The sequence below is a fragment of the Podarcis cretensis genome (genome assembly GCF_951804945.1).
Source record: "Podarcis cretensis genome assembly, chromosome: 5".
NCBI lineage: Eukaryota > Metazoa > Chordata > Lepidosauria > Squamata > Lacertidae > Podarcis > Podarcis cretensis.
Window position 1 is genome coordinate 84,285,379 of NC_137174.1, and position 121,896 is coordinate 84,407,274.

The window sequence follows — 121,896 nt, forward strand, 5'->3', positions numbered from 1 at the left end:
TAATCCGTTCTGGAAGTCCGTTCCAAAACCAAAGTGTTCCAAAACCAAGGCTTGCTTTCCCATACAAAGTAATTCAAAATGGATTAATCCGTTACAGACTTTTAAAAACAACTCCTAACATAGCAATTTAACGTGAATTTTACTATCTAATGAGACCATTGATCCATAAAATGAAAGCAATAATCAATGTACTGTACTATAAAATAAATAAGACAGTATTGTAGATGATAAAAATTAAAATTGTCATTTTTTCTTACTTGCACTGATGATAGTCAATGTTTGGATGGGGGGCTTTTATCCATTTCCGCAGTCACATAATCAATCAATCAATCAGTAGCTGAACTGGGTTCCACACAGTCACAAAAACAAATTAACCAAAAAAGCCTCAAAAACAGAAATGCAAAATAAATAGCAAAAACAAAAGCGCCAAACTTAATCCATTCTGGAAGTCCATTTGACTTCTGAAATGTTCGAAAACCAAGGCGTAGCTTCCAAAAAACGTTTGATAACTGGAACACTTACTTCTGGGTTTTCGGTGTTTGAGAACCAAGGCACCACTGTATAACTTTCGTAAAGCACTGCAGCTCTCATTATCCACAAAACAACATTAACCACATGAATGAACTAGCAAATGAATGAAAACAAAGCACTGTTGGATTCACACACACACACTCTCCCCACTCCATGACTCATAAGCTTCCACTCAGTTCATCAAATGGCAAATACACAAAATGTCGATGACAGCAACTCGGTTCTGCACACTCCTAGGGCTGGAGGGTGAGGCAAGGCAGGTGGAAAAAGCCTTTGCCTGATGGTCAGCACAAAGTCTCACTCCTCTTACGGTTCTTCCTCTGGAAACGGCTTCCCCATGAAGGCCACTAGAGCTGACGTCTCTCTCCCCCTTGGATCAATAATGCACTGGAACTGAGTAATACATGTCACTGGGTAACGTCAGGAAAAGATGCGTAAGATGAACTAGGTTTCTGAAACACTCTTCCAGGACATTGTTGTGTTTTTAATTTCAATGCCTTTCCCGAATATTATGCTGATTTTGATGCTTATTTTCAAAATGGATAAATAAATAAATAAGGGGTGGGGGTGTTAAATAGAAATTTAATAAATTGGGTTGTGGATTTGCTTCTCTCTCAAACTATTTGAATTATTTCAACATTGTTTTATGTCCTCGTGTTCCCATTGCCGTTCCTTTGTACCCACTGACCCTTGCGTCTTCTATCTTCACTTTAATTGCATTAAATAAAGTATCTCTCATTGTATTAATTGCCATTTAATTGTTTTGGCTATGGCAACTCATATGACTTAAAACAAAACAAAACTGTTGGGGAATGCTGATGACAAAAGCAAGTCAACATGAATTTTGGATGGCAGAAACGAATTTCTACAAAAAGAAGAAAATTTTAGACACTGACTTGGATCTAGGCTAAGGTAACCGAATTACCTTCCTATTGAAATCAATGAGACTTAAGCTAAGTCATGACCCTCTTATCCCATTGATTCCCTAAGTTGAATCTGAGTGCAACAAACTTAGTCTGGACTCAACCAATCATATTTTCTTTCAAAGTGGGCATAGAAGACATTCCCATTTTCAAAGGGCAATTTATACTGCAGTGTTTTGCTTGGAAAGAAACATCACTTTTAATTTGTGTAAGCATGCATGACAGAAACAAGAGGAGATTTTTCTTTTTAAGATATGTCATATGGTTCAGTGGCATTCTAAATGCAAATGTGGACCCAAACGGAAGACGCTCACCAGTCCATAAATGAAACAGATGTTTCTGGGTTTCAGACCTTTATTCTCATTATTTTCTTAAAACAGTGTGAAGAATATAACCATTGGTTACAAAATTCATGTTGTCAAAAAGTTTTGAGTAGTCAACAGACCGCTGCTTATTCCCTTCTCCTTCAGTCTTTTTAGAAAAAAAAGCAAAACAAAAAACAACTTGAAAACATTTAATACAGAGTTCTAAATTAGGCTGCTGGTGTCACAATTAATATTTTAAGAGAGGGCTGGGGGTCAAATGCAGCCCTTCATGCCTCTCTATCTGGTTCTCAGGATATCTCCACATCATGCCACACTCCAAACTATCCCCTTTTCCACATAATCCTTGAGTGCTTTTGTCTGATTAGTTTGTGTCTTTGATCTGTAATGATGCCTCTTCCATGCATATATGGAGGATAGAGAGCAGTATCTCTCCCTTTGTGTGTTTAGAAACCTCTGACGTTTTCTCCCCAGCCCTGTCCACCACAACCTGCACTAGAACTTGGGGCAGGCACGTGGGGGAGGCTATGAGACAAAACGACCCCTTCCTAGAATCACAGAATTGTGGTGTTCAAAGGGACACTAAGGGTTATCTAGTCCAGCACACATAATGCAGGAATTTCAGCTAAAACATCCATTACAGATGACCATCCAACCTCTGCTTAAAAACATCCCATGAAGGAAAGTCCACTGCCATCTGAGGGAGTCCATTCTGCTGTTGAACAGCTCTTATCATCAGAAAGTTCTTACTGGTGTTTAGTGGGAATCTCCCAGAGTAGGAGAAAACAAGCTTGCTCCATATTCCATATGATATTTCAAGATGGCTACCCTATTTCCTCTCAATCTCCTCATTTCCAGGCTAAACATGCCCAGCTCCCTCAAATGTTCTTCATGAAGCTTGGTTTCTAGATCCTTGATTACTTTGGTTGCCCTCCTCTGCACATGTTCCAGCATGTCAATAACCTTCTTAAGCGATAATACCCAGAACCAGACACGGTACTCCAGGTGTGGTCTAACCAAGGCAGAAAAGAGCAGTTGGGCAGCCAAGACTTTTAAGCCATTTGCCACCCCACCCACTAAGGGCTCTTGTGAGATCCTGAATGCAGGAGGGGCATGGCGAGAGGTAGTTTATTGCATACAAATCCAACTGTTGGTGCAGCAGAGTGAGTTGACAGGTAGATTTATTTGCTTTGCATTTGCCCTCTCTCTTGCCAACAAACTAAATTGGGAAGGAAGCCCCAGAATGCATATCTCAATCTATGAAACTATTCAATAAGAAATAAATGTAATGGGTTGGGATCAGACTTCACTTTTGCAGGTGAGTCAAATTCTGCCTAAGGGATTCTCTCACTGGTTGACAGAGGGGGTGTTTTTCCCTAGCTCTCTACCCTTGCAGCGCCTGGGACTATTTCCATACTGTTCCATGGAGCCCTCCAGTGGGGGAACTGGAAATTACAGGTAAAAAGCCCCCCTCCCCCAATTCTGCCATTGGGATCTCTCTAATGGATCAAAAGCCTTCTTTGAATTGAAGGCACCATTGCATTGGTGGGAGGTGATCTCTGCCTCTATTCCAGTGTATGCAATCATAGACAGACAGAAAGATGGATGGATAATCTTATATTTGGTTTCTATACCACTTTATATTTTAAAGAAAAAATATTCTAAAAGCAGTTTACAACCTACATTAAGACATTGGATAAAACAATCCGATGTAATTAACAGGAATCTAGAAATGTTATCTTAAAGATTTCAAAATGAAACATTACAAAGGAGGTCAAGTAAAGAATGCACATTTAATGCATCAAAGTTAACACAAAAAGTATCTTAAACATTTCAAAACAGAACATTAGTAAAAGAAGCCAAATGTAAAATGCACATTGAAAACAGCATACTTATCAAGAGAATAACATATTAACTTTAAAATATATCAGCTGCCAATACTGCCAAGAGTGGTTCATGGCAGGCAGTGGCTGTGGAAACTCAGGCTTAATGACCTGGGGTCTGCACTAAGAGACTCGAAGAAAATGCAGACAATTGCAGAGCCCCAGATTGATGCCAATCCCCTGGAGTGCCGCCATTCCCTTCTTCCAGCCAACGAACACACAATCATCAACATACACCCAGCACATCTGTGTTTTAAAGCTGTTGATATCTTCAAGAGTTGTTTGCTTTCAAAGAGGTGCCACTCTGGTGCCAAAGATCAAAATAAATGCTTAATCAAAAGTAATATGTAGGTTGCTTTTTCCTTTTTTCCTTTTGCAAATAATACCTAGGCTGCATGGGGGCGGGCAGTATGTTAGCTACTATGTAATATAATAATCGTTCTTGATGCGTCGTCTTCCCAAGTTGTCATTAGCAGAAGAGAAAGTGTCATCTCTCCCCCCACTCTGCATCTTTATTTCCAGGACCAGATCTTTTGTCTTCCATGTCTTGTCAAAATGTCAGCCGCAGAGGGCATTCGTCTTTTTTCCTCCCTTTTGTGCTGGAAAATATTCTTGAAAGATGCTGTAAACTTCACTATCCTTGTGTTGCTTTAAAGTGGAAGCTTTGAAGCGATGTTGTTATATTTGAAAGTTGACTCTGGGGTAGCTGATATCCATCCCTGTTATCATTGCTCTCTTGTTCCTTTAAACTAAGAAAGAAATAATCTGGTTTAGACATAATAAAAGTCATTGCTGTACTGGTACCTTCTAGCTCTTTCCATTTTATCCATTGTTTGTCACTCCATTTGAATCAAGCTTGCAAAAAAAAAAAAAAATGTATACATTGTTTAGACAGGACTAGCTTTAATTGTGTCGGAGGGCCACATGCACTATTTGCAGTCAAACTGGTAAAAGCTTGAGTATTCTTTGGTTCTGAGATCCTGAGATTGCAATATAGTTATTTGCCCTGAATTGGACAAATACAAATCAGAGCAAAGCAAAACCTACTCAGCCATGGAGGGTGAGCCTGTCAGTTCAGGGAATAAGGGAATCCGCTTCTAAAAAAAAATTCCCATTATTATATAACACATTTTCGTTTTATCTCTGCAGAGGGATTCCTGCTAATTGCATCAGGGCCATCTCCTGTGCAATCAGTCTCAAGTGTTTAATTTTGCTCAACATCCCCGGTATTTAATGGCAGTAATTATTAATGTATGGTGAACACATTCGATTTAAATGCACATTGTAATTCCTCGGTGGAAGGTTCTAAGTAAACAATGGAAGGTCCTTTTTGGAGTGTGCTTGTGTGGAGAGAGAGAAAACATTTTTCTAAAAGCAATACAATACAAATTCTGTTATGCTGGCACAGACGCAATACTAAACACTCTTTACCAGAAATGGAAAACCTCAAGTCCTCCAGACCTCTCTATCCGACCTTTGGGACCCAGCTGCACCCGATTCCCCCCACCACAGCAGTACCTATTTATCTACTTTCATTGGTATGCTTTTGAACTGCTAGGTTGGCAGAAGCTGGAGCAGAGCAACACTATGTAACTGCCGACCTTCCACTCGGCAAGTCCAAGAGGCTCAGTGTTTTAGACCACAGCGCCACCTGCGTCCTTCCTTGTGTGGAGTACAAAGAAAGAGGAAGTGAAGAAGAATGTTTAAAGACATGGAGCACTTAAAACTACCCAATGAACTAAAAGTCTCAGGTAAAGGTACTGAATCTTGGAAAAGATTTATCACAGAGCTTTGAGATATAGGTGCAAGCAAAAGGCTATGCAAGAAAGGGAGATGAACCTCAAACAGCCAGATTGAATAACATAAATGGAAATGAGGCTATGGATATACTGAATAGCATTCAGCTAAACCAGGATGAGCAATAAAGTTAAGAGTTTGCAGACCAATGCTCAACCAAAACAAGTGAGACATCTGAGAGAGACATCTGAAAAAATAAGGCAGATCTTTTGAAGAATTCTTAACAGACCTGAAGTTGATCAGAATCAGTATTTGCATCAGCCACTAGCCAAAGCAATAAAATAAAATACAATGTACTGAGGTAAAGGTAAAGGGACCCCTGACAGTTAAGTCCAGTCACGAACAAATCTGGGGTTGCAGCGCTCATCTCGCTTTACAGGCTGAGGGAACCGGCATTTGAGCGCTCCGCAGACAGTTTTTCCTGGTCATGTGGCCAGTATGACTAAACCACTTCTGGCACAACGGAACACCGACACCAGAGCAGTGCACGGAAACGCCATTTACCTTACCGCCAGAGCGGTACCTATTAATCTACTTGCACTTTTTGGCATGCTTTTGAACTGCTAGGTTGGCAGGAGCTGGGACCAAGCAACGGGAGCCCACCATGTTGTGGGAATTCGAACCGCCGACCTTTTGATCGGCAAGCCCAAAGCTCAGTAGTTTAGAGCACAGCATCACAATCTACTGAAGACAGAGGCAAAAATTTAACAATACAAGATACAGGCTGGAGGCTTCCACCAGTAATCAAATAATAGATCTTATTCTATTCCCCATGCTTAAATTTTTGCAGTTTTTGCTGTCTCTAGGAGAAAGGACACAGAGGCAACGGTTGAGACCTGAAGTTGATGAGTCAGGATTGTAGATGAGATATACAAACAAACAAACAAACAAACAAACAAACAAATAAATACAGGCAAGGATAATAGGGTTCTTCTCCAAAAGAGGCACCTGAAATTGCACTGAAATGGCAGGTGCAAAATATATTTTAGTTTTGTATACATCCTCATGTTTGGGGCAAGTACTGTAAGATGCTGAGAGTGCAAAGTTATTTTATTTTAATGCAACCTTTGGGAGGCATCGTTTTGGCAAGTTTTCCCAGTCATGGACTGCCTTGCTTTTGATGATGGGGCAGGGGTCTCTGAAGTTGATGTCAATGCACAGTGGGGTTTAGGTGAGGAGACAGTACATTTTCTCTTCCAGACACAGTCTTAGTCTTCTGGTGTTATTGTTGATCCACTTCACTACCACCTTTGACTCAAAAGCAAATAAAATAAAATAAAATAAATCATTCTGCTAGGAATGAAAGGAAACAAATAGTTCTCATGTTCTTAGTCTGTGGCTAACGGATATATATACTGGAGAAAGCGTAAGTCTCTTATTTTAGTTTATTTCTTGTCCTGTAAATAACTATTCCTTCTCAGAACTATTTCTACAAAGCAAATGTCGGATAGTAGTGAAGAGAAATTGCATCATACTGAAAAGGGGGAAGTATATCCAGCTTCTCCAGAGATTACTCCAGATAATTTTGATGAATGCTCCACTCATCAAATTGCTTTCAGACACTTTAGAACCTGATTTCTTTCTGAAACGTGATTGTGCTGCTAGAGGTAATACCAGTGCAGTTTGTCTGGCTTCATGGTTGTTCAGCTTGGGAAAAAGCTACAGAGGCAGAGATATGGACACAGCAGCGGGGAAAGTTATACTTCTTTTGCCATGGTGGGAAATGAATATAAGAAAAGGAAAACCATGCATTCCCTTAGGAGCAGGTTTGTAGTTGTTGCAGTAGAAGCAGGACAGGGTTCTGGAAGCCAGAGTTAGCTAGATGCAAGCAGAGCAGGGACATTATTTGGGGCAGGGGAGGCCGGAGGAGCCCAAGCCTCAAATATTTTATGAATGCTCCTGATTTCCTGCTCCTGGGGTCTCACAAGCACTGTCCCCTTAAAATTGAGACCCCTGAGGCATTTCCAGAGGCATCTATACATGATGTTTGTGCTAATGGACCTGAGATTGGAGTCTCGGAAGTGCATTGCAAGATGCTCCTGCACCTTTCACAACGGCACAAAAGGGAGAACACTGGTCAGGAATGTGTTGTCATGTATGAATTGGAAAAGTTTCACCAACTGAAATTACGGTACCATTGGGCATCCCCACTAAAGATACAAGTGCCCTGTCTTAAGTGGTGGTGTCATAGATTAGCATTGTCACACAGATGACAAGACACCCTCCCTACAGCGGGGGTGGTGGTGGTACTGTTGATCCCTACAATGTTCTAGTCCTGGTCCTCTTCTTCCTTACTGTTTACCTGCCCCTGTCAAGACTCCACTTGCCGTACCCCTTTCTGAACAGTGGTATGGATTTGGACTGGAGGAGGAGTGCAGTGGAATGGGAAATTATGACATTGGCAAGGAGACCAATCCACTCAGGAGGGTGTCCCATATACAGCACCCTTCCAAAGACGCCTATCCAAAAAAATATGGAACAACTACTCCCTGTTCTCCTTTATACCAGATTACCTTTGCTCTAAGCAAACATCGAGCCACATGGAGCACTTAAAACTACCCAATGAACTACATAAAAGTCTCAGGTAAAAATACTGAATCTTGGAAAAGATTTATCACAGAGCTTTGAGATAAAGATACAAGCAAAAGGCTATGCAAGAAAGGGAGATGAGTCTCAAACAGCCAGATTGATTAAAATAAATGGAAATGAGGCTATGGATATACTGAAAAGCATTCAGCTAAACCAGGATGAGCAATAAAGTTAAGAGGAGTTTGCAGACCAATGCTCAACCAAAACAAGTGAGACATCTGAGAGAGAGGTCTGAAAAAGAAGGCAGATCTTTTGAAGAATTCTTAACAGACCTGAAGCTGATGAGTATCAGAACCAGAAGAATCTTTATTTGTATCAGCCATTAGCTGTAGCAATAAAATAAAATGTACTGAAGACAGGTTAAAAACTTAACAGTACAAAATACATTCTGGAGGTTTACATTAATAATCACATTGAAAACACACTGAAGAGGGCTACCTCTCTTTCAAATCAGAACCAGTGAAGGCGGTGAAGATCCTGTGTGAGTGTGTGGAGGCGGTTGAAGGATGGATGGTGGCTAACAGATTGAGGTTGAATCCTGACAAGACAGAAGTACTGTTTTTGGGGGACAGGAGGCGGGCAGGTATGTAGGACTCCCTGGTCCTGAATGGGGTAACTGTGCCCCTGAAGGACCAGTTGCGCAGCCTGGGAGTCATTTTGGACTTGCAGCTGTCCATGGAGGCGCAGGTCAGTTCTGTGTCCAGGGCAGCTGTTTACCAGCTCCATCTGGTATGCAGGCTGAGACCCTATCTGCCCGCGGACTGTCTCACCAGAGTGGTGCATGCTCTGGTTATCTCCCACTTGGACTACTGCAATGCGCTCTACATGGGGCTACCTTTGAAGGTGACCCAGAAACTACAACTAATCCAGAATGCAACAGCTAGACAGGTGACTGGGAGCGGCTGCCAAGACCACATAACACCGGTCTTGAAAGACCTGCACTGGCTCCAAGTATGTTTCTGAGCACAATTCAAAGTGTTGGTGCTGACCTTTAAAGCCCTAAACGGCCTCGGTCCAGTATACCTGAAGGAGCGTCTCAACCCCCATCGTTCTGCCTGGACACTGAGGTCCAGTGCCGAGGGCCTTCTGGTGGTTCCCTCGCAGTGAGAAGCCAAGTTACAGGGAACCAGGCAGAGGGCCTTCTCGGTAGTGGCACCTGCCCTGTGGAGCGGCCTCCCACAACATGTCAAAGAGAACAACAACTACCAGACTTTTAGAAGACATCTGAAGGCAGCCCTGTTTAGGGAAGCTTTTAATGTTTGATGCATTACTGTATTTTAATATTTTGTTGGAAGCCTCCCAGAGTGGCTGGGGAAACCCAGCCAGATGGGCAGGGTATAAATAATAAATCATTGTTATTATTATTATTATAAGGGTAAGCTGTAAGTTTTTCTGATAGAGAAGGAATCATACTGACTTTTCTGAGCTCAAACAAGTGACTCCCATTTGCATTTTAAAGCAGATACGGCAAAGTACTCATCCAAATAAGAGCCATTCATGATGTAGCATGCCCATCGTGTCCATGGCGCCTGTTAAAAGCATTCCTGTTTAGATAAGTAGACACATATGCTTAGAAAGTTGATTTAATTTCAATCTGTTTGAGTATTTTAACTTTTGTATGCTTTAAAGTAGGGTTGTATTTCCCCCCTTGATTTTACTGTTTAATCCTTTGTAAGTTGATTTTACTGTTTAATCCTTTGTAAGTTGATTTTACTGTTTAATCCTTTGTAAGTTACTTTGAGGGTTGTTTGTTTTTGCAATCAAGCACTGTAGAAATTTTATTAAATTTAATATGGAACTAGGACTGGGTTAAACATCTCAGCTGTGGTATGAACTGGGTCCCTTGGTATAATAGGTAGATAGGTAAATAATAATAATAATAATAATAATAATAATAATAATAATAATAAGATATTTATATCCCACCTTCCCCAGCCGAAGCTGGGCTCAGAGCGGCTAACAACAGTAAAATAATACAACATTATAAAATCAATTCATTATAAAATCAGTTCAATCAGTTCATTCCCTCCAACATGTCACAGCCAAAAACTGGACTGTCCTTCCAGGCGAATCATGTGACCCACATGAGGGCATGGAGCCCTAAAACAGGATGTCCCAATTTAATCAGGACAGTTGAGGGGTATGTAGCCATAGGTAGAAAGTATGTAGGATGGAACTCACAAATGCAATAGGCAGATAAAACACAGGTAGATTTTATTTATTTATTTAGATGACAGACAGACAGATGATAGGAACTCCAGTGTCCACAGGAAGATAAATAAATAAGCTGTTGAGTTTCCTGATCATCCAGGTCTCCAGGATTCCTGTTCTACAGTTTTGAAAGATAGTTCTCCCTGCATGTTTAGTTTCTGCAGTACCCTTGTGAAAGTCAATGTGATCTGTTAGAACCATCTGCGAGGCTGTAATAAGAGTTCATCCATGCAAGCAACGTCCACTGTGTTACAATTACCCGCTGAGTTGTCTGTGGCAAGCTACAGCTGCAGCACAGCGCTTGCCAGGTTTCGCTGCCACATGCTTCAGACAAAAGCCGCCTGTACGGGAGGATGCTGTAGATTTGCTTATCAACATGCTCACCCTGTCGTGTTTCAAAGTGAAAATAGCATCAAATATCCCCCTTTGAATTGTGTGGATTTTTTATTTTGTTTTTAGGGGGGCTGTTTTGAAATGTGGGTTTTATTTTCTTTTGGAAGCACTAGGGATGGGATGTGGAGCTCCCAAAGAAGATGTACTTAAATTAGGAGAACTTGTCAGGGCTGATGTGGAGCAAGGAAGCAACCCCAGGTCATTTTCTTTTTTACCCAGCAATGGAATGTAAGAGCAGAAAAATAGGTTGCCGCCAAACCATACAGACTCAGCAGCCTTCCCCAGACTTGGTGCTTCCTAGATATTTTGGAGCACAACTCCCACCACTCCTTCTGCCTGAGGGCTGATGGGCATTGTGGACCAGAACATCTGGAGTGTACTATATTGGTGAGGGCAGGTCTGTGCCCATCTATTGCTGAGTTGGTAGAGAAGGATATTCTTAATCTGAGGGATGTGGGTTTGAGCCCCACACTGGGAGAAATATTCCTGCATTGTAGGGCTATAAGACCCTCAGGACCTCTTCCAACTTCAAAAATCTATGATTCTATGGTTTAAATGGACACTTAGCACACATTTTATGTAGTGCTTTGTCAGAAGTGTTGTCAGATTTAAGTTGGGTCTTAACTGAGGAATTGAAGATCTCCAGCTGTTTCTGGAAAGTGGGGCAGGCCAAGTATGGGAAAATGAATCTTACATGTATTTAGATACAGTGAAACCTCGGTTTTCGAACGCAATCCGTTCCAGAAGTCCGTTCGACTTCCAAAATGTTCAAAAACTGAGGATCACTTCTGGGTTTTCAGCGTTTGGTCTCCTAAACATTTGGCAGCCTAAACATTTGAAAACCAAGGTTTGATTCTACTGCCTTTATGCCAGAGCACTCAAGAGCGGATATCAGTTACACAGTATCATTCCAGGATACAGCTGTGGTCCCTGCAAGGGATAGCTCTGGTGTCAGGACATAGGAAGCTGTTTATACTGAGGCAACTGATCCATCTAAGTCAGTAATGTTTACACAAGACTAGCAATGGTACTCCAGGGTTTCAGAGAGGGATCTTTATCCACCTCACCAGAAGATGCCTGGTAATAATAATAATAATAATAATAATAATAATAATAATAATAATAATTTATTTATACCCTGCCCATCTGGCTGGGCTTCCCCAGCCACTCTGGGAGGCTTCCAGCAAAATATTAAAATACTGTAATACAGTGGTACCTCGGGTTACATACGCTTCAGGTTACATATGCTTCAGGTTACAGACTCTGCTAACCCAGAAATAGTACCTCGGGTTAAGAACTTTGCTTCAGGATAAGAACAGAAATCATGCTCCAGCGGCACGGCAGCAGCGAGAGGCCCCATTAGCTAAAGTGGTGCTTCAGGTTAAGAACACTTTTAGGCTAAGAACAGACCTCTGGAACGAATTAAGTTCTTAACCCAAGGTACCACTGTACATCAAACATTAAAAGCTTCCCTAAACAGGGCTGCCTTCAGATGTCTTCTAAAAGTCTGGTAGTTGTTGTTCTCTTTGACATCTGGTGGGAGGGCGTTCCACAGGGCGGGTGCCACTACCGAGAAGGTCCTCTGCCTGGTTTCCTGTAACTTGGCTTCTTGCAGTGAGGGAACCACCAGAAGGCCCTTGGTGGAGACGCTCCTTCAGATATACTGGACAGAGGCTGTTTAGGGCTTTCAATGTCAGCACCAACACTAGGACTGTATTTGGGGCCTTCTGCGTAAAAAGCATTTCTTCTTCTACTGAGTTGTGCTCCCAGCCCATGTCACCGCTCTGTTTGATGCAGCCAGGTTGAGCAGAGGCAGAGGACCAGAGTGAAGCCTTGCTCCCTCTGGACTGCTGCTGAAGCCCTGCCAGCTTAGAAGACCATGACTGGACAGTTTAAACTAGCAATTTGGACAGGCAATCCTGACGTCCCTTGCAGCCAGCTGCAGCTGAAGCCAATGGTCAGCCACAAAGGAGTGAGGGATAGCTCTCCCCCCCCCCCGGGTCCCGGCGAGCCATGTCAGGCCGCAACGTTCCCCCACCCCAAAAGGGAAAGCAACCATTTCTGGGAAGAGATAAGCCAGATGGCAGTTTGTTCCAGTCATGTGGATGCTTTTAACAATAGTAGGCTTGCCATACATCCAGGATTTCCTGAACATAGCCAGGATTCGGGTGGAATTCACTGAAATGTCGAGGGAAATCCAGTTTTGGAAAATTTACTTAAAAATAACTCAGAAACGTCTTAAGAGGTTCAGCAACTTAACTCCCCCCCCCCAAAACAAACAAACACCTAACTGAACTTTTGTATCTGGAATTTCACTTTTTGAAATATGGCAACCCTAAACAATAGCCAGCTGAAGACATTTTGCTCTTTCAAGACAACAACAACAACAACAACAACAACAACAACAACAACAATAATAATAATAATTTTTATTTCTATCCCACCCTCCTCAGCCGAAGCCGGGCTCAGGGCAGCTAACAACAATAAAATAGTACAACATTCTAAAATCATTTCATTATAAAATTAATTCAACTCAAATTGATGGCAACCATTAGGCTAAAGTTCTGTGAAGATTGCCAAAGGAGGGAGTCAGGCTGCACCCTGACCAAAGGCCTGGTGGAACAGCTCTGTCTTGCAGGCCCTGCGGAAAGATGTCAAGTCCCGCAGGGCCCTAGTCTCTTGTGACAGAGCGTTGCACCAGATTGCAGCCACAGCCGAAAAAGCCCTGGCTCTAGTTGAGGCCAGCCTAACCTCTCTGTGGCCTGGGACCTTCAGGATGTTTTTGTTCCTCTGTGGGACAAACCAGGAGAGGCTGTCCTGTAGATACGAGGGTCCTAGGCTGTATAGGGCTTTGAAGGTTAAAACCAGCACCTTAAACCTGATCCTGTACCCCACCGGGAGCCAGTGCAGCTGGTATAGCACCAGGTGAATGTGATCTCGCAGCGAAGACCCTGTAAGGAGTCTCGCCGTGGCATTCTGCACCCGCTGGAGTTTCTGGGTCAGTCTCAAGGGCAGCCCCACGTAGAGCGAGTTACAATAATCCAGTCTGGAGGTGACCGTCACGTGGATCACAGTGGCTACGCCAGGGCGAGAGAGATAAGGGGCCAACTGCTTAGCTTGGCGGAGAAGAAAAAATGCCGCCTTTGTTATAGCTGCAATCTGCGCCTCCATGGAAAGGGAGGTGTCGAAGATTACACCCAAACTCTTAACAGACGATGCTGGCACTAATTGCACCCCTGCAAGAGATGGGACTTGCCCCCCCCCAATCCCATATCGTCCCTTCCCAGCCAAAGGACCTCTCTCTTTGAAGGATTTAACTTCAAGTTAAGTTGTGACTCACCACATTGAATGTAGTCAGGAACGGTTTTACGTTATTGTGACCAATGTGGCCACCCTGGGCACCACCCTGTAGAGGGAACCAAATTTTAGTGTTGCACAGGGCAGCACTGCCATTTGAGAGCCCATTGTCCACTGCTGATACAATCCACCAGCCATGGATTGTGTCACTCGGGCAATCTCCTGTTTCTGAGTACAGTAGTCATGCAATAAAATCAGGTGGTTTGTCAAGTGGACTACCATACATGGCTGATGAGCTGTTTGGCTTCACCAATCCCAAGTCTTTCCATGAGTTTGCATCACCTTTGTCTGACAGGTTCATTCCAGATTCAATGCAGTATCACATAGGGTTCTGGGCTGGAATTCTCATATCATCTGCCACTTGAAAGTATTGCCCGTCCCTATGGGTTTCTGGTGGAGTTAAGTTGAGCCAGCATCCAACATAAAACTAAGGATACCTGAATGGGTGCATGTATAAGAGTACATAAGGCCTCAAGAGCTTTTGAGTTTTAAAAAGTTGACAGATCTCCTTGGTTAATCAAAAGTCATAATCAAATTGACATGAGGGCAGAAAGTTAAGACTGCGGCCAGTTGGGTTTTTTTATGTCCACTTTCTTTTATCTAACCCCAATCACTCATGGCAAGTGTTTTAATCTCCCTCAATTCTGTAGTCATCTTTCCCTTTGATTTTACTAGCAGTCTTGGAGAAATCTCTTTATTAATGTCTTTCAATACAGTTGTCTGGCCAACCTTCTTTCTCACTTGCCCATATTTTGTAAGTTATATTGCCTTTTAAAATAATCTTCTCGACTCTGAAGTCTGACAGTGCAATTGTTTGGGCATTAATAATAATCTCTTTGAGAAATGCCTTTAATGATAACATAATATCTCCATAATTGCCCATTGCTCTTTGATATTTATATCTCAAGTGAAATCTTGTGGAAGTATCTCTCTCAAAGCATTTTCTGTCTGAACTAATTGCTCTCTGTTTAGAATTTCTTTTGGGGGGGGGGGAGGTTATGACTGTTTTCTACACTCGTCTCCCACATTTTAGAGAGGCACACCTCTATCTTGAGATATGGTGGTTGATGGAAGGCAGAGATAAAGCAAGAATTTGCCTTGTGATGCATCCAAGGTGTCCATTAAAAACTGGGGAGAGGGGGGAGTTGGGAGAACCCCACCATTGTTGATTACCTACATTCTATGCTTTGCTATGCAGGAATCAGTGTTCTACTAAGGCTAATTGCTCACCATAGATTTATAGTGCACCCCTCCAAAAGATTAATGGGAGCTGTAGTTTGTTAAGGGTGCGGGAAATGTAGCTCTGCAAGGGGTAAATTAGGCTTCCTGGGTGGGTGGGTGCTTTAAATGCATGGTGTGTATGCAAATTGGGGAGACCAAGGTTCAGATTCCCCATGCAGTCATAGTGGTCATTGGCTGCAGGTGTCTTGAGGGACCACCCAGACATCCTTTTGTGCCTTTAGAAACAGGTCCACACTTTACATTGTCATGTCTTTTCCCTTTTGGCCCCCAATGCTTTCCCTGGGAAAACCTGTTCTTTAATGCTGAATTGGACCAAAAGGCAGTTCAGGTTTTCTTCATACTCCTGTTTGCTCCAATTAAGCAGTAACAAGCGTGTTTTCATGGGGGAAGCACCAGGGCAAAAGTGGGGGGGGGTCATGCATGGAGCTTTAAATTACAAAATGAAGTCTGAAGTGTGCTTTGAGCTAGAATCAGAAGTAAATATCAAACCACTTGTTTTCTCCTTTTCATTTTTGGAGAGTTGGAGTGTCCTTTATTCCCCTCGGTCTTCAGTTACCAAGATTTTGATCCCTTTAGCGATGTAAGTTTTTGCATTTTTTAAAAAAGAATTGATGAAATCTACCCTGAGCCCATAGGAAATCAATTCAAACAAATCTATAAACATTCTATTATTTTAAAGTGTGCACAAGACCCATTTCATTAGTAGTGATTCAATGTTAGGTGTGCAGATGCTCTAAGAAGTTTGTAGAAAAATGGAACTGCAGATTTGGAAGGAACCAAATGGTCATCTAGATGCAATACAAGAATTACATCTAAAGAACCCCTGGCAGGTCCAAGCACGTAAGCTCCTCATCGAGAACCATGCGCTGGATCACGAACCATGTATGCAGGTCAGCCAAAAGAGATCTCCATCCACATTGTACAATGTTGATGGGGCTGTGTAATGAAACTGCATTTCCCAAGAACTTCTGAGGACCTGGTGCTGAACAGTGAGGCGAAGAAATACTTCCCTGCTATGTCTTGCCACTATTGCAACACAGGTGTAGGTGGGTGGGTTGGGAGAAGACCTGTCTCCTATTCTGTCCCCACTTGATGTTAGAGAACCACCATTGTACCAGTCACATAAGTGAGGTGGGAGCATGTGGTTAGAAGTTGCTGGATAGGTGAAAGGAGATCTAGGGACTGGGAGGAAGGGCGAATAATCCATAGCTCTGATTAGAAACTGAGCTTCAGAAGTATATGAAGCTTGAAAGTGAGGGGAGTATTATCAGCCGGAAAATCCAAGTCTTAGTGACACTACTAAAGTCTATACACATGTGCACATGCACACACACACACACACACAAAAAAAATCTACATGTGCAACTATGTACATTGTCGGTGGAGTTTTATTGTCACATTAGAATAATTTACAAAATAATAATAATGTTCTGTTGCATTTTATCACACACTCTTGCAGAGATATTTATAAACATCATAATAAACTACAATTGCATAGTTCATCATGTTAGGCATCATGTTAGGCATCATAGTGGCATTTTAACTCCTTTGCAAAACAGACCAAAAATGTGATTCCTGACATACAGATTGTACTGCTATAATTGAGATATATATTAAATACATTCAACTGCCTATTTTACAAATTTATCCCCTACCCCTGCATTTCATTGAAATAAACATCCCTTCTCATTTTAAAGGCTGAAAGCAGTATTCTAGAGTTCTCAGATACAACAAAAATGGTTTGCCTTAAAAAATGAAAATGCGTTATTATATTTTAACTACAGTTCAGTCCCACCCATTCCTTCATTTGTTTACTGCTAACATAACAAAACACAGTTTTTTTAATATATTACAATACACATTCATTAGAGCCACGGCGAGGTTCTCATGGAGCATGTTTTCTGCAGACAGTTAAGTGCTTGTCACCCATCTGACCTGGGCTAATTTATGAATGAGGTAATTTTTGCTGGTGAAATCCACTTTTAGTATCTGAATAGGAGAGATTAGAAGAGGGGTGGGTGGGTTAATTCAGTGCTATTTTGAGAAATTCTTACAACCACAGATGCCTGATTTGTGAAAGCAATATCAGTCTCTCGGAAGGATTTTGAAACACATTTGCAAAATGACACTCACTGCAAATACATGCAGGTATTATTATAAAATGCAACACATTTGTCGGAAAGCACATTCTTTCTACTTTGCACTAGATGTTCTAAAGATGGGGGAGAATTTTGATATTGTTTGTATTTGAATGAGAAAACCACCTAATTCGCACTTCTCAATATGCAAATGAAAACACAGCTGTCTTCAAAATGTGCACCTCTCCAAAGTTTGCAATGCACATCTCCAGCAAAAGTTGTGTGTACATAAATGCATCTACTAGCATAAAATGTGTACAAAATTTGTGAAAACAGTATGCAAATATTCATTCTATTTGTCAAAACTCTGCTCCCAAAAATGTGCATATTAGTCAAAAACTCATACAAAAACATGTTTAAGTAATTAGAACTACAATGCTGGCAATTTTTTTCTGAATGAGAGGAAGGGAACTTGGCTGCTTTCATTGTAAAAAAAAAGACTGTTGTGTTTCCCATCTTTCATTCCCCCATCAGTGATACGCCACATAGGGGAAGCTTTTAAAAATGATGATGATGAATCATAGCTGAATTGTGAGAAACATAGCTTGGGCTCAAAATATGTGTGCGTCCTCCTCCCACAGTTCCCCTGATAATTGTGACTGAAAACTAATAGGTCTATACAGCAGAACACTGCTCTAAGTTAGAAAAGACGATGCAAAGAAAAGCTGGGGGGGGAGGGAACCATCCTGACTGATTTGGGAAGAATTCTATTCTATAAGGTAAAGTTATGCAAGTGTGAAGGGAGAAATGGGACAAAGATAACAAGAAATGGGTAGTCATCCAAAAGTTCAAAGGTAGGCAGATGATCAAAGGTTAAACAAAAGAGAAGAAATGGTTCTATTCAAGTTGAAAACAGGACACTGTAACCCAAATAAATGTTTAGCTTTAATTAAACCTCTTGGAAACAGACTTTTGAGTGCCAGAAAAAAAGTTCTCAAAGTCAGAACTTAGGATCTCTCCCCGCACTAAGCACTTGCTTCCAATTCCAAATGTGAGGTGTGAAAAGAGGGAGATTTAGCTATCACTATAGTATGGTGGATAATCTCAATTTCATTTAAAAACATCTCTTGTTATAGAAAAAAGAAGAGGGCCGGGAAAGATAAGATACCTTTTAAATTACTGCATGGACATGTGGCATGAAAATATTTTAGCCTTCTAAAGCTGGTGGGAAAGAGATGGAGGAAGCAGAAACTTGAAAGCATTTTCTCCAGACTGATAGCAGCAGAAGGTCAGCAGAAGAAGGAAGGAGGCTGGCAGTGAAAATGAGAAAAGGAAGAGCAGGGAGAGATTAGCCCAATGTGAGATGCATTTTATTAGAGGCAGAAAATGAGAGCTGCAAGAAGAAGGAGAAGGCTTACAGAGATGACTAATGCATGTTTCCCGGGAAGTTTCTGTTGCACTGAGCAGCAATTAGCTGAGTGATATTGGGAAATGCAGGACATGAAAGGAAAGCAAACAAAAATGCAAAATGGAAGTAAAGCAGGAGGATATAAATGCAGGATTTTGATGAATTTACTTGCAGGAGAACCGGCAATTAGGCCTATTGCTTGGAATGATGCCGACCACTTTTACACTGGGGTCTCGGTGGAAGGCAGAACTAATGTGGCAGCAGGAGATTAAGAAGATTCACCTAACCAGCGTAAGCTCAGAGCAGGACTTCCCCCCTCTCCTCCCTCAAAACTGGCTTTGAGAGGGTCCCAACTGTGGAGGGAGGTAGCAAGGCTTGTCCCACCTGACATGCTGAAATGCTCATGCAGATGGAACAACTGGAAGTGTGTGACACTGATTTCTATCCTTTATGTTTACCGGGCAGGATGGGAGGGGAGAAAGCAAAGTTGCCACAATGATGATTGAGGAAGGAAAGGATGGTTCTCAGTCCACAGCTTCAGAGGGTATCTTTCCTATGCACCCCCTGGTTTCGCTGTGGTACCAGACCAAGGGTCTCTAGAATCTAATGACATAGGATAATCTGTACATTCTTCTCTGCATGTCGTAGATGCACAAGATGTGCTTGCCGGTGGTTTCAGACTATTTTGCAAATCTACACAATTGTCAGAGATGTGGTAATGATGCAATTTCTGCCATCTCCTTTGTGTACTATATTGTATTCCAGCTTTTTCCTCTCTGCCCCAGCCCCATCTATCAAGTTTTATGCTACGGTGCCAAAACCAGGAGAGGAGGTTATTCATAGACCCTGTATAAGCAGCTTCATGAAAGGTGCCAAGTTGGATTAAGCACGCTAATATTCTGTATAGCAGCAGAAGGGGACCTCAAGTTTGGAGGCCAGATGCCTTCCACCACATCTCCCCTCAGGAGTCTTCATAGACTATGTCATCACGCCAGGCCACACTCCTCCTCATCGCTCCCAAATCAAGGAATGTGGCCCTCAACCTGGGGGAAAATACTCCCCACCCCTTCTGTATAGGTCGCCAGCATACCAGTACATGCCTTCACCTTCAGTAAGCATGTGCCCACTGCACACCGAAAGATACAGACATTTCTTAGGCCATTTGTGTCAGATATTAGCATCTCTTCTAGCTTGGATTTAGATTTGAAATCTTTATTATGAGCCTGTATGCATATTTTGCTCTCATACCGAGCGAAAAGAAAATCTTAGAATATAAAGTAGAAAGGAATACTGTGTTGATTTTAGAGGACTGGAAATGTAAGCAATATGAATAGTAAAAAAAAAAATGTTTTCACTAATAATTCCAATATTTTTGGACTTACCTGGTTTGCTGAATCATATTCTAGGGTAGCTGGTTCTGTTTGCCCATCATAAGTAACAGTAACACTTGTAACTGAGGATGTGACTCCCCAGACGTGCAGATAACCCATTCTTAAGACAAGGGCATCAGGTAGATTGTTGTGGACCACAGTGACATTCAATGCATTCTGAAAAATTGAGGAAAAGAGGCTGTATTTTTAATAAATGGACCCTAAATGCTCCAGACAGATTCCATCAGCACTCTCCAACTTCTAACTCAACCACTTGCACATGTGCAAGTAGCCAGAAGTTCACACATTTATCTTCAGCTTGCAAAGGCTGCACGTCGGGTGATGACATTTATGCATGAAACCTATCAAGCACTACAGACAAATCTTTCACATCATCTCTGAGCAATGACTGAGGTCCAAAGAGCTGTTTTTGTTCAAATAAAATGTGTGACATGAGTCTCTGTTAAATCTCCTCTGGTTGTATATTGTCAGCCTGGGAATCTCTGAATCCAGGCCAACATTCTACAATGGAGAGATGCATTGTGGAGATACGTTTTATGTGCATGTTTGAATTATATAGAAATTGTTTTATAAGGAAAGGTATGCAGGAAGAATGAAAAACTTGAGTGCAAAAATGTATTTGTTGTTACAAGGACTATGTATCTTTTCTTAAATTATTTGGAGGGATAGGTTAATAAGCCTACCTGTGTTACTTGAAATGTTGAAAAGTAGTAGTTGGCAGTTTCATATGCATCTGCAAAATAAATATATGTATAAATATATATTACTATAGTTTCTCAGAATAATAAACTAAGTTCAAGATTTTGCACATTGATGGACAAAGCAGGTTGATGGGTGAACAACAGACAGAGTGGGCAGTAGCATATTGGAACGGGTTCATAACCCAATTTGACACAAATTTCATTGGATAATTTGGGCTAGTCACTTTCTTTCACTAATTTTTTTTTCCTGTGAGAATAAAATGAGATAGCAGCACCCCATAATCTAATGAAGAAGGATGGGATACCAAGTTCATACATAATAAATTACAGTGGTACCTCTGGTTGTGAACTTAATCTGTTCCGGAGGTCTGTTCATAACTGGAAACTGCTCGTAACATGAGGCATGCTTTCACTAATGGCGCCTCCCGCTGCTGCCGCGCCGCTGGAGCGCGATTTCTCCTCGCATCCTGGAGCAAAGTTTTCAACAAGGGGCATCTACTTCCGGGTTAGCGGAGCGCGTAACCCGAATAATTCGTAAGGGGGACAGTTCACAACACGAGGTACCACTGTAGTCACCAAATCTGGGGCCTTTCCTGTCTGGCAAGGCACTTACCAATTGTAATTCCATCATCCCAGTAAAGTTCTCCTCGGGAATTGCCATTATCATCCAAAGCAACAGTGAGCCCCAGAGGGTTCTTCCGGCTAGAAAAAGTACAAGAAAAGAAGTAAAAAACATTCTTTAGGAAATGTCTATCAATTTGATTTGATTTGATTTGTAGCTGCAAAGGGCAAGGGCCACAGTGTAGACAGCACTGGACTGGATGGGCCAATGGTCTGACTTGATATAAGGCAGCTTCCTATGTTCCTGTGTTGTCCCTAGGCATCCTGCATGGAGAAGGGGGTTGGACTGATTGACTTCCAAGGTCCTTTCCCAACTCAGTAATTCTATGAGAATTCTGAAGACTGTCCAAGAAACTTCTTTGGCGGGTGTTGGGCTCCTGTTAGGAACCTCCCTACCTAACTTAAGGAACTTCCCATTTACTGTGAAAGCGAGAAAGATCTGCAGGCACACACTGAAGGTCCATTTCTGACAAGTCAGCTGGTTGGCCAGTAGCTTAATGGCTGATCACCTGAGATCAACCAATCAGTTACTGCTAAAGCGGAGTCAAGTCTGCATAAAATTCAAGTTCATTCCATGAGAAATTGTACTCACCTGGCATTGGTAGTAATATCAGGCTCTTGCCAGGGGATGATGTAGCCACCCCGGATATGAAGATTTATATGCTCCAAAGGTGCATCCAAGTCCTGGAATTGTCTTCGCACTCCAATATATTTCCCCTACAACCATAAAAGCAGAACTTTGAAACGGTGCTGTCGAACCTATCAGATTTTCTCCTTCTCTGTGAATTTTACAAACAGGGAAATTCTATCCTCTGTTTAAGCTGGAAAATATTCCCCTGGGCATCTGGTTGGCCACTGTGAGAACATGATGCTGGATTAGATGAAACACTCACCAAATCTAGCAGGCTCTTCTTATGTCTTCCTGTCCTTCACTGGGCTTCCATTCAAAACCAAACCCTCTATTCCCCACTTTGTAAAGGATGGGCACTAGTTGAGCATTAAAGATATGGTTCGGAAGAGGAACGTGCAATTATATTCCTCAAGATATTGAACTTTGACTGTGTCACCTATGCAGTGCTTTTTTCTGGGGGGATGCAGGGGGATGCATACCCCTAAACATTTTGTGAATCTATTTTGAAGAAACTATTTTTTTAGTGTGTGTGTGTGTGTGTGTGTGTGTGTGTGTGTGTGTATATATATAGTTTCTTCTCTAGCATGGTGGCCTCATTTCCTTTTCCGGTGTTTCCTGAGTCTCAGAGGGAAGAGAGCGTTTAATATGTGAAGCAGTGTGAAATGTGGATGTGTGGTGTTTTACTGATGAAAATTTGGCTTCATTGAGGGACAGTATTTCAATATGAGCAGGAAGATGTTAGTGCATACAACCTCATGTCAATGTGGAAGTGACTGTGGGCTGTCAGCTGTGTAACATGAGGTAATGTTCTTTGTACTTTTGTCCATTTACTGTATCTATTGCCCCTGATTTGAACTATAAAATGGTGATTTTCCCGAGTCAAAATGAGAGTACCCCTAAACATTTTTTTTAAAAAAAAGCACTGCACCTATGTATCCTTGAAATGATCTGTAGAAATTAGCCTACTAGTTGAGTTCAACATAGTGCTAAGGAGATTGTTCCTCAGTACAACCATTTTTATTTGCTGACAGAACAATCTTGCCTCTCCCTTCTGGCAGTTCTCCCAAGCACCCACCCTACCCCACAGCAGACTTGAAGGAGGTGCAGGGGCTGCCTTGTGGGGAAGAGAGGGAGGAAATCCCTCTTGAGCAATTGCAAATACTTGAGTGAACTTCTGCTAGTGGAACAGGTTAGTTGATATCTGGCCCAGTGCCTGGAAGGCGCTAACCTGATTGGACAGGGCATTTTAAACTTGCATCTAACTTGCAAGTATCACCTGATTTGAGGTTACTCTTGACAAGATTTATTAAGCTGCTTACCGTGTGATAATCATACCACCGGGCATCTGGTATATAAGCATGTACTGTCACAGCACCCTAGAATTTAAAGAGATGAGTGTAAAATGAAGACAAAGCAGAACATAGCATGCACACACATGTTCCGTTTATAAGTGACAGTGTTATTTAATGGCTTACTTGGTCAAGTACTGGGCTGATGAGAAATGCTGGGCCCCATAAAAATTGTTTGTAGATGTCCCATGTTGTTTTGTCACCCACAAACCTGAAGAAACACGGTAAATCATGGTTATTTCATATTATCAGACTTGCAGTCTCAGTACATAATAAATCAATTCCAGTTCTAAAACGTTGCCCAATTTTGTTATTTTTTTTTTTAAAATGGACGTCTCGCTGTAACGAGACATCCAACTGGGATGCAGAGAAGCTATTTCAGCTGATTTTCAAAAATAAAGAGTCAAGTCTTGGTACCAGTCCTCAGTCAGGTTTAGTTCCCAAACCTATTCATTTCACTGAAGCTTGGCAAGCTTACTAGATGGATGACACAAGTTATTGTACATGACTTCTAAAAACTCCAACAGCCTAATTCTAGGGGCGGGGGGAGGGGGAAGGTCTGCTCAGGGATATGGGAGAGAAAGTGAGTTTCTTAATTTCACTTTGAAAAAAAATGTAGTGATTTGCATCCATCTACAAGGTGAATGTTAAAAACCACAGCTCACTTTTCTCCCACTTTTCTCCTAGGAAGAAGCCTTGCTGCGTTGCCAGATGTTATCATCAAGCTGTTTAGTTCCAGCATTGAAAGACTTTTTTAAGCACCTGAGTGAAGTTCTTTTTGTTCTACCCAGCAATGTTTCTGCCAAGAAAACAGAGAACTCTTGGTGGTTGACTGAGTATTTGGTGGTGATCTTGAAACAGTTTGGGCTGGCCGTAGGTTCATGGGGGCAGCAAGGTAGTAGCTTTATATCCCTTTTGCCTCCACAGATTTTGGAGGAACCTGCCAATACTGGAAGAGTCTCACAAAGTGCAAATTAGGTGTGATCACTGTTAAATGTGAATTGAATCGTAATTTTTCCCTCATCCCTAACTGATGCTTCTGGGAATTTTTGGGGATATGAAAGAGGCCAATGTGTATGTTTAAAGAAGGGGTTAGTAAACTTTTTCAGCGGGGGGCCAGTCCACTGTCCCTCAGACTTTGTGGGGGGCCAGACTATATTTTGGAGAGAAAAAGCATGAACGAATTCCTCTGCCCCACAAATAACCTAGAGATGCATCTTAAATAAAAGGACACATTCTACTCATGTAAAAACATGCTGTTTCCCAGACTGTCCGTGGGCCGGATTTAGAAGGCGATTGGACCAGATCCGGTCCCTGGGCCTTAGTTTGCCTACCCATGGTTTAAACTTTAAAGGCTTGTAGCAATGGGTCCAAAGCAATAATTATGCTAAAACATAACCTGAGATATTTTCTGACTTGGTGGGGAAGATGTATTGGTTTGTTGAGCCCATGACAAATTTTCACAAGTGAGTAAGTGTCACTTAACACTTACTCATGCAGCAAAGGACGGGCAACAGTGTCGCCGTTGACATGGGCATTATGCATCAATGTGTAGAGATAGGGTAGCAATCTGTAGCGTATGCTGAGCACATCCCTTGATATATTTACAAATCTTTCATCAAAGGAGACAGGATCTTGCCTCTGTAAAAGAGATAAGAAATTCATTCAGGCTGCAGAATATCTTGCCCTGTTCTCCCCCCGCTTCCCCGGAAGAAAATCCCAGTAAGCATTAATCAAAAGGCTTTCATATTTCCATAGAAAACTCACATCATTACATATAAGAGAATACAGGGCAGGCAACATATGTTGAGCCAAACAGAATAACATAAGAAACTGGCTGCATTTTGTAGATTTAGTATGAGTCTGGCTGCAGCTGGAGGGGGGTGAGTTGTGAAATATTTTGGATGCTAATCTCTACCTAGGTGAAACCTCTAGTAAGGAAATCCTTCTATCAACTGCCTTTGGAACAAAATACAAGGTAAATGAAATATTAAATGGAACTTCCTTTGGGAATTAATTAATATAGATGATACTTCTATCTTTCAGCCTTTGAAACAACTCCACTTTCTGAAACCTGTTCTGAGTAAGCCTTCAAAGTGATGCACCCATCACTGACCCAGGGTCATTATTCCCTCCAAACTACCCATAGGTTGTGTTTGTGTAAACCACTAGGGAAATCTGTGATTCTAGACACATATGTGTGTTCCCCTGACTGCTGGCAGTGAGTGGGGACAGGTTTGTTGTGGCACCTGTGGCATATCAGACATGTACAGATGCATGTTATATCAGTGCTGGGAGCAGGGGCAGAGCCAAGGAAGTTACGCAGGTCTACAACACTGTCACACCAAAACTTTTCACATTTTGCAATGGCCTACAACCCTCCCACTTTGGGCATAACTCAGAGCAGACCTTTTAGTGTGGCTGTCGCATTCTGTGGAGCAGCATTCCTGATAAGACATGGCAGGCACTAGATAGCTGCATTTTTTTTGGAATCGGTTATGGATACACACAGAACCACAGCCAATATATAATGTTGAAGAGAGAGTAGCAAGGAGGCAGTCTGGTTTTTATTGCAATGTTGAGCAACATAGCCTCTTTCTTCCCTTCACATGTCCACTCATCATTGCAGGGTTGAGAAAATTCAGGGCTGAGAATTCATGGCTACACAGCATCCAGAACAGCTCACTGCTCTATTTTCATCAGGGAGGAATGAAAATCGGAGTAGGAAATCGGAAGAGGGGTGAGTGTCTAAACCAGCAACTAACCATACATTTTTAGATTACCAACAGTATTCCAATCGCTTTACTACTGCATGCAACACACTGCCAAAACAGGTAGACGCACCCTAGTTCCCATCACATTATGATTTCTTGAGAAGGTGTAGAAGGCTCCAAGTTCCATCCATCGGGCACACATTTCATAAGTTGTGTCATTGAAGAAGCCACAGATGTCAGCACCAGTCTGGAAGCATGGAAAGGGGAATGAGGTTAGAATGATCTCTGCCACATTAGATTATTCAAAAGTGTTTCAAAGACTTTGATCCAGGAGCAGAACTTACATAGGAGATTCCAAAGAGGCTGAACTCCATGATACCTGTCAAAAGGAAGCACAATAGGATTTTCTTGAGCAACCTGTCTCTTTAAAAGAAGTGACCAATGCTCTCAGGATCCTTTTTGAATGCTAATATAATGTCTCCGGTTTCTGCTGCAAGTACAACGGTTTGTAGGGCCAGATGGAAATCATGGAAATAGTGAATAGTTTAAATCATCCCCATTGGCTCACGAACTTGGAGGAAAGGGGTGACAGTGTAGATAGCTTGCACTGGACACACTGGTGGGACACCAAAACACACCCAATTATGGCTGAGTCCAGACACAGGTGAGGACATTGCCAGTAACATGATACAGGGGGCAGATGCTGGGAGCCATCACTCCAATTAAGATTCCATCCCCTTACTAAAAAAAAAGCAGAGCAGACATTTCTGTGGCAAACACTGGATAACACCGAAGATTCCCCTTACCAATCACAGATTTTGAAAGCTGATCCCATCTTGCATAGTTATCGCCAAGCCAATGTCCTACCCATCGTCCACTGGAGGGATAAGTTGAACGGGTAATAATGATCCCACGTTCCTTTGTGGCGTTGCGCATACCACTAATAGGGAGATAAAAAAGCACATGTGAATATAGCATTGCATGCTGAATTATTATGCCACTTAAAGATTCCACTCGGTTTGGATTTCAAAGCGCTGCTGCAACTTCCCCTGCTCCACCCCATAACAACCTATAGCAATCTAAAGGGTGAGTTGTGGCATCAATGCACAACATCAATTTCACATGGACTACCATTCTGCCACCGCAAGAGTGCAAGGGATAATGTCGGTGAAAAATGCTAGCAAAAAATTGCAGAACGTGAGGTGTGGCACACTTTTACTGTCACAACACCATCTTGTGTAAAGAAAGCAGGATTTCCAGAATATGAAACAGGGAAAACAGCTTACTAGTAAGTTGGTTCTGCTTGAGACCATCCGTATAGGTTATGTACATCATAGTGCCTCACAGGTGTTCCATCAGAGAGATGCTGTTCAGTATCCATGCACAGCGTCACAAGATCCAGTCCTCGTTCTCTTAAAACCAAGGCTAATGAGGAGACAGGGTAAGACCACACAATGAGGTGGGCCATTTTCAAAGGGAATGGGACATGTTAATTTTCTCTTAGAACGAAGGATATATATAGTCCAGGCTGCTGCAGCAAAAATGTCTAGGGTAATGTTTCCACATATAATATCACCTTCCCTCTTATGTCCAGGGCTGGATAGTCATTTGCGACAGACAGGACCATTAATTCAGCTTGACTCTTGCATCCATATTGGTTTTCCAGTTTAAATGGACTCTTATATAAGAGATAGGCTCTCTTCTATTGGCAGACAAGAGACATGTAGACTCAAAAAACTATGAGAACCTAGAGGATCTTATCTGTACGTCAAGGCAATCAGTAAGGGAGTCTGCAGTTGTGTGGAAGAATTATTATATAAAATTTATTTAGATGTTTAATGGGACTTATTATAAAGGTTCAGAATAGATAACCTTACAAGGAGGAATTTATTTTTGAAATGAAATATTAGAACAAATGTAAAGTTTTTGGTGACAAATCAACAAATACGGTAAGTGAAACTAGGTGTGAAGCAGCTGAGCATTTTTTGGTGCTTGAATAACACAAGTCTAAGTTAGCGAGATGTAATCTCAAATCCTCTAAAGTGAGTATTAAATGAATGAATGGAAAACCATGGGACAAGGTTATTATTCCTAATTTAAGTTTCACTGATCCAAGGGAACCTGTGTGTTTTAAGAATTACTCTTACCTGGCATATAGGGAGGTTTGTTTAAGTCTTGATCCCTGCAGCCACCAACAGCTCCATCAATGAAGTTGGATGGTTCATTCATGTCCTAAAATATAGTTTGAAATTCCAAAATATATATATATAAAACAGCACATTGTGTAAATGCTGGTGAGCATCTCCAAGCTTCAGCTCAGAGCAGAAATTCACAAATGCTCACCTCAAACAGCTCCGTCCCAGTTTGCATTCTCTAAACCATACGCCCCCTGTTAGCTTCACTTTTCTGTCCAGTGGGAAGAATATTAGTTGCATGTTGGTGGACATTAAGAAACAAGCCTGATTCTTTCCTTCTCTCTCTTCCCTCCCTTCTCCCTCTTCCTTGCTGTGTAGTAATGAGAAACCATGTGATGTTTTTTTCTTCCCAATGGCTATTCATACTACTCAGGGATGTGCCAGGTCAATTGAAAAGGAGAGGGGGGGGGAGCTACACCCTCCTGGGTTGGAAGGAGGGTATATTTCTGATGGGCGTGGCAATCACTTTCCAAGCTTTATGCATGCTAGGGGAAAAGTCCTACATCTTCTGGCACCCTTAACAAACTACATATCCCAGGGTTCTCCACAAGTGTTAAAGGCTTATAAGAATGCTTTCAATTTATGGGGAGGCTGTGCTACTTAGGAGCAATGCTAACCCCATCTGGGAGTGGCAGGACTGAATGGAGCAACAGACTCAACCATTTCTGAATGGGGATATCGAGACCTTGGACTGAGAGGCAGCAGCGAAAACTCCCAGTATGCGATACTTACAGTCCATAGCCCATCGTATTTGAGTACATTGGCATGATAGTCCACTAGCTCTCTTTGCCACCACTGCGATGTGGAACTGCGCAAGAAATCTGGGAAAGCGACATAAGCCCGGTACAGCTGACAAAAACACAGAGCAAGGAAGAAAATTAAAATATTTCCATACCACCCCTTTCACAAAGATTCCAAGGGGCTTTGCAAAACAAAGTAGAATACAAATATATAAATAAAGCAATTGACAGTGTGTTTAAATATTACATTAGAAAGCTGGGAGAAAACTGCTTTGAAAACTGGTGCCAAACAGGCAACTCTAGGCAGTGAAATTCACATTGGACCCCCACCCACCTCTCTCTCTCTCTCTCTCTCTCTCTCTCTCTCTCTCTCCTCTCTCTCTCTCTCTCTCTCACACACACACACACACACACACACACCACAACAAACACCTCATCTAAGATGACTGGGAGGAAGCCTGGCAAATTAAGCAACTCCAGTTAGTGCATTGCACTTCTCTGCTTTGACAAACTATATATGTTAAACTCTAAAGAATAAATTCAATCAAAGAACCCTGTTGTGGGCATATGCCATTATTGTTATGGGCCACAGGAGGTTTTGAAAAAGAAATGATCAGGACTGAGCTTTCCGTAACCACTGAGAGATAATTGAGGAAACTGAATTTTGGGTTTTTTGGTTGTTGTTTTTTTAAAGTACCTCCAGTTGAACTTCCAAACTTGCATTCTCATCGACTGTTACATTGGGATAATCTGGCCACACCTTGTGGGAAAGGAAGAAATGTACAGTTAGATGCACTGAATTCTTGTATGCATTTGGAAACAATCTAGGCTTTTATTTAATGAAGAGTGACTCCATTTAGGCTGGGTAGGAGGGTGCATGGAGGCAAACTATGCTTTTCATCAAATTGAATTTGAGTTGTGGCAAGTAAGACAATGACATTTTGCAACAATACCTTCGCCCATGCAATGTCTGAACTGTTGATCCATTTGATAAAAACATCCTCCTGAACACCACTTGTGAAGGTGTTATATGGTTCAGTTTCATTGCCTGATATGGCTGGATCCTAAAGGAAAATCGAAAATACTTTTACTGTTACATTAAATGAGCAGTGCTAATGCTTTCCACTCATTCATTCATTCTGCTCTGTACATGACATGACTTCTTCCACACCTCCCAACCTTCTTGGAGGATGCAGGTTTTCAGTCTGAGTTTCTGAAAGAATGCAGTGAGTGATGCTAATGGAACTCTTTGTGGTAGAGAATCACAAAAACAAGATTATCTGTGGATAGCAGCATGACCTCTGATGGAAGGGAAAACCAGAGCAAGTACTCATCCAGTTATTTCAAGGGATTATATAGAAGGAGTTCCTTATTCAGCTTTTGCATAGTTTATATATTTCACTCTGATAAGTTTTGAGGGGCATCACCTCTCTGTTTATCAGATCCTGGGGAACAATGAGTAGGTGAAAGCTGTTGCCTTGATGACTCCTGAAGCTATCTGGCCGTCCATGGTTGGAAATGAGATACTGGTGCAAATGGACCCTTGGTCTGACCCAGAACCATGGTTATTATATTGCCAGGACTGGCAACGCAAACTATTCAACAGAGCACAATGAAAACTGCATATTATCCAAAGTGCATAATGATAGCTCAAGAAAGCTTGAAGAACTAGGCAGGATGGCAATGAGCCTTGAGCATTCTGATTTTATTAGATAAAGCACACAAAAGTTGGTTAGGACTAGATAGACACACTGGCAGAGAACTGGATTGGCTCCACCTGTGTACCATGTAGGCTCAATCCTCCTGGCCCCACGGCCCCCCACAACCACAAATGGGGGGCCTTCAACTCTACCAAACCCCATGGGCTGCTACTGATCAGGAGAGATTGTGCAGAAGTTGGATTGGTGTCTTTGAGGCAATGATGGGCTTCATGAGAACCAATAAACTGAAACTGAATCATGTTGAGACAGAAGTGCTGTGAAGAGACAGTTCCCAGGGTTGAGTAATTGAGCAGACTGCCTGTTCTAGTGGGGTTGCACTTCCCCTAAAGGAACAGGTACATAGCTTGGATGTACATTGAGGTACTGGACCAATAATGCATGCTACCAGCATTCCACAATGGTATCTCAAGAATGATTAACAATTACTCACCAGGATGATGATGTACCTTGAACCCTCTGATTTTATTCGATCAACAAAAGCTGGAAGGTCAGAGAAGTTTCTGCCAAGTGTGAAGTCTAGCTTCCGTTCCATGTAATCAATGTCTGTATATTGGACATCCTGTGTTAAAATAAAACAGTAAAGACATGTGTGAAAAATAATCTGAAGACCTGGAGATGATTAATTTAAAATAATCTCAACATGTTCAAGATGCAAAACACAGAAAGCATGGACTTTCAATATCAAATATGCCTCAATACAGTTAAGAATGTTCAAGTTCAGATCCATATATCCAGAAGCATACTTGATTCTGTGAACCGCCCTGAGACCTTTAGGTATAGGGCAGTATATGAATTAATTTAATTAAATAAATACCCAAGATTCTTTCAGTGTGCATCTACAGCATGCATAGGGTGAAAGGGGCAAACAGATGTGTCATAGATACATCAGTATCATAGATCATATTTTTGATCCTAGGGTTGGACCAAACAATTTAGCCCCCAATTTTGTTGTTGTTTTATTAACTATTAAAATTCAAAACTATAATGCAACTATAATGCAAAAGCAAAGCCATCAGGTTCAATTTCAAGCATGTCTAAATGACTTTACGAAAGTTAAAGGGCCATTTCGCAAACTGAGCCATAGCTAAGACACATACACCTAAAAATGTAAACCTTCTTAAATTTTCTGGGAATGTTTTATTGCTTTTTAAAAGATTTTTAAAACAGTTTTCACTTTGAGATATCACTGGGATAGAGAAGGGCAAAGCTGTTTCTTTGCTGACCTTAACCATACAAATTAGGTCTGTGGCTCTTTCCTCCATCTTTCTTCTTTCCTTGGTTTTGTCTGCATATAATGTTTTATACAGAACTCAGTTGGGATTTATATAGTCCTGATTTTCTGAATCATTTTGAAATCTTCTTCCAACAAACTAATTATCGATTGGAATCTGAAGCGCACTGGATCACAGCTGCAAGACACTTACATAGGGTATTCTAGCTGCCCTCATAGCATCATACACTTCAGCAACCTCAGACGTGTTTTTGTTCCCGTAGCGGCAAAGCTGGAATCCCAAGGCCCAATAGGGTGGCATGACAGGCCGTCCAATTAGCTACAATTGAAGAGCAAATCATAGATTTAAAACAAAATGAAACATTGAAATGTGGTAGCACACAAGCAGTCCCCCAAAACAAATAAGAACCGATGCATCCGGTCTGTACAGTTGGCCTTCATGATGCAAATATCCATCCATATTGGATGGACATATAGAGAAACTGGTAAAAAAGGAATTAATCTCCATTGATACACTGTGATGTTATAGCAGTAGATGTCTTACTGCAGTGTACTCCTGAACTACTTCTTCTGGCTTTGGCCCTAAAACCATGTAAAAGTCCAATATTCCTCCAATTGTGCGATATGTCAGGGCAGGTGTTGGTTGGAAGGTGACATCTGAAAAATCCAGAAGGAATAGGAAATTAATAATCAATTGCCATAAATGTATGAACAAAAAATGAAATTCTGTACAGATTTTTCTATTTTAAAAAATGTTGTTCTTTTACCCATAGCATTGCTGTTCAGCAAAAGAACTCCATGAGCACTTCCATCATTTTCAAGTCCCATGTAGAAGGGGTGAAAGCCATAGGAGTTCAGCTTGTACTGTAAAAAAATAAAGGCAGAAGGATTTCATTTCTTCTGCATCTAAGTCCACATATCTCTTCTGAAGATATACACATATCTGGATGAAGGCTGGGGTGTGTGCCATCTCAAACTCAGTCCTGAACAATTCTTATAACCCCACCACTCCAATTCTTTGAGCAGAGGTACATTTGAGATATCAGTACTTAGCCAGGTTTGATTTCCCTTTGTAGGAGGAGGTCGCTAGAGGCTTGTGATGTTTTTGTTGGAACTTTAAAAAAAAGTTCATTGCTACCACATCAGGTCTTGAAGGAGAGGAAGCCTGTTTTCAAAAACACTGCTAACTTTGGGAGCCTAAACTCAGTTCTGTCACTCTTTAGCTGCACTTTGCTGTTCTCCATTCATAACAACCTTGATACACACATCCCATTGTGCTTTTTTCTGACTACCTCCTAGTCTTAGGCCATCCTAACGTCCATGGAAATATATTAACAGAGCATTAAAGGCTGTCAACAGGTCTATCTTAAGTCCAAGACTCTAGCCCAAAGAAACCCAGATTGACTAATAACAGAATTCTGATAGGAAACTCCTAACATTATCCCTTCCCCCAACCATTTTTATAGACCAAATTACCATATTATACATTTACAGTACTCATTGTTTTCCTTTTAAAAGATGTTCATCGCTCTCTAAAAAATTCAAAGTTATTTTTGCTGTTTAGGAAAGGAAGCAAGTCCAAAGTAGGAAAACTGAGACAGTGACACAAACTGAGAAAGAAGCAGAAGAGTGAGCAAGAACTCGGCTTACACCAGGTGGTTGATCTTTTGTGAACATTCCCCAGGTCTGCCAGTTCATATCTCTCCGGAACTGAGTGTGCTCAGTTTCTCCAAATCCGTACACATATTGTGATGGTAGGCGAGTCGCAATCTGAATGAACATGTCGCTAAAGGTGAAGCCCGGCACCTGAGAATTCCAGCTGCAAAAGAAGGATGGTTAGTCTATATCAGGCATGTCCAGCAGGTTGATCGTGATCTATTGGTCGATCACGGGCTGTCCCTGGTTGATCCCATGAGAAATTTTCTAAAAAATAAAAAAAGCTCAACAACTCTGGTTAATCCTCCAGTGACAATGGGTAGATCACTGCTGGTTCTTTTATACTGTGAGTAGATTGCAGTCTCTTGGGAGTTGAACATGCCTGGTCTATATCATATAGTACAACTCATGCAAAGCAGAAAGAAAAGTGGTCATTTCTCATGGGAGATAGCCAAGAAATAACCAATGCTTCTGAAAAAACACGTGTGGCCACATATTCAAGATAAGAGCCAGGGTATTGGCTTCAGCTATAGTTAGGTGGCAACTTTACATTAAGTTATTTTCCAAATGAAGACAGGAGTGCCTGGCGTGCTCTGGTCCATGGGGTCACGAAGAGTCGGACACGACTAAACAACTAAACAACTAAACAACAACAATTTTCCAAATGTGTATTTCTGAGGTAGTCCTATCTACATACATCCTCTCTCTCTCTCTCTCTCTCTCTCTCTCTCTCTCTCTCTCACACACACACACACACACACACACACGTTTGTGTGTACCTTTTGGTCGGACAACACAGAAACACAACTTACTCTAACCTTATATTTTCTCCCACCCCCAAAGGAGAGTAGGAACATAATTGTTGACTGTTTGCCAACCCACATGTCCTCATTCCTGCAGCCCCCCACACGATGGAGGCAGAATGCCTGCAGTGGGGTATTTGCTCTGTTTCAATAGGCTCTCACACAGATCGTAGACACCTTCTCTTTAAAGGTGCTTAATTATGCAGGAAGCCTACTAAAGTAGAGTGGGTTTCATGCTCTAGATAGCTAGCCCTCAAAACACAGAGGGGAAATGCAAGAATAGTGGTGGATTAACATGTGAATGAGTAAGGTGAGGGGTCACTGAGCTCATTCCCACTCATCTCCTTCCACAATCAGGGGTGGTGGTGAAAAATGAAAGAATATAGTTTATTTTATTTATTGAAGTTATATACCACCCTATATCTGGAGGTCTCAGTTTCTGGAATGTGAGTACCACATATTATCGGTTACTGCTCTGTAATTCTCAATCTTTCTCTTAGTATGGTACAGGCTTTAACCTCTTTGGTGTTTAAGTGCAAATAAATGATCTGAGCCATTGCTAATTTCATTACAGAATCAGTGAGATTCAAACTGAGAACACTTTTCTTCCGGAGAAAAATATGTAGTAATTGTCTGGCCAGTTGTCATCAGAACAAAAATGTTTGTGCTAAACCTACAGGTTATTCCAAAAATCTCCACACCCCAGATTTTTGGAGTTATGACACACTTGTCCTTGCTTCCAAAGTGGAAAGGGTTTCACCATGTTTCTGTTTGATATTTACAAATTTTGTTCAGAACTTTAATTTTCCCCACTACATCTCTCTCTGCGTCACTACATTGATAATACAATGCCCTCTTGATGTGAACATACATGTTAGATTAAATCAATACTCTATTTGATTTAGCAAAGTGAATGTGCACTTGCCTTTTTTTAAAAAAAAAACTCAGCAAATATTTGAACATACTTTACATGTTCCACACTTCAGTGAGTGGGTGAGACATTCCGGGGGTAATGCTTACCAAGATTTGCCTTCATTTGGGGGAAAAAATACTCACTGCATTTTTGTAGGTTTTTTTATTAATTTCTAAAAAGTACAAGCAGAATATATTTGGAGGCAGACAGAACAAACCCTCTTTAGCAACCTCACATCAAATCCTCACAATGATCTCAGTTATTATAGATGTCATGATGGAATGCCATCCATGAGAGACATATTTAGAACTGGCAGCTCTCTAGTGCTAGGTTAAGCATTTATCCTTTTAAAAACAAATGAACAAGCATTCTCCTTCAGTCAATGAGGAAAAATCACACACATTAAAAATTATCAACTGGGAGAGAAAAGTTCAAGAAAATTCTCATGGGTAAGGTGCAGGGTGTTGTGTGTGTGTGTGTGTGTGTGTGTGTATATATATATATATATATATAGTCAGGGAACTGCCATCAGTACTGGAGGGAGAGCGCAAAAGCCAGCGTCCAGGGATCGGGAGAAGCAGCCCATCTTCTGGGGAAGAGAATCAGTGTAGCACAAGTGGAGAAGGGGGGGCAGGTGGGGGAAGTGGCGAGGTGGTCCCATGACTCCTTGCCTGGGACCAGCGGGGAGAGTAGGGGTCCTCCGTTGCCCACACCCTCCCTGCGCCGAAGGCTTTCGCGCAGAGAGGGTAGGCGGAGACTAGGCGTGAAAGAGCTTTTTTGCTGGAAGAAGTTTAAGAAACGCCCACTGACGGATTCTGCCAGCGACTGAGTCAGCCACAGGTGAGTGGCGGTCCGGACAGATGAGGTTCACTTTGGCAGCCCAGCCAGGTGTTTGCACCCAGCCAGGGAGATAGGTACCTGCTTACGCGCGAGCAACCCCTTAGAAATCCATATATATATATATATATATATACACACACACACACACACACACACACATTAACAAAAGGGGTGTTTAGTTTGTTTGCTGCTTGCAGACCACTGGTCAGGCAATTACAGCGGTACCTCGGTTTTCGAACAGCTTAGTTGCCGAACAACTCGGAACCCGAACGCTGCACTCCTGAGCTTCTGCTTTTAGTGTTGCGCAGCAAATTTGAGTCCCCTGCATAGTAATTAAGCCTTTTTTCCTCTCGCTTCTGCCCTTGCCCTGCTCATTTGAGTCTCCCCCGCCGTCATAATTAAAGCCTTCCGTTTCTGATTGCAGTGTTCTGAGGTGATATTTGGTGCTTTGGTTTTTACTATTTTTGTGTTTTTGTTTGTGTGGTTTTTCATTTTTGTGATTGTGGTTGGCCAGGCAGACTCCAGGATGCTTGATAAATGTTTAGTGGAAATAACAACACACACACACACACACACACACACACACACACACCTTCCTTGTCTGAATTTGTGTGAATGATACCATAGCATCATAAGCAAATTAAGACATTGGTTCAGGGTGTTTTCCTGCTGATCCTTGCTGAAATTAATCTATCAATAAAATCAAAGATTCCACTTACATAATCGTTCCTGTGCTTTTGCGTCGGATCTGAAGGCCAAATGGATTGTTCACAATGTCCACTTGATACAACCGGCTAGCTTCTGTACTTTGAGAGCTGCTTGGCGTGAAGAGCGGGACTGGAACTTCGTATCTTTTGTGGTTGGGATCATAGATCTACGGAGAAGGGAGCATTCTTCAGCGTGCAAAAGATATGTAACAAAACCAAACATCACAAGGACCTGCTTGTCTATAAGAGTCAATGCAAAAGCACAGTTCAACAACTGTTTATTACCCATTTTATTTACATGAGAATCTCTATCCCGCTTTTCCAATGCCCATGCACAGTTCACTCCAATTTAAAATCACAGTTTAATACATTGCACACTAGTAAAAGGTACTTTTAAAAATATATTCAAAAACATCCATGGTAGAAATCACAGTAAAAAATGACTTTAGCAGGCAAAAGCTTCATGGAATTATAAAAATTGTATTGACCAATCTGGCAAAGGACAGCCAGAGAGAAAAGGTGCCCTATTATTGCCCCATTGTAGAAGTGCTCTGCTTGTTGGCACTGACTTTTCAAAGCTTCTTATCATGCACATTCTAATGGGCTGTCTGCAATGTTAGTTCCACTCCAAGGAGACCCACTGAAAGTAATGAGCATGACTAAATCATCTATTAATTTCAGTGGATCTACTCTGGTAGAATGCACTTGAGATATATCCCAGGGCTTATCCACACTTACTTTTCCTCTGCTTTTTCCAGGTATAGTCTGCTCTTAAATGCTCCATATCTGAGGGCCCCTTTTAATTTTAATTTTTGCTCTGGAACTTTTCCACAAAAAACATGCTCATTAAAGCTCAATCGGAGCAAATGGCAACCTGCAGAAAACCTGAATTGCTGTTTGCTCCGATTAAGCACTAAAGAATGGGTTTTTGTGGTGAAAGCTCTGGGGCAAAAAACAAACAAACCTAAACCCGACAACAACACTCAGACATAGAGCTCTTAAACATGAACCTATGCCTGGGGAAAAACAGAGTAAAACGTAAGTGTTGATAAGCCTTTGATGTCTGCATATTGAAAGTACTTTTCTCCAGCAATGGGGATTATCATGTCATGGAACTGAGAGGATGCACCAAAAGGGTTTATTAAGAGTGCCATCCTTGGGGAAGCTTTGTTTGCTGCAGAATCTTAAGGGGGGTATACTCCATGAGATTACAGTTTACCTTAAACTGCAGCATGTTGTTGTAATGGTAGGTCACTACCAAGCGAAGCTGGTCCACAGCTGGTGATTGAGACCCATAAGGATTAGGATAGTTTGGGTTCCTCTGCAGATCAGCTGTCACGCCCTCAGCACTGTGTTGAATGTTACTGGCGGTGTAGCCATAATTCTTGGGATAAAAGCAGTGAGGCACACCAGGAGTAGAGACAACCTGAAATAAAAGACCATATTAAGTAAGTCAACACTATGAGAGAGGCTTCAGCAATAAACAGTAAATAGGACTGACAATGGGCAATGGGAGGACTAATGAGGGCTAAGGCATACAAAGAGCTTAAAGAACAATTTAAGGGTATCTGTCACAAGTAAAATATGGTCAAAGCAACTTTTAAAATAAAACAAAAAAACTCAGCTAAAACTGCCCATAAAAAGCCAATATTGGTGTAGAACTGCAAATCCGAAAGAAAGAAAGAAAGAAAGAAAGAAAGAAAGAAAGAAAGAAATTCATCATCGCAAAATGAAATGGTATCAGATGAGATTGAGAAAATGGGTAATTTTTTTGGCACATCAAATGGTTCCAATTCACCTGTTTCACCAATTCCCAGTTGCTTACCTGCCAGAAACAGCCACGTTCTTCACAAGTGCTTTGTGTTGGTTCTGGATACGGATAACAATTGAATTTTTCTGTATCTTCAGTAGGCTGCCCCCATTTCAAGGTATACTTTTGCCCCAGTGCAAGCTGAAGACCTTGAATGTGCAAGAGCTTTGGAAATAATAATAAAACAGCAACAAATGACAAAAATCATTTCACTGTTCTGTGTACATTAAACAGCAGCCTCATTTTAAAAAAATGAAATGTAGTTTTATTTAATTAGTTTATATTAAGTAGAGCTGGCTCTTTGCAGCATACAAACATAGCTATAAATGTATATGACAGCAGGAGGTAGCAAAAGGAAATGGAACATTGGGAAGAAGCTACTGTCTCAGTTCATCTATAATAAGTCAAGATGGCATGGAGAAGTAGAGACATCACCTTGCCAACAAAGGTTCATATAGTAAAAGCTATGGTTTTCCCAGTAGTGATGTATGGAAGTGAGAGCTGGACCATAAAGAAGGCTGATCGCCGAAGAACTGATGCTTTTGAATTATGGTGCTGGAGGAGACTCTTGAGAGTCCCATGGACTGCAAGAAGATAAAATGTATCCATTCTTAAGGAAATCAGCCCTGAGTGCTCACTGGAAGGACAGATCGTGAAGCTGAGGCTCCAATACTTTGGCCACCTCATGAGAAGAGAAGACTCCCTGGAAAAGACCCTGATGTTGGGAAAGATGGAGGGCACAAGGAGAAGGGGACGACAGAGGACATGATGGTTGGATAGTGTCTTCGAAGCTACAAACATGAGTCTGACCAAACTGCGGGAGGCAGTGGAAGACAGAAGTGCCTGGTGTGCTCTGGTCCATGGGGTCACGAAGAGTCGGACACGACTAAACGACTAAACAACAAAGCATGGAGAAATTTCCCCAGGGACAACAGCCAAGTGGAACTCGGAGGTTCCATGTCAAGACAAGCTTAGGCAATTTCAATAGGTCAAACAGTGGGAACTGGGTTAGAAGTCTAGGGATGGAGATCATCAACAGGCAAAGGAGAAAACTGTCTAGGATGTGGAAGACAGGCATGTTAGATTAAATGTGGTAGCAAATACCTGAATTCTTAGCTACTGACAGAGGCAGAATATTGAGGATGCTGGATGATGCAGTTTGAAAGAGGTGCCACTCTTGAGAGCTAATTGGGACCAGAGACATACTGTAACCACCAAATGAAGCTTACTGCAGGGCACAGAGCTTGAATGGTTTGATTTGCAGCTTCACAAGGGCTCATACCTGACTGGACACCTTATTTTCCCAGCAAGTAATCACAAAGCAAAGAATGCTTTGTGCACTCTGCACCCTGTTGCCTGCCTCCAAGACCCAAGCAATGTGGAACTGAATACAACCACCATTTTTATTCCTCTTCCCCTTTCAATTGGGGGGGAGAGAGATATGTGGGATTTAATGGTGCACGGGAAGAACTTTTTACTAAAGTAAGTATTCTGGTGTCTTTGTAAGCATGAGGATAGTACCAAAATGAATGCACACCTAATGCATTTTTTCCTTACCTGAGTTGAAGAATCATAGGTCTCATTATGACTGGATGAGATTGGCGCACCATTTTGAAACACCATAACATTAACAGGTTTGCTTGACAGTCCTAAAATTTTAATTTCGCTGAATTTTAAGTTGTTTGGGTCAAAATATCCCTCGTGGGCGAGGCTGATGTCCAAAGCATTCTGAAAGAAAGGGTGTGGGGTTTTTTCATACTGTTATTTATGTTATTTATGATTTTGCAATTGTTTGTCACAGCCTCTCTCTTGCTCCAGTCCGATTTCATCATACAAACTTTTGCTTGAGAAATAGCATCAAGATGGAGGACATTGCACAAATGTATTAGCAAAGCATCTATGATACCAAATTCTACAAATCTATTTGCATGTATAAATGCTCAAGGCACTTGGATTGTTAGCCAGGTTTTGACTTCTAAAGCTGCCAGAGACGGCTATTTAACATCTATTTTGAACATTTTAATTAGAACATCACTTAATGGAAAGGGTTCCATTGACTCCACTAATTACTGTGGGACAACCCAACTAAAATAGAAACTAATTGCACACTAAGGTTTCTTGACCAAATGTGTGTGTGTGTTTATTTCTTTTATATTGTTTGTTTTTGTACATCTACTGCAAATGTTCTGAAACCTGTTGCTACGTGCAAGATAATTATATGCAGGTGCAAATGTACCGATTTATCACATCAAGGGTTTGCTATTTTAATTAAATAGAAGGCACATCTAAGGGCAGTGCCTGTCAGTCAATCAATTTCTAAATAGGTGCAGAGATCACTAGTCTCAGAAAGACCTAATTCTACACCAAAACTCGGCATCATCTAGGAGCAAGGATATAAGATTAGAGATTATACATACCTGACTGACATTAAATGTGTGTAAGAGGTAAAGGCCATTCTCATATGCATCTGTAATAAGAAAGCAGCAACAGAATGATTAAAGGGGAAGACTGCTAAGAGGACAAAGAAGCAGTTTCCACTGGTGCATGGGAATGCAAGAAGCAATGGCAGCAACCTTTAGAAGCACCAGTTTAACGTTACAAAAAGCTTAACAGCAACAATAAGTACTCCATCCTACAGCTCTCCTAGCAATATCATGGATTTTTATTTCTGTAGACAGGTTCTACTTTATGGGCACATTGAATAGGGACATTATAATATGGGGGTTTCCTTCTTCAGACCTGTACCGGGCATGAGCCAGGCAAATATAAGCAATCTTAAGTGGGGTAAATATATGAAATTAATGGAAGTGAACTTTCGTTCAAAACCACCGAAGACATATTTACATTATATACTTAGGTATATGTACCAATCTAATTTGGATGTTATCCAAGGGGCTGGAAGACACTGTAGTGCAGTTCCTATGAACACCACTGGGGCAACATCAGAACTCCAGGCCATGTGGAGAAGTGCAACACAAGTTTCTTTTCCATGTTTGTGTTACCCCTGTATTGGAAGGATGCAGCTGTTGGAGTGAGAATAATCAGGATATGGGCTCCTCTTATATTGTCTTGAACTACTTACTGATAACACATCAGTGATGCAAGGAGGATCTGAAGTATAGCTGAACCCATGGCACTGGGTGATTTTAGAAAGGGCCTAGGTTTATGTTGTTAATCATCTTTTAAAAAATATGGTTATTTGTATTCAGTATGTCTGCTATTAAAATACTTATTAGCGACTTTTCTATGTTCATGTGGCGGTGTTGTTCAAAATCTGCTAAAACAATATTGTTCCCATTCCAGCATTTCCCATTTCAAGAGGACGATGCTGACACAGAAGAAGGCATGTTGCATCTTCTTATCAGGTGGTCCGGAACTTATTTAGCATCTAATTTGAATTTCACATATTCTTAATAAGCTGTGCAACAGCCTTGCCAAGAAGTGGAAGGCTGTAGCTCAGTGACAGAGCACATCCTCTGTGTGAAGATGCCTTGGTTTCAGTCCCTGGCAGGTAGGGCTGGGAAGGACTCCTGCCTGAAACCCCAGGAAGCCCTTGCCATTCATTGCCAATGGTGCTGTTCTAGATGGGACTAATTGTCAGACTCTGTAGATGGCAGCTTTCCAAACTTACCGATAGTTGTTCCATCGTCCCAATAAAGAAGCCCTTGAGCAGCACCATTATCATCCAGAGCAACCGTAAGACCCATTGGTTGCTTTCGACTAAAAACAAAAGAAAACATTTAAATGACAAATAATTTAGTTTTCATAACTCTTATGAATTAAACTGGGAAACCATTGTCCTCTGTCATCCGCTCATACTGAGACATCCAATATGCCATGGATTCCTGCCTATTTGTTGTTGTTTAGCTGTTTAGTTGTGTCCAGCTCTTCATGACCCCATGGACCAGAGCATGCCAGGCACTCCTGTCTTCCACTGCCTCCCGGAGTTTCGTCAAACTCATGTTGGTAACTTCTATAACACTGTCCAACCATCTCGTCCTCTGTTGTCCCCTTCTCCTTGTGCCCTCCATCTTTCCCAACATCAGAGTCTTTTCCAGGGAGTCTTCTCTTCTCAGGAAGTAGCCAAAGTATTGGAGCCTCAGCTTCAGGATCTGCCCTTCCAGTGAGCACTCAGGGCTGATTTCCTTCAGAATGGATAGGTTTGATCTTCTTGCAGTCCATGGGACTCTCAAGAGTCTCCTCCAGCACCATATTTAAAAAGCATCAATTCTTCGGCATTCAGCCTTCTTTATGGTGCAGCTCTCACTTCCATACATCATTACATTCCTGCCTATACTGTGTCCCAATTTGTGCCCCGTATGGGCGCAGGGAGTAGGGAACAAGCCTGATTTGAAAGGGCATGTAGCAGTGGTGGGTGCTCTGCCACTCACCTAGACCATTCTCAGAGAAAGTACCACCCTTGGGAACCCAGCAGCACCACTAGTGGACTTCAGTGCCTGAGGCTGGAGAGCTGACCTAAAAGAGAACTTGCTACCTGTGGTCTGTCCCTGAGACTTAAACTGAGATCAGGCCTCATGACACTCGAAGCATCATCCCTGTCTTCACGCTCCCTGTTGTAAGTGAGGGTGCTGGTTGCTATGGATGGAGTTTAGCTACCAGATAACTTGGCACTGTTGAGGTCTTTGTCATCCTCATAGCAACATTTGGGGGTTTGGGGGGAGGTTATTAGTATTAGTACACTAATACTTGTTGCAACTTTTCACAATAGGGGTTGGAGTCAGTGGGATTCATAGTCAGGTGTAAAGACTCTCTGGCAGCTTTATGTACATTTATTACAAAAAACCCTGCTTTTTCCCTCTTGCCCTTCTGTTGCCCTCTGATCTTTCCAGGCACCTAGAGCGGGGACTGAGAGGCTGGTCTCCCTCCTCCTCACTTTCACTCAACACAGTCTTATACTTCTGCTTATCTGGTGATTGCCTAGCAATGCTCTGACTGCCTTCCAACTCTACCTCTTCTAGAGAGCTATCAGAGTCTTCCCTGGGAGGGGGGGTTCAAACTGCCCTCTCTCGACTCTGTCAGCCAGCTCTCATCTGCAGAGTCAGTCCCTCATTCATTTAGTTCAATTTTTGAGTCTAACTCTCCCCCTCCATTCGGGGGGGGGGCATGTTCCTGACCCCAGGAGGTTGGCCCTTCACTTCCCTCTTAAGATATCCCCTTAGAGGCCTTAGGCTGTCACTTCAAGGCCTTAGTCTCACCTCTGGGGACCAGCATGGCCACTACACTTGCATGAGTGCTCTGTCAGTAGCACTTCAGGCTATAGAAGGGACTCAAGGCTCTCCCAACATCTGGGTGGGATGGAGTACTGGCTGCTGATCACTGGAGCCCCCACCCTATGCCACACCAAAGGTGTGCAGTAACCAATAAAAGTTGTGGTTATCTGACACCAACTTGACCATTTGCCAAGTTATTAGCCTCCACACAACACAGCCTTGATAAGCGCTGTGGACAGAAACAGGCAATCAGTTGTACTTCAGAAAATTGATTATCTATGTATTTTTGGATTTGATCTACCTATATAAAGAATTTGTAAAAATTAAAATAAAATCCCACATATCTGACTGTACCTGGCATTGGTATTCAGATCAGGTAGTTGCCATGGGATAATGTAGCCACCTCTGAGATGAAGGTTGATGTGTTCAAGCTCAGCTTGTAAAACAGAATAATTTCCTCGGACTCCAATTTCCTTGCTCTGTTCATGAAAAGGGGGAAATTTCAGTCTCATTTTCAAACGCTAAAATCTGTGCGCACACACAAACATCCAGCCAATCGTTAATTACAAGTACAAGAAGTAAACTGTCTCCTCCCCAAGACTCACTGCTTTGGAGGTGGCAGCACAGTTCAGTGTCCTTCACTACGTCCCCAATCTATTAAATCAATACATTTTACAAATCTGTGGACCAACATTACATTTTGGGTAATTTAAAATGGCAGCCAGCCATTTTGGGAGCTTGGCTCCCATTCAGCAGCAGCATTGTTGGCTGCTGTGGTGACACATTTAGGAAGCCTAGTGGGGAATGGGTGCACAATTGGGCAGGCTTGTGAGGGGTCCTTGGCCCATGACCTATCTCTCTGCTGGTGCCAGGCCTGTTCTTAGGACTGGGGGACCCACTGGAACAGAATGGGCTATGATACAGAGAGCTGAACAGGTGGGGAGGGGATATTGCACAAGGCAAAAATGCTTTACCAGGCAAAGCTACCAGTGGATCTTGCTTGTTGATCCTGAAAGACCTACATCGGCTCTCAGGACATTTCAAAGAACAACTCAAAGTGTTGGTGCTGACCTTTAAAGCCCTAAATGGCCTTGGCCCAGTATACCTGAAGGAGCATCTTCACCCCCTTCATTCAGCCCAGACACTGAGGTCCAGTGCTGAGGGCCTTCTTGCGGTTCCCTCACTGTGAGAAGTGAAGCTACAGGGAACCAGGCAGAGGACCTTCTCGGTTGTGGCACCCATCAGATGTCTGTCTGACTTTTAGAAGACATCTGAAGGCAGCCCTGTTTTTAGGGAAGTTTTTAATGTTTTTAATATTCTGTTGGGAGCTGCCCAGAGTGGCTGGGGAAACCCAGCCAGATGGGTGGTGTATGAATAATAAATCATCATAATCATCATAATCATTATCATCTTCGTCTTCGTCTTCATCATCATCATTATACAGTTAGCAAAACATACTATCTGTGTGGATAGTACTGGTTGTCCCTGAGTATTTTCAAAATGGTAGCTTCAGTTTTTCAAGGACAGGCAGGAGTCCAGAATGGGCAAAGGATGTGTATGATCCAGAGGGGAAAGCCAATGTTTTGTGGTGATCTGTGCCACCCATGGGGTAGAGATAAGAGGAATAGCCTAGGAAGTCAGAGACAGGAGGGGAGGAGGGAGGAGATTTGCAAGAAGGTGAAGAGGTGGAAGAAACCATACAAGAGAGAGTCAGGCCATTAGAATCCTATCTGTCTCCTCTGCACTGTGTCCAAGGAACAGGAGGGGCTTATAGCAACAGAGCAGCTGGAACTACCGCATAGGAGAAATTGCCGGTTATTTGCCTGCACTACGTCAGAAGAGGGCATTTAAATGTGCTGATGGAGGAATGGTTTGCTGTTGTTCCGACTGTCTAGATTAGAGCATAAGTTTGAAGGAGGAGATGCTTAACTAGCTATTTAGCTGGAGTGGTGCATGTAACTCTTCCACCTTTGGAACTGATGTAACTGAGTGCTTTGTCGATTTGTAATTTGAGTGCTTCCAACCACACGTCCTCAAGGTGGGGCTGAGTGTGCTTGGGACACAGTTGCATGATAGCTTCATTTGCAGAGACTCCATGTGTCTATTGCAGCAGACAAACTAATATGGAACTTAGTTGCTCTCCTCTGCCAATGGCAGCCATTTAATTGCCAAGGAAATAGTGAAACTGAAATTAAACCCAGGATAGGCTACCATACAACATGAATATTGGCTATGTAACATGTGCATTAAAGGCATGACCCTCAGCAGTTGTGATTCCCTGGAATTTTGAAAAGCCCTTAATGCAACATATTACATTTCTTTTCTTAATTTAATCTGTTTTCACATTTGGAAGATGCTTCAAAGGAATTTCACTTACTGTGTAATAATCATACCAGCGGGCATCAGGAAAGTAAGCATTCACTGTTGTTTGATTCTGTAATTTAAATATGTACATTAATATTGTAGAAAAAATCTTTATTATTCTTATTCTTAAACTTTGCCTTTACATTTGTACTTACTTCATCGAGCACAGGGCTGATGAGCAATGCCGGTCCCCAGAGAAATTGTCTGTCTATGTCCCATGTTGTTCTATCATCTGTAAATCTGAAAGCAACACAATAAATTATTAAGTGTGATAATGCTACTGGAAAAACAGTCTCACAGTATATGAAAAATGGATATAGATTTGGATCTGGAATATCTTAGCAGAGTGATCAAAATATTGAAGCATATTGAAGCAGTTTAATTTATATGTCTAATCAATAATGGGTGCAGATGGGGGGGGGGGTGACAAGAAAAGGAGATAGTTTTTCCAGTATCTTTAAAAAAGAAAAGAAAAGAAGCCCCTAAAATCTCAGCATAGATGCTCCATTTATGGCAATAAATGGGGCTCAGAGCACACATAATGTATTTATTATATTTATTAGTTGCTTTTAGCCTAAACATGCTGCTAAACTGATGTACTCACACAAATACAAAGCACACTTAAGCTATCTTCAGGTGTTTGCCAAAATATACAAGATTTAAAACATATAAGTCCTGGCCCCAAGATCCCTGGACATATTTGTGCTGCTTGCTCAGTTCTTGACTTTACAGGCACCTCATCAAGGAATTATCTACATGAGTGAGGAAGTCTTCAAAAGCAGTTATTAGATCCTATCCTTAGTGACTTCATTTACATATTTCAATTTTCATTCTGCGCCTTCTCCAAGGAGCTGTGGGAAGCTACGATACTCTTCCCCAGACACGCTACCTTCATATCAATCCCTACCCACAAACTGGCTGTGGGGATGTTGGGAGAACCCCAAAATGGTGCACAACAGTGGGCGGAGAGGAGAGATCATTCTATCAGGCAAGCGATTCCCACAGAACAATGTTGAACTCATCCCCCTAAGTCTTTAATAAACACAGAGAACTGAAATACCAGTCAGTGTCGTAGGCCATGCTACAACTCACGCTACAAGCCTGAACATATATTTTAATCTTTTAAATAAGAGCAAACTTTTTAGCATTGGTGACCAGGACTGTTTTGTCCAACAAGCTTACATTTTAAATGAACTTGGTAGAACATTTAATACTTACTCGTGGAGTAAAGGGCGCACGACTGTGCTTCCATGATCATGAGCCTCATACAACAGTGTGTAGAGATAGGGGAGCAAAGTGTATCTGGTATTGAGCACATTCCTGGATAGGTCTTCGAAAGCCTGATCAAAGGATACAGGATCTTGCCTCTAAAAACACAAAGCAGCCTAGTCATTAGACCTACTGAAGGTCTCTCCAGTATTTATACATGGCACACCTAGAACCACATATATTGTGCATATATTAGGGAGAGATTTTAAGTCGTATAACTGTTGTCTTTCAGCTATCTGAGTTCTTTTATCTCTATTTTAGGTCAACATAAGCTGGGCATGCTCTCAGCTTTATTTGACCCCCACAACTATGGTATCCAACGATTGCCACCAGAGGGCTGATTTACTCAATGTAAACTCAATGCTTTTGAATTCAAAAACTCAATGCTTTTGAATTATGGTGCTGGAGAAGACTCTTGAGAGTCCCATGGACTACAAGAAGATCAAACCTATCCATTCTTAAGGAAATCAGCCCTGCGTGCTCATTGAAAGGACAGATCGTGAAGCTGAGGCTCCAATACTTTGGCCACCTCATGAGGAGAGAAGACTCCCTGGAAAAGACCCTGATGCTGGGAAAGATGGAGAGCACAAGGAGAAGGGGATGACAGAGGATGAGATGGTTGGACAGTGTTCTCGAAGCTACAAACATGAGTCTGACCAAACTGTGGGAGGCAGTGGAAGACAGGAGTGCTTGGCGTGCTCTGGTCCATGGGGTCACAAAGTGTCGGACACGACTAAACGACTAAACAACAACATGACTATAATTTGATTATACTTCAATTGATTATTTGTAGCTGAATCAGTGGCTTGGCCTCAGGGTAAACACTGTACTTCATGTAAGCATTATTTCAACAGTGTTAGATCTGTGATGGATCATTCGCATAGGCAAATCATGAAGTGAAAGCTTTCACCATGTATGAGAACCAGTGTGGTAGAGTGGTTAGCATGTTGGACAAAGAGAGACAACGGTTCAAATTCCAACATAGCCATGAAGTTCACTCAGTGACTTTGGGCCAGTCACCACATCTCAGTCTAAACTACTTCACAGGGTTGCTGTCAGGATATAATGGGAAGAACCAGGGATATAATGGGAAGAACAATGGAGAAGAAGTTCATAGTGAGCTCCAGCACCTATTTTTCTAGAGAAATAGCACCGGGGAGAACCCAATATTCCACCTTGAGCTCTGTGGGGAAAAGGTGGGTATAAACGTAATAGTATTAAAATAAATTAATATGAAAATCAGAACAAGAATGCAAATGTGCTTTTCTTGTTAAATCACGTTGAGAGTTTTGATAGGAGGTGATACAGAAATGGAATTAAATACGTTAATAAATAAGTGAACCAGACCCTTCTGAAACAACAGGGAAAACCTGCTCTCTTTCTTCATATGATGTCTTATAAAACCATCATGGTCTGCTCCTTTGGACCAATTCTACTTTTTATTTGCCCCAGCTTCAACATTTATATCAGCCATGTTAAAGTTGGGCCGGATACTCTGCACACTAATTCACAGGGTGGTTCATTCCCTACAACACAGTTGTGGATGGGAGAGAACCCAAACACACTTAAATGCCTTGGGAATTTCTGTCCCAAATTAGAAAATGTAGCAGCTACACTGCTGAGAGTCCCTCTGCCATAGGCTGAGGCAGCAACAAAGATTTCTGGGGTGGGGTGTGGAATCTCTTTGCCACTTCATCTTGAATTCCCCCTCCCAAATTCCTACTATTCACCAATTTTGCCCCCCATCCCAAAGAGATCAAAATATCTGGGCAGAATTCTTGGGGCCAACATTATTTTAAGGAACAAATGATAGAACTTGGTCCAAAGTGATGTTCTGTAGAATGGAAAAGGAGATAAGGAGGAATGAGTTGTGCCCCCGATTCACAGTAGCACCACTCACCTTTGAAAACATTTCACAAATTTCAAGTGTGTGAGAGAGAATGGAAGAAAAATTCCCAGTCCGGTCTACAGAACATGTGACACATTCTGCTAAATTTGCCTTCTTTCCTGCAGGGCACCACTCAGGACTTTTAAAGGGGGGAAAGGAGTGCTAATGAGTGATGTCAAGCGGCCCTTTCAATCTTTATTAAAGGAAAGGAACAATACCTTGGCAAATTGGGTTAGACTGGAGGCAACATGATAACCCTGAATCTACATTTTTAAAGGCTTTTTAAAAGACCTATTGAAAGGTGTGCTGCTGCAAGATAAAGCACTGCCTTTTTAAAAAAGGAAGTGGCAATTCTTTAGAAATGTGCAATAAAAATAGATCTTGCTACTCCAGAACAGTCCTGTTTTTTCCCTATTTAACTTATACCCACTTTTTAACCCATTTTCTACAATGCCCATTTTCTAAGCGCGATCTGTTTTTCTGTGCTTTCAGGTACCATGCTTCCTTTAAAAGAAGGGACGCGGGTGGTGCTGTGGTCTAAACCACTGAGCCTAGGGCTTGCCAATCGGAAGGTCGGTGGTTCGAATCCCCGCGACGGGGTGAGCTGCCGTTGCTCGGTCCCAGCTCCTGCGAACCTAGCAGTTTGAAAGCACGTCAAAGTGCAAGTAGATAAATAGGTACCACTCTGGTGGGAAGGTAAACGGCGTTTCTGTGCGCTGCTCTGGTTTCGCCAGAAGCAGCTTAGTCATGCTGGCCACATGACCCGAAAAAACTGTTTGCAGACAACTGCCAGCTCCCTCAACCAGTAAAGCGAGATGAGCGCCGCAACCCCAGAGTCGTTTGCGACTGGACTTAACTGTCAGGGGTCCTTTACCTTTACCTTTAACACAGTGGTTGCTAAGATACCAAAGCACAGTAACCATTGTGTGGCGTGCCTCAGGCGGCAGAAGTCCTTGAGGCAGTGCTCCACCTGCTCCACCACTGCTGAGAGGGAGACGTTGCATTCTGCAGCATTGCCACTTGCCTTCCCTGCCCCTGGGCAGAGAAGCTGAGCAAGCGGCAACACTATTTGAGCAGCGCTCCAGCTCCTGCCACGTTCAGTGAGAAATTGGGCACAGCAGCAGCAGAAGTAGGGTGTGGACGGAGACATGGGGTGCCCTAAGGTGGGACAGGATGTGGCAATTCCCATTTTGCCTCAGGTGGAGAAATGGGATGGGTCGCCCATGTGGTATGCAAAAGGGGATAGCAATCTTTCTTTCTTTTTTAACATCTTCCATGCTTTATTGTCCGTAATTACATTTGTACAACAGAACCGTATCTTCATTGTTATCTGTAAACCAAATTCATTTAAAAAAACCAAACAAAAGAATACAAATCTTCTAACAATAATTTTTTCAACATAAACTTTGACTTTCCATCCTTTCCATATTCTTTTCATTTTAATAAACCTATTGCATAAACTTCTTAACATATTTAATAATAAAGAATTAATACTCATATTTTTCCCTTCTTTTAACATGGATTATTTACAGAGATCACTCAAAGGTTGCAACCGATTATTCTTTAAATATCTCTTAAGAAATTCCCAATTTGAAATGCTCCTGCTTAGATTTATCTTTAATCTGTTCCCTGAGACTATCTAGCTCAGCATATTCTACCAGTTTCAATAACCATTCTGATCTAGTGGGGATAGCAATCTAGTGTCTGAGAAGAGATATTATGTGGACTGGACAGGGAATGCTTTGGCGGATGGTGACTAGGTATTGTGGAATGCACTCCTTATTGACATATGAGATGTCCCATCTATATTGATTTTCTGCGGGCTTTTGAAGGCACACCTGTTTATAATGGCATTCCCTTCTTCTCTGAACTGGAGACTCCCGTTTTCATTGCTGTCTTGTTTCAATTAGATTGTTTTGTTTTAAATCATGGTAGATTATATTTTAATATATTAGTAGGGTTGTTTTAGTGTATATTTTAATTATTGCACATTCTGTTATTAATTATCTGTGTTTTAAAAATGTTGTCTAATTGGTGTTCTGCAAACTGCTTAGACACCATCTTGGCATTAAGTAGTATATTAATTTAAATATAATAAAAATAATAATAATTGAGGATGATGCAGCAAGGGAATGCTCAGGAGGAGGAGACTGCAGTTTTAGATGAGGGCGCAATGGAAAAGTAGCAGATTTTCACAATGTAACCAAAACAAGTAATTAAACAATGCATAGCAAAGCTTACCATATAGCCTATGCCGTTGTGATTCCTGGCAAATGGATAAAAGGCTCCCAGCTGCATCCAACGGGCACACATTTGGTAGTTTGTATGTTCATTGAAACCACAGATATCTGCTCCAGTCTGAACATATTAAAGTAACTGAGTATTAATGCCACATATTATTTCAAATATAGGATAAAAGGTTAAATTGTGGGGTTATGACTCAGACTTACGTAGGATATTCCGAAAAGGCTGAACTCCATCATACCTGTAAGAGAAATAGTCTAAGTTTATCAAATGCATCTCCCTTCACTGTAAAAGTCACTTATCTAACATTTTGTTTGGGTCTTATTCAGTCACATACATACAAGCCGTTAAGCTGAATGTTAGTTAACTGGCAGGCCAAAATGGAAGCATGGGACAGAGCATGTGTCAAAAGGGCTTTAGTTTAAGTCTAGGAGCCCTTCTCGTTTACCTGTCACTGAGATCACTTAAAGTGACAGGCACAAAACACAGATGAAGATATAATCCAGTTACATTTATACATGGAATTTGGCAGTTCTGACCCAAACAAGCTTGGCATGCATTGGACCTCCATGGTGCATTACATTTCTGCCACATAATTGCATCTGCATGTGCATTTTAATACAGTTATGTGCATTTTTTTATGTGCTGGAAGCCTGGAATGTGTGTGTGCATATCACGTACAAAACTTGTTTGCATTTTTAGCAGAACGGTGGCGGGAGAATAATAAGTGAGATGGAAGTTAGACACAAATCAATGGAGGTATGTTTTGCATCAAGATTTTCAGATGATTCTGTCAGTAGACAAGGCCTTTTCAGTGGTGACCACTAGCCTTTGGAACTCTCACCCAAGGACATGAAATCAGTCACATTAGTACCAGCTTCTCAAAAAAGCCTTGAGAACCCACTTAGGATTTGTACATACTTTGTAAATACTGCTGAATACAGTCATCACCTTATTAGGAGTGCAACATGAATCTTCCATTGTTGTCAGTAAAAATACTTATTGTGCAGGAACAACAATGCCTAAGTACAACATTAATGTTGTCTTTTCTTTCTGAACACTCTGTCACTCTGCCTGTTTGTGGGGAGGGAGGGACAGATACCTTTTCTATGGCCATCAGTTTTTATTTATGCACTCTTGTTGCAAAATGGGATACCAATTCTCATCAGGCAACAACTTTGTAATATCACTATTAAGAAAATCTTGCTCATTAAAAACAAGTACAACTTCCAGAAAACATACTACTCATCATAAAATGTATCAACAATGTATAATTTAACTCACCAATTATAGATTTCAAAAGCTGATCCCACCGCGAAAAGTTATCACCAAGCCAATGGCCTGCCCATTTGCCACTCGACGGATATGTTGAACGAGGAATGACAATGCCACGTTCTCCGGTGGCACTTTGTAAAGCACTAGGATTGGAAATTAAAATAGAAACCAAACAAGTCAGAAATAAAATCCAGTGAAAGGTGTTTAAAAGTATACTTGCAAAATCATAGAAATCCTATTAGAATAAACAAGTTCCGTTATAAATACTTGTCAGGGGACTGACATCGGAGCCAGGAGTGGAGGCAGAGCTCCCAAGCGATGCCGGAGAAGGGCCAAGCAGGGAGAGAGGGAACTCATTGGCTGGGGAAGGAAATCAGCGTAACACCAGGGATAAAGGGGGGCGGTTGGGGGAATTGGAGAGGGGTCTCCAGGACTCTTCGCTGGAGACCAGCGGGGAGAGCACAGGTCCTCCTCTGCCCACACCCACCCTGCACAGAAGACTTCCACACAGGGAAAGTAGGCGTAGACTTGGCGTCAAAGAGCTTTTGTGCTGGAAGAAGTTTAAGAAACGCCCACTGACGGATTCTGCTAGCGACTGAACAGCCACGAAGTGAAGGGCTGTCCAGTCAGGAAAGGTTTAACCAGGCTAACTAGCCAGGCATGGTGGCAACTTACGCACGAGCAACCCCCATACATTCATTACAATACTGAAATACTAAATAAGATGGATAACAATGTGTAACAGAAAAAGAAGTAGAAAATTGATTCAAAAGTGTGTGAAAGAAAGTAATAGAAGTGAAAAGAAATTGCAACTGAATAGACTGGAAGTCTAAGCCAAGGGTGGGGTGAGGGATGGTGGTGGGAAAAGGAAGTATCTGTGGGACTGAGTGTGGGTATGTATGAATATTTTTAAGGATTGTATAAAATGTCTGTTTGCATATTAGTAATATGTATGTATTAATGTTGAATTATTTTAATAATAAAAATTTGAAAAATTAAAAAAGAAATAAAAGAAATAAAATCCAGTGAATATTTAGAACCAATATATATAGAATTAACAGGTATGTAAATAATTTTTTTAAAGCATCTATTCAGATTCTACTACATGGAGGCTAGGGTGGAACATTTACTCCAAAGCAGTGTAATTGTAAGGAAGCAATCCTATAGAAAAATCTGCCAGGATAAATAGATTGCCAGCTGTGTCAAGATGTGACAGCTTAACTCCCACATCCTTGATTCCTCCGGAGATATACCAGCATATTCCAGCTCAGCCAGGATCTATGCAGTTGACTCAAGGCAAGTTGATTTTAAATTGCTGTAAAATGTGAAAAGGGGGCATAGCGGAAGCATGGTGTGGCAAGAACAGATGGGGTGGTACTTAGGCTGCATCCTAAGCCCATTCAGCTCAGTCATATGACCTGGCAACTCAGCATAAATTAAACCAGCAAAAAAAGGGTGGTATAACAAAAAACACTATTTAAAATACTTGTTCTGCCTCTGCCAGGCTTAAACCTTCACATTTAAAGTTAATATTTTCCACTGGCCTTTGCACTTACCAAATGTTTCAGTGCAGTTCTTGGTTCAAAAGACATGACCAAATTTAATATGAAATGCAAGCACATTTAGAATATATTATTTTGAGAGAAAATGCGCTGTGATAGATTTCTTAAAGCTATATTTAAATCTGGATTCTTTTTCAGCTTTGTTTGTTTGTTTAAAAAGTGCTGTTGATTGTGGAGATGGGGCAGAGTAAACTTATGAGTTCTCACATGCAAAAGTGACAAGGACTGGATATAGACAAAGTCACACATCCCTACGCAAAATATGGACTTTTAATTCTTTATTTAATATCTTATTTCTAGCTGGATATGTTTTTCTCTCTTAAAAAATACATATTTCGATCCATATGTCCTGACAGAAAAACACTGAACTGTGAATTTTCAATCATAATATGCATCGTGATACGTTGAAGTTGCAAACAAAGTGCAGTCACATTCAGAGAAGTGTGAGCATAAGAACAGCCATATTGGATCACACCAAAGGACCATTTAGGCTAGCATTATCTTCTCACAGTGACCAACCAGTTGCCTATGGAAGCTTGCAAGCAGAACACGAGTGCAACAGCAGCACTCTTCCCAATTGTATCTCCCGGGAACTGGTGTTCAGAGTGTAACAGGCCTAATGTCCCCCAGTGAGTTTTGTGGCTGAGTGGGCATCTGAACCCGAGTTTCCACAGTCTTCGTCTGACCTTCTGCTGCATGGGCTGGCAAGTGTGGTTTCCAAAGGTATTTGGTCAGTTGGGGGGAGGGGAGCTTTCAAGATCTTAGTCCGAGAGCCTTAGGAATTGGAAAGCTTCCTGGCTTCCACTGGCTGTATTCTGAGGGCTAACTCAGAGGATGACACAGTTCCCAGGACCCTTACGCATCAGTTTTGAAAGTCTTTTAACACCGCCCTTGATTTGCTAATAGTGTGGAGCAGCTGGAGGAAAAACAGATGGATTTTTGTCTGTTCACACTGAAAAAGGGAGCGGCAATTTGATAATAACGAAAGTGAAACCAATAATAAACCAGGCTGTCTTGGCTCAGCCACATTTAGTGGACTCCTGACCATTCAGTCCAATCATGACCAACTCTGGGGTTGTGGCGCTCATCTCACTTTATTGGCTGAGGGAGCCGGCGTCATGTGGCCAGCATGACTAAGCTGCTTCTGGCGAACCAGAGCAGCACACGGAAATGCCTTTGACCTTCCCGCCGGAGCGGTACCTATTAATCTACTTGCACTTTGACGTGCTTTTGAACTGCTAGGTTGGCAGGAGCAGGCACTGAGCAATGGGAGCTCACCCTGTCGCGGGGATTCAAACCGCTGACCTTCTGATCAGCAAGTCCTAGGCTCTGTGGTTTAACCCACAGTGCCACCCATGTCCCTCATTTAGTGGATAGCTATCCCTTAATAAGTTTGTACAGTGGTACCTCGGGTTACATACGCTTCAGGTTACATACGCTTCAGGTTACAGACTCCGCTAACCCAGAAATAGTGCTTCAGGTTAAGAACTTTGCTTCAAGATGAGAACAGAAATCATCCTCTGGTGGTGCAGCGGCAGCAGGAGGCCCCATTAGCTAAAGTGGTGCTTCAGGTTAAGAACAGTTTCAGGTTAAGAATAGACCTCTGGAACGAATTAAGTACGTAACCTGAGGTACCACTGTATATTTTGAATGAAACCGGTAAATAGTTTCAAAGCAATACTTGGCTTAGCAGTGTCTTCTCTACAGAAGAAAGCAATTTTTAATGCATTGTTTACAATTTTAAAGATTCCATCATCCAGAGTGATGAATTATTGCCTGCTGATAATGTTCAAATCATACTTTAGTCTATCTGATACTAGAGAATGTGAATCCACCCACCCATGTCCATTCAGCAGTTTTGCAAGTGTCATGAGTGACAGCAAAATGCCAAGATCCTGCCACGTATAATGTGTACTCAGGGTTTTGTTGTTGTTTTTTTAAAGGTGGCCTCCTGGCCTCTACTCCCCACCCCCCACCCCACTTTCTCCATAGTAATATTAAACTTATCAAGGCCTCCAAGGTCATTACAGTCCATGGAGTGTTTAAGGGGAGGGGATGTTGTTCTTTGCTTGCTCATTGAATTGGAAAGGAAACAACCTAGAAATATTACCATTAGATCAGAGATTATCTAAAAGAGAATATAACTCAATAAGGAATTAGCATGTAATAAAGTTGCCTCAGAGCTGAAGAAATAAATTGCTGAAGAGCAAGTCTTGCCCATTTTCTTTACATAATATGCACCCTCTTGCCCCTCTTTAACATTTACTTTTTAAAAAGTGAATTGTTAAGGTTATTAATTTAAGAATGGGTATACAGAACACTTAATTTAAAATAATCATTCAGTGTAGCCTACGTGGAATCCTAGCCAAACAAATACAAGCTTTTTAATTAAAGTAGTCCATCACATATGAGGCTTGGAGCAAGGGGTTATTTTCAACTTTAATTTCTTATGCTAGTCTTAATGGCCTATCAAAAATGCCGAAAACTGCTTTGTGACATCAGTGAGTGGCAGAGCAGTCTTTATTACAGTTGCCGGAACTTTCTGCATCTGCATCACATAGGACTGTCTCAAGATGGCCTTTGAATACCTCTTATAAGAGGAATCCCATTTATATGTTCCCTGTGTTGCATCTGAATGCACAGAAACAAGAGTGTTTGGCGGGATGTAATTAAACATCCATATTAAAACCACTAAGCTGGCCATTTGGTTTCACAAACCAGGTCAACAATTAAGTTTGCACAACATAATCTGGTTATTAGAATATGCGTACAAATAATTTGCTCCCAGCTAAGTGAGGAATCAGGTCTCTTAATATTGTGCCCCAATGTACTTGCAGTCTTAGAAACAAGACAATGAAACTTGATGCTTAAAAGGCTATTCAGGCTGTTCCCATGGCACTCAGCATCTACAGATACATTGTGCATGCACTGCCATGGTGTTTGCTAACATGAATTGGAGATCTTGGACGCCATCCACATCACTGGTGATGGAAAGTGGGAGGGGAGTGACAAATTACAGCCCTAGCATGTAAAAATGTTTTCCCCACCTCAACCCCACTGCCACTTCCCTGGATTTTCAACATGTCAGTTGAAGTACACAGAATACCAATATGGCCAATATCAGACCCTTCTTCATAAACTTATTGTAATCTTTTTAACAGAAACTTTCAAGGCTACCAGCCTTCAGAATCTACCACAGAATACTATGCAGCATAATACCAATGAATGGCATAGTGTTCTCTAGATTGGTTAACTACACCCTGCCTGAAAACTTTGGAAAATGGTTGCCTGTCAGTTTAGATGAACTGGGCCAGATAGACAATTGCTCTGACTAAGGCAGCTTACTATGTTCCATCTAGAGATTATTGATATTGTAGAGTTCTCTGGCCACTGAAGGAATGCTAATCGTGTAATCCAATGCACGTCTACTCAGAATGAACTCCCATTCAGCTCGGTGGGACTTACTTAGTGTTCTAGCGGTAAACCATAAGCCTGTGTTTCCCAAACTTGGGTGTCCAGCTGTTTTAGGACTACAACTCCCATCATCCCTAGCTAGCAGGACCAATGGTCAAGGATAATGAGAACTGTAGTCCCAAAATAATTGGAGACCCAAGTTTGGGAAACACTGCCATAAGCACTTACTTGCTAGTTGTGAGGGAGAGTCGTACCTTGGAAGTCAAACAGAATCCATTCCGGAAGTTCGTTCAACTTCCAAAACATTCAAAAACCAAATCGTGGCTTCTTGATTGGCTGCAGGAAGCTCCTGCAGCCAATCAGAAGCCGCGGAAGCCCCATCGGACGTTTGGGTTCCAAAAGAACATTCGCAAACCAGAACAATCACAATCACGGGTTTGCGGCGTTTGGGAGCCAAAATGTCCGAGTTCCAGGGCATTCGGTATCCAAGGTACAACTGTATTTGTGAAACATATACCCTACAGTATATACTAGTTAAGAACTCAATAATTTTGATGGTGTGTTTTTTTTTTTCTTGTTCAAACAAGTACAAATAAAGGAAAGGGCAAGATTTAAATATGTTGAGCACCTTTACAGGTTTTTTTTAAAAAAAGATAAAATAAGCCGTGTATAACTTTGTAAATCATTTGTACAAATTGTTTCTATGGAGAACTGAATTGTTTAAAAGGTAAGACAAGCCCCAGGGAAACAATGTACCCAAAAAGGAAAAACAACAACATGTAACTTACTCATATGTAGGCTTCGTTTGTGACCAGCCATATAGATTGTGGACATCATAGTGTCGAACTGGGGTTCCATCCGCCAGAAATTGTTGACTCTGCATGCACAAGGTTTTACTACTCAGCCCAACTTCTCTTCCTAATAAGTCTAATGAAGAAGAAAACATTAAAAGAGGTTAAACAAAATCTTACCCATCTTCTGCTTCCATGCTTAAAAATCAATTTATAAAGTCATGTTGGAATATCAAAATTAAAATTTCTGGTTTGGAGTAGACTCCAGAGGTATGGTATTTGAATGGCGTAGACAAAATATTAATTTGACTCTTCTGAATTTGTGTTGTGCGTATATGTCTATGTATGTATGTATGTGGGGGTGGTGAAGGTATGCCTGTGGCCCCTTCATGATTACATGATTACTCCTCTTAAGGAAGCTGTGCCTGGAGGAAGAACTTTGAGGGGAGAGACTCCATCAGGCAAGGCCTCCTTCCACCTGCCTTGCTCCACCCTCCAGTCTCGGCTTCTCAGTTTGTATTGTATTATTTTATGTACTGTGGCTTGCCATTTTATTGATTATAGTTTAGAAATTATTTATTGTAACTGTTGAGTGGATTTCTGTTTAACTTCTTTTTGCTGATATTATTATTTTATACTATTCTAATAATTGTTGAATGTTACTTTTTTGATGTAGGTTGCTTAAAGTTTTGTTTAATTATTACATTTTTGTAGTGCATTAGATTGTTATAGGATGTACATTTTTTGTTTCTTCAGCTTGTAAACCGCCTTGAGTATTTTAAGTTAGAGAGACGGTATACAAATTAAAAATGATGATGAGGATGATTTGTCCCAAACTCAGCACACACCTAGTATATAACAACATTACAAGTGATCTAAAAGTAGGCATAGTAATTACACTTACTTGGTATATATACAGGAAAATTTAGTTCGGAGTTCCCACAGCCACCAACTGCACCATTGACAAAATTTGCTGGTTCATTCATATCCTTACATTGAAAACAAAACAAAACACATAAACAATATGGACCATCCTTTGTGTTTCTGATAGCCTTTGATTATACTATGAAAATATATGAGGAGGCATCATGTCTCTCCATTCAAGGTGTCCAAGAATACTGAAGGCGTGCCAAGATGAAATGAAGAAATGAGCCCAAGTATATGCTGTGTATATGTAGGGGGCGTATATGTAGAAGCTATAAAATGATTTATTAAAAAGATATTTCTACTGTACATTGCTTGGGAGCATCAGGTATCACAGGTCTATAGGAGTGTCTGGATTTGGGACAGTTCAAGGTTATTTTTTCTGTTGTTGTTGTTTAAAATGCTGTTGTATTGATTTAGAAAATGGGACCCTCTATAATTATAGACCACACATCCTTTTCCTCTTGGAATGTTTTATTATTGACTCAGTAAATTTCATAGCTGCATCCTATATTCCTTTTTCAACAATTGTGACTATTCTTTTCTCTTTTTAAATCTATTTATTCTTTCTTTTTTTCCTGTACCTGCCTGTTATTAGAACTCCAGAAAAAATAATATTTTAGGGAGGATGGATTGTATCCCATCCTTCATCCAAATAAATACAGGCTTCCTTCATCCACCTCCCAAACATTTCTTCTACTGTGTTGAGGAGCAAATTCAGTGTCAATATATTTCCCCATAACAAAAACCTTGGGCATCTGGGCTCTGGTAAATGCTAATATACATTTATTTGCATCTTGCACTGAAATGATGGACAACATTCACAGGGTCAAGATAACAAAGCAGATGAAAGCAGACGAATGCAGAAATAGGATAGCAATGATTTATGGGTAGACACACATATTTGATATGGTCCAGACAACCCTTTAGTAACAAGGACTCACCTCTTTGCCATGACCTTTGACACTTGAAGTGTATATTTTTGGGATCCAACTTATTTCTATAATTGTAAATTGCTTTAAATAGTGTATTGTAATGTTGTGTTTAAAGGTTTGCAACCCACCCTGGAACCTTAGGGTGAAGGGTGGTTAATAAATTAAATCATCACAATCATAATCTACCCATTAATGTAGACGTATCCTATTACTAGCACATTTCAAGATAATTTGGATAGTTTTCTCTGCATAAAAACATAACTGTTAGTGTAAGAAAACTAAAATGACATTAATCCGCTGAAAATATGAGTTGCTTTTTTCCAGTATCTGTTTTCCACATCCATAGCTGTAGAAAACAGCATAGACAATGCTAAAATAGGTGCAGGACTTACAATCCATATGCCATCAAATTTAATGCTATTTGCTGGATTGGTAGGGTTGGTGTGGAACTCCTGAATTTCTCTTTTCCACCACTGCACTGTAGAGTTGCGGAAGAAGTCTGGGAATGCAACGTAAGCTCTGTATAACTGGAATAATAGAGAATGTGAAGAAAACAACACATTACTTAGATACAATTGCTTATTTGTAACTAATAGGCAAGAAGTGTGCACGATCCATCGCTGGAAAAGACTGACACCACGTGAATCACAGAACTTTCAAAAGCGGAGATGGGCTGCCAAGTCTTGAGAGATCTGACTCCTCATGGTCTATGAATGCATTTTCAGATTCTCTTAACAGTTTAGGCAGAACTAGTCCGCATTAGGGAAGTTTTTAATGACTGATGTTTTAATATATTTTTAATCTTTGTTGGAAGCCACCCAGAGTGGCTAGATGGGTGGGGTATAAATTATTATTATTATTATTATTATTATTATTATTATTATTATTATTTCATGGGTCTGCATACTTCCTTAAGAACAGAAGATCTTTTCAAAACTAGCAAGTGGGTAGCAGGCAGAAGGTGGTCCAACATCTGTGTTCTATCTTCTGCCTATCCCTGCTTTACATAATATGCCCACACACATCTCCATGGTCACTATGGACAAAGTCTAAAGAGCCATTCAGGCTGAAATCCTATACACCAGGCATGTCCAACTCTGAGGAGACTACAATCTACTCCCAGTATAATAAAACTGGCAGTGATTTACCCATTGTCATTGCCAAAAGTTTTTGAGCTTTTTTTTTGGGGGGGGGAGCATTGCCCAGAGTTGTTGAGCTTTGAGCTTTCAGGGAGTACAACACAGGGAATATAAGCTTTCACAGCAGCGACAGCAACATTTATGAGACATAGCGCCGGGGGCGGGACGAAGACTGATCGATCAGGAGCACACAGGTGAACAATTTATTTAAGCCAGTGATCAACCTGAAGCATCCCCAGTATCTGCCTGTAGAACACGGATGACCAGTTGGACATGTCTGCTATACACACTTAACCGGGAGCAATTCCTATTAAACTCAATGGGACTTACTTCTGAGTAGACAAGTACAGGATTGCATTGTTGGGACTTTTGCATAGGAATTGTGCTTGCCCAAAATCATTTATGAATTCATTTCTCAAACATGACTAACAATTGCTTGCTTCACTCTCCATGGTGCCAAATACACTTTGCATTATGACACAAATGGACTGCTTTTTTAGGGGAAGGGGGATCGAAACTACCTTGGGCTTACCAAATTCTTCCCCCGCTAGCCTTGCTGCCATTAGTTCATTATTATGTGGGGAAGAGGGTTACTGCTTCGTGGGTTTTTTGTATTTTTACATTGTATCTTTATGTTGTGAACGGACCTGAGATCCATGGATGAAGGGCGATATACAAATTTAATTAATTAATTAATTAATTATATTATTATTATTAGCACTACTGCATTGTTTTCACAATTACTGGGGCTTTTTAAAGGAGAGACAGAAGTGTAAACTTACCTCTGTTTGCTCGTCCCAGGATATTGATGTATTCACAACTACACCAGGGTAATCAGGCCATACCTATGACGGCAAAGTTATTTGAAAATGGTTAGCATAATGAAATAATGAAATGACAAGGTTTGGGGAACCTTTCTTTGCAAATGAACCACTGCAATTCACTCAGAAAGGTGGAATGGAAATCCCTCAAGTGATAACAATCGAGTAACCTTCTTTTTAAAACAAAATCAAGGGTTACGTTATCCTACTCCAAAACTGAGATGGTGGAGAGATAAATAAAAGGATGCAACACTCCTCACTTTCATTACTCCTTTCTTAAAATGCCAACATATGGCTGTTTTGGGCATGCACCCTTGTTCATTGGAATTTGCTAATACCAGACCATAATTATACTGCTAGCAGCAATTATTATCTGAAATCAGATGACTTCTAATAGTCTTTTCAAGAAGAAATTCTATTTTTTTTTTTTTTTTTACATAAACTAAGGAGTTTCTCAGCTGGTAGACTAAGGTTGCCACAACCTGGCAACCATAGGGAAGATAAACCACCTTTACTAAGATGACCAGAGGCCCAATTTAACCCAAAAAAGAACATTTAAGGCATTTTAAGGCACTTGTACATGGAATTAATGCTAATGATAGTATGCAAAAAATATTACCTTCCCCCACACAATATCACTGCTATTGGGCCATTTAATGAAGACATCGTCCTCAACCCCTCTTGTGAATGGCGGATAAGGCTTGGTTTCGTTCCCAGAAATGGCTGGATCCTGAAATGAAGAACTTTGGCTTAAGAACTAAAGGCATAATAGTTATTAAAGGAGCAATCCTGTTCTCAAAATATTCCAGGTTTTAGGATATCTTGGTGCGCAAGAGCCACTCAAATGGAAGGCTCTACCAGTGCAGCCATTCCACCAGGGAAAATGCAAAAGAGGCGCAGCAAAAAACAGGTCAGAGTTCAGGGTGGCACAGTGGAGGAGCCCACTTAGGCCAACATTAAAGTCATTAGATCAAACAGGAGCAGAATATATGTACTGACCAAAATGATGATAAATCGCATTCCATCCTGTTTCATTTTGTCAACCAGAGCCGGAAGCTTTGAAAATTCTGGACCGATAGTGAAGTCCAGCTGCCGTTCCATGTAATCAATATCTGCATATTGTACATCCTATGGAGAAAAGGATCAAACGATCTTAATCTACAGTTTTAAATGACTAATTTACAGACAAAGGTGAGGAGTCAAAGTGTCACATAGGCCAAAGCAAGGTTGCTCTGCAACATCCAGTGAAATTTTCACCTCTCTTTCTTCCTTTTTGTTGTTTAAACAGCAGCTCCAATACTACACCAATACGACAAACTCTCTTCAGTTTTAATACAGTTTGCTAGGTGACATGTTCAAGTGTACTTTTATCTCTTTTTCAATTCCCTTTTAACTACTTTTAACTACCGTATTTTTCGCCCTATAGGACGCACTTTTTCCCCTCCAAAAATGAAGGGGAAATGTGGGTGCGTCCTATGGGGCGAATACAGGCTTTCGCTGAAGCCCGGGGAGCGAGAGGCTCTCGCTCTTCAGGCTTCAGGAAGCTCTGCGCAACCCTCCGGAGCCCGGCGCCAAGCCGCGTCGGCCTCCGGAGGATCACGCAGAGCTGCCTGCCCTCCCGGGCTCTGCGCAGCTCTGCGCGACTCTCCAGAGGCCGGCGGCAAGCCGCGCCGGCCTCTGGAGGGTCGCGGAGAGCTGCCTGCGCTCCCGGGCTCCGCGCAGCTTTGCGCGACCCTCCGGAGCCGCGCCAAGCCGCGCTGGCCTCCGGAGGGTTGCGCAAAGCTGCCTGCCCTCCCGGGTCCGCGCAGCTGTGCGCATCACTCCGGAGCCCGGCGCCAAGCCGCGCCGGCCTCCGAAGGGTCGCGCAGAGCTGCCTGCGCTCCCGGGCTCCGCACAGCTCTGTGCGACTCTCCAGAGCCCAGCGCCAAGCCGCGCTGGCCTCCGAAGGGTCGCGCAGAGCTGCCTGCCCTCCCGGGGTCCGCGCAGCTCTGAACGACCATCCGGAGCCCGGCGCCAAGCTGCGCCGGGCTCCGGAGGGTTGCGCAGAGCTGCCTGCATTGGGAAGCCTCAGCGCGCCCGGGCTTCGCACAGCTGTCCGCAATCCTGGGGAGACCGGCGCGGCTCTGTAGGCTTGCGGATAGCAGGCTCTTCTGGGGACTGGGGTCGGGGGAAGCTCGGGCTTCCCCTGCGCCAGCCCGTGCCTGGGGGGGAAATGAATTTTTTTTCTTTATTTCCTCCCCCCAAAAACTAGGTGCGTCGTATAGGGCGGTGCATCCTATGGGGCGAAAAATACGGTACTTTCAACTTACTCCTTTTAACTACTCTGCTCATTTTTGAGATCTTTCCTGTTTTGAAATCAGTTGCGACCAGCTTGTTCCCTCTGGGAAACTTTTCACTTAAATATATACAAGGTGTGACTGGAAAGTTTGGTGAATGGTCACAGAAATCGGGCAGCAAAAAATATCCAAACATACAATCGGCATCAGAAACCCACGAAATGCTCACAAATGTGTACAGAGATGAAGCCCTAACTCAAAAAACAGGATATGAGAGGTTTAAGCATTTCCATGAAGGGCGGCAAACCATCGAAGATGACCTTCGGTCTGGCAGACTGTCGATGAGCAGAATGGTAGCAAATGTCAACAGAGTTCATGAGTTGTTCATGTGGGATCTGCGTTTGTCTGTCCGAATGATGGTGGAAGAATTGCATATTCCGTGTGAAATCATTACTTAGGTTACTGAGCTGTCCCACCCTCTGTTTTCTCTTGATCTGGGTCCACCAGATTTTTTTCTTTTTCTAAAACTGAAATCTACACTGAAAGGGCACAGATTTTCCAACATTTCACATGTCCAAGCTACTGTGACAAGGGAACGGAAAGCAGTATGAAAAGAGGACTTCTCCAGAAGTTTCCAACAGTTCTACAAACGTTGTCAATGTTGCATTGTATCAGAGGGGGGGCCTGCTTTGAAGGCCTGTATGTTCGAATATTTCTCACTGTCTGATTTCTGTGACCGTTCACTGAACTTTCCGGTCACACCTTGTAGAATTGGATAGCATTGTGGCCATTGTTCTTAAGTAGTTCTTTGACACTTAATCTCACACCAGGTCTTGCCTTGACTCAGGAGTGAATCCAGGGTAGTCCTCCATTTTGTCAGCTTCATTGCTAACTATTCTAAGGCACCTTAATTTTTTCATATATAGAAATGCTGACTCTTTCTTAAGAGTCACAACCTAAATGTACATTTTCCCAATTCCTATGATTATTCAAATAAATATTCTATGGACTATCACCACTGACACTCACCATGAAGAGAAAATTATCACTATGAGTCCCAATTTACATACCTGCTTTTCATGCAGTTTGCTGGATAACTTTAACCTAGCCATTATCTCTCAGCTTAACCTAATTCATATGGTTGCTGAGGCGACAACAGGTAGGGGAAGGAATCTACTGCCCTGAGCAAAAGGGCAGGATTGAAACAGAATGAATGAATGGTCATGTCTACACACAACTTACATAGGGTATCTTAGCTGCTCTCATTGCATCATAAAGATCGGAGATTTCTGTGTCATTTCCATATCCATAGCGGCACAATTGGAATCCCAGACTCCAGTATGGTGGCATGACTGGACGTCCAATGAGCTAGAAATAAGAAAATTAAATACATGATATTTGCGTTACCTTACTCTGGCAAAAAAAAAAAAAAGCAAAATGATAGTATCTTTAGTATAGGCTTTGTAAAATAGTTTCAGATGTATTACTGAACTACTTACTGCAGTGTATTCCTGAACCACTTGTTCTGGAGTTGGTCCCAAAACTACATAGAAGTCCAAGATCCCTCCAATAGTACGGTAAGTCAAAGCAGGAGTTGGTTGGAGCTTTACCTCTGGAAATTCATAAACAGGAAATGAAACTATCAAAATGACCAGTAATTGCCAAAATAACCCTCTTCCCCACCTGCTCCAGCAGGCTGGCTGAAAATAACTTGGGCCCCAAGGGCATTCCCATCAATAAATGAGAACTCCCTAGAATTCTCAGGGAATGAGCCAATCTCTCATTTCTTAAGGTAGGGGCACCTGCCAGTTAAGAATTAGCCTGTGACTTCCACAAATAACCTTTGTGTTCGCTAATACTGTTTCCTGACCAAGTCACAGGAGACTGACTTAACTTGAAATATGGATGTTGCACCAACCTTTGCGCTGTTGGTGCCCTTGCTTTCTGAAACTGAAAGGTTGAGCCCTCTATAACCAATATCAAGGAGTTCAGTGCAGCGCGGGCACAGTGGAGGGTGTTTCGGATTGGCTCTGCCACTGTCTCCACCACCCCTGCTGCCAATATGTAAACAGACAGGGCGCTTGCCAAATAAGAGGCACCAACTCAAGATCTCATTCCAGCATGGGGGAAAGGGACTGTAAAAGTCAGGTTGGGGACTGGCATGGCTCACAGGCCATACACCTGTCAACCTGAGACAAACTGTGATTCAGAAATGCAACGTTTTCAGAAAAATGAAGGGCGACTTACCCATTCCATTGCTGTTCAGCAAGAGAACTCCGTGAGCATTTCCATCATTTTCTAGGCCCATGTAAAAGGGGTGAACTCCATAAGTATTAAGCTTGTACTGTAATTGTGGAGGGAAAATAACATGCTGTGAGCAAACGCCTTGGCCAATTGATTTTCTCCCCAGCATGCTTCTACACATGTCAGCAAGGGTTACACATTTCAAGATCACAACAAGGTAAATATTAATTTCCCAATTTTTTCTCATATTCTGCCTTCAGCTTGCCATGAGCTGAGATCATTCAAGCAGAAAACTATCATAAAAATACATATAAAATGAAAGTTTCTTAAAACGTTTAATTTTTAGGGGCCAGGGGAGAGGGGATAAAGTGTGGGGGTACATCTGTGTGCACAATGTATACTAAGATTGAGCTGTAGTGCTCTCTAACATTCATACAGCTCAAGTACACACACATCCAAGCATCTGTGGGGGCTCACGGTGCATTCTAAGCACCTGGGACTGATGTAAACTTCTGTTGATGCTAGATTTCTTGTGTATTACTGCCAGAGCCATGTGCCTCTACAGACTGGCAGCAGAAATTGTGAGGGGTGAGACTCACCATTAGCAGTGCATATAGAAATAACAACAACAACAACAACAACAACAACAACAACAATCATAATAATTTCTCTTTGGTATTATTTTTATAGAAAATGTTGCCTTTCTCTGGGAGTACACCAGCACAGTAATTGGGCCCAAACTGGACCGATGTCAGGCAACACCAGGTTCAAGAGTGGCTTGGGATCTAGCCAATCCCAGAGCATCACCTCAACCCCACCTTCCTCTTCAGAGTGCCCTGGTTGGAGACTCTGTGCATGTTTGGCAGCTGAGCTGGCAAAAGCGAGCAGAAGAATGCTTCCACTCCATCCACTGCCTTGCATCCCAGCCTGGTATAAGGGGCTGGTGGGCTGCAGCCTAATTATTTCGATGGGACGCAAGTGCAACTAATTTAGTCCAGATTCAACACATCCCGATCTTTTTAGCTGAACGTTGTAATGAAGATGGTAAAAGAATGAACTCACCCCGGGAGACTGGTCCCTTGCAAACATCCCCCAAGTATGCCAGTCCATCTCATGTCGGAAGTGAGCATGCTCTGTTTCACCAAACCCATACACGTACTGAGAAGGGAGGCGAGTTGAAATCTGAATGAACATGTCGCTGAAGATGAAGCCAGGTACTTGAGAATCCCAACTGCAATCAAAATATTCAGCAGTTTTCATTAGAAAGAAGAAGAAAGCAGACTGGATTATATTTCACATATGAGGATGGCAAGGTTTCAGAACATTTGCAGGGTGAAGCGGGGGGAATGTCATTGCTGATCATCGGATATTGTGACACTCAATGTTACAGTGATGAAAAAACCTTTGAGATTATATCATAATGGACATTTATTAGCTATGGTTGATCAGTTCATTCCACAAGGCCTCTATGACACACTATCAATGGTAAAGAGGAACAAGTCTATCCTGTTATGCATATATTTTTCCCTCAAGAAATGCTGCTAATTAATATTAGGTTCTAGATTTGCGTTGATACAACTTTCTCTGAGGGTTCCACTGTGCCTTCAGGATGATGCAGAGTTTGCCTTCAACCTTCCTCCTATGCCCTTGTCACCACACTTCTGTTTCTCATAATGAAACTATATCAGATATTGTATAGTAGCTGACATGTGTGGTAGGGGTGGGTGTTGAACTTCACACCTCTTCTGTTTTGGATAGTCGTGGTCTGAGAAGAACTTCAGTGAAGTCCTGGAGTATTCTGATGATGTGTCATTTCCCAATGATTCATGGTGAGCAATGTGTGAAATTTGAACCTTGACAGGTCTAGCCAACATGTTGCCCTCTAGATGCTGTTGAACTCCACTTCCCATCAGCCCCTCTAAGCATGGTCAGTGGTAATATGACATCAACCTCTGGAGGACCGCATTTTAGCCATGTTCCTTTAGAACAAACCTCTTTTAGATGCTATGCTTAGGCACATTCCCCAGGGACCTAGGTTCTCAGAACATAATTAGCCTCAACCATGCTATTTCTGGTAAAAAAAATAAGAAGAAGAGGTGCTGGTTCTCATATCTTGCTAAATTTGCTGTGGGTGCCACCACAAAATGGCTACCATGGCTAGCAAAAATAGTTTTCCCCCTCCCAGAGCATATTGTATCCAGTCCTGCACCTCACCTTGTCTTATATTCTAGTTTAACCTTGCCACACTGCAGAGCAGGACATACTGAATGTCAAGAACCCAGGAAGATGTAGTGTTCCTAGGCCTAGTATTAAAATCATGGAGACTGCAGATATATCAATAGCCTTTAGGCCTGTGATGTCACACTCGCCTACCTACAATTGTAAAGAGTGTCCCCAACACAACAAAGCTTTAGGAAAGCTCATCACCTAGGTAGACCTGCCTAAAAACTGACTGTGACAAAATATTTGAGTCCCATCAAATATTTTACCAGTACTTCTAATTTTAGCAATTCTCAAAACAGTGGGTTGAGATGGGGCTGGGGAAGGATATACATCAACATTCCTTCTTTTCAAATTTAAAATGATGATCTGTTGTGGCAGAGGTGGGAGGAACAATCAGAAATCATTTAGAACCTGTGAGGGAAATATTTTTAGCACCAATGGTGCTGTAAAGGGTTATGATGATCTATAACATATCTGCGATGCTCCCGTCTGCTTAATGGTGTGCTTGTCTCTCTGTGCTATCTGATCATTTGAGATGACAGGTATGGAGAGGAAAAGCTAAACTAAGCTTAGTCTGTTTCCTGCTGATCCTAAAAGAAACAGAGTGAATACTGCAGTTCACAAAGTATTTACCCAAAGGCTTACAGGAGAACAGAACACTTCTAGGGGTTTTAACCATGAAACAGTAATATTTTCTCAGTTCACCCATTCTTTAAAAACTAGCATACTTACACTGAAATCTATTATGTGATCCTTGCAGACTTTTCCAACTTTATCTAAACCCTCATCTCTATTCTCCACCAAACCCCATGACCAATCACCATTTTAAATTTCCCAACTTTCCTCCATATTCTGCCTTCAGCAGCCAGGGTGACATGGGCCTAAAGTTAGACTTTAAAATGGTGTGGCAAGCATGAAGTCACAGCCTAACAAATATGCATAGCATATTGTTTACTTCCTTGATAATTGACACAGGAGGATCAATGACGCATGCAACAATCCACCTTCTAAATTCAGTTTTAAGAATGATATTCATAGTTTATGCTAGATGTCGTGATAATAAGGTTGTATAAAGTGGCTTGTTCATACCCTTTCAAAGGTCAGTCAGTGAAAAATAAGCATATAAGATAAACTGGTGGATGACTGGATAGATGAGAGTCAAATACTCAGAGCTAGCTAAGAAGCAAATAATAATAATAATAAGCAGTAGGGAAGTTTTTTAAATAAATATAACTGTCATGTGCTAATTTTTGCAGAAAACAGCCCTTGAATCATATGATTGCGGAAATACACTGCAAGTAAAAATAAGACCAACTGTGTAAGTGCCATTTGAGAAAAGAAGCAAAACAACAACAACGACCACATCTCTGCCCCCCACCCCGTGAACTTTGTAGTAACTTGAGGAACAACTTGGTTTGTTTTCTCACTTGTTCTGTTCATTGCCCAGTTGTACAACCATCCACTTACATGACTGTTCCAGTGCTTCTGCGCCTAATTTGAATACCAAATGGATTGTTCTGAACTGCCACATCATAGAGGCGTTTCTCATAGGTGCTTGCAGGTGTGCTGGGGACGTTCAGTGGCACTGGGACTTCATACCTTTTGTTACTGTAATCATAAATCTGCAAGGAGGAATGGGTATTGCTTCCTTAGAACAAAGATGTTACAGAACATAGATCGCAAGGCTGGAATCTTCCTGTCCGTCCCCCACCCTGCCCCATTAATAATAGTAAATCTCTTTAAAAACAACAGAATCTTCCTTTTGCTTTTTCGGGGCAAAGGAGAAATGTTGTTAGGGCCAGATGAACAGCTGCACACGATTCAAAATCCTTGATGGGTAGCGCCATCAGCAACATTTGGGAATATATTTCCTCTTTCGTATTTTGGAACCAGCAAGGTTACAACTGCTTTGCCAGGCAGGTGGCGCTGTGGGTAAAAGCCTCAGCGCCTAGGGCTTGCCGATCGAAAGGTCGGCGGTTCGAATCCCTGCGGCGGGGTGCTCTCCCGTTGCTTGGTCCCAGCGCCTGCCAACCTAGCAGTTCGAAAGCATCCCCGGGTGCAAGTAGATAAATAGGGACCGCTTACTGGCGGGAAGGTAAACGGCATTTCCGTGTGCTGCACTGGCTCGCCAGATGCAGCTTTGTCACGCTGGCCACGTGACCCGGAAGTGTCTCCGGACAGCGCTGGCCCCCGGCCTCTTGAGTGAGATGGGCGCACAACCCCAGAGTCTGTCAAGACTGGCCCATACGGGCAGGGGTACCTTTACCTTTACCTTTTAATTAGTAGTATGAATCAAAAAGCTTTCGTGATTGATGCGAAAGTCACAGGCAGACTGTTTCAAGATAACTAGCTGCGGTATTTGCCTCGAATTTACCTTAAATTGAAGCATGTTGTTCTCATGGTATTTCACCTCCAAGCGAAGTGTGTCAATGGGTGTGACAGAAACTCTTGGGTGTCTAACAGGTCCATTGCCTCTGCCAAGGTTGACCGTTAAACCGGAAGGTGTGTACTGAATTTCTTCAACAGTATAACCATCATTGGATGGGTAGTAGCAGAATGGGACAGGTTCAACAGCTGGCTGTTGAGAGAAAAGACCTTCTTGTATATAAGGCTTAGAGGCTCAAGCGTAGGCTTTCCAATGAGGTGAATGGAAGATGATATTTTCATTAGCTCCAGACACAATTTGTTGAACCAGGAAGTACTGGAAGCCATACTCCCCATGAATTCCAGCAACAAATCCTATTTTCATTTGTTAAGAACCCTTTGTTGGTGTTAAATGGCTCACCAAGTCTATTTTGACCAGGTCTGCAGATTTTATGGCTCCCACTGGAGGAGTCTTACCATTTGCCTCCCTGAGTTTCAACCCATAGCCACTATGCCCCAGTAGAGAAATTATATGGCAGATTCTAAGTCGCCTGCAGCAGAGGTGTGAACAGAAAGAAATCCATTGGATCCCTCTCAGTAGGGAGAGTTAAGCACGCACTTAAGCAAAGAGGAATCCAGAAAGCAAAACTTTAGCTGGATCTCAGCCAAAGATAGCTTGGCTGCAGTAGTTACAGTGCTGTGTGAACAGGGCCTGAGAATATTTGCAAGGGCGACTATGCAGAATTAGATAAACTAACAGGAAGGATTCGAAACCGGCGAGACCAGAAATTCACGGAAGACTGGAGTAAATTTACAGACTATTTGAAAAGTAATTGTGAAGAGCAGATGATGTTTGTAGGGTTGCAAGAAATTTTGTGAGGAGTATTATTAGAACTAATGTAAAAATGGACAAGGAGGTAGATGATTTGTTAAGAGATGTAAAGGCAATAGGAAGTTAAGAAATGCATAAGAAGTGGTTAAAACAGTGGATCATCAGAGGTGCTGATGGAAGTCCAAAAAGATTGTATAAGTGATAAGTTTTGTAGTACATTTTATAATTTATATGTTAAAATTAATAAAAAAAATTATTAAAAAAGAGAATATTGGCAAGGGCAGGAAACATCAGCAGCAGCACTTCTAATAGCAACAAGGTGGTGAGTGCTACTGGGGCTGTAACCAAAACTGGGCAAACTGGAAACAAGAGGGAAACTAAACTGAAGAGGCAAGAAGCTACCAAACAACAACAATAACCTGATGGGAACTGAGCGTACCTGCTAACCATGGAATGTTGAACAACGCTTTTGGGGTTACGGGAAGAAATAGAGCAGAATGGACAAAGAGAAGAATGCCCTGCTTGGAAGGAATGACTTCTTGGAACCCTGAACAGGAGTGCTCCTTTTAAAATCGTGGATACACTGAAACATTTTGTTGCCAAACCCACTTTCTACATTTATTTACCAAGCCTGCACCATTGCACTGAAATGCTTATCTTTTTAAAAACAGGACCAAATAAGTTTCAAGAAAAATATTGAGAAAGAACAAGAGGGATAGGCATACTTGATGTCTGAAGCAGCATCTTCTCTCACATCCATGACTGTGAGTAAAAGGGAAAGGATGAGACCAGTGTACTGTGCTCATGGCCAACACACCCCTAATCATCAAAGCATATATGGGTTTATACTGTATGTGTGTTACTTACACTCCAGGTACAGCCAAGAGCCTCACATTTTTCTTTTGATGCATTTGGCTCAAAATGACAATCAAATCTGTTACTGTCACTGAAGACCTGTTCCCAGGAGACTCTGTGATCTTCTCCCAGTTTAAGCTGAAGGTTTGTTATGGTGGCAACCTACAAAAATGAAGAGTAAAATCCAAGTTGTAAATGCCACATGCATAAAAACTGTGTTTATTTATTTATTTATTTTATTTATGAATTGCTTCCCATGAAATATCCCAAAGTTATTAAAAATTATCCCAAAGTTATTAAAAATATCCCAAAGTTATTAAAAAATGAAAGCATCAATAAAAAGTTGGTTAAAAGTTTTCACAATTTTTTTACTGATAACATAGATAGATAAATTAAGATAGCTAAATTAAGGATCTGTACAGTTTTTTAACATGCAGAAAATAACATATGTTGATAAACCAGAGAGAGGAGCTGAGGGAAGTCTGGGGGGGGAGGGGAGGGGGGTTATGTTTTGGGGAGGGGAAAGGGAAAAAATGGGGGGGGGATTCAAGGATGATATTTTGGGGGGGATAAAATGTCATGTTGAAACGACTAATAAAAAAATTTAAAAAATGAAAACATCGGATAGATAGATAAATAGATAGATAGGATAGATGCGGTATTTTTCCATATATAAGAATACCGGTATATTTTTTCCTAAATTTTTGAAGGGGTCGTCTTATACACGGACAGTGCATAGTGCATTTTCTTAATTTTGAGTCCCAAAAAATAGGGGGTGTCTTATACACAGAAAAATACAGTATATTCTAGTCTGTATCTATAACAGATTTAAATCCACTATAGATACGGACTGGAATATATCTATCACATATTTCTTGTGCCTGGTACTTTACAAGTGGCAAAGGAGAGGACCCTGTTTTATGGGGGTTACAATCTAAAATTCAGCACACAAAGAAAGGCATTGTGGGAGGCAGATCAAGGCATAAGACACAGCAAGGGACAAAGCAGAGGCAGTAGCTAAGGGTTGTAAACCTGGGGGAAACAACTGCCATTTGCATTTGAGTGCAAATTCTTAAGGGGGAAGCTGCCTTGAGATTAATGACTGTGCAATAGATGCCTGACTATTAATATTCAGAAGACCAATATCCATCCAAATCTTGGCTTCTTAGTTCAACATGTATTGATTATTTTTTTGGGGGGGGGGAATCAAGATTGCATGATGTATGCACATGTGCTAACTATTTATGACTGCAACAAGAGGGTCAATAGATTCCCCCACCTTTGAAACAGGTTTTAAGTGACCGAACTGCATCCACAGAGGTGCAGAACTCTTTGAAGGACTCCTATCCAGCAGGCATTTGTGGAAAGACCATGTGACCCAGGAACAGCTAGTATGGTGGGGCATGGCTGCTTATGGGGTGCTTATAAAAGTTAACGCTCTAGAATTGTATAAGAATTAGAGCCAGTGTGGTGTAGTGGTTAAGAGCAGTAGACTCGTAATCTGGTGAACCGGGTTTGATTCCCTGATCCTCTACATGCAGCTGCTGGGTGACCTTGGGCTAGTCACACTTCTCTGAAATCTCTCAGCTCCACTCACCTCACAGAGTGTTTGTTGCGGGGGAGGAAGGGAAAGGAGATTGTTAGCCACTTTGAGACTCCTTAAGGGGAGTGAAAGGTGGGATACGAAGTCCAAACAACAACTCTTCTTCTTCTTCTTCTTCTTCTTCTTCTTCTTCTTCTTCTTCTTCTGTTCCCTACTGCTTAGCAGCAGCCAATGATGTGGATCAGATAATAGACAAACTCGGCCCTCCAGATGTTTTGGGACTACAATTCCCACCATCCCTGGCAACTGGTCCTGTTAGCTAGGGATGGTGGGAGTTGTAGTCCCAAAACATCTGGAGGTCCAAGCTTGCCTATGCCTGATATGAATGCACTGGTGCTAAGAATGTGGCAATTTATAATTACACATCACAAAAGAAATGAAGGAAGTGGGTCAGTGGGTTTAGCACAGTGCAAGTGGGTTTAGTGCAGTGTGCAGGGACTCGCTGAGCAGGCGGCTTGGTTTGGGGGTGGCTCGGGGGCCGGTTAAACAACCCCCATGGGCCGCTTGTGGCCCATGGGCCTTAGGTTGCTGACCCCTGCTGAATAATATATCACAGCCTACTTGAGGTTGGACATGTCTGACATAAAGCAATGGTTGGTGCTCCTTTTACTATTTGTCTGTAACCTGATCCTAAGCACCATATAACACATAGCATAAGAGATTCACTTCCATGTGTTTATTCAAAGACATTTACCTTATCTGCAGCGCTGTAAGTGACTTGGAGATTCTTATTCTGAACCACACCATTTGAAGTAACCGTCACTCCTGTGGCATTATAGGGCAATCCAAGGATTCTAAGTTCATCAAATATGAAAGTATTTGAATCTGTATAGCCATTCTGTGCCACTGTCATATATAAGACATTCTGAAAAAACAAAAGGTATGCAGACAATAGTGTTACAGAAATCTTGCAACAAAGAACGACTATAGTTATGCATATCTGTGGCTTTCTGTGAGTAATCTTAAGGCCAAAGTAAGTCCTGCAACATAGAAATGAACACCAAGTCATCATTTTCATTTTGCTGATTTTAAATATGATATGTTTGACAAATTTTGGGGGAAACTGCAGTTGAAATCTAGCTGTTATAAAATAAGTGGTTCACTAGAGCTTATAGAAGAAAATCAATGCAATTTAGACTGCACGCTTCAGAGTTAAACCCTATTGAGTTGAATGGGACATATGGTCAGATAAGTGTTTATAGGATTACTGCCTTACGAACGGAGAACATATGTTTAGTACTCTTGTGTAAGTCACACTGATTTCATGTTAGGAAAAGAGAACAAAACTGATTTCTCTAGGATTTTCTCTACAATAGTGTTTCCCAGCTGAAGCATTTAAAAAATTATAATAATGATGACATGTTTCACAGCGATTATCAAAAAAATTTGAGCCTTGAAACAGTGGCTTAGAAGGCAATTAATAAATCAATAGTAATAATATTATAATAAATTTTCTGTCTATTTTCAAGCATGGTGCGAAGGTGGAAATGTACATCCTGGCTTGTCATGAATCCAAAGCAGTCTAACACTTCAGAGTGCTGTGTCTTCCAATCAGTTCTTCTATATTCTATATTCTACATTCTACATTCTACATTCTACATTCTACATTCTACATTCTACATTCTACATTCTACATTCTACATTCTACATTCTACATTCTACATTCTAAATTCAACCAAATTTATGTACTGATAAATTGCTACAGTCTAGGACTGTAGTAAAATAGATAACTGGGTCAAGTTCAAGATTTCTGTGCTGATATACAAAGCCCTGAACAACTTAGGTCCTTATATTCCAGCCAACCACTGGAAGCCAAAGTCAATTAGGCCAACTTAAGTTAAGATAGTGGAAAGCACACCAGATCCAAACTCCATTCAGGACAATTTTGGGGGCAATGTCATCACATCTCTAATGCTAATAAAAATATACTTACATTGGTGACATTAAATTGATATAAGAGATAGTGTCCATTTTTCACTGTATCTAAAACATAGGGGAAAGAATGTACAATTTTTAACCAATGTGTCACAAAACAAAGATGTATTAATTCATATTGACCACAACATGAGGTAAATTACTCTGCAGAACTGTTTGTAGGTGTGTGTGTTTTTGTACGAGGGGGAAAAAATCAAATATCAACTTCTCAAAATTTGCCGTTCCTGCTGGAAGACATCTGACATGCAAATCATGTAATAACTAAATAAAATGTGTTTTGGTTGGCATGTTGTTTCAAAGGTGTGAATCTGTTAGATTTTTTTCTTTAAATGCAAAGTGATTCAAATTGCTAATTTCTTGAGGAAGTTACCCTCCCACCCCCCCACCCCACCCCCCCGCCACCTTGCCAATTATCAGTGATGGTTCTGGCTGCCTTGCCCTCCCAAGAAGCTCTCTTCCCTCCAAAATCAGACCAGGAGTGGAACAAAAGGCAATGACCATGCCATGAAGGCAGTACAGCTGCTGCCACTATACATCAAGAACAGAAGCATAATGAGCACTGGTACAGATCTGCAAATTATCTTTGTGAATCATGTGTTAAGGCTCACTAGAGTTGTCAGCTTTTAACCCGCAACTGTGGTTTTTAACATCAGTTTGCTGTACACCAAACTTTCAGATTTGCTCGGATCAAGGTGCTGTTAAAAGACACAAGATGAGGCCAAGGCCTTTTTAAAAAATAATAATACACCTGTCCAATTTGCAACTCCACCTCAGCACAGATGCAGTCACTGCTCCGAGGAGGAAAATAAGGGGGAAGTGTGTGTTGAATAATTTACAATTTACTCTGACATTCTAATATCCTGAGCTTTACGCATGGGATTCACTGTACTTGTGACATTTCACTCCCACTCTCATACTTTCAAAGTTCAAAATTGCAAAACAACATGGCATTATGGAGAAAGAAAGCTTAATAAATGGTATGCCTGTCAAATGCATGCACAACGTTTGGAGTCGCACTACATTTCAGTCCCAGAGAATCAGTGTTACAAGGGTTCTTTTCCTACACTAACATCTGTTAGCAAGAGTGTGTGGTTGCGTGTGTGTGTTTGTTCAAGTGCAGCTGAAGAAATTGCCCCAGCATAGAAAAAAGTACAGTCCTGATCTAGAGCTTCTGATCAGATACAATAACTCTAATATGGATATTGAGTTAATGCATTTTTAAGGTATTTTCCACAAATTTTAAATAAGACTGGGACAACTACAGGAAACACTCTAGGCAAATCTAGCTCCCAGGTGATCAAACCAAATCTTAATCAACTTGGAGGGAGGATTGCCAACAATTTCACATGTAACTATAAAAGGGAGCATGTTTTCAAGTTATAAAAAACAAGGGTTGTAAACTGAGTGAGAGAGCATCTGCTTTGCACATAAGAAAGATTCCAGGTTCAGTTCCCTGGCAAGCAGGGATAAGGATGTCCCCTTGTCTGAAATCCTGGAAAGCTGCTGTCAGTCAGTGTGGACAGCACTAGGCAAGACACTCTGACTCTGTGTAAGGTAGGTTCTTTTGTTCCTCTGTCTGGAGAAGAAAGAGGCTGTTGAGAAGGGAGAATGTAGAAGCCAACTTTTCCTATGCTATAAATATTGGCCATGGGCAGGATTCACCTAATGATCCCCATCAGTCGTTGCACAATGACTTCTGCTTCTGCAATGTGGCTTTCTCTTCCCCTCTTCTCCCTGTGTACCCCCCAAAACTGGGAGACCAGGGGGACCCACACAGCAGTACACAAGGGGAGGGGAGGAGGGATCACTCCATCTGGCAAACTGCAATGCTTCCACAAAGGGAACATTGAATCATAATGCAACATTGAACTCCATCCCATTTCTTTGAAATACAAAGCATGTTTTAAAATACTGTTCCCAGAACTTCTAAGTTTCTCTGCCCACAGATAAGATGGAGAATTTGAAGAGGCCATCTGCACACATCTGGCTTTTAAACAGTTATCACTTCCATTATTCTTACATTAGTGGGCTTACCTCTGGTTACGCCATCATCCCAGAATAATTCTCCATTTGCTTTCCCGGCATCATCCAAGGCAATTATAAGTCCCATAGGTTTTGAACGGCTATTAAAAAACAACACATGGCTATGTTTTACAGGGTTCACAAGAGCTCAAGGATTACAGCTTGACAAGTTGTCATTATTAGAATGTGGACATCATCACTGATCTACTGTCTACACTGTAATGAATGTGAATACGAACATTTCAATCATCGTCACAGACATTGATAACGTCCTGGGTAAGAAGAAAACTTAATCTAGATGCTAAACCAAATAAGCGCCTCCAATCATTATAGCATTGTAGAACCATTCATTTGTTCCACTCACAGAGCAGCTGAGAACATATGGGCTAAGTAAACTTAGGTGGAGCAAGGGACACTTCTTGTACAATCATTTTGCAAAAACATGTATGTCTTTCCACATACGCCATTAAAAGAGACAAATGAAAAATGTCCATTTCTCCAAAATTTACCACCCTATCGCCTATAGAAATCATGGGTGGTTATTTCTGAGTAAATAAGTAAGGCATTCCTCCTAGAATGAGACCTTAGTCGTCCGGCTACTGTGGGTCATTTCACATCCACAGAAGGAGAAATAGACTCCAATGAATTCTACTGTACTTGTTCCTCAATAAGATAAAACAATAGCTTTCAGAAAACTCCACTCCATGGTCTACAATCATAGAAGTCATGAAAGATTAAATTAATGGCTCACAACCTAGCCATCAGTACCTGTAAACAGTTGTGTTAGCTGGTTGTTGAGTAGGGAAGATGTAGCCTCCTCTGAGGTGAAGTCCTATTTTGTCTGCCGGGAGACTCAGCTGAACCGTTTGCTTCCTCAAAGGAAATACTACGCCCTAATATTTAAGAAAAATGGAGGACACAGTAGATATTTACAATATTCATAAGTTAGATACGTACAATATCCATAACTTCTATCCAAAGTCTTATATCAAAACTTGCAATCTCCTTGTAGAATCTCAAGAAAGTGTACAATAAAAATAATTTATTTACTAAAAGATTATGAAAGCTGAATGCTGAAAACAACTTCTTAACACCATATTTCCCTACTCGTTACAAATGTTGGTCATCCAATTATACAACAACTTTTAGAAGCCAAGGCATCAGAGCACCAAAACAGCACCAAGGGAATTTCATTTCCTCTTTTCCCCAGTGCATCCCCAAAATCTTATGTATCCTTCTAAAGCTGATTTTGAGGGCTCACAAGGAGCTGCAAAGAAGAGACGTTTAAGTCCACTTGTGCAAATCAGTTGACTTGCATGGCAAGGACCTGGACCCCCCCAGCTTCCCCGGAAATAAAATATACTGGGTTAATGGGATAAATAAGGCCACAACTTTATTGGTTACAGATGTGAGTGGTACTGGCTTAGGCAATTGGGTGAAGCAAGACTATAACCTGACCCCTGTATGCCCGCAGGAAGTCTCTTTGAAGGGTTAACCACCGGAGGGGGGGAGCCCTTTGATGTACATCAAATGAGCACACACACACACCCGGGTCACCGTTGGGGATGTGCCATAGCCCCAGTCCACGCCCAGGCTTCGGACAGGGACCACACCCCTGGAACCCTTACCATGGAGGGGCAGGCGGAGGCAACAACCTCCCCTCCCATAAAAGGCTTTCCCAATGCCTAGCCTCACAAAGTTGTGACGATTGCTACAAGGTAGGCAAAAACCAAGTGGCTAGATCAGGCTTCCTCAACCTCGGCTTTCCAGATGTTTTGAGACTACAATTCCTATCATCCCTGACTACTGGTTCTGCTAGCTAGGGGTCATGGGAGTTGTAGGCTAAAAACACCGGGAGGGCTAAGGTTGAGGAAGCCTGGGCTAGAGCCAATTCTGCCAAGTGGAAAAATTCCTACCCGGCCCCAACAACCAGACAACCAACATAAGTCATAGCAAGGTCACAGTTGAACCACGAAAAAGAAAGTGGGTGGGCTGGGAGATCCGATGACTGGAAGCAGAAGGGGCAGCATCTCCAGCTGCGCCAACATTTAAGTGGGTGGAGCCATGCCCCTAAGCAAGCCCAATTGGTTGGGCTGAAGGAGCTGCAACCGGGAACCCAGCTGATGTGGGTGGCTTACCTCCACCCGCTCCAGGGTCGGTTCCTGCCCGCAAAGCAGACTCTCCCTAAAGGGGAGCTGACCTAGCAGAACAGGAGTGTTGGGTGACACCATCAGGGTTTAGTCTGAACCAGCACACATGGAAACTTATGCAGAACATTTCCCTTTTTTTCTAAAAGAAAACAAAAAGTTATATACTTACTGTCTCATAATCATACCAGGCAGCATCAGGCATGTATGCAGTCACTATATCTGTACCCTGAAATTTAAATAAGCAAGAATTTCACTTGTCAAGTGAAGTCAAGCTGACAGGATGACACAAAATTCATAGGTAACAGTAATTCCATAATAATAAAATTACAGAATAGAATTTTTTTTAATATTCGCCAAAAGTGAATTGAAGTTCATCAGAAAAGTCTCCTGTACAAGCCTCAGCAAAAATGCCTCGGAGCTGTTGCCCCATTCATTTCACTGTGACTTGGGTAGGTGAGTATTCTACTGGATTTCTTTCTAGCTACAGGACCTGTGAAACAGCTAAATAATCAGTCAGAATTATTTTCATCCATATTCAAAATAAAACACCAGTCAGCAAATAGCAGCACACTAATGCAGGAAAAACAAGAAGACCAAACAAGACCATGTAAGTGGATCAAAACCGATAACCAACCGATAACCACCTACTGCCAATTCAAAGAATGTTTGAGAAAGTTCAAATTTTAAATGATAAATGCATTTTTGGTTCATTTTTTGCAGGCGTGGGGAACCTTTGGTGCTTCAGATGTAGGTGAACCAAAACTCCCATCGTCTGTGCCCATTTGTCATGCTTGCTGGGACTGATTCAGCAACATTCAGAGATTCTGCAAAGCTTACTTAGCAAATCAGGAAGTTCTCGTTTTAGAACCAATACATTTCTCCCTAATCCCTATGCCCAGATAAGTGCATATAGGATTACATGGTAGGGCTATACTCAAGATTTGGCCAAAATGAAAACAGAATTGGGCTGATTCAGGCCCATTTGTGCCCAGTCCCAACTAGGCTGAAGGAATTACAAGTCACCACAGAGTGGTCTGATTTGAGCAAATCTGTAGCACAAAACAGTGCCTCAGAAAACCAGACTGTGTCCAAACTGTTGCAATTATTAAGTTATGGCACCATATAAGGAACACATTAGGGAGGGAAGAGTGGGGAGGACAGTTTGAATGATCTTACCACACTCAACACTCTCCAATCACAGCACTTGGGGAGAAGGTGGCAAATCCTTACAATGCAGAACTCTTCTTAAAAATCACTTCTCTTATAAAGTGTTAGGTAGCATTTGCTGAGCTTGTGTTTGTTTTCTATCCTTTCCCAATCCATCCCAGTCCAATCTTTATCGTTTTTAATAAAATGTTTAAACAAAATAAAAGAAAAAAAATTCCTTCCAGTAGCACCTTAAAGACCAACTAAGTTAGTTCTAGGTGTGAGCTTTTGTGTGCATGCACACTTCTTCAGATACACTGAAACAGAAGTCACCAGACCCTTCTATATAGTGAGAAGGTGGGGAGGGGCATTACTCAGAAGGGTGGTGGGAATGGGTGATTGGCAGATAGCTGTGATGAGCTTGTTGACAACTCTTAACGACTGCAATAGGTCTTACAGGAAAAAGCAAGGGGTGAGAAGGTGAAAAATGGCTTTGTCATGTATAATGAGATAAGAATCCAATGTCTTTGTTCAGACCAGGTCTCTCCATGGTTTTAAGTTTGGTAATAAGTTGCAATTCAGCAGCTTCTCTTTCCAGTCTATTTCTGAAATTCCTTTGTAATAGAACAGCTACTTTGAGATCTTGTATAGAATGTCCTGGGAGATTGAAGTGTTCTCCTACTGGTTTCTCTGTCTTGTGATTCCTGATGTCGGATTTATGTCCGTTTATCCTTTGGTGTAAGGTTTGGCCTGTTTGTCCAATATAGAGAGCTGAAGGACACTGTTGGCATTTGATGGCATACACAATGTTAGACGATGAGCAATTAAATAGTCCCGAGATGGTATGTGTGATGTTGTTGGGGCCAGTCTAACATTGCTCATCGTCTAACATTCTACCCCATATGACAAGGTTTGTTCCGTGACTCCAGTGAATATGTTACTCTTTTTTTCATTGCTGACTATCCGTCCCTCAAAAAAGACTTCTGTGCCTGTATTATTCCCCTCATGCATATATTCTTGCTGCTGTGTGCTGGTGTCTGCCTGAGGCTGCCTGCCCATGCCTAGTATCTTAAGCATGGTGGGGGTTCACTTTCTTTTTCTTTCTTTTAACTTTCTTTTAAAAAGCAAATTTTAAAGGTGGCTAGCTTGCAGGTTATTAAAATTAGACATACCGCATCCAGGACTGGAGTAATAAGAAGACCAGGCCCCCACAGGAACTGCCTGTCAATAGCCCAGGTGGCTGGATCTGCATAGAATCTAAGTAAAGAAGACAATGTTAATATTATATTTGTTGACAGAAAACTTATTGTGTTACACTTCACGGTTTAGTGGCATCTGAATGTCCTTCCTTCCTTCCTTCCTTCCTTCCTTCCTTCCTTCCTTCCATCTTTCCTTCTCCTCTCCCCGTTCCTCTTTCCTTTAGCACTGTATGCATCAGATTGTGAACCTGTGAATCTGTACACCTCTTAGGGAATTTCAGGCACTTTTACAATTAACAACTTAATTCTGAAATCTGTGGCAAAAAATGGCAAAACTTCAAACTCGGAAGTTTAGAATATATTGGCATATTTTTGAATTCCACTGATGACAAGAAACATGCTTCTGTACTTCTCATAATTTAATATGACACCCTTGTAATGGAGTACAGTTTTATCAGATGAAGGCATCTCAGAATTTGGCAGTCCCACTTGCAATATACATGTAAAATGCATACCTTTAATTCCTTCCCCATTGTCCAAAAAATATGCATACTTTTCACCCACAAAGCTCAGGGGGAAATCATGGGTTTCCTGGCCAGTCACCAATTTATTTATTTATAGAAGAAATGTATGAACCATTTTCCATTGTATGTCCCACTGCAACTTATGATTAAAAATAAAAGATACCAAACCATATACTAATGGGTCACTCAGGTCACTCTTTGCATTAATGGAACTTCAGAATGGGAGACCATAGTGTGCAACCCAAAATATTTTAAACTGAAAACATGCAACATTGCAATCAACCTCTCCACATTATTTTATTTCAGCATAGAAGAGAGGCTTGTTAGTGCTCCTTCTGCTGTCCAGCTTGACTTCATATTGCTTAGATTCATTTATAAAAAAATATTGTAACCCCCAATTTTTTTAAAAAAAAATAATCAATGTGGTTTACAATAACTATACATATACAGTAAACCTTCTTCGTGTGCCTCCTCCTCGAGAGGTCAGGAGGGTGGCAACACAAGAACAGGGGCTTCTCTGTAGTGGCTCCTCGTCTGTAGAATGCTCTCCCCAGGGAAGTTTGCCTGGCTCCTTTACTATACACCTTTAGGCGCCAGGCGAAACCGTTCCTTATAAACCAGGCCTTTGCCTGACTTGATCTATACCCTAAACCCTTTTTTAAATGCTGGCTCTTTTGCGGGGGTATTATTGGGTTGCTTTTTTTTTTATGTAAATGATATTTTATATGAACTGCCCTGAGACCTTCAGGTATAGGGCAGTATAGAAATTAATTAAATTAACAACAACAACAACAACAGTTCTCTTCTCTGTGTACCGAGACTTCTAAAGAATTTAACATTGTGAATAATCTTTAACATTAAAAATAATTCTAGGAATTCCGGGAGTCTATTGAATGAAAATAAAGAAACATGACTAAGTTAGGTCCATTAATTTCAATAGGTCTACTTTAGCTGAATACCACCCCCTGGATTTAAAACAGAATAATGGAAATGCATCTTATTTTATTCTGGATCATAAAAAGAAGGAACATCGAAGGTCACTCCCCTTCACAAACCATTTTTTCTTCAGAGGGAAAACAACGGACTTACTCATGCTGAACAGGTCTTGAAACTGTATCTCCCCGGGAATGTGCTCTGTAAAAGAGGGTATAGAGATACGGTAGCAAAGTGTAGCGTATGTTCAGGTAGTGTTTGGTTGTGTTCATCAAAAGAGAGTTCTTCCCCCAAAACGCAGGGTCTTTATGCTGTAAGGGAATGTTACAATTGTTATTGACACAAAGAAGGAGAATTTAAGCCACTAAAAACTGGATCTGTTTGCTTGCTTGCTTGTTTGTTTTTTTAAAGGAGACCTACACTGCGTATTTCTTCATTGTGACTCCGAGAAAATGGGTAAAATGCTCCAAGTTGATACCACCGCCGGCAGAGTTCTTCGTCAACATCATAAGCGAACCCACAGATATCTGCTCCAATCTGAAAGTTATGTACACATAAGAAAAGCGCTGAAACATGGAATGACTTTAGAATTAGATCTACATGCCTAGGTATATATTCCTAACTGTGTACTAAGGTAAGCAGGGATCTTGAAATCCTCAGTTTTGATTTAGTTCACTATTTCATTCCATTTATTTAATACATTTATAAACCTGCAGAAGGAAGGCTCAGCAGATGAGAACTATTGGGGGTGGCCTTACCTTACCTAAGGACCAAAGTCAAAACACTTGTAAGGTGTTCAGTCTTAAGACTATTATGATTTATTGAATTGTTTGCATCTATTTTTGAGCTGGTTGGTAATACAAATTTATCCAAAATTACATTTCAGAAATGAAGATATATTCTACCAAGCCATCCTATAATATTGCTACTGAATTATTTGAAAGATATTGTCCCTGAATCACACCTGGAAGCTGCAATGAATATGTTAATTGCATGGAAAATAGTAAATAATGCTAAGAAGAGGGGGGGAGGAAGAGAAGAAGAAGAAGAAGAAGAAGAAGAAGAAGAAGAAGAAGAAGAAGAAGAAGAAGAGTTAAAGTATCTTACATAAGGGTATCCAAAGAGACCAAATTCCAAAATTCCTTGTATGGACCATTTAATATCATTCCAGGTAGCAAAATTATCTCCCAGCCAATGTCCTGTGAGTTTTCCAGACCCAGCAAAAGTTGATCGTGAAAGAAGGAAGCTTCTCTGCCCAGGGAAAACTTTCTGGAGAGCACTGAAAACAAAACAAATTTGTAACATTAGAGCAGAAGGTGGACTTCTGCTAACTTGAAAGTACTGCATTCTGGGTCATGTCTCTCAGATCATATGCTACTTCACTGATGCCTTCAGAAATATTGCCATCCCAATCAGTTCTAGGACAGAACTGTACAATCAGAGAATGTTATTTTGCCCCCACCCCCAAATCGCTTATCCATGAGATTTTTTATCAGTTACAGGGATGGGGCTGGAGATATGGTCCATAAGACCAGTGCAGCTGATGGTGGAGGGTGCCAACACTGGCTTCTTATGGCAGTTCAGTCTGCTTGTTTCTCCACTGGGACAGAGAACAGGCCGTGAGCCTTAAGTCAGCTACAACAGGCTAACCCTGTGTGGAGTTTCATCTTACGAGTTCCTTGTGAGGCAAAAATATAGGGGCATAGGCTGTTTACCAACGATGGACCAGTGGAAAAGGAAAATATGGGACATAATGCTAATGAAGAAAATTATGTGCTGCAAAAACCATTATGAGACAGAAGGATACGATCTAAAGAGGTGCTCAGACTAAAGTGCACACCGTTTATTGCATGCAGGAATCAATGTAAAACAAAGTGGTGTTTATGCATATATTGAGTATGGTATAGCTAGATGTATTTTTTTCTTCTTTATTTTTTAAAGGATATTATCTGTGGCATTCTGAGGAATGTGGAAAAGCAAATATGGTCAGGGTTGATAGGAATTATAGTCCAAAAACAGCTGGAGACCCAAGCTTGGAAAACCCTAGATTTTGACTTCATTTATTCAAACATCTGATCTGTAGCATTCCCTTTAAATGCAAGGTTCCCCCTGACTTGGTGTGGATATGCATGCTGCCAAGGGGAACAGCTAGAAGACATAGTCTTCTGCTACCCATCGTGTTTGGGCAACCCCTTAGAGTACTCTGAAGATCACATCAGCCATATGTACAGGCCACTGGAATCAAGAGGGGTGCTGTGTAGCATCCCTTCAGGGAAGTAAGACATAAGGGATTTATTTTTGTAAGCCTTTCTTCATATGCCAAGGGGCTCAGCAAGTTATCCCACTCCTCTCTTTTTCTTCTATCCTGTACCAAAGCTTCCAGCTATGATCTAACAATGTGGCAGCAAGCTATGGCTGTACCACCCTGGGACTGGTTTGAGTGCTCCAGACTTTGCAGGGTGGAAGAGAAAGCCTGTGTATAGCAGATTGGGGATGCTGATCTAACTGAGCTTTGATTACCAATATAAATCAGAACATTTCATAAAAGCCCCCCACCCCACCGCAAGATCTGAGCTGTGACTCTACTTTGCAATGTAGGATAGGATACTTTTTTCCGACTTACTCAACATTTCATCAATAATTCTGCATTCTTCTCAATCAAAGCCCATTACAGTGGCACCTCGGGTTAAGAACTTAATTCATTCCAGAGGTCCGTTCTTAACCTGAAATTGTTCTTAACCTGAGGTACCACTTTAGCTAATGGGGCCTCCCACTGCCACCGCTGCATGATTTCTGTTCTCATCCTGAAGCAAAGTTCTTAACCTAAGGTACTATTTCTGGGTTAGCAGAGTCTGTAACCTGAAACGTCTGTAACCCGAGGTACCCCTGTCCTTGCAAAATAAAAAACCCCTTTTTGCAAACCATCTCAAGCGAGCTAAAGAAGAAAACAGTGGGTTCCTTACTTATCAGTAGCTATAGTCATGAAATATCCATAGAGGCTGTGGACATCATAGTGTTTGCCTGCAACCTGCACTGCATCCATGCAAAGTGTCTTTGAGTACATGACTTGATCAAGAATCTCTGTAGAAGAAAAGCAGAGCAAGTTACACTGAAGTAAATCTCTGTCTCAAATATTTCAGGAAATAAGATTTAGTCATATTTATGGAACTCGCTGCATTCAGAAAAGTCACAAGCGTGTGCACTTTGGATATGCCACACTAGATTCAATAATGTATACCGGCTCTTTTATTGTTTTATGGAAAGGGTTTGCTTTGGAGCCTAAAACCCACCATTAGTTTTGCCCCTCCTTAGATCTCCTAGCAATCAACAAACCACACAATAACCCACCTATTAGCTTCTAGCACTTAGATTAAAATACATGTATCATAGCAGAATGAATGCTAGCATGCCAAGGCACAGTTTATTCCCTCTTGTTCCACATGCAAGATCATTAGATAAACCAGGCTTTGGCAAACTCGGCCCTCCAGATGTTTTTGGAACTACAACTCCCATCATCCCTGACCACTGATCCTGTTAGCTAGGGATGATGGGAGTTGTAGTCCCAAAACATCTGGAGGGCCGAGTTTGTCTATGCCTGTTATAAACCATCTAAAGATTTGAAAGCATTTCCAAAGCCACTGCTTTTCAATAGAATTAGCTGCCGTATAAGTTTTTGGGAGGTGGGGAAGATTTAATAGAACTGGATTAACAGAGAAGATGCAGGAGAAAAAGTTAACACAAGGACCCACAGAAAGGAGAGGAAGTCAAAGGGGATTTTTGATATTGTTTTTTTTTTGTTTTCTCTATGATTGTAAAATTGAAAACCCAAATAAACCTATTGAAGAGAGAGAGAGAGAATGCTCACTGACTGTTGGGAGGGGCAGGGAACAGTGGAGAGAATGGAATGGGTGATTTTAGAAGCGGCCATGGCTAGCTTCCTGAACTGGAGCACTCCATACAACATCATTTTGCTGCCAGTTCTGCTTCTTATTTTTTATTCCTAAAACACCTGATCTGTTAGATCAATACTGATACTGTATTAGCAACATGATAACAGTCCATCAGGATGCAGGTGGCGCTGTGGGTTAAACCAAGGAGCCTAGGACTTGCCGATCAGAAGGTCGTCGGTTCGAATCCCCATGATGGGGTGAGCTCCCGTTGCTCAGTCCCTGTTCCTGCCCACCTAGGAGTTCAAAAGCACGTCAAAGTGCAAGTAGATGAATAGGTACTGCTCCAGCAGGAAGGTAAATGGTGTTTCTGTGTGCTGCTGTGGTTCACCAGAAGCGGCTTAGTCATGCTGGCCACATGACCCGGAAGCTGTACACCGACTCCCTTGGCCAGTAAAGTGAGATGAGCGCCGCAATCCCAGAGTCGGCCACGACTAGACCTAATGGTCAGGGGTCCCTTTACCTTTACCTTTACCTAACAGTCCATCAGCACAGGCCCCTACACTTCAAGTGAGATCTGGAATAGTGCATCTCCTACTGGCTGGCTGGCTAGCATGGGTGATTCCAAGCCCAAGAGCTAGGGTTGTCATATTTCAAAACGTTTAATTCCTGACACCCACCAGTTTTTTTAGGAAGACCCCAAACTTGTTGAGGCTTTTTGGGGATCAAAAAAGGAGTGGTTTTTAGCTTTTTGAGCTGTTTTCAATGCTTATTCCATCACATTGCTATGCATCCGGGTTTTCCCTGACACTTTGCTGATTTGACACAATTCCCCCAACACCATTTTTACACCCCAAAACCAGGACATGTCAGGAATTTTCCTGACATATGGCAAACCTACCAAGAACAATCACCTGACTGATCTGGACTTATTTATTTGATTCATTTACTTTTTCTGTTTTATTTTATTTTACTTTCTTGTATATCTTTTATTTTATTTCAGTGATATATTTAAGTCTCTAGTCCCCGTTTGTTTGTTTTCTTCCTCAAACATGGATTACCCAAATAAGCAAAAAGGCAACTGATCCTGGGACGAACCGGCCTTTGCATTAGGATTTACATACAAGAACTTACTTGGAGTAAAAGGAGGGTAATTCAAGCTGTTCACTGGGCAGCCATTTTTTGATCCTTTGACAAAGTTGGATATTTCATTCATGTCCTAGGAGGATATATTTGCAGAAATGCATGAGTATATGGCATCTGTTAAATCATCATCTTTATTTATCTGATTTTTTAAAGCAGGAGTGAGGAATGGTTGGCCATGCAGCTGTGGCAGGACTGCAAATCCAAACACCCCCAGCCAGCATGGCTAATGGTTAGGGAAGAGGGGAGTTGTGGTCCAAAAACATCTGGAGAAACAAAGAAATCTTAAAAACTATTCGGTAATCTTTTATTTTATGTAAAAAAACAGCTCTCTCCAAAAGCAAGAGGGCGATTTTACTTCTTTTTTGTGACAGCTGCCATTTTCTCCAAGATACCTTTAAATAAAGCTATGGTTGGGATAAAAGTGACAGCAGGCCTGCCAACACAGAATTTCTTCTGGAAAGAAAATAAAACTTAAGATGTCGGGGCCCCTCAAGGGTGGGGGAGGAGCAAGTTGAAGATATACAGTGAAGAATTTTGAGAGGCTGTCTTTACTGAGTGGTAGATGGGATTCCTTCTCAAAACATTAATGTCCACATTATACGCATAGTACAGTACTTACAATCCACAGTCCATCATAGGGGACCTGATTGTGAAAATCACTGCACTCCTTAGTCCACCATTCATCAGCAGCAGGATTCGAATAATCAGGGAAAACTGTTAATCCTGGCCACACCTGCAGATAAGAAATGGCATACAACAGTGAACAGCTCTATTTGAAATGGATTTGGAGCTTTGGGAAAATAATTCATAAGGAACATTTCTGCAATTTAAAATACATGGTGTCTCCAGCTTGTCAGAAGGCTCTACAGACAAGCCAGAACTTAAGGTTTGAGCAACTGAAGTGGAAGAAAGGGCTCTGTCACCCTAAAATAACAGATCCATTTTATAATAATAATAATAATAATAATAATAATAATAATAATAATAATAATATTTTTTTATTTATACCCTGCCCATCTGGCTGAGTTTCCCCAGCCACTCTGGGGGCTCCCAATCAAGTGAAAAACAGTACAGCGTTAAATATTAAAAACTTCCCTGAACAGGGCTTCCTTCAGATGTCTTTTAAAGATAGGATAGCTGCTTATTTCCTTGACATCTGAAGGGAGGGCGTTCCACAGGGTGGGCGCCACTACCGAGAAGGCCCTCTGTCTGGTTCCCTGTAACCTCACTTCTCGCAATGAGGGAATCGCCAAAAGGCCCTCGGCACTGGACCTCAGTGTCCGGGCTGAACGATGGGGGTGGAGACACTCCTTCAGGTATACAGGACCAAGGCCAATAAAAGAATCAGACTTTTATTGAACTTTGCAAAGCTTTAAAGATGTAGATGAATGAATGACTAATGGGAAGACAAACACCTCACAAGGAAACCAGGATGAATATATATGGTCATATAACTGTCCCACAAACAAATGAGAACAAATGCTCTATACAAACTAGAGATAACCTAACACTGGATAAGCTTTGTGCAAGCAAATCAGGATGAACCCTGAAAAAATAGGTCTTCTGTAGCGGCCCATAAACTGGAATCAACATAGATGGGTGTAAAATCTTAAGAGCAAAACAAATGAAGTCTTTCATCTTTCAGATGAGGAGTAACTGAACAAAAGGCATTTTTTTCTGATGCTTAGATGTGAGAACCATTGCTTATCAACCCATGGTGCAGGATGTTGCAAGGGACACACCCCTCCTGCTTAAAAAAACAAAACCAGAATGACCTCAAAATCATTAGTATGTAGGGAAAGGAGTTGGAGGTGTGTGTTCTTTCACCAATTTTTATTCATTTTCCCAATTTTCCAAAAGACAGCTCCAAAAGGACCTTCACTTAAAGGACACATGTGTCCCATACATTTAAGGAATACTTAAACACTTCACTTTCTCCCAAAGAATCCTGGGAACTATGATTTGCTAAGGCTTCTGGGAATTGTACTTTGTGTGGGGTAAACTACTGGCCCCATGATTCTTTGGGAGAAGCCATGTTCTTTATATGTGTTTTAAAGCTATTGTATGGATGTGACCATTTATAGGTAAAGGGACCCCTGACCATTAGGTCCAGTCGTGACCGACTCTGGGGTTGCGGCGCTCATTTCGCTTTATTGGCTGAGGGAGCCGGCGTACAGCTTCCGGGTCATGTGGCCAGCAGGACTAAGCCGCTTCTGGTGAAGCAGAGCAGCGCACGGAAATGCCGTTTACCTTCCCACCAGAGCGGTACCTATTTATCTACTTGCACTTTCTTGTGCTTTCGAACTGCTAGGTTGGCAGGAGCAGGGATCGAGCAACAGGAGCTCACCCCGTTGCAGGGATTCGAACCACCGACCTTCTGATCGGCAAGTCCTAGCCTCTGTGGTTTAACCCACAGCACCACCCTGTGTAGACTCCTCTTATTTGCTTACTGATAATGATACTAGCAGCATCCTTGTACTCTGTGAATTCTAAGAAACAAATCAAAAAGAATCAGTGTTGTTTTGAAAGGTTCCCTCCACCATCTTGATTCAACTTAGCATCTAATTGTATCCATACACAGAAGAAAACCTGTTCCTTGATCTCTGGAACCATTATGCAAAATTTGGTTACAGTATCAGAATAGTGTCCAAATGCATAGTAAACAAACAACTTTCCAAAATATATAGTAGATGTGTACCTCACTTTAATCTGCAAAGAACAATATTCCCCATGAAGACTAAAAAATAATAAAGAATGCAGGCACTGGAAATGTTGGTAACATTATAGAATGAAAGGGACTTGCAGACATATGTAGTGTGACTATCTGAAAAATAAACCCTTTGGGGGAGAATATATTAAGAGTAGTCAGGGAAAGGACACATTATAGATTAAACTGACAGTCTAGATGCTATTTTAGTGAGCATAGCCATAGGTCTGCAAAGAAAGAATAGAAACATCTCAGACATTTACTTGAGCTTAGCCCTTTATTGCTCTTCCTAAAACCTCATTCATTTCAATATGGTCAACTGTATGGGAGGGATTATTATTATTATTATTATTATTAGCATCTTTTTGTTTCAATACTGTAAACCGCCCTGTGATCTTTGGATGAAAGGCGGTATATGAATTTAAATAATAATAGCAACAAGAAAGAACCTCCAAGGGGATTAAGCTACAAGTTTGTAAAAGCAGCTACTTACCTCTCCAACAAGGGGAGTCACTCCATCTGATTCATTGACCCACACTTTCATCTGATTACCATTTTCATAGGCCATATATGGAGTATTATTACGGAGACCATTAATAGAAATGGCAGGATCCTGAAAAATTAGGAACAGAAAATATTATCTTCTCACAAACTGTCCAGAATCAATAGTTTCCAATAATATTTAACCCAAAAGAAAACAAAATCCATGAAATAGTAAAACACGCTGAAAATTACCAGTATTATGACATATTTCTGTCCATTGTTATGAAGTTCTTGAACCAGCTCAGGGAGGCCTGCAAACTTTATTTTATCATAAGTGAAGTCTTTTTTGTCTTCCATGTAATCAATATCAGTGTACTGAACATCCTAAAAGAAAATGGAAATCGCTGTAAGTACAAAAACATATTGAAACTTTGAAATTGTTCCAGTCTCGTATTCGCCCTTTACAATGGACACAATGTATTATATTGGAAAGGATGTTGTACTGCCTAACAGTGACAAAAATGTTACCATTCTTCTGTTCCTTATCAGAAATCTGAGCATATAGGGCCAAAAGGTTCCCCAACCTTTCACAGGACAACTTACCAAGTTTGTATATGCATACCAAGGTAAGTTACCATGTTTAAAATGCAGGAAATTATGCACTGTGTAGGAAAAATGGATAGAGAACAGTTTCTCTCCTTCTCTCCCAACACTAGAACTCATCATTCAATGAAGCTAGATTTCAGAAGATCCAGAGCAGGCAAGAGAAATAACTTCTTCACAGAGCTTGTAGTTAAACTATGGGATTTGCTCTCACAAGACATAGTGATGGACACCAGGGCACAATTCCACAAGCCTGCCCCCGCACATATGCAACATGGACAAGTAGACACAACGGCCATGGCAGAAGACTGCGGGAAAGGATAATTAGGTCTGAAGCACAGGGCAATGTTGCCTGGCAACAGCAGAGAGACCTGCTTGGGATACAGCCTCTCACACACCCCATCCGCCGAAACCCCGTTTTGGGGATTTACGCTGAACCTGCCAGTTGAGATATGGCCAGCAGGTAAGTGCATTGGCCAGCAGGAGCCAGAATTAAACACACCCTCCCAGCCAGCACAGCACAAAGCTTGCTCTTCCAGGTGTATCTTCAGTCGTAGCTTGGTTTACGAACTTAATCTGTTCTGGAAGTCTGTTCTTCAACCAAAGCGTTCTTAAACCAAGGTGTGCTTTCCAATAGCAGCGGGGGACTCAATTTACAAATGGAACACACTCAACAGGAAGTGAAACATGTTCTCATTCCAAGGCAAAGTTCACGAACCAAAACACCTACTTCCGGGTTTGCAGCATTCTTAATCCAAGTTGTTCATAAACTAAGCTGTTCTTAAACCAAGGTACCACTATATTCATCTTAGTCCAGAAATAATTTTTTATGGGTAAGAACTCGTAAGTGAGCTCCCTTCCCCACACAAGTAATGTGCTTCTTTTTTATGTCATCTTCTGAATAGCACAGTGATTAGCATGTTGCATTAGGACCGGGTAAACGCGGATTCCAATCCCCAACCAGCAATGCAGCTCAGTGCACTAGTCACTAACTCTCATCTGCATACTATCCCTTGCTTTTTCCTGCAGTCCTTAACAGGGGTCAACAGGTTTACCATAACCATTGAGTCAATCACCCATCTCCTACTACCCTACTGAGAAAAACCCCACCCCACCCTCCCACTATATATAAGGGTCTGGTGACTTCTGTTCCATTGTATCTGAAGAAGTGTGCATGCACACGAAAGCTTATACCAAGAACAAACTTAGTTGGTCTCTAAGGTGCTACTGGACAGTTTATTATATATATATGTATATGTATATATGTGTGTGTATATATATATGTGTGTGTGTGTGTGTGTGTGTGTATATCCCCCCACTTTATGGGGTTTCTGAAAAGGTAATATGGGTGATAACCACACAGGATGCCCTGAGCATCTTGAAGAAAGGTAGGACATAAATACATTTAGAAAACTGGTGCGATGTTCCTTCTGCCCTGGTATGATCTTTAATCAAGATTTGCAAAACTTCCTTCTCAACCTGGTTTCAAACTCGAGTTAAAAACGGCTCTGTTTAGCAAGACTGTCACTGTGGATGTAACACAATATTATGATTGATCCTGAAAAGAGTAAGGCAGAGGAATTTGCACTAGGAAAAAATGGGGGGAAATGTGTGCTTGAGACCCATGGGCTGCTCCCAATTTTTAAGCAACCAGTGACAGAATCTTACAATCCTACCATGAGTCCACATGTAATAAGATCATTTTTCTATAAAGTGGCTTGTTCATATTTGGTGTATAATTTTACTCAGGCTGCTTCCCATCCCCAAGCTTAGAAAGGCAAATTCAGAAACTTAAATGGTTTCCAACTGTGCAGTTCATGCATGTAAAGCCCAAATAAGAAGCATTTACTGTGCGTTATATAATTCATCCCCACCCCGCAACTTCCATTACTATGGCAACTTATGGTGTGGCTGTATTTTATGTGATTTACTCCCTAATATACATGAAAAGTAAAGCGGGTTGATGAAAAGTGGACTTCAAGAAGTCGAGAAAGAAAGAATCATCACAGGCATCCCTGTCCATTAGCGTTACATAGAAACCTGGTTCTCCCAAAATCCAAAATCTTTAATCATAGCAAGAAAATACATTTTCACAAACTAATTCAACAGACTTGTCAGCAAGGGCAGCTGTTCTTTGCAATAACTAAAGATTCTCAGGTGTAAGGGAAATTAGCACCTGTTCTCATTTTAGTTCTTCAGCCTCCAGGAAGACATACTTCCTACCAGGCTCCCAGTAGGGATAACTCTTTCAAAAATGACATCCTTGATTTTGCCATCTCCACATTCTTTTGATTTGCTTGCTCAACTTAGAAAACTTTATTGAAGACATTCAGATTTGGACTTTAGTTTTTCTGCTTAGTAATGCTAGCACTTCTGCCCCAATTCCTAATGTTCCTTTTGCACTGCAATACCTGTTGCGTTACAGAACGGTGGCTTCTGGATTGATATGCCATATCACACTAAATTATAAGCATTTTGAAAGAACTGCATGCCGGGATACCACCTCAAATTTTGTCACATGAAATTAACACCCGAAATTCCCATGATTTTTTGAGCTGGCGGGGTTGCAAATGGATCTTTCCCCCCCTGGAAACAATTGACATGGAAAATCAGGCGTAAACTCAAATCCATTGCTCTGCCCACTTCCTCTACCTACATGTGACATTCAGTCCCCGGAAAAAGGTTTTCCATGGAGAGATATGGCTCTCAGGCTAAAAGCGTTCTCCAACATGAGCTTGTTGTAATTCTAGCTAAATATATCTCCAAGTTCACAGTATCAACATTCAGAGAATAAATTTCAAGTTACTCCAGATTTATGCCACTCCTGTTGGGGCATTTGTCAGTCACTGTGAGTTATACCCATCGGATATAATAAGTCTATTAATATTTACATAGTTATTCAACTCCATTCATATATTCTGCTAGTGGCACGGGATCTGCTTCCCCAAGCCAAGATCACATTACAATAAGAGCACGCGTATGAATAAAGGGCAAATTTCCCAACTGATCAGACCTATTATGCTTACATATGGTATGCCAGCTTCCCGATTCCTTTCAATCGCAGCTCTCAGGTCAGCAATGTCAGTGTAACCCCAGCGACAGATCTGGAACCCAAGATTCCAGTAGGCAGGCATTCGTGGAAGTCCTATCAGCTGCAAGTTTAAGACATGGAAAGAAGATAAAAGGTAGTTTTTGCATCACTGTATTTCTAAATGAAAGCAACAGTTTAGTGGAAGATGGGCAAAAAAAACCCAGTCTGCCCAAATTTGGTAATGGGGGCTTTTCCCTTCCAAATAGGCTGTTGTCTTCAGATAATCTGTCTACCATTGATTCTTATACCATTGTTTGGACTACAGTGGGGGGAGGAGGAGCTGGGGTTGGAATGGGGCTATTAGCAGTGTCAGCCAGGAGCAGACTCCCTTAGTTTGAACTACTGTTACACTAAGGAGGACATTAGATTTGAACCATAAACAAGATAAAAGGGGAAGAAATCAAGGGAAGAGAAAGGGAGCGTAGTATAAAATCCAATGAGCACAGGAGTAGTTAATTTGAAAATCATTTACTGCATCCTGGAGTCTTTGGTTCGTTGTTTCTTTTGTCTTCAAGGGCATAATTAAAGGCATTTATCGCACATGGGCGTGTTCAGTTTTGGCTCAAAGAAAGGGAATATGCATAAAAATAATCATTAACACATTGCTTGACTAAAAGTAACACTGCCCCTGGAAACTGCTTTTCACAGATATACTAACGGTAAAATCTTGCATGCCACAGAAGCTTACCGAGAGATATTCTTGAACAACTTGCTCTGGAGTATTTCCCAAGAAGACATAGAAATCTAAAATCCCACCAATTGTTCTGTATGTAACAGCTGGAACAGGTTGGAGAGCAAAATCTGCCAGGGGAAGAAAAAGCATATTAAGGTGAGCTAAAACAAAAGCACTCTCCTTTGCCATACTGGCGGGATCAAACTGCAATGTGAGGGAGATGATAGCACACCTGTGAGTAATGTCTTATTTCTGAATTGTTGGGTCACATCATGCGTGGGAATCACTTCACTATCAATCTGTGCCCTGCAGTTCTTTGTATTTAGAGTTCACGATTAACAGAAAGTGATCCATGACTATAATTCACAACTGCATTACATTTTCACTATGCAAACCTGCTGGCCTACAAATGTTGTTGAACTCCAACTCCCTTCAACCCCAGCCAATAATGTGCTCCAATAATACAGTATATGAATGACACAATGTTGTGGGAGGATAATGTAAATAACTGGAGAGAGTTCATAAATGCTTGTGCTGTTTCAATATGGTAAAGACCAAACAGGTTTCCCAGAAAGGCTGCTGGGAAATTCATGTGGGCAGTTTAAAATAATAATACTTCATACAGTGGACACTCGGGTTGCAAACATGATCTGTGTGGGAAGCACGTTCGCAAACCGCAATGCCGCATCTGCACATGCGTGGGTTGCGATTTGGCGCTTCTGCACATGCGCAAAGCGTGATTTAGTGCTTCTGTGCATGCACAAAGCACGATTTAGCACTTCTGCGTATGCGCAAGCTCCAAAACCTGGAAGTAACCCGTTCCGGTACTTCTGGGTTAGGCGCGGTGCGTGACCCAAAACTGGCAACCCGAAGCGTCTGTAACCCGAGGTGTGACTGCATTTTGAGTTTTCCCAACACTTTTGAAGAACTTCAGTCTTCTCTTCCCCTGGGGTATATTCTGTGAAATGAACTCCTCAGCTTCGCCATGCAGGAATTTTGGACGCAACGGTGAATCCAGTTTCAATATTGTTGAAGCATGGCTCCTACTTCTCCCAGTCTTCCTCTCTTAAGCCAGTGCTTCCTTCATCCACCACCATGAGCTAATAACATAATTTCATTGGGCACAAAGTAATCTGAGATTTCTCAGAAGAGAGCTTTCGAAGAAAGAGAATTTTCCATTCCCCACACACCATTATACCACTCGCGTGTGAAGAATTTGGGGAGGCCAATTTGTAAAAATTGAACATTCTGAGACTTTTCTGGATTCCTTATCTGCCCAAAAAATACGCGGGGGACCTCCTTGGAAAATTTATATAATCAAATGTCAAAGAAATAAACAACTTTCTCACTTTTAGAAGACATCTGAAGGCAGCCCTGTTTAGGGAAGCTTTTAATATTTGATGAATCATTGTATTTTAATATTCTGCTGGAAGCCACCCGGAGTGGCTGGGGAAACCCAGCCAGATGGGCGGGGTATAAACAATTTATTATTATTATTATTATTATTATTATTATTATTATTATCCACTTTGCTTTGCTCTAACATATTCTGTATTTGTAGCAAATACAATGATTTATTGATTTAATAAATCACAGATTTGATTTTAATCCAATGGCTATTTTTATATCTGATATTTTCCAGGTGACAAAAATCCTGCAATTGCTGCAATTGCTTTACTATAATGATAGCCTAGAGTGTCATTTAAGAATGATAATTTCTAAGGTGTCAGAGGCATCTTTCCATATGTAAAATAATGCAGGAGAACGGGAAGCACGATGGGAAGCATAATCACATTCATAATCCTTACCCATGGCATTGCTGTTCATAAAGAATACACCAAAGGAATGTCCACTGCCATCTTCCAGGCATAAGAAGAAAGTCTGCGCACCATACAGGTTGTGCATCTCCTTTGGGAGGGGGAAATAGCAATTTAAAATGTGCAGAGCCCATATGCATGTCATGAATCTTCAAAACCTCTTTGGAAATGCAGTTTAAAAGGCTTTATAAAATCTGCCCATCAAAGAATCAAAATGAGATGACTGAACTAAATTTCGTTCCCTAGGATTCACATCCCTAATACTATCAGTATCATTTATCTTGGTAATCCAGCATAAAATCTTGGTTTACTGTTTTGAGCGGAGGGCCATCTAGTTGACACAGATGTATTGGAATTTAGTCCAGGGCCAAACCAATGAAATTAAATGATCTCATTTTTATAAAGTTGGCTTAATTCAGCTTTACTAAAGGTCATGGTTAAGTTGACCAGTAAATTTCCATTCAGGTGGTGTCCCTTTTTAATGCCCCTGTTTATTTAGTACCAGCTTTTTAAGAGCACATATTGGGAAAGTTCTATCGGCTCAATTCCTGCTGTTAAAGGCATGACTGTGGGGTCAGTTGAAAGCTGTCAATTATAAATTAAATTCTGATTCTTATGCTCATTTCTGACGTGCGGAAATCAGTAAATGGTTCTTTTGAGCCCTCATCATCTTGAATTTAGTCCACCTGAAGAAGTACATTGGGGTTGTATCTAACACCATACTCCATTTCACAGAAGACTCTTTGACCTTGGTGAAGGGGCTTTTTGAATGGAAGATAATTTTGGCAAACTCCTATTTTTCTTACACTAGTGGTTTCTAAACTCCTCCTCGCCCAATGGATTACTTGGAAATTGTTGTGGGTCTTGGCAGACCACTTATTTGTTTTGTTCTGTGAGAACGTGCTATAGTTGATAAATCATTGCTAATTCTGATCAGACAACTAAAATTGTGTTGTGGTCTTTCCTCTTGCAATGGGCATAAACCTCAGCATTCCAGAAGTCAAGAATTTTCTTTGAACAATTGGTAGTAATGTCAGGTCTGGATAATTTATGCTCTTAGGCAGTTTCTTTGAGAGGCAGTTTCAGTGATAAACACATGTTTGAGCAGAAACTGGCAGTTTCTTCATAATACATAGACATATGGCTCAGAATGCCATATGAGGCATTCAATCCTATTAAAATCATGAGTAAGAATTCTAGTCAAAATATTTCAGATGCAATTACTTTCATGGGTAATATTGAAAGCTTAGACTTCACCTCAAAATAAGCAAGAGATTTGGAGGCATTGTTAGTAGTGCCCTTTAACAACTTAACTTCCATCCGATTATAGGAAGAAATGTCTTCACATTTCAAACACATTTGCTCCATTTGCATGTCTGATTCATCTTTCACCTCGTAATAAAACGTTTTATTTGTCCCTTACTCCAATAGGTGCAGCATCCCGAGTGAAAATGGGCCACGTTTTCCAGTTAAAATCATGTCGGTACTGCCTGTGGATCTGTTCTCCGATACCATAAACATTCCAGCTTGGCAGTCTGATGGAGAGCTGCAGGAACTGGTCAGAATACACAAGCGGTCCTATACTGGTGTCAAACCTGTTTGAAGAGTGATAAGAACATAAGTGGAGCTTGGGACCTCATGGTAAAGTGTGGGTAAGAAATCTACCGAATAAATGAAGTGCTTAAATATTTTCAAAAGTAGGCCTATGTATATCCTATTAAGGGACCCGACATCTCTTCCCCTCTGAAACAAAAATTAAAGAATGTACAAGATGCTAGGAAGATTCTTTAACTCGAATGTACAAGATGCTAGGAAGATTCTTTAACTCGGGACTCTAGCAGCTGATCTCTAGCAATACCTTAACTCCTGTACTATCAGCACTCTGGGTCTTCTGGAAGTCACACATCCTAAACCTTAAAGAAAAGAGTGACTTCCAGGATGCAGTTCCAGCTTGAAAAGCTTCCCTACTTTCTCTGTTGAACTGCTGCCTCAGAGCATGATCCCTGCTATCATTTATTGGTGCTGGTGCTGACCTTGAAAGCCCTAAATGGCCTCGGTGCAGTATATCTGAAGGAGCGTCTCCACCCCCATCTTTCTACCCGGACACTGAGGTCCAGCACCATGGACCTTCTGGCGGTTCCCTCGCTGCAAGAAGCCAAGTACAGGGAACCAGGCAGAGGGCCTTCTCAGTAGTGGCACCTGCCCTGTGGAACGCCCTCCCACCAGATGTCAAAGAGAACAACAACTACCAGACTTTTAGAAGACATCTGAAGGCAGCCCTGTTTAGGGAAGCTTTTAATGTTTGATGCATTGCTGTATTTTAATATTTTGTTGGAAGCCACCCAGAATGGCTGGGGAAGCCCAGCCATATGGGCGGGATATAAATAAATTATTATTATTATTATTATTATTATTATTATTATTATTATTATTATCATCATCAACATCATCATCATCATTTGACCTTGCATCTACTTCTAGTCCTTCCAACCTTCTATTGCTACCTCAGATATTGATTTTCTGCTTGTCTCCCCCTGCCCTGTTCATTTCTTTTATTCCACTTCTGACTGCTTCTCTGTCCCTTTTCTGCCTGATCTGGTAGCTGACCTTCTACCTGCCTGTGGTTCCATTTGTTTCCCTTCTGTTCCTTGCCTGCCCATGCCTGATGGAGAACCACAGTTGCATCCTGAATCCAAGGACGGACTGACTGGCTGCAGTCAGCATTGGTCAAGGTCATGCAAACATCATACACTACCAGGCTGGTTGTGCAATGCCAAGGCTACGACATGTTCCTGTATGAATTGACATCTGTCTTGGAATATATCAAACTTATAATAGTGAAGATAAGGAAGTGAGTGGCTTCTCATCTGGATTACATCCAGATGGGAATGAATTTTCTCATGTTCTTCTCCTCCTCCTCCTCCTCAGCACCAAATTGAATGTGTCTCACTCACTTGCTTGTGCCATCTGTGAGAACTGTATCATCTCAAATTGCATGCAGAGGTTGCAGTGTGTTCCTCATATGAAAATGGTCCCAAATAAAAAATATACTATAACAAAATGAGCAAACTTGTTCTTTCTTTGTCTGATGTGGAGGTCATTTTTACATGCCCTCTGACATTTCACTGATTTGTAACACCCCCAAATTTATAAACTTTGAAATGGGTTCACATGATTAAACAAAGTATCTTCAGTCTATTTGTGGTAAGGACAAAAGAGAATAGTGTCGGATATGCATATATGGAGAAAAGACAATGTGAAATGTGATATAGATCTAGCTTTCTCGGTCTCAAAAGGAATGCATGTAAGTGTATACACCCACAAGCAGCAATTCCTGTTTCAAACCATGTCCAAATCTCTGATAAAGCTGCATATCAAACAAACAAAAAAACCTGCACTTTAAAAAGATGGTGTTAAAGAGGCTAAAATCTCACAAGAGGCGGTACTAACCAGAAGAAATCTCTCAAACACGGAACTACTGCTATTTAATTCCTCTTGTAAAAAATAAATAAATATAGCTATAAGCTATTGTTCTCATGAATTCTCAATTGGACTGTGTAATCTGCTTCTGGCTTTTGTTAGCTATACAAAGCAGGTGTCTTGCACCTGCCTCCCAAATACATAGGCTGCTTCAGAACTTTAAATTCCACAGCTCTACAGTCTAGGATTGTTTTCACTGTAATAGGTTGTGCTGAAGCCAGCTCCAAAGCTAGAAGAGGTAACTAATTAATTGTCTTTTGTTTATCACGGTAATGGCGACCTCAAAAGGGCACAGTCGTGCTTCAGCCCTATTTTTAATTTTTGCTGGTACATGAGAGTTTATCAAGAATGGAATATATATTTTCTCTTTCCCTGTTACCTATCCCCAGAACTGAGAGTTTCCAGACTATAATTTTCTTAGGTTATGAATGCACAGCTTTTGTCCAGCTGTTACAGAGGTTCCAGGCACCCAAACTCTGATTAGAACATCAGTTGTGAGGGAAACAAATTATTCCAACATTCGATCTCCAATGCATGTGGCATAGGTTCTGACGTTTTTAAAATGTGTTAATATTTTACTGTCTTCTCTTAAATTGCTGGTTTCAAATGACTGAGCTACTCTTAAAATGATTTAATATTCGATAGCTTATAAATAATCATATATATTTAGTGAGAATAATAAATAAGCTTCCCTGAATGACAGCGTGCCCACTAATTCTGACTGTCACCCAGTAAATGTACAACCATGGTGGACTGCTAAATTTGCCACAGAGTGAAGTCTCAGTGAATGCAGAGCAATGGCAAGGTCTGACAGGTCCGATAAAGCATTTTGATGTGGGCTCCAGAACAATTGCTCACTCTAGAACATTTCCCAGAATCCTTTTCAACAAGCTAACTTCCCCTAGCTGATGTGCAGGATTCACACAAGAGTTTTATCAACGTGGAAAAATGTGGGAAAGGTTTCATTTATCGAGAAATATTGAGATCCGCTGCCTTATTACATTCTTTTATGTTATGGTACTAATTTTATGGGGTAGTGGGGGGCAGGCATGGAAGTGTTTGGACAATTAATGAACAATTGATTGCAATGTTACTTGTACTAAAAATAAAATGGTGACTTACAGGACGTTGTTAGTGTTCATCCTGATCACACGGATGCTGAAAGGATTCTCAGTTATTTCAACTCTGTAGTTCGTCTTTGTTGCTTTAGGTCCTTGAAAAGGTGAAACATTTGGATGGGGGACTTCATATCTCTTATTATCAGGATCTGTAATCTATTTAAAAAATGAAACAATTAAAACAAAGTTCATGGGGAACCCAGAATTAACTTCTACTTATTGAATACCATCTTTCCCTCATCACAATGCATTCCAAATCAGTGGTATGCATGCTACATGTTTAATGAACATAATTAATTGTGTTATAGACGGCTGTACAGTTAAACACTGTATTCATTAGCCAACTCTCTGCAGCTGTAGTTAATGAGTCCATGCAAATTTCCTGATACACTGCGTGTTCTTCAGACTCATTCATTAAAAACACATTTTTATCAATTTCATCCCATTAGCATAAACTGAATGGAAATAATTGTTTTTCTGACCAACACGTTTTCACTAACCATTTTTTTAAAAAAAGGTGTGTTTCAATCTATCTGCGATAAAATCGAAAGAAGTGGGAGACTTTCATGCTCCACTTCCGCTACCTCAAACCTTTACAATGATGACTCTCAATCAGCTTATAGAATCACAGAATTGTAGAGTTTAAGGGTCATTTGATCCAACCTGCTTAAATTTGGGGGACATACACGGCCAGACCTGTCAATATTTGGGGGGAGGAGTACAAGGGGGTATTGCTCCACTGGAATTGGAACAAGCAGAGTGCTTTGACTCGTTTTGTTTTTAGAAAGTATCAGTCTTCACAAGCCGTTGAAGAACAAGAAGCATGAAACCAAACAAACACCAATCTAACCAACTTCTTTGTGAGAAATGAACACACTCTCATCTTTCATTATGAGGAAGTTTCACTAGTTAACATTTTGTCTGCCAGACATTTTAATACATGTGTGTGATCCCTGATTTATTTCTGCAGTATTGATTGAAAAAAGGTTTTCCCACCTGTGCCTTATACAGTGGTACCTCTGGATGCGAATGGGATCTGTTCTGGAGCCCCGTTCACAACCTGAAGCAAACGTAACACACGACTGCACGTCTGTGCATGCACGGGTCGCGTTTCGCCGCTTCTGCGCATGCACGTGACTTCATTTTGAATGTCTACGCATGTGCGAGCAGCGAAACCTGGAAGTAACATGCTCAGTTACTTCTGGGTGGCCGTGGAGCACAACCTGAAAATGCTTAACCTGAAGCATATTCATCCTGAGGTATGGCTGTATTTACCAAAGCAATGTATATTTTATGCATATATATATTTTTCTTCTCTTTGGCAGGTCCACCAGACCCAGGAAATTTTGTTGAACGCCTATGTGTGGCCTAACTTCTAATTTTGGCCCCAACTGCAGTATACATTTAAAGCAGAATCATACCACTTTAAGCAGTTGTAGCTTCCCTTAAAAAAATTCCTGGGAAATGTAGTTTGTTAAGGGTGCTGAGAGTTTTTAAGAGACCACTATTCCCCTCTCAGAACTGCAGTTCTCAGAGTGGTTGAACAGGCAATCCCTATGCCCAGGGAACTCTGGGAAATGTAGCTCCATTGGTGCAGATCTCCAGGGTTTCAGAAGAGGAACTGTCTCATCCTAAGTGGAGATGAAGCTGGGACCTTCTGGATACAAAACAAATGTTGTACCACTAAGCTATGAGCCTTCTCCTATCTTGAACTCTCCTCCATTTAAGATACCTGGGCTGTCTAAGGATTAGCTACTCACTGCTGGAGATGCTCAGCTAATCACTGCTTTTGTCGCCACCAGGAAATCTCAGCACTCTGCAACCTTACTAAGATCTACCCCAATTTCCAAATAATTGTGTTTATATTGATATTCGTTTTCAAATACCACATGCCAGATTCAGCAACCTGACAATATGTGATTTTCAATGACAGCTTTTCAAGTGAATATTTGGAAATTATCGGGAAATTTGACAGTGACAATGTGAACCAGCAGGTCCACAGTATTCTGATATAAATCTGACAGGTCCTGTTGCAGCCTATATTCATGTAAAATGATCTTCAATATGTCTTACATTTTAAAGAGCTTTGGAAGGTTACTTTGGGTCTGTTTAAGACATAATATTCTATAATGTGTGCTTCCTTTAGTAATAAAATCACAATCTACTTTGAGGGATTCCCTAAACCCTCAAAAAGATTTATTTACAAAGCATGCAACATGGAACCAATGTTGTCATTTATTTTTCTCTTTTTTTAACCAGACGGTTAGGTCCAGTGAAAGACAACAATGGGGTGCAGCATTCATCTCGCTTTTCAGGCCAAGGGAGCTGGTGTTTGTCCACAGACAGCTTTCCGGGTCATGTGGCCAAAATGACTAAATCACTACTGGCGCACGGAGGACTGTGACGAGTGCCAGAGCACACGGAAACACTGTTTACCTTCCCGCTGTAGCGGTACCTATTTATCTATTTGCACTGGCATGCTTTCAAACTGCTAGGTTGGCAGGAGCAGGGACCAAGCAACAGGAGCTCACCCCGTCGTGGGGATTTGAACCGCCAACCTTCTGATCGGCAAGCCCAAGAGGCTCAGTTGTTTAGACCACAGAGCCACCCATGTCCTTTTACCACATATGTGTATGGTGGAGCTGCAGTGTAAAATGCCTTTGATCAACATGCAACCCAATTCTGAGTGTGACCCTTCAGTTGGACTATTGCTTTAATAAACAATCTAACCTTGAACCGGAAGCGGTTTGCGGTCTGATATTCTGCAGTCAGGACAAGCCTTTCAATATCATTTCCAAACAAGGATGGTGCAGGTATTCTTGTCAGTGTAGTTTCAAATCCTTATCAAGAAAAAGAAGTGATAAACAAAGGAGCATTGCTTCCAATATTGCCTAAACCTATGTAGCACAAGAGTCAACAACTAACAGCTCTTGGGCCAAATGCATCACCAGTATACCTACCCATAGGCAAAAGAGAAACATGGAAGTAGCAAGTGAGACAATGGATTTGCTGATAGACAATTTGGGTCAATCCCATTGTCTTCTGCAAGCGGCCATGGGCAAGGTGGGGGGTGGGAAATGAAGTCATGGCTGTAGCATATTTAAGTGCTTAACTTCAGTTTTAGTATCCTTTTTTATTTAGTATTTTTGTTAACAACCATGTGATGGAGAACAAATTCTTTGGAAAGACTTTCAACCTCAGTCTGTATTATGCATATCAAACAGCGGATCGGCCTAGTGGTGCTGGCCTCCATACTATTTAATGAAAGAGTGTGCTTATTATTCCTGGAGTACAACCTACTTCCGCCTACCTGTTTCTGTGTCTGTCTGGCCTCCTTCTACTTGGTATCCATGACTGTTGGAAAAGTAGCACCAGGGTATGCTTGTTTCATTCTGAGGGCTCCAGCAGCAGCCGCGGAGCGTGCATATGTCCTACATTATAAAGAGAGAAAAGTGGCATTATTTCAGAAGCAGCAATACCCTCTAAATCCATTTTCTGGACAATGGCATGAGCCCACAGGACTCATTTATGTCATTGCTCTGTAAAAGCTGATACCAGCAGATTAAATTGTCGTCTTCTGCAATTTTGGCATTATCCATGAGTGAAAAGAAAGCTTCCATTCTGTGACTCAGGGAGCAATCCTATGCATAGGAAGCTAGTGTAAAGCAATCTGGTACAAGTTAAGCCAGTGTGAAGTTGCACCAGATCCAAACCACACTGAGTGGCAGCGATACCCCATTAAGCTTGCAGAGACAGAAGCCGTGGATCCCATGGTGTCCTCTTATCATATCATTCAAGAACACAAGAGCTGTAGCATTCTGGAGATAGTCAGGAAACTCATTTCATTGCTCTGGATTAATTCTGAAGCAGACTTGGGCAGGTCCACTGATCATTAAGTGGAAGTGAAATGACTGAACACTTCAGAAAAGTTCAAATTTAAGCCCTATTATGCAGACTGAATAGTTATGCAAATACCTCTGCTCATCTTCCAGTTGCAAGAGCCAATTCTAAACTTTCTGACATTCACCTTTTATATAGCCAAGGGGGAGAATTATACATGTTCAAACACAACTTTCCCATTCTGCAGACATTTCTGTGCCAACAACAACAACAAATACAATGGTCGCATTCACCGGGATGAAGTGCTCACTCCTTCATTTCTATCACATTCATTCAGTGACGACCTCTCTTCCCACACCAATTCGTAAAAGAGGACTTTAAAACATTCAGACAATTGCCATATCAATCAAGAATCAACTGCGAAGCAACCTTTGGATGTTATCCCATAATCTCTGTGATTCATCTTACAGTACACTGTAAACTAATGAATTTATATAGAAGCTCTTAATCACCAACACACATTTGCCTTCACAGAAAGGCTAGTTCCTTATCACAAGGAAATTGCCCATTTACAAGAGAAATAATTGGAACCAAAAATGTTTGTGCACACTTCTGAAGCTCTTAATCCAACCCCCACCCTGGTCTTCCAACAACCAACTTAAATTGCACAGCTTCTGTATTTCAATTCCCCATTTCAATTATCAGGCACCAGCATTTCATGGGTTTGATCCATGATTTTTTTTTTTTAATGCAAAAATTGATGGTCTGTACGTGAGAAAGTTTCTGTGAGATCCCTACGTTTTTGCACCTGCTCACCTGTTTCCCCCAGTCTGTTGTTTCTTAAGGGATAGCATAAATTGAAAGGGTTTATTCAAGCCGGTCAAGGTTCACATAATTAACACAATGACATTAGAGTGCTCTGTATCCAATAAGTTCTGGCTACATGGCAAATTCACATGCGCGCGCGCGCACACACACACACACACACACACACACACACACAGAGTGAGTGGAGCTCTGTCTTTGCCCTCACTCTGAACAGTAACAGATAGGTAGCCGTGTTGGTCTGCCATAGTCAAAACAAAATAATTTTTTTTTCCTTCCAGTAGCACCTTAACTAGTTGGTCTTTAAGGTGCTACTAGAAGGAAAAAATTTTATTTTGTTCTGAACAGTAAAATAAAGATAAGCAGTAGCCTCCGATCTTGACATACCACAGTGGTAGCTTCACTGCCCAACACAACCTCATTGCAAAACATTCAACTCAATCTAGAAGGAATCACATGAAGTTGGGCATGACCAAATGTGGATGATTATACAAGTTCAGATGAGCATGAATGCACATTCTCATTCTGCCTTCAGTGACCAGAAGCACCTTCTACCTGTAAGCCTGGTAGGACAGCTAAGGCTATTCCTGAACGGGGAGAGCTTGATCACAGTACTAAAGGCATTGCGACTCTAAGGCTGGATTACTGCAGTGCGCTCTATGTGGGAGTGCACCCCTTGACAGTGGTGAGGTCTAAAAGGAGGTTTGGCAAGGTCTCAGCCTTTGCTTGCAAAATGCACCTTTATTCCTCCATTCCTTTTTCCTTGTTGGGAAAGGCAGAGAGAAAGGTGTGCTTGTGAGCAAAGGCAGGGGACGTGCTGGAGAAGTCCTCTCCATTGCCCTTGCTTCTGAAACACATCTTCATTTCCCTGTTTCTCATCAAGCAAAGGGGTAGAAGCAAATTTAGGGCAGTGCAACCGGTTCCATCACACTGGATGCTGAGCCTAAAGGTAAAAGGTAAAGGGACCCCTGACCATTAGGTCCAGTCGTGACTGACTCTGGGGTTGCAGCGCTCATCTTACTTTATTGGCCGAGGGAGCCGGTGTACACCTTCCAGGTCATGTGGCCAGCATGACTAAGCCGCTTCTGGTGAACCAGAGCAGCACATGGAAACACAGTTTACCTTTCCGCCAGAGCGGTACCTATTTATCTACTTGCACTTTCTTGTGCTTTCGAACTGCTAGGTTGGCAGGAGCAGGGACCGAACAACGGGAGCTCACCCCATCGTGGAGATTCGAACCGCTGACCTTCTGATCAGCAAGCCCTAGGCTCTGTGGTTTAACCCACAGTGCTACCCACATCCCTGGGTGCTGAGCCTAGGGGGCACTAAAGGGCGTCAGAACAATGACATAGTGAATTGAGCAGAACGGAAGGTGAGAGGCAGTAGGCACGGATTTTGGCCTTGGACAGAGTGTCACTGAAATTTGAAAGACCAACATCCATCCCTGAAAGGGGAGGGGATAAGGAAGGTTATGTTTTGCCAGCAAAGGGGACTTCTTTCTTCTATTTCTTCTACCTTGAAGAAATTATTTGCTAGAAAAATTCACTTCTAAATCTATGCACCAGCATATCTGCCTTCTGCTTGTAGAGTCCCTGCAGGGCACTAAAATGTCAAGGTCTGTCACATCCCTCTATCACAGTACTCGCTGGGCCCTGGTAGCCTGTTCTGCTGCATTGTTATCTGTTGCTGTATTTTCCCTCACTTGTAAATATATACAGTGGATTGCACATTCACACTTCTCTAAGCCATACTAAGCTTTATCCACAAGGGTCCCCTGGTTGTGACCTACAGTCTAATCACAATGGATTGTATCCAGTTGCCAGCATGAGTGGAAGGAAGTATCCTCCTTCCTGCTGCAGCCTCCTGTTAACTGGGGAGGAAGCAGAGAAGGCAGAGCTGCACGCGATCACAACCCTGTTCTAAAGCTTCAGTGCATGGGAACAAAGATTAAATCTTCTGAAAATCTCAATGTCCAGTTTATCTGCACAGATTTCTCGCCCCTCTCTTCTTGATCTTGATATAAAGGTGGGCTGTACTCCCTTCCAGGTTCTGCTTTTAAAAAGCCTCAAATATTATATTATACAATTATTATATGCAAAATAATATACACAGATACACTCTGTGTTTTCTAAGGTAAGGAAAGGTAAAGGGACCCCTGACCATTAGGTCCAGTCATGGCCGACTCTGGGGTTGTAGCGCTCATCTTGCTTTATTGGCCGAGGGAGCCGGCGTACAGCTTCCAGGACATGTGGCCAGCATGACTAAACTGCTGCTGGCGAACCAGAGCAGCACACGGAAATGCTGTTTACCTTCCCACCAGAGCGGTACCTATTTATCTACTTGCACTTTGATGTGCTTTCGAACTGCTAGGTTGGCAGGAGCAGGGATCGAGCAACATGAGCTCACCGCGCCACAGGGATTCTGCCAACCTTCTAAAGTAGCCCCCACATAAACAGATGCATACAAGAAAGGGCAGTTGTTCTGCCTGCTCAGTGGCCTTCCTTTCCCTCTCATCTCCTCCCACACATACTGCACATTTCCCAAATCTGCTCTGAAAGGTTGAGGTGAACCCCAGAACAAATATAGGTTTTGCACAGTGCGGGGGGGGGGGGGAGGGGGACAAGATAAGGGAAAATCAAATGTGCAAGCATAAATCATTGAGCTGACGGAATGAATCGGTTGGATATTGCTCAATGCATATAATTGTATAAAAAAATACTTTGGGCAATATCTAATTAATTGGTTCTAAGCCATGGTTTTCCCAGTAGTGATGTATGGAAGTGAGAGCTGGACCATACAGAAGGCTGATCGCCGAAGAATTGATGCTTTTGAATTATGGTGCTGGAGGAGACTCTTGAGAGTCCCATGGACTGCAAGAAGATCAAACCTCTCCATTCTGAAGGAAATCAGCCCTGAGTGCTCACTGGAAGGACAGATTGTGAAGCTTAGGCTCCAGTACTTTGGCCACCTCATGAGAAGAGAAGACTCCCTGGAGAAGACCCTGATGTTGGGAAAGATGGAGGGCACAAGGAGAAGGGGGCGACAGAGGACGAGATGGTTGGATAGTGTTTTCGAGGTTACCAGCATGAGTCTGACCAAACTGCGGGAGGCAGTGGAGGACAGGAGTGCCTGGCGTTCTCTGGTCCATGGGGTCACGAAGAGTCGGACACGACTAAACGAATAAACAACAACAACATAATGGAAGGACAGATCCTGAAGCTGAGGCTTCAATACTTTGGCCACCTCATGAGAAGAGAAGACTTCCTGGAAAAGACCCTGATGTTGGGAAAGATTGAGGGCACAAGGAGAAGGGGACGACAGAGGACGAGATGGTTGGACAGTGTTCGAAGCCACAAACATGAGTCTGACCAAACTGCGGGAGGCAGTGGAAGACAGGAGTGCCTGGCGTGCTTTGGTCCATGGGGTCACAAAGAGTCGGACATGACTAAACAACAACAACAACAAATAGTGCAAGGATTTATGCTTGCACAATGGAACAGTCCCTCTTCTCCTCCCTATTCCCAGCACCCTTCCCAGATATGTTCCAGAGAGACGAGGGGCAACCCAGAATACATGTAGGGGAAAGGAAAGGAGGGAAAGTTATGTTGCACAAATGTGAATTCTCATGCTGACAGAATGTGTTTAGATAGTATTATGCTGGAATCAAGCCTTAATAATAATAATAATTTATTATTTATACCCCGCCCATCTGGCTGAGTTTCCCCAGCCACTCTGGGCAGCTCCCAATCAAGTGTTAAAAACAATACAGCATTAAATATTAAAAACTGCCCTGAACAGGGCTGCCTTCAGATGTCTTTTGAAGATCGTTTAGCTGCTTATTTCCTTCACATCTAAAGGGAGGGTGTTCCACAGGGTGGGCGCCACTACCAAGAAGGCCCTGTGTCTGGTTCCCTGTAACCTCACTTCTCGCAATGAGGGAACCACCAGAAGGCCCTCGGCGCTGGACCTCAGTGTCCGGGCTGAACGATGGGGGTGGAGACGCTCCTTCAGGTATACAGGACTGAGGCCGTTTAGGGCTTTAAAGGTCAGCATTTAAGTATTAATAGTTTTACAGTTATGCTACAGAAATATAGTAACACATGGGGCTTGACTTTTTCATACATATTATTTATGTTATACATGGGTTTTTGCCTAAGTGATTCAGATATAAGCAAATGTTCAATGCAAGAGGCAATCCATCGTGGGCAAAGCTTGATCAGAGCCATCAAATTCCATTTATAAATGCATTTCAAATGGATCTCTCCTCTGTACCTAATGGGGACATTTGCACAGATGGACATATGCCTCAGGGACACCTCCGTCACTGGTAATCAGCCCACAGGGCCAGACACACAGTCTGCAATGTGACACAGCTTGCATAAATTAATTCAGAGAGTGGATTTCTTGATTAACATATCTTTGGAAATCAATCAGCCCATATCAAAAGTGAAGGGGGAGGGAACAGAAAATAACCAGTTCCTCATCAGTATTAGAAATACCTAGAGACACCACACTACGATAATGATTGACCAAGCTAAAAAAAGATAAGAAAGTGAAAAGGTTAAAGCTTACCAACCGTTAATTTCACCTATAAATTGTTCATGAAAGCAAATACTACTGGAGAGAGGACTTTTGCCACTGAGAAGAACTCTTATCAGACCTTCAATATCAGACCTCTCAGGAATGTTCACCAGCATAAATAAATGATAGTAGAGAGCTAATTGCTTTCTAGTTTCCCCAACTGAACAGAGGTCAATGCAGATTTTTAAAGTCCAGGAGCTGCTGACAGACCTCCTGAACCCCAGAAGGCTGGCAAGCCCAAGTTTCTGGTAGAGCATCTGCCTGCGTTTTCATTTTCACAACAATTACTGTATATTTCCGTGTATAAGATGAGGTTTAAAGGTAAAGGGACCCCTGACCATTAGGTCCAGTCGCGGACGCCTCTGGGGTTGCGGCACTCATCTCGCTTTATTGGCCGAGGGAACCGGTGTACAGCTTCCGGGTCATGTGGCCAGCATGACTAAGCCACTTCTGGCGAACCAGAGCAGCGCACGGAAATGCCGTTTACCTTCCCGCGGGAGCGGTACCTATTTATCTACTTGCACTTTGACGTGCTTTTGAACTGCTAGGTGGGCAGGAGCAGGGACCGAGCAACGGGAGCTCACCCCGTCGCGGGGATTCAAACTGCCAACCTTCTGATCGGCAAGTCCTAGGCTCTGTGGTTTAACCCACAGCACCACCCGCGTCCCTATAAGATGAGGTTACTTTATCCAAAAATTGTGCTGGGATGGGCGATTTGTGGCTGCCGTGAGCAGGAGATTGCCAGGGGCATTATTTGCGGGTGATTGGTGGGCACGTCAAGGTCTGCTGGCTATTTGCTGTTGCTGGAATTGGGCGGGCGATTGGTGCTTCTTTTGGCAAGCGTGCAGACGATTGGTTGCTTCGTTGATGTGTGTGCAATTGGCTGTGGCAGTCCTGCGGGTGATCGATTTCAGCAATCCTCCCCCCAGGTCAACAACTCTCGGCAATCTCCCCCTGTTTACTCAATTTGGAGTCCCCAAAAAGAAGGTGCGTCTTATACACAGGACCATGTTATACACAGAAAAATGCGGCAAGTACAGACAGCGTGATATAAACCACTTGCAGATCTTTGGTAGGGGGAAAGTTGCCCAGATGTAATTAGCAGCAGCATCCAAAATAGGCAGTGGCATAGGAGCAGCCATGCTTTCTCCCATAATTTCCTCCATGGGAGTAACAGAACATGATCCAGGCAAGGGGTTGGGCTAGATGACCCTTGGTGTCCCTTCCAGTTTTACAGTTCTATGATTCTGTTATTCTTATGCATAGCAGGCCTCTTGAAATAAGGCATTACCACAATGGCAGAGTGCGGCTAGGCATCTCCTTCCTCTCTGAAATGATAATTCCATGGGGAGGAAAAGCCATTTCCAATTCCTCAATCCTTCCATCCTTGCTAACTTTGTATCCTAATATGTTCTTGTCCACAGACAGCTGATAATAATAATAATAAAATTAGGGTAGGAAATCAGTTATTATTATTATTTGTACCTTTGTTGCCAAGGTATCTGGGATGCAATCTATTCTCTCCGACGGTTGCACAACTGGGCAAGTTGGAGAAAATTCTGCAAGAGATCAATCAATTTATCGCATTAGTCAGAGGCCAGAGCAAATATAACAAAATATAAGAATGTATTTTAAAAAGACACAAATGATGGGTGCCGAGAGCCCCAGCTTTCCTTTATCTTTTTATATCAGAGGTCTGTCACAAAAAACTAATTACTGTACTTCTGCACCAATAGGCTGAGCCTGGGATAGGCTCGGCCCTTGTTTTTATTCAAACCAACAACTCTGAATCTAAGAACTAATGGTTGAGTTTATTTTTCCTCCTGCCTGCCATTCCCTTTTCCTTCTGTGTCATCTTCTACTGTAAACCTGAGGACAGGTATTTATTGCTGAGCTTTGAAATCTTCTGTGGGAGCCCATTCAGCTATAGAGTAGAAACACTTTACATATTTTTTTTACTGCATTTTTATACCACCCTTCCTCTAAACTGAGTTCCGGGTCAGGGGTGCCAACTTGAATAAAATATTGTGGGGACGCAAGGAAGCCCCACCCTGCATAATCAGTCACATGAAGCAGTGCACACCCACTATTTGAATGGGAATGTCCATCAACATTCTGGGGGCCTGGCCCCCTCAAATATTTCATTGTGGGGGCTGAAGCCCCAATGGCTCCTAGGAGTTGGCTCCTGTGTTCAGGGTGGTGTACAACAGATATTTTACCTTACAACAAATATTAAAATGACAACACACAATAACCCCACAATAGCATGTCAATGGACGCCTGTTTCTGTTCAGAAAAAACAACAGAAATCTTTCATTTTCTGCCTTTTAAGCTAACAGCTGAAAATGTGAAAACATCACAGAGCATGAAATACTGCACTTTCTCTCTCATAATGTTTGGTTTAAGCTACCATGCTCTCATTTAAGGAATAGTTTTCACAAAAAAGGCTTATTTCATAACAACTAATTTGTTCTCCCCCACCCTTCTTCCCCCCTCTCTCTTTTGCTATGAGACTAGAAGTCTGATTTACTTCTCAGTTCAGACAAATTACTTGTATTCAGTCCAATTTGCTTAGAGTGACTATATATATACTGAAAATGAATTGTTGCTTGTTTTGTTTTCGCCCTCCTGCCAACCTGTTCATCTGCTCAGATTGAATAACGTGGTTTAAAGATGAAGATAAATGAAAAACTAAAAAGACCAGGTAGGATCCTGCTGCAGTTAAGCACTTTTAAAGCCTCACCGACTTCAGCGGAAGAGTTAAGCACATGCCAAATCTCTCCCATCAAAATCCCTGGAATGGATGCTAACTAAAGAATAATTGATTGTACCATATTATAACTACATTATAAAATATATAGTTTATTAAAATAGGCCCCTACTGATTTGAGTAAACCCCAGCCTAAAGAGAAAAGCATCAGTTTGTTTATCAAGTGAACAAACAAGAGAAAGGAAATTCCATATGTGAAATGTCCCAGGTTTATGGATGCAAGGTTTTCAGCACATAATTTCCACAAACATGGTAGAAGCGCCTATCATATCTCACAGCTCAGTGCTTTGAGTGCAAAAAGTCTCAGGTTCAATCTCCAGGTTGAATTCAAAAGATTGCAGTCTTAAACCTTAGAGAGTCATTGCCTGTTGGGTGTGAACCAGTACTATTTTTCTAGAAAAAGAGGTGCTGGAACTAAGCATGATAATAGCCTCCATGTAAACTGATTAGTTGGCTTAACATTCATGTCATCCATTAAAGTTAGCTGTATATATTCACTAATTAGTTCCTCGCTGCTGCTAACCATGAGGCAACCTGCTTCCCACAAACATTTTGAAGACGACATATTTTCATACCTTTTCATAAAAATAAACTTGGGTTTTGAAAGGTTGGAACCTGTTCCACGTGAGATGGAAAAGAACTGTCACATTATAGTTCTTGAGCATCTCCCCAGGAAAGATACACCGTATTTGTGAGACTGCTGCAGTATCTTATCAAATGATCTATTGCTTAATTGTTAGACATGATGAACCAAATTCTTCGCTTCTTAGTGGGACTAAAATCAACAAGCAAACAAAACCCATTGCTAACAGCAAGAGTCTAATAACTGGGGGGCGGGGATAGTTTTATTTATTTTTGTTTCAGAAAAACTATGACAACCAGTGTGCTAGATTGCCATATGACTCACTGATCGCTGAAATTTATGGATTTCTGAACCATTACCTTTGAATCCAGTATGGCCTGTTGCTAAAAGCCCAATCAAAACACTGGCAACAATCGCTGCCAAAAGGAAGAGGGTGATCAGGGAGACTTCCAATCCAGTAAATTCTTTCCTTCCCATCTAGCAAGGGAGAATGAGAGAAACAAAAACATCAAGAAAAACACGACATTAAGAAGGCGTAAATGTCTTAAAAGCATTTGCTTGGGAGGGGGAAAGTATCCTTTGATCCCTGTAGTTAAAATATAACTATGCCGTTTTCAAAAGTGCTGAATTATACAGCTTACACTCTTCTGCACCGTGCTATTAAAAGAATCATCTCCTTAACGATTGAGATGACTTTTGTGAATTTTCGTGGGGGGTCTTTTTGAGGAGGGGGAGGTCTTATCTCACGGGCCAAGGTATGTTCCTCCTGGATAGAAAACATTGCACCAGTGAAAATAGAAACACTTCCAAGAATCTTTCCCCTGTTTTGATGCCATAAAGTTCTTGAAAAATATTCAACCCTAGTTGATTATGTTTATTTGGAAAGGGAAGCAAACATGAGCATGGACTGAAATACAATTTAAGTTTGATCTCTTAGTGTGATTTGCGGGGAGGGGGGGGGAATTTACCAGCTACTCATCTTGGCTGAAATCCCTAGGGATACAGAATGCTTAGTAAAGTTAGGAATGATGCCCATCTTTGACAAACAGGCACTGCTGAAGTGTTAGGGTTCCACAGCCAACTGCTCAATCTTGTGTGAAAAACAACATGGAACTATTAATGTTTAACTGTATCTAGCAATAAAAATGCATTTAAACCAGTGTCTAGCATTCAGTAAATCAGTGGCTGGATTTAGGCTTGTCAATGGGATGAACACATTTTCCCTAAAATACAACAACCCCCAGCTTTTTTAACATCAACAACAAAACATCCATAATGAGGATGAGTGAAATTGATTTCTAAAATAATTGAGAGTGTTCAAATATCTCTGCAATGAAGTAAATAAATTTAAAAATGTATAAGTTGAAACTGAACTACCAGCTGCACCATTTCAATTCGTTCTTACCCCCTTATCTCTGATTTTCTACATCTATGCGTTTGGAAGGCTATCAGCCACGAGAAACAAGAAATGAAATAGTGCTTGTGTTTTAACAGATTGGCTTGAAATGATTGTTAAATGACAGTAACAAAGTACCGTAAAGAAAAATAAAATTGCAAATAAGAACAGAATTCAGGCAAAATTACAGTATATTTTACATTTCATTATAGACTTTCAGAGTGACAAAAAGACCCTCACGTTTATGTACAATGGTTTTGACCCTATCATTCAGTTCATGAAAGGGGGCACAATTTATGCCAGTTTCTCCTCAATCTACAACCCCCTGTATCACATCCTAAGCCACCCTCTGCACTGCAAGTTTCAGGAGCATATTATCAAGGGCTATAAAAGAAGGCAGAATTGTTGAACTAATTTACTAAAGAGTAATTTTAAGCTTTTGGAGCTGTTCCCACTGCTTTTTTCCATCGTGCTGCCATACATCCAGGTCATGGGTAGGCAAACTAAGGCCCAGGGGCCAGATCCGGCCCAAATCGCCTTCTAAATCCGGCCTGTGGATGGTCCAGGAATCAGCGTATTTTTACATGAGTAGAATGTGTGCTTTTATTTAAAATGCATCTCTGGGTTATTTGTGGGGTATAGGAATTCATTCTTTATTTTTCCTTATCAAAATATAGTCCAGCCCCCCACAAGGTCTCAGAGACAGTGGATCGGCCCCCTGCTGAAAAGGTTTGCTGACCCCTGAGGTTTTCCTTGACATTTTGCTGCTTTGACGCCACTTTTACACCCAGAAACCAGGAAATATCAGGAATTTTCCTGTCATATGGCAAGCCTAATATTATCTTGTCACATTCTCCACAATGTCGTTACTACATTTATTCAACAGATAAGACACTCTGTAAGAGTCAGTGCAAGAAATCCCCTCCTTCAATAAGGGGCCCAAATAGTTACCACATATTTTTTTGCATAAAATGGGCCATAAAATAAAATGTGTGTGGTGGATTCAACCTGTTTTGTGCCACAAAGGCAGAATCTTTCAGAGTATGGGATTTTCGAAAATCTACCTTGCAAGGAAAAGGGCTCTCCATAGGTGGGGATCATAAAGCTGGTGTAAATATGGAGTGTCCTGGCCAAGCGATGGTGGAATTCCCAACCTCAGTGGGGAAAAGGTTTTAGTGGCTGCACTGCAAAGGGTATGGAATTCAGTCTCTAGGATTCTGCAATTGATTGTCTGGAATGTTTCCAATTGTGGGAGCATAAGCAGCAACTCGAGTAATAGGTTCTGATTTTGCTACATTACAGTTACCACATATTTGTCACACAGGAAGCTACTGAAACTTTTGTTTGTTTGTTATATATTTAAAAAACCCAAGCAAACCTACCTCTATACTCCTGTGGCTTCCTCCATGTATTGCGGCCAAATAGTCCTGTGTCAGAAATGATGCCTTGCCTTGCAGAGTCTTAACTATATACTGATTCCCTATCAGTTCCTTGTATTATATTTTAACTAGGCTATCAGTAGATTATACACAAAGCCACAGGCAGATTGTGGGTTCTCTTTGCAGGCAAGGGAATGATTAGTTAATTAATAATTCCTCCCCCCCCCCTTGCATATCAGTCATGCGACATTTGGCAGGTATAATCACACATGCCGTTAGGTATCGTTTCTGCATTCGCCACCTTCGCCCCGAGCCACCGTATGACTCCCAGTTTATTATTTTAATTGGACTTTTGCTTATCAGTCTTTCTCCATTTCTCCTGCTTAATGTCAGCATAAATGAGTTGAAGTTTCGTGGAGGTTAAAAAGAGATTCCTAAAGTTCGGTCGCAACACAAAGGATGCAGTTTTGATCGCTAGGAGAGTACTCCTAAGCAGTAATTGGGAGTATTCACTAAACACAACTGTGAACCATAAGAGGAAGAATTGTAGAAAGCAGCAGAGGAGAATGCTCTGAATCTTTTTTCCCCTGTGAAGAGTAAATAAACCACTTTCCTTTAGCTATCCATCCATTTTTCAACAAAAAAAAAACTGCATGCACTGTTTGCACAATATCAGCTAACCATAAAAGCATTGCAAACTCTATGTGATGTCAAATATAATGCTGCTGGAACATTTCTTTAAAAATGACACAGTATAGTAATGGGGCTGCGGTCTGCTTTAGAGCATCCATGATGCTCTCAGGGGGTGAGAGTGGGCTTTTTAAATCTGTCCTCCCCCCCAAAAAAAAAAAAAAAAAAATCACTCACTCCAGATGCATTTGTGGCTATAGAAGAAATCACAACATTATTCATGTCTGTCCACAGAAAGCAGTTGTGATTTTCAGCTGAAAGGCTTCAGGGTGTGAATGGGTTAAAAAGTCCTTCCTCCTCCACCTTCGCCCCCTTCTCTAGATGGGAGAGAAATGTGCTCATCTCACCTTTTAGCCTCCTAAATTTTGACTTCAGTTCAAAATATGAACTAAAACTAAAATCATTTGAAATCAAAACTTTTCTGAAATTTGCAATGCAGTTCTCCAACACACACCCCTGGGTGGGGGAGTGTACAAAATGCGCACATTAGGGTAAACAATTGCATAGAAGAAAGAGTATATTAGAAGAAATGGGGACATAAATGTGACAACATTTTTTTGCAAGGCTACTCTTCTCAAATGGAAGCCGAGGCAGAAACTGGCCAAGCTGAAGGCTGGAATTATGAGGAAGTGAGAGAAATTGAAAGTGACATCCCCACTTTCTCCTCCCTAAGGAAGTCGGAGGCAGACTGTGGGCTGCATATTTTTTCGAGAGAGAACTTTTAAAAACACACACACACTATGTGTGCCTCAACAAAAAATGTTGTTTGACCCTTAAATTCCGAGCTCTGTCTAAGCCATCAGAAAGGAAACTATCGTCCTGGCCCGAATATAAGCTGCACTTTTTAAAAAAGTTAACGTGTGGCTTATATTCGCAACCTTACAAAAACTGGCTTTTTACACACCAAAATAATAATAGTAATAATAATAATAATAATAATAATAATAATAATAATAATAACAACAACAACAATAATAATAATAATAATAATTTATACCCTGCCCACAACAACAACAACAACAACAACAACAACAATAATAATAATAATAATAATTTATACCCTGCCCACAACAACAACAACAACAACAACAATAATAATAATAATAATAATAATAATTTATACCCTGCCCATCTGGCTGGGCTTCCCCAGCCACTCTGGGCGGCTTCCAAATATATATATATATTAAAATACTGTAATACATCAAACACTAAAGCTTCCCTAAACAGGGCTGCCTTCAGATGTCTTCTAAAAGTCTGGTAGTTGTTGTTCTCTTTGACATCTGGTGGGAGGGCGTTCCACAGGGAGGGTGCCACAACCATTTCAGTTTTAATGACGGGGTGGGGGAGATGCGATCTCTTCTCAATCCTCCTTCCACACCCCTGCAGGTTCTTTTTGGACGCGAGTTCCCACAAACCCAGATCCCTTCCTCCCTCCATCTTCCTTATGGGTGGAGCAGGAGCCCAAAAGCTGGGCCAGGAATTCAAGAGGGAGGCTCCCAGTTTTTGGAAGCGGGATCAGAGCTCTGCCCCTGCCCTTTGCCCCATCTCTTTCTATGGTGCTTCACTGAGGCGCGCCCTTCCTTCCAGCAGCGAAGCAAGCCGATCGGGCGCCTGGGGCGGCGCACGTGCCCTGTGTCCAGGGGTGGGGCCAGCTAGGGCAGGATGCTCCACAGGGCCTTCAAGGATTCTGCCTACCTCCTCCCACTCAGCCGCACTACAGCTGGGCGGAGGCAGCAGGCAGAACGTTTGGGGCAGTGTGGAGCCTGCGGGTGCTCAAGCTACCGCGTCACTCCCAGGAGAGACACATGGCTTGGGCACACTGCAGGCCCCATGGTGAGTGCCGCCCAGCATTTTGTCACCCCCCTCAGTGGTGACACCCGGGGAGGTCTGCACCCACCGCAACCCC

General features: G+C 41.6%; 1 protein-coding gene across 1 annotated transcript; it reads right to left on the reverse strand.

Moving 5' to 3' along the window:
* Positions 1 to 16,619: 16,619 nt before the first annotated feature.
* Positions 16,620 to 119,372, reverse strand: SI (sucrase-isomaltase). The gene is made up of 71 exons (XM_079977525.1): positions 119,304 to 119,372; positions 116,885 to 117,002; positions 114,658 to 114,731; positions 107,237 to 107,357; positions 106,657 to 106,766; positions 103,931 to 104,082; positions 100,752 to 100,923; positions 99,320 to 99,419; positions 97,527 to 97,639; positions 96,774 to 96,899; positions 93,397 to 93,528; positions 93,155 to 93,274; positions 90,574 to 90,687; positions 89,943 to 90,027; positions 87,885 to 88,002; positions 86,029 to 86,200; positions 85,342 to 85,458; positions 85,078 to 85,232; positions 83,438 to 83,522; positions 81,289 to 81,345; positions 79,738 to 79,862; positions 78,982 to 79,070; positions 76,946 to 76,995; positions 75,707 to 75,877; positions 73,422 to 73,571; positions 71,733 to 71,936; positions 70,826 to 70,980; positions 68,198 to 68,366; positions 67,139 to 67,235; positions 66,391 to 66,503; positions 66,134 to 66,259; positions 63,615 to 63,743; positions 63,235 to 63,345; positions 62,577 to 62,639; positions 61,048 to 61,182; positions 59,701 to 59,785; positions 58,794 to 58,932; positions 53,039 to 53,172; positions 51,961 to 51,995; positions 51,752 to 51,868; positions 47,572 to 47,720; positions 46,509 to 46,593; positions 46,367 to 46,423; positions 44,344 to 44,468; positions 42,390 to 42,478; positions 41,176 to 41,225; positions 40,316 to 40,486; positions 38,774 to 38,923; positions 38,168 to 38,374; positions 36,961 to 37,115; positions 33,680 to 33,848; positions 32,797 to 32,893; positions 32,574 to 32,686; positions 32,223 to 32,348; positions 31,229 to 31,357; positions 30,031 to 30,141; positions 29,775 to 29,837; positions 29,070 to 29,186; positions 28,290 to 28,374; positions 27,429 to 27,567; positions 26,949 to 27,082; positions 26,487 to 26,521; positions 26,273 to 26,389; positions 24,921 to 25,069; positions 23,555 to 23,639; positions 23,399 to 23,455; positions 22,041 to 22,165; positions 21,441 to 21,529; positions 20,810 to 20,859; positions 20,118 to 20,282; positions 16,620 to 17,238 (listed from the first exon to the last, which is right to left on the reverse strand). The coding sequence occupies exons 2-71, from the start codon at positions 117,000 to 117,002 to the stop codon at positions 17,161 to 17,163; spliced, it is 8,109 nt and encodes a 2,702-aa protein (XP_079833651.1). The 5' UTR covers positions 119,304 to 119,372; the 3' UTR covers positions 16,620 to 17,160.
* Positions 119,373 to 121,896: the final 2,524 nt, after the last annotated feature.

What these genes read in the sequence shown, in the direction of transcription:
- SI (XM_079977525.1), bottom strand. Translation starts at nt 117,002, where the DNA reads ATGGGAAGGAAAGAATTTACTGGATTGGAAGTCTCCCTGATCACCCTC. An exon ending in GCTTTTGAAATCTATAATTG is followed by an intron (nt 51,996 to 53,038) that starts GTGAGTTAAATT and finishes TTTCTCTTACAG; the next exon opens with GTATGATGGAGTTCAGCCTT. An exon ending in ATAATGTGATGGGAACTAGG is followed by an intron (nt 25,070 to 26,272) that starts GTGCGTCTACCT and finishes TCTCTTTTACAG; the next exon opens with AGGCAAGATCCTGTCTCCTT.